Source organism: Lissotriton vulgaris, chromosome 5 (genome assembly GCF_964263255.1).
Source record: "Lissotriton vulgaris chromosome 5, aLisVul1.2, whole genome shotgun sequence".
NCBI lineage: Eukaryota > Metazoa > Chordata > Amphibia > Caudata > Salamandridae > Lissotriton > Lissotriton vulgaris.
In genome coordinates this window covers 850,020,278-850,164,456 of record NC_141693.1, presented here as the reverse complement: position 1 = coordinate 850,164,456, position 144,179 = coordinate 850,020,278, and the positions used below count along the sequence as shown (strand labels likewise).

The 144,179-nt window shown below is 44.9% G+C and overlaps 1 protein-coding gene across 1 annotated transcript; it reads left to right on the top strand.

The window, feature by feature from the left end:
• The first annotated feature begins 47,579 nt into the window (after positions 1-47,579).
• UTS2 (urotensin 2) lies at positions 47,580-108,969 on the top strand. The gene is made up of 4 exons (XM_086922403.1): positions 47,580-47,719; positions 101,361-101,483; positions 104,955-104,998; positions 108,576-108,969. Exons 1-4 carry the CDS (start codon positions 47,617-47,619, stop codon positions 108,690-108,692), a joined length of 387 nt encoding a protein of 128 aa, XP_086778529.1. The 5' UTR covers positions 47,580-47,616; the 3' UTR covers positions 108,693-108,969.
• Positions 108,970-144,179: the final 35,210 nt, after the last annotated feature.

The window sequence follows — 144,179 nt, the reverse complement described above, 5'->3', positions numbered from 1 at the left end:
GAGGTCAGCACTTTGACTAAGGGCTTGTGATCCGTCCTCACCAGGAATTTCGCTCCCCACAAGTACTGCCTGAATCTTTCCATGGCCCAAACTACAGCCAGCATCTCTTTTTCTATTACGCTGAACTTTTCTTCGTTGGGCGCGAGCGACCTTGAGGCAAAGCTGACTGTCGACGTGTCACCATTTTCAGACTGCTGCATAAGTACCGCACCCAAACCACGGTCACTGGCATCTGTTGTTAGGATAGATGCAGCCGTTGGATCAAATCCTTTCAGGGGAATGTTGGCACCCATTTCCCGTTTGAGGGTGTCGAATTCTGTCTGTTCCTCCTGGCTCCATATGAACTTGTTCTTTTCCTTCAGTAGCTGGCGCAGGAGATGTGTTTTTGTTGCAAAGTGAGGAATGAACTTGCTGTAATACTCGGCCATTCCCAGGAATGACCGAACATCCTCTTTGTTGCCCGGAGTGGGGGCATCCAGGACACCTGAACATCGATGTAGAGGACCTCTTCTAAGTCATCCTCTTCCTCTTGATTGTCCACATTCTCTTGTTGCTCAGTCGACATATCTGACCATCGCTCCTTTTGGCTTCCGGCGGCATACTTTCTCGTAGTGCCCGAACACGTTGCAGTATGAGCATCTCACCCTGAACGCCGGACACGCCTTGTCGTTACCAAGATGCGATGCACTCCCACACCTGTAGCAGCTCAGTCGCCCACCTTTGCTCGTTCTCTGGTCCGTTTGATTGGTTGGGGCTGGGCGTCGTCCATCTTGATTCTTCGGTTGGTCTCTCTGCTTCGGCCGTTCACTTCTCCCCGGCGTCATTATCTTGCACACTGTTTACGTTCCCCCGGTTTCCTTCTTGGCAGCTTGTGCACATCGTTTGGATAATTCAGCCTTTTTCACCATCGCCCAGATTTCTTTGAGGGGGGCGTCCCCATTTACCCACAGTTTTTCTTGGACATGAGTGCTGGATGTGTGCATGATGATTTGGTCCCTGATTAGGTCATCGTGTAGCGCGCCAAACTTACACGAGAGGGCTAACTTTTGTAGTGCCACAACGTACTCGTCCACCGACTCACTGCTCTTCTGCTTCCTTTGAAAGAAGTTGTATCTGTCTATGGCGACGCACACCACCGGCCTGTAGTGTGCGTCGAGGTCAGCAATGGCGTGGCTGAAGACGTCTGTATCCGTGGCGTCCCTTACGCCTTTGACTATGGTATTGTATACTCTTATCCCTTCAGGGCCCAAGTTATGTAACAGTATTTTCTTCCTCCTCTTACTAGAGAACGGGGTATCACCTTCCTCCTCCAAAGCATCAAGGTAGTTCAGGAAGTACCTCTTCCAGTCTTCCCATTGCATCTCCGGTTCTCCGCTCTTCGTAAGGAATGGCACCAGCTGGGTGAGGGAGGAGGACTGGGCAGCAATCTTAGGTACACCTCTCTGGTTCGCAGTATCTGGGCTCGCCCGACTGGGTGGACTCCCCGGCGTGGGCTGCTCGGCTGCGTCCCCTTCGCCGTGACCGCCGTCACTATCTTCACCACCCTCCACTTCAGAGGAACCAGCTAAAGCCTGTAGTTTGCTTCCCTTGGCTGGGTCTGAAGAGCCAGGCACCTCCTTGCCCGATCGCTGCTCCGCCAGCTTGCCGGGCACACCTTCGCTTATGCCTGGGGTGGGGCGCTCCACTGAGTAGGGGTAGGTGTCTCCTGTTTGCGCCCTCTATGCTGCACTGTGCCTGAGATTGCCTTCTTAAAACCTTTGCTGCAGCCAGGGGTGAGGTGCACCATTGAGCAGGGCTCTGTGTCTCCCACCCGTGCTCACTATGCTCTTCAGCGCTAACTTACTCCTCCAGGTCTTTCTCCCCCAAGGTAGGGTACAAAACAGCTTACTTGCAGGCCAGTGGTGCTTTGCTGGAGCGCTGGCGCCGTTTCGCGCTCTTTTTCTGGTGCAGGTTGGGAACTTTGCCACGCTCCGGCGTTTCTTCCCGCAGGTGGTGCTTCGATACAATGCTGGCAGTGCGCGGGGTTCACAGACCCTGCCTCGTCGCCACTGTGGTAATGTATGAAAAGTACACCAACAACGTTAACTGATTTAATCTCCTTTATTGCCGGAGCGCCGGGATCCGTGACCGTTAACCTAGCGGTCGGCGCCTCTCACAAGATGGCCGCCTTCCGCTTCCTGCTATTCCCTTTCCTGTTCCGGTGACGGAACAACTAGAGCGTCACCACAACAAGATATGGAATTTCCTATAAAGGGTACTTTCATTGTAAGAAAGTTTGATTACTTGAGACACAAGATGCTTGAGTGAAAACCACAACCTAGATCTGTACAGTTTGAGGTGTTTAATGAATAGGATTGTGCTGCAATTGAAAAGAAGCGAAAAACGATGAAGGGCCAGGTGACAAAGGCTGTGAACCACTGGCCAGAATCAAACTGGGGCTTGCAGAAAAGGGCATGGAGATAAGATACAAGGATGAGAGTGGGTCTTGTTTCCTGCAATAGTGAGTGATACTGATGAAAATGAAAAAAGATAATGGGATTGTTGAAATAATAAAAAAATATGAATAAAAAGATTGAAAACAACTCAAATAAAGGATACATTTTTAGATGACCTATAGAATATAAGACCTCCTCCAAAATAATGATCATCATCAAAGATTAAGAGCATGCGTTTGGGAGGAGCAGATGATTCTGATGTAGCTTGCACACTTATAGGTATATTGTCAGACAGTTCAACAGCACCTGGGAATAAAGTAGCAGGGCCAAGTGGAGTTGATTCTATTAGTATTATAACTGTACCTACTGTGTTTTCTAATGTACCTACTGTTGGCACCAACAGGCTACGAGTGCTGCTGTTACTGCTACCCTTGTTGTCCATTTATTTAAATGCAAATGGTAATGAAAGATAATAGGAAGTTACCATAATGTGCATGTAGGAAGGTGGAGAATTATGTGGTGATGCTGGTTAGGCTTCACCATGCAATACTCTCACATTACCACAAAGAAGGTCCTTGGATTCACAATAATAAATCCTTAGCTCAGTCCTGGTAGAGAGGCAAAGAACAGTAAGTTTTTTAATAGAGGAACATGAGTTAAGAATTTCAGAGTACCATCATGGACGATGCGTAATTGACACAACTCAAATGAAATTCGATATCAATTCATAAAAATAAAGCAGATTTTTATCTAAATTTAGACATTCAAATGAAGTAAATCAGATAAGTATAACCGGAGGTATGGAATTTAGTAGCAACTTCAAATCAGTGCACAACAGTACTGCAAAACTTTAACATTGCAGTCAATGGGAAAAAGCACTTGTGACATTCGGTCACTTAAAGATCGAGTTACATGGAACCCAAGGAGGATAAAGGTGATGTGGGTCTCAAGACCAAGCAGTCAGTTCAATTTTACCTGGCTCGAAAAGCCCAGGGCAGAGTTGTCTTGGCTGTCCTTGGCGCTGAAGCTGGAGCTGCAGGGAGCTGGTTTTGCCGCTTACACAGTGTTGGTGGGGACTAAGGAGCAAAAAGTTCACAACAAAGCTACTGCAGATGTCGGATACAGATTTTGTAAAGTTCCTTTGTGCAGCATTGTTTAAAAGGGGTGGTTGCTGGACTGGCGACCCACAAGCCTTAGCACCAGTAAGCTCAGCAGAAAGGTTTTTCGACATCTGGAGAACATGGTAGCTGCTTGCAACTTCGTGGAGGTCAGGATTACATTTACCATAATGACTGGACCATCTACTTCTAGGCCATCCCTCAGGAGGCCCACTGGCCAGCGATTCATTGGTTCGAGCGCATTCTTTTCACCTGTGGTGTGCAGAGGACTAGTGCCACTAGTCCATGGAAGTTTCGAGTTATCTTTGGCTCTCTAAAGGGTTCCTTTCTCTGGGGGAATCAAGCTTTTGTCCAGGACGAGATGCAATTGTGCAGTTCCAGGAAGGTTGCCACAGGAGCAGGGTATCATGCCTTTGGTTTGTGCAGCTCCTTTTGTCGCAGACTCAGGTCTCTTCTTGTGTCCTTGTTGCAAATCGGGTCAGAACTGAGGTTCTGGTGTCAGAGGAAGCCCTTAAATTCAAGATGTAGCACTGCCAGGGGTGTGGGTGCAAGTGGCCAATTGGCTACAAGCCCCAGCATCTAATTTGGTGCTGAAGTGACTACATCTATGGATGTAGGTCACCTTTTCTACACAGAACCCTCTATTCTACCACTTTAAAAAATGGCAGAAGTCTTACTTAGCTGTACAGACCAGGTAGCCCACCCTAGAGGTGTGGAAAGCCTTCGGGGGGTGTACAGCTGAATATCTAATTTTCCTGCATGCCCAGGTGCAAATGTGCCTGGGGGCAGGGGGAGGGTTGCTTCCGCCTTTGGGATTGAGCCTGGTTGCATATCACAGGCGGTGTGGCTTTGAAGCTCACCGCCTTGATTTGCCACTTCACTAGCCATGGGAGAGAGGTGTGAACTCCTTCCCATCCAGGCCATTGTTTCTAACTCCCGGGAGAGTTCACATCTCTTGGTGGAGGGGTCAGATTCCTGTCTTGCCAGAAGCAGCTGTGGGCTGGAAGCCAGAGCACAGTAAAAGATAGGACACCCAGGTCGGCAACCTCCATGGTAGCCTTTAGAGTTGACTAGCATGTGTTAAAAATAGTACATTGACTTTGCATCACATGGTGAGGGCAAAGTCGAAGTTGAGCAGTGTTTACTGCTCCTGCAGTTTGCAATGGCCAGCCTGCTAACAGTAGTTTACTTCAGTCACTCGGGTTGGCACAAACAGTGCTTCAGGCCCTGGTGACCCCTTTAACACCCATGCCCTGATTACCACTGGTACCATATACTAGGGACTTAGAAGCAGTTTATGGATCAATCCCAAATACCCTGATTGATGCATTACTCCACTGAGCAACCAAGCTCACCTGTCGATAACATCATGACCACAAATTCTTCCATTTATTGTAGTAATACTTAAGGCAAAGGGTAATGCTGCAATTTCAAATGGTGGGAACTTGGCCTCTGCATCAGGGTATTACTCACAGGTTTAAATAACGAAAAAGATGTATCTTTATACTCGTCCTTTTACCACAGTTTTAACTCTCCTTTTTATTCATGGGTCTTACAATAAATGTTTAGTGCTTTTTCCACTAGTAAATTAGCCGCCCCATATGTATTTATCTGTCTTCATCTAAATCTCAGAAGTACATTGCCCCAGATACCAGGAAACAATAACAGTAAATGCCCCATCTAAGAACCATAATGCAGCGCTGCTTTACTATAGGTGTTGCATGCGTTATCCTGGAGATTTATATATAAGAAGAGCAGCTGGAATGACGGTATTAGGAAGACTTAAGTAGATTACATTTGCATCGATTAAAGCTTCACTGGAAGAAAATATTCAATCTTTTTTTTATCATTTATGGGTGGAATATACATTTCGAGGCAACAGCTCTAATCAGTGGTTTCAAAGAAAGGCAGCAATCTCCAGTAATATTCATGTGGAGCCCCCTTATGCACAAATGTCATGGTACTGGAGCTTCCTGAATCAAAATAATGTTGGCGCAGCACTCAAGTGAACTTGTCAAATCTACTATTAAGCTGTATAGTTTGGCCAGAGCTAAGGCTCCAGACACGCTCCTGTAAGGGCAGTGCGGTTGGTGCAGGCATATTTATTTTGACAAATGTATTTTAAATGCATTCGGCATGATGTGCCTTTCGCACAATTAAGAAAAGAAAAACACTTACAAGGAACAGAATAACAGTCAGAAATGAAGGTGAAACAGTTCAGATAAAAAGCAGTCTCCCCACCTCTTTAGTGAGAATTGGTCCACCATTGGCAGCTGTCTTTTTTCATTTCGCCTGATTTTGATAAAGTGAGCAATGTATCTCTCCACTAGGGCCACATTATCAAGAAATTTTTGCCGCTTTTATCGGCGGGAAACTGCCACTAAAGCGGCAATAATGGGCTTGATAATATGCCCTTGTGAATTCCCATAGAAGTCTCCAAAAATCAGTTGAGGAAGGGTAGAGGCAGTAGTGATAGAATCACCCTCCTGTACGTAGTAAATAACTAAAGAGATTCTATCAATAAGAAAAAAGTGATTTATTTGTTTTATTATTTTATAAGTGAGAGCTCTGTGTCTAATGGAGGTGCTCTCTTCGTGGATTGTCGAAGGAGAGCACTATGTGCTTTTAAAATACCCCTCACACACTATTAATCCCATAGTGTCATGCTTCATCATAGGGGTCTTCCCGTCCCTCTACGGGGCGGGGCGTGCTACGACCTACGAGCTACGCGGCAGCACTTGAAAGGTGACAATAGGCTATGTGTGGTGTGGTGGTAGGGGTGAAAAGTGAGGGAGGGGACTTACTAAAGTGTGGTGATAATTCTGAAAAAGTTTAAAAATTCCCTGGCTAGTAGAAAAAAACAATTTATTCACTTCTCTGGCTGGGAACAGTAAAAAGGGGATTAAAAAGTAGTAAGACAGAGTGTGTTAACTACTTGGTCAACATGACATGTTTCATAAGCAGCCCCTACTGCTTATTCATCAGGACCTATAGTGATCCCTACCAATAATACTCAATTCTAAGTATGGAGATGTATGCCTAAAGTCCTATTCATGGAGGCAAAAATCGGCCACCAAGAAATGCTTCTGGGCTTGAGTGGGCCCCTGGCGAAGCTTAGTGAAAAAAAGGGTGACCTAATCTGGTCCCTATGGAAAAAAAGAGAAGGGAAAGAAAAAAAGAGAAGGGAAAGAAAAACAAAAATGCAGTTGATAATTGTTACAAAAGCACACACAAAAATATTAGGCACATTATAATTCGATTCGACCAAATCGTATTGTCCACAATGTGGCATGGTATTTGCTGATAATGGTATGATGGGCTCATGCTTATTTGCAGGAGGAAAAGAGTGAGGTATTCTTGATCCACCTTCTCATATAATCATTACTTTTGAGAGCGTAATAACCCTCCATAGGCTCACACATACGAACACTACACACACTGTAAGACATACATACACAAAACATCTCTGTGTCCCAAAAGCGGGGGCTGACAAATGCCTACCTGACCGAGTTCTGACTAGTAATTCAAAAGAAGAACGATGTTTATGAGCCGAGTTTGTTTGTGAGGAAACACGGACTGTTAATTAATACTGCCAGATCTCAAATAAACATAAATGACATATACATACACTTTTTGTAAACGATGTTTTCCCCATGAGTCTGCGTCTTAGGGTTTTCAAAACGCCGGTTTACTATGATAAAATAAACGTAGGGGTTAACTGGGCTGCATGTTCGAAAAGCGCGACCCATTAAAAGCATGTAATCAGGTATATTTAAAGACCCGTGATTGTGGTCTGACTTACGTGACCGTTATTGAGTAATCGTCTTAATCCTACCCTTACGCAGCTCCGTGGGTTGTAGGGGGAAACAAGAGCTCGCCTCTATAAAGCCGGAAGTTAGAACTCGCACCAGCCGGTGCGGCAACAGACTCAGTCCACGTGTGGGCTGAAACGCTAGAGCGTGTACAAAAATGGCCGACCTGAATGGCAACAGAAGGGTGGAAAAACGGGCCCCTGTTCATTTGAGATCTGGCAGTATTAATTAACAGTCCGTGTTTCCTCACAAACAAACTCGGCTCATAAACATCGTTCTTCTTTTGAATTACTAGTCAGAACTCGGTCAGGGAGGCCTTGTCAGCCCCCGCTTTTGGGACACAGAGATGTTTTGTGTATGTATGTCTTACAGTGTGTGTAGTGTTCATATGTGTGAGCCTATGGAGGGTTATTACGCTCTCAAAAGTAATGATTATATGAGAAGGTGGATCAAGAATACCTCACTCTTTTCCTCCTGCAAATAAGCATGAGACCATCATACCATTATCAGCAAATACCATGCCACATTGTGGACAATACGATTAGGTCGAATCGAATTATAATGTGCCTAATATTTTTGTGTGTGCTTTTGTAACAATTATCAACTGCATTTTTGTTTTTCTTTCCCTTCTCTTTTTTTCCATAGGGACCAGATTAGGTCAACCTTTTTTTCACTAAGCTTCGCCAGGGTCCCACTCAAGCCCAGAAGCATTTCTTGGTGGCCGATTTTTGCCTCCATGAATAGGACTTTAGGCATACATCTCCATACTTAGAATTGAGTATTATTGGTAGGGATCACTATAGGTCCTGATGAATAAGCAGTAGGGCTGCTTATGAAACATGTCATGTCGACCAAGTAGTTAACACACTCTGTCTTACTACTTTTTAATCCCTTTTTTACTGTTCCCAGCCAGAGAAGTGAATAAATTGTTTTTTTCTACTAGCCAGGGAATTTTTAAACTTTTTCAGAATTATCACCACACTTTAGTAAGTCCCCTCCCTCACTTTTCACCCCTACCACCACACCACACATAGCCTATTGTCACCTTTCAAGTGCTCCCGCGTAGCTCGTAGGTCGTAGCACGCCCCGCCCCGTAGAGGGACGGGAAGACCCCTATGATGAAGCATGACACTATGGGATTCATAGTGTGTGAGGGGTATTTTAAAAGCACATAGTGCTCTCCTTCAACAATCCACGAAGAGAGCACCTCCATTAGACACAGAGCTCTCACTTATAAAATAATAAAACAAATAAATCACTTTTTTCTTATTGATAGAATCTCTTTGGTTATTTACTAATACCCATAGAAGCCCCGGTTAAAACCAGAACCTAGACTTCTATGGGAATTCACAAGAGCATATCATCAAGCCCATTATCGCTGCTTTAGCGGCAGTTTCCTGCTGATGAAAGCAGCAATAATGTATCGCCCTTTCTTGATAATATGGACCCTAGACTTTTAAATTCAACAAGAGCATTTGTAAATTTCCCTTGTGCAAAGCACACAAAGCCCAGCTTTGTTTAATTTTGTTCAGTAGAAACTTAACTGCATATCCTCGTCGCCACACTGTAGTTCCTGCAATTAATGACGCCTTTTTTGTCCAGCTCTTTTGGAGGTGCCTTGCCGTTTGTATCCTTGTAGTTTCAAGATGTTGCAAAGTTGAAAGTAATAGAAATTAATTTTCATTTCTAGGCATTCTTCGGCAAAGGCTCGCGCAATGATCTTTCTATTATTTCTGAATAGAGTGGGTAACTCAAAATAAAACGAGTCTGATCTTTCTAGTCATATTCGCAGGTGTGTTTGGCATACGAGTTGTTGTGGAATCAATGCATCCAGGGCTGACTTTAGCGCTGGTGACGCCCTGTGCGACAATGTTTGTTGACACCCCCCACGGGTTCCGCCCACAGACTCTCACACTACTACCCTTTAACAGTACTCCCTCAAGTCTCGATAGCCACTCTCTCTCAGATGTATTTAATCACACTACCTATACCAGTGTAGGGTGTCAGAGCACTTTACATCACAAACACTACACAGAAACAATCCATCATAGGTGTGTAAATCAGTGTAGAGGAAATGTTACATACTACAGAGGACTACAAGGTGTAGGAGTTGCATGTCATCCATAATGGTAGAGAGTATAGTTGAAGAGTGCTTGGTCTGGAGAAGCACTAACTCAGAATTTAAAACATAACCCCATGGTTGGGGGCTACATTTAATAATAATGATTTTTTGTTTACCGAAATTACCCCTTTTTGAAACATTGGAACAATGAAAGACGGAGGAAAACATCATAATGCTATAACCTATACCTTGCAATTTGCATGCAGCTCTTTCATGACAGTTATTAGCTCACTGTTCCATGTTAGGATTTTAACATCTACACTGCTAGTAACAAAATGATCTCTCTGTCAAAAGCACTGACCTATTTAAACTATATGCATTTTGTGATCTGCACGTTACACATTCTTTGCAGCAGGCACATTAACCCTATGCGCTTCCATAAAAGGAGCTAAAACTTCCACTTGACAGAACTCCTCTCTCCAGGAAGAACATTAATCACCCAGTTATCGTGATATTTTTATTTTTGTATGAAGATTGCTGAGGCCCACAATGCAGCAGCAGGTGCTTTTAAAACCATAAAATACTTCCAAACAGGCGCCCCCCCCGAAGAGTCAGCACCAGGTGCGGTGGCGCCGATCGCACAGCCCTAGAGCCGGCCCTTCTCGTACCTGACACACCTCTGAAAGATCAATATGGCTGGTGTAGAATTCCGGTGCACCTTACACAAGCCAGTAGAGCTAGGGCAGAATCAGTAACGACCCAGGCACAAAATGCTGTAAGGGCTTGAGCAGAGTCAGTCACCTGTCAGATGCTTACTGCACCTCTGAACAACCTCATAAGCAGTCAAGAAATAGCATAATGTTCATATGACTGAGAAGCTAGCAATATTATCTAATCACCCAAAAAATAATTTAGCATATTAAATTCATGATGTCACAAATGGAGTCTAAGACTGGCATCAAAGTACAAAATTACATACATGTATCATCAATTTTTGACAATTAAAGGATCAAAAGAATGTTGTGCAGTTAGTGTCGATAAGTGAAAGTGTAGAAAATCGTGGCTTGTGATTGGCAGTCAAACAAGGTTGAACGTAACAAGAAGCTCAAATTGCATATGATCGATTATGGACATTTGGGGCTCACATGTAAATTAGAAGCTTCAACACAGTCCAAACAGAACGACATGTTGACATTTCAACCCCAACTGAATTCATTTCTGGAGTCTTATTTTGGGTGATGGACAATAAATGGTAAAACACCATACAATCTGAATGGTCAAGTTCCAAAAAGATACTGGAGATATATGTTGACAGCCCAATCAAACAACATGTCACAGGGAATGAAGTGGTTTACTTTAGGATTGTCTAGCGGTAATGCGGTCACTGGCTGTTGCTTGAGCGGTAATGCTGTCACTTGAGAGTAGCGTATGTCTCATGGCCTTCACCAACAAGACATCACAGCAAATGAGCGATAATACTATTTTATAAGGCATGGGCCACTAACGACAGGGAATGTAAATGAAGTAGAAGGCCCACAACATAGTCAAACTCCCCCATCCTGCTGCCTTCGGGAGTCTTTACATCCCAAGTGGGCAATTCAGAGTTGGTGTTACTTCTACTTCTCCCACTTGAGCAGATGGAAAAGCTCCTTAAACCAGAAGATAAACTGGACCGGGGAGCACACTCTACTACACAGGGCCCAACCCACACAACACACCTGTCACATGGCTGCAAGATTAGTCCCTGATCAGCCCCATACTGTAGGGGAAACCCCACAAGACACAGAGGGTTGTAAATGGGGAGAAGGCACACCAATACAGGTACTAACTTCCTCTACACCGGCAGTCTCCAGGAACCTTTCTCCCTTACATGGGGCAGTTCAAGGGGGCTACCACTCTTCTTCCACCACGGATAGGACAATTCACTATGACATTGGGGAAATTAAAGGGGAGTAACTTGCTATGGCACGGAGCCCAACGCCCCGCGCCATCCCAGGTCAAAACAGCCTTTTCTCTGTCATGGAGGCTGATCAGGGCTTACCTCTGATCTGCCCTACGAGGGCATGGGAGAGGAACGTCTAGTAAACTATCAGGGAAAATGAGTCAGGGATAGGATTCCATAGCACAAGCTCCAGCTTGACAAGGCCCTTGCCAAAACATTTTATATCCATGTGCACATCAGGAAAGAAAATCCACTATCACAAGGGATTGTGGTTGATGGAGTACCACAGCACCGGGCCTGACTCCTTGGACAGTCTTCATCCACCTGCCTTTTCAATCCTTTTGGAGAGAGTATATTCTGGAGTTGCCTCTCATTTCTGACACACGGGTGACAGCGGGAAATTCCACAAAGCCATCTGGGACCATTTAAAGGGGAGAACTCCTCAGCATAATGCCCAAGCACCCCAGCTGCAAACAAACTTTCTCCTACACCTGAGAGGAAAGATTTGGAGGGCTTAACCAAAACGTGCACCGAGGAAGAAAGAAAGCTAAGTATGCTTTTCGGGTGTGTTGCACCTTTCAGTGCTAAACAAAGAGGCGGCAATTTTGCTGCCAGACTCCCCAAGGAGTCTGGGCTTTCAGAATGCACTCTCTCCAAAGAAAGGGCAAAAGACGGAGCTCTGAAATGTGTTTTATCTTGGATTTTACTGGATACTAGTTAAGACAGTCTGTAGAGGTTCTGTGGCAGACACTGAGAGAATTCAAGGTCATTCACTTCAATTCAACAGACACTTTGTTCCTGGCGCCTGCTTGCTGAATCAGAGGAAGAACACTGATGCCAGCTGGGATGAATGATATATGAGTCAACAACACAAGAGACAATTTAAAAGGTCAGAGATCTTGGAATCATTAAAAAAATCTGACAAGAGAGTACACTCAATCATATTTTTTAAATTGATCTTTTTTTCTCAAAGGAATGCTCCTTTTGGATTTATTTAGTTTCCAATATGTTCAAGTGGATGCATTTCCAATTGATTGATTGCATTACTTTTGAAGCTATTGTATTTATTTACATTTATTGCTGTGTCTTTGGGGTGAGGGCAACGCCCCTCTCTAAGCATCGGTGAACTTTGCTCAAGGGATGGCAGTATTCCTGTGTAGCTGGTGTCCTTCCGTCGTGCATGGACTTTCTCCTTAGCCCAGGCAGATGGTGGATGCTCCATCCGATGAGGGAGGTGGGAGGGCGAGGGGCAGGAAATGTGTTGGATCCAGCACTTTCTGGTTGGCCAAAGAGATGCCCCTAGCCAGGCAGAATCTACTGCTCCCGTCAAGGGTGGGTGGTTAAGCTTGCTGCATATCCTGTGCTCACCCTTGGGTAGCTTGGTACTGAGAAGTCAGGCTTATCTCAGAGGCAATGTGTAAAGCAATGGCATAGCAGTCACTCGCAATAAATACCCTGTGCATCACAAAAGAGACTTCACATAGGATGTATGTAAATAATGTTTGTATTCATCCCCCATATTCAATCATTATAACATGAACATCATACAACTTTTGGGCATAAGCACATTTGGAAATCTTACTAGCAGTACTATGCCCACTAGTATTGTTATTATATCAATCATATGCACATTGTGGAAATTCGAACTCTAACGCCTCAACCCCCCCACCCCCACAAGGAAATCATCCTTATGCGGTCCGCCACACTGTCCACCCAAGGCCCACCCTATCAATTCTGATAATGCAATCCTACACTGTAATAGGGTACTCCTTGGGTCAAAACGATATCAAAAATATGTACATACATGAAACAAGAACACTTTTTAGCAGCACCACAGCCCGGACACACTCAGGTCAACCTAATGTCAGATGTATTGTGCTTTTGGCATGAAATTAACATATAAAAGGGGCACCGCTGGCCAGTGTTGTGAATCCGAGGCAGTCCTCAGATGATCACTCCCACTGTTTGAAATGGCTCTTTTTGCAAGGTTATGCCCAAACTTTTTGCTTCTTCCTCCTATTTCTCCTGACCTGTTTTTGTTGGCTTTAGGATTGTGGGCATTTTACTGCAGCTAATCAACGCAAAGTGTATATGCTCTCTGTGTAAATTGTGAACATATTTGGTTATCCATGATTGGCATATTTGACTTACTAGGTAAGTCCCTAGTACAGTGAACTGAGCGTGCGAGGGCCTGTAAATCAAATGCAACTTGTGGGCCTGCAGCACTGAGTAGCCCTGTAAAGGTATACCAGACCTGCCATTGCAGTGTCAGGGTGCAGTTTTTAAACTACTATGTCGACCATTTGCCAGGCCCAAACCGTCCATTTCCTTACATGTCAAGCGCCCCTAAGGTAGGCCCAAGGTTCCCCCATGGGCAGGGTGTAGTGTATGGCAAAGGTAGGACATGTGTGTGACATGTCATGACAGTGAAATACTTTTAATTTCGTTTTTTACTATTGAAAGGCTATCTGCCCCATAGGCTAACAAGGAAGATACCTTGTAACATCTTATCAGTATAACTTCTGATTGGGACAAGATAGAGTAATAAAGTTTAGGCTCTCTGTACTCAGAATGTAATAACACATCATTTTGTAAATATGTTTTTTAAATTGTGTGTTTGAAAATGCCACTTTTAGAAACTTTCAAAAAAGGTGCAGGTGCACTGCCTTCAATGGTTGAACTTTAAATCACAAAATTTCAATGTTTGATGTGCTCCTGGGGTATCGCTTTCTGGTCGGATGCATAACTAAATACTTAATCAGGGTGCCACTTTGCTGTTTAAGGACCTTGCCAGTTTGTTTGGACACTGCTGTGATTTAACACTTACTCTTGAAGGAAGAGAATTCTATAATAATGAGAATGAACATCATCATACTAATATCACTTTACAATTCCAAATGTTCGTGAACCACATTAGAATCACAGAGAGAATACCACATTGAATAGTCCTATTTTAGTGTCTATTCTTTATACGCAGCACCATTTACTTACGAACTCCCTTTTCAGCGTTAGTTTAAATACTGTTATGGAGAATAGACATAAGCTTCATTAACTACACATGTATTCAGTCCTGGAACAATGTTTTTTGGATTCATATGTTCTTCATCACTGATTAGCTAGACATTACCAATGTGAACCACATCTTTTTAAATATTGAAAATAGGAAGTTTTAACCTTACAAGACGGGCGACAGTTTCTATGATGCTACAGTCCTATTTTTACATCTATTTAACACGTGTCACCATTAATATACACGATTCAGAAAAGGGGGTGGTGACCACCCCCTTTTTGAATCGTTTTTGGCCACCACAAGTGTGGCAGGGTATACTCAGACATGAGTCCCTTGCTCACTGCACCAACAGGATTCAAGCAAGCCGGGCCGACGACGGCTGAAATGCCAGAAACCGGTCCCCGGAAGCTTGTCTCCTCTCCGGTGAAGAATTGGCTTGGTAGTTTGGTCTGCCCTGTTCCCATGAGGCACTGGGTCAGACTAATTTGCATATAGCCAGGTTCTGAACTGGGGTGATGCAGTGAGCTAAATAACGGTGATGGATCAAGCCCTGCTCTCTTGACTTGTAAGAGTGGTCTGCTTAATTCAGACTCTCTGTTCATCACCACCCCCTTTTTGAACCATTAATATACAGACACCGTCTTCGGTGTTTGTTTGAATATCGGAGGATAGCGATATACATGATTTACCAAACTTCAAGTAAGTTTAATCTGCTAGAAAGAACTGGTTTTATATCACGGCGTCACAAAGTTAGATGATAAACAGATACAACGAGCTTGTATTGTAGTGTGGGACAAGGTCAGTTTTTATCGAGATTTGGACTTATGCTGGTTTACTAATAATGAATACATTTCACACGCATACTTTAGTTTCACCATGCTCATGTAACCACAATACATTTTAATAACCTTTCATTGCCAATTTTTTCCGTGTTCAATAACCATTATGGATCTAGAAAATTAGACTAGAGTTCATTATATTAATGATTTATTACTTTGAAGCTGCCTATTCTAATGTTTGATCATTTCGTTACAATGGAGTTTTGTTTATCATCGAAATACATGTGGAATGAAACACTTTCCTTTGAGAATAATTATAGATGAATACATTTAGATATATCTCATGAAACTTTATACATGATTATTTATTATTCAGGTACATTTTTATTTTTATGAAAAGTGTCTATATATGTCTATATGATAAGAGTAGGTTTCCTCATAACATCATGACATATTTTGTTTAATTATAGAGCATTTCCTGATGAAGGGCGCCATGCCCAATATTCTTTGGAGCGCACTAAGAAAAGTTGAATGAATGATAATTGTCATTGAATTATGATGATGGATTGAAGCAAAGTCCAATATATCAAATTCATGGATTACAAATTTTGCTTACTGTGATTCTTTACATCGTACATCATAGGGTCAAAAATTGTGCCTAGGGGGATTCAACCCAGTTTCGGGGGCTGAACTTTTAGAAAGTTGGCATTTTCTTATTTAACCATTCTGTGTGCCTGTGCTGGATTGTGTATTGACCGTCTGGTGTTGGAGTAATGGGGGCAGGGTATGTGCATTCAATGTAGACAGCCAAAAGTGGTGGTTGAGATGTGTTCTGCCTTTCCTGAGTGACTCAGAGCTGAGCTGAATAGACCTTGACTGCATTTAGAGTGGTGGGAGGAGTTTAATTTACACCTGAATAGGCAGCTTCTCCTCAGCACAATGCTGTCTCCACCTCCTGTAGTGATGCTGCACTAGAAAGGACAACACTGGTTTAGAATGGGCTCAGAGACCCCTGCCACAAAGAGAACAAGGACAACATGGAGTATAAGTAGTGGACTTTAAACCCCAGAGAATTAGATCACTTCTGGACTCAAGAGGAACCTTTGCCAAGGAGAAGAGCTGGAGAACTGTGAGGAGGATTACTTCTCTTTTGCTTTGTGCTGTGTGGGGTTGACCTAGTTGCTGCTTCTGCCAAGTAAAAGACAAAGACTGGAACTTTGCTGAGAAACCTGTTTTGAAGAAGTATCTCCGAGAGTTTGTGTGAGCTTGCCTCATGTTCTGAAGTCTCAGGGACACGAAGACATCACCTCCAGCTCCCATGAACTCTACCGCTGAGAGTTCTGACCTGCCAGGAGGTGCCTGTTTCAGTTTTGGGCCTCTGGAGGTTGTTCCTGCTGCTGGGGCTGGAAGTATCTTAAACAAAGCAAGAAAAGCGATCTCCAACAACATCAGTGATGCCGCCAGGATGCTGCACCTTGCACCAAGGCCAGGGGCACCGCTCGTGAAGTGCACGATGCACCGCCCAGCCTGCACTGCAGCTCCAACACCCTTCGACGCCTGCAGTTATCAGCCTTCCCTGCCGCCATAGCTCGCACCGGCTCCATCACCACCCGCATCCAGTTATTGCGGCGGCCATAACCACAGAGGGTGATTCCACAAACTCGCAGACTTTACATAGCTTCACCGGAACTGATGCCAACGCAACCGACCTTCCCGGTCCTGGATTCGACATGTCACCTCCTCGCGGACACAAAGCCTTGCCTCCCTGTGGCAGCTAGGGAGTGGGCCTTGACCTCGGCACCGATGCCTCACTTCAACAACGCCCTGCATTGTTATAGACTTTGTTTTCCACTGTACCGTTTTTTGGGGGGGTCTGTGTGACTCTGTGCCCGATGCCGCACACTTCAACAGTCGGCGCCATACTTTGGATTTATTGCTGTCATGACGTTGTAATAGCCCCAGGTGGAGCTATTTGTTTTCTACAACCTTTATTTTAGAAATAACTGTTTTTAAGTGCTATTTTGATATATGTAGGTTGGATTTTTGTCATTTTTGGTCTTGTTTGGTTTAGATAAAGATATCTTATTTTTCTAAACTGGTGAGGTGTCCATTTGCAGCGTTTTCTCTGTGTTACTGTGTGTTTTGAGTACAAATATTTTACACATTGCCTTTGAGATAAGCCTGTCTGCCCATGCCACGCTACCAAGGGGGTGAGCAGGGGTTATTCAAAGTGTATATCCCCCTTACCCTGACTAGAAGCACAGATCCCTATGTGGACAAATATACCTACCTCTGCCAACTAGAGACCCCCAGCTTAACACCCTCTCACACACATTGACTCTGCACTTCTATGTGGTGCGACAGGTACCAGCCTAGTAAGTACGGAATGTTCTTGCAAACATGTACACTCGGCACCCTAATGCAGTACTATTAGTACCTAGCAGGCCAATGGATAACACCCTGCAAACTCCATGTCCCCAGCCTCTTTTCACCCTCTAGCCATACCTATTGACTTCTACACCCAGATTACAGCGACCACTTACCACAAGACCATACATAGGACGCATTCAGGACAGCACCCACCCAGCCAGCAGGGGGCCCATGCACAGTGTATACAGCCAATTGCATAGGAATTAAATGCAAAACTCGTAATCTGGAAAATTTCCTGGATGAGACAAAAACCCTGTGGGAGGAAAATAAGTAGTCGAACATGAACATCTTAACCTGCTGGGCAAATTTCACTAAAAGTCTCGGGGCAACTCATACCAAAGAAGAAGTAGCGATAAATGCGATATCAGGAGGAAACATCCAACACCAGCCACAGCCCGTGGAGGGAGTTGTGGTGGGGAAGAGAGGCGGGGGCGGGGGAGGGGCAGGGTGGGGGGTGCTAAAAACCGGTATATGGATAATTGGAGGTAAGTAAACAATTTAATTAATAAACAAATTTTGTAGTGTGCCCTGCATCGCAAAATGCGATGCAGCGCACACTACGAAATTCTTTTATTAATTAAATTGTTCACTTACCTCCAATTATCCATATGCCGGTATTTAGCACCCCCCACCCTGCCCCTCCCTGCCCCGCCACTCTGCCCCACTGCAACTCCCTCCACGGGCCACGGCTGTCCAACACAGGACACTAATCACGCCATTTAGCATTCAAAGAAACCAACTCTCAACAACACAAACTATCCAACTAATGCGATTTAATAGAGAAATAAATAGAGCATTTGGCAAGTAAAACGGGAAAATGCAGATAAGACATGGGCCAAACTTCTAAAAGATGCAAAAGCCAATAAACAGAACCAGGTTTTGCCACATAGCAAACAGCTTACAGAACCTGACTGAAGAAGACTTGGCTAACTATCTCTGGCATCATTTCAACATCGAACAAGACAACATTATACACGAGGCACAGGGGAGCAGGAGATACTGGCTAGGTCAAGAAAAGCTAGCGTAGGAGATTAATCATTCCTTCTCGATAAAATGGATTGTGAGTAGAATCGCAAAAGGCAGAGCAGAAGGTGCGTGTCCCAATGGTATCCCACCAATTTTATATAAGCAAGACCCACGTTTCTAAGCGGCTGCATTATTACCACGCTTCAGACATATTTTGGAAGTAGAAAGAATACCAGACTCTTGGAAGGGATCAATCATATCCCCTATTCACAAGAAAGGCAGCTAAAATGAAGCGAAGAGTTATAGGCTTGTTGCATTAATTGACAATGACGCCAAATACTATGCGGGCCTCCTGCTGGAAGAACGCAAAGACTGGGCATCCGAAAAGGCATTAATCCCCATCAATCAAACAGGATTTCAAAAACTCATTGGGACAATATTAAACATAATTGTCTTATCGCTCCTAATCGATGCCACCAAAAACATCAATAAACCGCTTTTTGTTTGCTTCATAGATTATACAGCCGCCTTCAATAACATCGACAGGAAGAAACTCTGAGCGAAACTATTTAAAATGAAAATCTCTCCAAGTCTCCTGTCCCAGTTTATTTTACTCCATACTGACACATGGGTACAAATAAAGTTTGGTGCCGGTGATTGCTTATCCAGAGAATACCAACAACCAAGGGGCTGAAGCAAGGTTGCGTCTTGACCCCGACCCTGTTTAATTTATTCATGTAAAATCTCTCATCTGAAATAGACAACTGCAACCACCAAGCGCCGAATTCGGGAGGATTCACCCTCTCGAACATACTATATGCTGACAACAGGGCCGGACTGGGAACCAGAACCGGCCCTGGCAAAGTGCTTGGCCGGCCCCCTCCCCCCCGTCCGGGAGGAGGGGGAGGTGTGGCCGCGCTCTGTGCCAGGGCCGGTTTTCGGCCGTTTTTGTTACAGGGCCGTTTTTGTAGCATAACGGCCCTGTTACAAAAACGGCCCCCAGGGGGCCAAAACCGGCCCCCAACCATGCGGCCCACCGGGGGATTGCCCGGTGCCCGCAACGGCCTGTCTGGGCCTGCTTGACACTAACTCGGGGAGCACTCGGAGTAGTGCATTAGAGTGGAATGATGTGGAAGTATTTGGCCAAAACCAGGGCCGGACTGGGAACAGAAACCGGCCCTGGCACACTGCTCAGCCAGCCCCCCCTGGGGTGAGGGGGAGTGCAGGAAAGCAGTGTGCGAGGGCCGGTTTCGGCCGATTTTGTTACTGGGGGCCGATATTGCCGACCGCCGGTAACAGAAAAACGGCCCCCCAGGGGTCCAAAATCGGCCCCCACCCTAGCGGCCCACCGGGGAAACGCCCGGTGCCCGCTATGGCCAGTCCGGCCCTGGCTGACAACCTCATACTAATCAGCCATACTCTGATTGGCCTGCAGCATTTGATAAACACCACGGACAACTTCTCTGCCAAGAATGGAATAAGTATAACTTTTGACAAATCCAAAGTGATGGCAAAAAAACAGAAAAAGACCATACTCAGGCATTGCTGCGAACTGGGGGGATTCCCACTTGATACTGAAGTATTTAAGTATTACCTACGGAAGCGAGTGCCTGAGAGGAACAGATGCAGGCATTCTGGATAGCACGGTGTCCAGGACAATGAGAATAATATTTAACCTCCCACAGTATACCTCGCCGGCTCAAATAAGAGTAGAGTTCGGTTTGCAAAAGCAATAAATAGCACATAAGGGTTCCTATCTAAAATGCTGGAACAAAATAAAGGGAGCGGATTCAGGGACTCTTAATGCATACCTATGGAACAAGCTCAATCAGAAAAAAAAAAGACAGCGCAGCTATTACCTATTTACAAGCTTTAATAGACTGTTTGGCCTTACAGGACCCTTGGGAGGCCGCCGGGTCTCACAAAAGTTTTAAAGAACTGTTAAATAAAGCTTTAAAAATGATGTCCCTAGCAGAGGACAAAGCTGCATTAAAGGAGAGGGCACATGGCTGGTTTGTCATACAGAGCTACTCCAGATGGTCCCCACAACCATATCCAGACGCAGGCTTCACTAGAGCAAAAAAGGAAAAATAACTGAATCTGAGGCTGGGCATTTTGCCATCAATGCTGCATGTGCCCCAATGGAAAGGGCCACAGTCAATAATACAGTGCAGATTATGCAGAGAACCAAAAGAAGACGTGCTACACCTATTGAGCATATGCAAGATGTTAGACAAGGGACGAAGACTCATACTTAGACCGCCCCTGAAGAAAAAAAAGATAAGAACATGCAGACAGGATGTGCAGGCATGCTTTGAAGGAGGAGAAATCCAGCTAACATGCTGCCTGGTTTGATTCATGGGTGCTGTAGGAAAAAAGCTAAACACCAGCACTTAGGTGACTTATTGGACATAAATCCTCGGTCTCTGCTTCCTCCAAAATGATCTACAAATACTGGCATTTGACTAGAGGTTTAAATATGGACAATCGGATATTACTGGTTTACACACACAAAATACAAAACAAACTGCAATTTCTGGCATACGACTAAAGGTTTTAATATAGACAATTTGTATATTGTTGTTTTTATACACAATGGACTCTTTTTGAAGTTGAATTATGGCTTTACGAATTTGGAAAGAATTTAACATGGCTGTTTCGTTGTGCAATGGTTTTAAGTAATCATGTAAATAAAGATTTTTACTATACACCTGGATGGAAGATAACCAGCTCCTTCTCGAAGATACTAGGCTGCATGCAGCTGAAGAGACACTTAGGGGTCTATTACGATGGCGTATTCCCAGCATTGTGGCAGGCAGTGATCACAGCACCACCCGCCACAATGCTGGGAATGCATGTTGTGCATTGACATGCACAAGGTGACCGGCACCACGCGGTGCCCTGCCACTTTCTCCATGCCAATGCAGGGGGGTACCATAGGTACCCCCTATGTGCACCCCCACCTCCCAACTACCTGGGGGCCCGTTACGGGCCCCCGTTGGCAAAGACTGCATGCCTTTCCATGGTGGCAACGCTGCCATGGAAAGGCACATCTCCACCTGCATTCTAATATGGATGGGGGTGTCTTGCAGGTACACATTGATCAGGGTCATTCCCAGGCTATCCGGGCACAGCATCTGGTACAAGTTGTTATGGGTTGCACCAGACACTTCAGGTCTCAAACCTGAAGAGTTGCAAATTCTGTACTTCCCTGTGAATGAGCAACAATGACTGGTGCACATTGAGATGGGTTGCACCAGGCAATTCTGGTCACACACAGCGGAGAGTTGTAAATTCTGTATCTCTCTGAAAATGAAGCACAATGTCCGGTGCATGATGATACAGGTTGCACTAGACCAGTCCGGTCACACACACAGCAGCAAGATTAAGAGAGCCACATCAGGTAGAATAAGACACTACTACGGGAACACTTCCACCTCCAGGGCTCGCACCCTGTGAATTGGACACCGCAGACGATGAGTATGCAGTCGAATTGTTGCACGAGAGAGATGCGGCACAATCAAAGAAACAGCCCACAATGGGTGAATCCGCTCACCACCAACAAGATGCTTATGAGTGTCAGGGTCCCTGTGGTACAGGAACCATAAGCCTTAGATGCGGGCAAGATTTCTGGGGCTCATTACTAGACAATCTTATTTCCAGGCACAAGTCTTATTTACACGCTCACTCCGCACTACTAGCTGGGATTCAATAGCCGATGTGGGCACTTGAGAGGGCACCACTCTCCAGAAGTCACAGGTAGATGGTGTAGGTCCCTTGTGGGAGATCTTTGATGTCCTTGAGACCTCTGGGAATATAGGAGGCTTGCTGACGGGCCATTGGAGAACACACTTCAGTGCAGCACACTTCAACAGGTCTTTGGCCCTGGTCAGCCACTATTCAGAAAGGGCAAGTGGTCCCCTTCTAGGGCAGTAATCCTCCATGTGCACAACAGAGTTCAATGGCAGTGTGGACCACGCAGTCTGGGTTCTCAGGTCCCGCATCCCCCCAATCGTATCTCACCCCTAGCTGAAGGATGGCACCCATAGTCATACTGTTGTGTGTCTTTGAAGTTAGGGGTGGTTTAAGGGAATTCCCCTTGAATCACAGATGTCTCCCCTAAATTGTACGCCTGTCTGCCATGGGGCGGTGGAATGCAGATTTTAATCTTTAGTGGGGCCATGGTCCAGCTTATAGAGGTTAAGGGGCACATTAGAAGTCCACCCGCCATCCACTCGTAAAAAGTGACTGCCTGCCATAAGGGCGGGGTCCCGTGGGTGCCATTAGGATGTGCTCGTCACAGTGGCGGGGGCACCCTGCATTCCTAACATTGTGGCGGGCGGTGCACTCAGCACCCCCAGCCACAATGCCAGGAAGGCATGACGTGCACTTCCATGCACAACATGGCAGGCACTGCGCATTGCCTGCCATGTTGTGCATGGAACTGCAGGAGGGTTCCATAGGTACCCCCATGTGCACCCCTAGAGTACCTGGGGGCCCGCAACAGGCCCCCACAAGCAATTCCCACATGCCTTTCCGTGGCGGCAATGCCCCCATGGAAAGGCATGCTTCCGCCCTCATAGTAATATGGCTGACGGTGTCTAACAGACACCACCACCATATAAACTGCTTTTCCGCCCAGTAGGCATTCGGGCCATGGTAATGTGGCGGGGAGAAATTGATAGCGGGTGGAGGTTTTTGATGGGTGGATCGCCACCGCCATAAGGGCGGTGGCGATCCGCCCGTTATCCTAATGTGCCCCTAAGTGTCAAAACCTCTCACTCCCTTTATCCCATCCGACCCTCAACTGGCAGAGGTCTGTCATTCTAGCGATATTCCCATGGTTTATAGCTGTCACTGGGAAATGCACAGATGTGCTCACCCGCCACCTGGTGTCCACCAGAGCCAGACACCATGGCGCACAAGACGTTTAGAGCATAGAAATGTCCATATTCTATAACTGCATTTCTAAGCAGTGTTAGAAATGGGTGTCTCTAGTTGGCAGAGGTAGGTACATTTGCCCAAGTAGGGACCCTTCTTCCTAGTCAGGGTAAGGGGGATACACTTCTAAAATAACCTCTGCTCACCCCCTTGGTAGCTTGGCATGAGCAGACAGGCTTTTCTCAGAGACAGTGTGTAAAGCATTTGTGAACACATACAGTAATACAGTGTAAGCACTACAAATGGACAACACACCAGTATAGAGCAAGCATTGGCGTAGCCAAAATATCTCGCCTTTGGAACCTTATAAGTGTTTAGACATGCAACAGTTGATGTTGTTGCACCAAGAATATTGTGCTGCATAACTAAATACATAAATATATACCTATAAGGTCCCAAAAGTGAGGCCTATTGGCAATGCCAATGCTTGTTCCTTCAGGGCACCAGTCTGTACAACGATGACCTAAGCCAGAGTGAAACAGCCACAATACAAAATATAAACATGGAAAAATCAACAACATTACCACATTTGCATTACAAACTATTAACAAAACTTGCCCAGCTGTTATATTAAATAGAACAAAAATCTTTCGAAAGTTGGACGACCAGGTTAACTATTTCCATATCTCCTCAAAAGAGAAACGGGATTATGCAGCAGATATTGAATTGACGGTTTAAATGTGCATATTAGCTCTGTGAAGAAAAAAACACAAAAGCCCATTTCCCATGGTGGTAAGTTAATTGGTAAGGTAATTTTTATTATGCATCGTTAATTAAAACCAGTGCAAACATTTAAAAGAAGGTTTTAAAATATCGTAAGAAAATTGATTCATATAAAACATCATTAAAAGGAGCATGCAGTAAAAGCCCAATCTAGTCTCCAGGGGCATTTCTCTTGACGCAGGAGAGCATATTTCCTTCAATTCCGATTAGCGGCTGTGTGTTTCCTGTGTAAATGGTCGGAGTGTTTTTTGACAGTTTTTGCTCAATTATTGCAAGGAACTTTACATATCTGCAATTCAGTTTCGTGTTTGCAGGGTTCAGGCAAGCCTGCACCACTTGCCTTCTGGTGCGAGTTCCGATCTGCTTGAGCTGGTCCTTTAAGAGCTCTTGGCAGAGACAAGTCATATGGAGTATGTCACCCTTCGCAGTATTACAAAAGATGCAGGCATCATGGCCACTGCTCCTGAGCCAAGGGGGTAAATGCTCTTTGGTGGGCAAGACCCCTAGTCTGTATTTCAAGAACTTTAATTTTGTTGCCTTGGAATAGCCCTGACTGAAATATGGTTGAGGTGTCAGGGATTTGTAGGAGTTTAAAGTCATCCCTGCCTGATTTCTTTTAGCAAATGTCTCTTTGTCCTCTAGTAATGAAATCAATTTAACAGTTTTCCGAACCAGTTTTTTAAATGCATTATGGCCAAGTTGCATGTCCCAAATCGCTGATAGGTTAGTGGCCCCCAAGGCTGATTTCAGATAAGATCTTGCCTGAGATACGTCCCTGCTTTGGATATCTTGCCATAACAGCAAATTTAGAGTGTTAGTAGTAGCAGAACGAAGTTTGTGGCAGCAGATAATATAAGCGCCCTGTCTTGCAAGAACTTGTTTTTGTAGTCCAAATTCCAACCTGAGATGGGCGGGCGATGTGTATGACGGGAGAGAGAACATTGTTCGGTAAGCTTTAGTCTGGATTGTATCCAGGTTCTTTGAGTTTCTCCCACATAGTGCCTCGCTGCCATAGCAGATGGAAGGTAGTTCCATCTGGATGTAGTTTAGCCTGGATGACTTTCAAGTAAGGGGTCAAAATTGGTCCGAAAGTTGGTTGGCTATACTTTTTAGTGTGGCGGCAATGCAAGACCCTCTCCTTTTTGCTTCCTGCTTTTGCTGTAAGAATGATCTGTCTCGGTCAAAGATGACTCCCAAATATTTATAGTCGAATGCTGACTCTATTTTTTGGCCACCCAGTATCCAAGACTTCTGAAGCTTTTTATTTATGTTTATCGACATAGTGCGTGTTTTGCTCAAATTTATTTTTTATTTGTTTTCCGTGGCATACCTATGCATTTGATTCAGTAGATGCTGGAGGCCGATGTAGGTTTGGCTCAGTAGCACGACGTCATCTGCATAGAGAAGATTGCTCAGAGATTTCCCTCCCAACCTCGGGGAATGGGAGTTACATGTGTTTAGTATGCCTGATAGATCTGCCATGTACAGATTGAACAATGTTGGGGCAAGCACACACCCTTGCTTGAGTCCTTTGGTGGTATAGACTTTAGATGACAGGTGTGTGCCGCCTCCTAACTTCACCTGCACCCAAGTGTCAGAGTGAAGAAGCTTCAGCATGCTTAAAGTTGCCTACGCTATTCCCCATTGTGCCAGTTTCCCCCAGAGTCTGTCTCTCTCGATGTTATCAAACGCCGCGCTAAAATCAATGTAGCACATGTGCAGCAGCAATTTTTTTGTTTTTGCTGAACCAATCATTAGAGAGATAGCCAGGGTATTTGTAGCTGTTCCAGTGTTTTTCCGGAAGCCTGTCTGGTTTAATGGTATGATCTCATTTAAGTCTGCCCAAGATACAATCTCCTCTAAAATTGTTCCCACAAAATATTTTGCCTCATTATCGAGGAGAGCTACTAGACGATAGTTATTTGGATCCATTTTATTGCCTTTTTTGTATATGGGGACAATCGTCGACCCTCTCCAGGATTCTGGGATTGTATTTAGAAGTCTGACTTCCGAGAATAGCAATTGCATAATAGTAGCCCATTCTATATTCTTTTCCTTAAAAAGAGCTGGCGGTATGCCGTTAGGTCCTGGAGCGCCTTCTTTCCTGCCCTTGCGAATCAGTTTTGTTATTAATGTTATTTGTTGAGTAGCTGATGCATCCATGATGATTTCGGGTGGGCCTTGCTCCCTCTTGGTCAGGGGCTCCGTCAAGGGCGTTATAGAATCGGGCTCTCTATCGTTGGATTTTTGAACTCCTGCCTGTTCCGGATGATTATTGAAATGGATGGAGAGATAGTTGATCCATGGCTGTTCCATGATGTGCGAGCCTGGTTCTTTGTATTGTGGGCGCAGAATCCTGTTCACTGATTTCCAAAAATGTGCACTATTGCTGCTCTTGGTATCATGTAATAGTTTTGCCCATGTTTCATTTTCGTTTGAGATTCGCTCTTTGTGTCCTCAGCTCCATTCGAAGATATGCATTTTCGGGGATTGATCTTAACTTCTGTAAAGTCAAGTTCACTAGTCTTTTGTGTAGCCTTAGTTCTGCTCTCAGTCCTCTTTTTAAGTCTGTTTTCATGTCCTCGTTGTGAGGGTTGGTTTTTGGGGCGGACTTGGTTGCCAATTCTCGTAAAAGAGATCCAGTGTATTGCTCCCAATGTTGGATGTGCCCGGCCGTTTTTGATTGTTGTATATTATATAGTTGGAGGGCAGTTTCGGTCAAAGTTGTTAGATTGGTAGACGTGCATTTGATCCTTTTTTGATTGATGGAATGAGTCGACCCTATCATTTTGTTTGGCCTTAATGCAATGGGCATCTTTGCTGTTAGATGGCATTCCTGGGGGCGGTGATCCCTTTCGCCCTTGTCCCCCATTCTAAATCCCAGAATGTGGGGAAATAGGGCCAGACTGGCAAATGTATAATCCAGGGTAGAGCTGGCTGTTTGTGAGTAGAAAGTTTCGACTGGTGATGAGTCAGTTAAGAATCTTCCATTTAGAGCCCTAAGGTTCTGGTGTTCTAGTTCATTGAGTAAAGTGTTGTTTGGATGCTTTTTCCTACATAGCGAGGAGCTTTGTGGTGGTATGGTGTTAATTGTATTTAAAGCCAGAACCTCTTATTCAGCTGATGTGCCAAGCAAATTTTGATTGAAGTCCCCAGACAGGAGGAAGAGTGGTTTTTCCATATGAGAGACGTACTCCGCTAGTTGGGTTGAAATAGAGTTGGAGTCTTTGATTCTATTTTTGGGGTGGACATATGAGTTGATCAGGCATATCTCTTCTACTTTATTGCCAAGCTGTAATTTTATCTTTACTGATAAGGTTGTAGATGTGGAAGATTCCATAAGAACTGCCGAGGAGATTGTTGTGGTGGATATATATGTGGCCAAACCTCCTGACTGGTGGCCAAATCTGTTGGTTCTTGTCGCTGCAGTTGAGAAGCAGGTGAAGCCTGTGATGTGTTGTGTAGATGTTAGCCAGGTTTCTTGCAACATCACTATGTCAAATAGAGAGATGTATTTTTGAATCTCCGGGTCGTCTATTTTTGATGTTAAGCCATTTATGTTCCATGAGCAAATGCCTATGGGTGACGCCCTGCCCTTTGTGTCATCTCTTATTTGTCGGTGGCATCAGGCCACTTCGGGACTTATGAAGATCGTTCGAGACAGTGTTTCCCTTGTTAATGCTTGGTTTTGGTGAGGGCCCCCCCTAAAAATAGCTTTGGTCCGTCCCCGGGGACTGCAGGAATTTTTGTTTGGCAAGCTTTCTCTCAATGGCTTGGACCTGGTAAGAGTGTGAGTCTGGTGGGCCTTTGGTATTAGCCATCGCCCACTTGTGGAATGTGCCACTGCCATCCTTGGCCTGTCTTCTAAACTCTGCCACAGCATTTTCTCTGTTTTTGGGCGAGCTGCCCAAGGCAGATCTAAGAACACTAGAGATGATTGTCTGTTTTGCCGCTGGTTCTAGCTTTGTCCTCCTCTGAAGTGGTACAGGATAAGCTGATTTTAATAGAGGAACTAGCTTGATACCCCAGGACTTGAATTGCTCCGCTTCTGTTATAATTAGATCTGCAATGGTGCTAGAGGACCAAGTAGTCTTGGTTGCCTTCGGGCTATTTGGATTTGTGGCGGGCAGGAACTCAACAGAGATTAGATTGTTCAAACTTATTCCCTTCAGACTGGGAATGTATTCCATTAATTTGAGAATATTGCAGCGGTTTAGCATGTCGTGCTGCCCTTGCAACTTATATTCTGGAAGAAAAACAAGCATTTCTGTTGATTGTTTGGTGCTTCCTTCCACCTGGTGCTTTCTTGCTGTTTCGTATACTTGAGCTGACAAACCCAGAGCTAGGGGAGCTTCATGAAATACCGGGGTAGTGTCTTTGCCTGACAGATTGGCTATGTGTGTTATTGCTTTGAGAGGAAATGTTTGTTTTGATGTAGTTTGTGTTTCGGAAGTCCAATTCACTTGGGGATGCTCAGTTTGACTTTGTTCCAGATAAACGGTCTTAGCTAATATATCTCTAAATTGAGCTGCATGGGTTTCGCTTAACGTCGAGCTGATCAATCCGTTCTTGTCCCCAGCCTCGCAATTTGGCCTAAGTATATAGTTGCTTGCTGGTATTGGTGGTGTAGCTTGGTTAGCAGTTGCTTCAAGTGGTTCCTTTTCCCTTTGAAGCGGAAGATCCTTGTTGTGCGTGGTTGGAGCTCCCGTTTGACCATTAAGGTCCCTCACTATCTTGTTCTTATCCCAGTTTGGCTGTGTAAGTTGTTTGGTCTTTGCTGCCATATCTCTATGTGCATCCTTTTGTTCCAATTGATCTTTTACCGGTAGTCCTTGGGGCCCTTGCCCGTCTTGATTCGGAAGGTTACGGCTTGTATTATGCTGATGCAGTTAAACTGAAGGGCGAGCGGTCTTCGCCCTCTATGGAATGGGCGTTGTTAGTATTGGGAAGAGATTTCTCCTTTAGAGCAAAGAAGATTGGAAAATATTTGGAAGTGGATGATTCAGTTTCAGTTTCAGTTTTAGTTTTTTGCTTCCGCCCTTTCCTTTTTTGTTGGCGTCATTGTTTGGCGTTGAGTTTTATTGGGAATTCCTGTCCCGTCTGGGAAGTTTCTACGTGTCGGGAGTACCCTTGTGACACTGAGGAAGGGACGCTTCCCAAAACGCGTTTGTCTTGAATAAAGTTTGTTGTAAATTGCCAAAACCCGTGAGTGCTGCCGCTTTTCTTCTACCTGGAGGATATGTGAGGAGAGCTGTGGAGCAGTTATATATATATATATATATATATATATATATATATATATATATATATATATATATATATATATTCACTGAAAAAAACATAGGTTTCACACCAGTTATAGTTAGCTGGAAATTTTACTGACATAAAACCATTCAAATTCCCACGTTATAGTTAGTTGGACTCACTATAACTTGTGCGCCTGCAATGCACTGCTGATGACGTCACATATTACATCACTCATGACATGGTCAGTGACATCACTCGTGACATCACTCATGACATCACTGATGACACCATCCTTGTGACAGAGTGAGAGACCTCCTTTCAGTGTAATGTAAGCCTTGAAACACATATTCAAAAATAGTATTTAACATTTTCAAAAAAATGGAGCTACCTATACCAGTTACAACAAACAATTCATTAATTTCACCATCTACATCCCAGAAGCGCCTACGTTCGCGCCGCGTATGCGCCCCGGAAGCGCCTACGTTCGCGCCGCGTGTGCGCACCCGGAAGTGCTCCGGTACGCGCAGCGTCAGCGCGTCAAGTCATGTGACCTTAAAATAACACTTTTCATTGGTTGCTTACATTTTTTTTTACAAAGACTGAAATCCCCACCCATTTCCTTCACTTCTTCTTTCACTTTTGTGACTGAAAGACCTCTTTTTTGCTCCTGGATCTTTCTTGGTTTACCATGGCTGCCAGAGAATCCAGCAGTGATGAAGAACCTGAATTCATCAATGAAGAGCCTCCTCAACCAAAGGTGAAGGAACATTTTATTTGGAATTTTTTTTAAATACCACCTAACCAAAAAAAGGTGAATGCTCCAAAAGTGGAGTGGAGGATCGGCAAACAAGTCCTGTCACGGGTTGACCCCCAAAAAAATACTCATTTGGGAACTTTACGATGATCCGGCATGTGGAGAGGAAGCACCCCCAGAATTCTGCCCCGGAAAGTGTCAGGGCTCTGGCACAAGAGGTTCCCAGTGATGGGGCCTCTACATCCACCGGAGGAGCAACTACTTCTGGGAGGGGGCAATCGCAGGAGCTCGTGCCAAATATTCAACCTGCTTTTAACCATGGTGTCCTGAGATGCAGATACTGCAATGAACTCCTTACCTTTGGGGAGCAAAGTGTACAGCTCATGGTTCAAGCATTGGAGAACCATCACTGCCCTTTCCACCCCTAATTTTTTTGTTTTTTTTGCTCCTGATGAGCAGTTTCCATTTCCTGTTTTTGTTCCTGTTTTGAAAAAAGAAGAAAACAAAAAGTTCTTTTCAGAACTACCTCCAATTCTCATCAAAGAGCTATATTCTTTAAAAAATGAAAAAGAGTAAGTGAAATGAAGTGCATTGATAATGGAAAGGAAAATGAGTAAGAAAGAACAGAAAGGTATGAGAAGAGAAAGGAAGTGAAGTAGGGGGACTGAAAGAAGGTGAGTGTTGGGAAGGAAAGTAAGGAGAAGAAGAGTGAATATGGGGAATGTTGATATTCAAAGAAAATGTTGAAAAGGAACGGGGGTGTGGAAGGGTAAGAAAAGATGCATTGCTGGAGTTGAAGGCTGAAGGCCTCATTTATGAAGCCATGCGTCACCTTAACACCACCAGAGCGTCACTTTTTGTGACGCATCAGTCCAGTAAAAAATGCACCTTATTTATTCATATTTACAAAGTAGCGCATCTAGGTAGATGCGTCACTTCGTAAGCCCCTGCGCCACATTATTCCTACGTCAGGTGTAATGTATGCAAAAGGGACGTATTGACGGAAGAAAGGGTCGTAGAGGTGACGCAATGAAATCTATGAGATATCACTGCGTCACTTTTATGACGCTGTTGCGTCCAAATCTTACGCCTGTTTCACAGCAGGCGTGCAGGCCCTTTCACATGGGGCTTGGCCCCATGTAAAAGGATACATTGCTGGAGTAGCTTCATTTTTGTGACACACTCCAGCAATGCTTCACTTTTGCGCTTACAGATACGTCTGAAATACTAACGTATCTAATAGAACTTCCAACATAATACGTCATAAATTTAATATGACGCATGAGTAGAAGACTGAAGGACTCATTTATGAGGCCATGCGTCACTTTAACGCCACCGTTGCGTCACTTTTTGTGACGCACCAGTGCTGTAAAAAATGCACCTTATTCAGTCATATTTACAAAGTGACGCATCTAGGTAGTTACGTCACTTTGTAAGCCCCTGCGCCACATTATTCCTACCTCAGGTGTAATGTATGCAAAAGGGACGTATTGACGCAAGAAAGGGTCGTAGAGGTGACACAGTGAATAAACTGGGGGCCTCATTTCTGAAAAGTGACGCATCGCTGCGTGAAAACAGCGATGCGTCACTTTTTTTGTGCGCACTCCTTACGACATTCCAGATGTGTCATATTTAATGTATGACGAATCATGTCGCAAGGAGTTACAGATACGTCAGTATTTCTGACGTATCTGTAAGCACAAAAGTGACGCATTGCTGGAGTGTGTCACAAAAGTGACGCAACTCCAGTAATGCGTCCTTTCACATGGGGAAAGCCCCATGTGAAAGGTCTTGCGTCAGTCTTACGCCTGCTGTGAGGCAGGCGCAAGATTTTGACGCAACAGCATCCTAAAAGTGACGCAGTGAAATCTCATAGATTTCACTGCGTCACTATTACGAGGCTTTTGTGGGGGAACGCCCCCTCTGCATACTTTATACCTGACGCAGGCATAATTTGGCGCAGGGTTTTAAAAAGTGACCCATCTACCTAGATGTGTCACTTTTTAAATATAGCGCAACGAGGCGCATTTTTTACATCGCTGGTGCGTCACAAAAAGTGACGCACAGGTGGCGCAAAACTGTCGCAAGGCCTTCATAAATAAGGCCCTGGATTTTCCCCATGCTTCGCTCCCCGGTGCGCTTCCCGGTGCGCGTACCGGGCGCTCCCCCCGCGCAAATCGAATTATTTTATTTTTTTTAAATGCCCCGCGGGACCCTATTTTAGCCCCCACATCAAACCTAGGGGGTCAGGAGGGGGTCTACCCTGCCCCCTTATAGTCATTTCCCCCTTTTTTTTTATGTCACCTCTTGTGTCTCGATCCTACCGAGACACTAGATGGCGGCCGCTCCGGACTGTTTCGAATGTTTACAGACATCCGTGAGCCAAGCAGCTTTCCGTGCACAAGTCACGTGGCGCGCCCGGTGCGCTCCCCGATGCGCATACCGGGGCGCGCCTATAGATATATATATATGTTTTTTGACCTAAATTACTCAAAATCCACTGGTGCACATATCTTGAGACATAGCAAAGGCACATCGGGCTACCAGTCCCTACAATTTTGCAAAGTTTGGTGGAAATCCATTTAGCCGTTCGGGCTAAAAGTGAGGTCGACCGCCCTATGGAAATTAACATGGGGAAAAAGCGTTTTGGGACCCCCCTTTTATCTCTGCCCCCGCTTGACGAATCCCCCCCAAACTTTCAGAGAAGGAAATTTTCAGGCACATTCGTCAACCGGCGCCAAAGTTAATCCAAATAGAATTTTGAGATTTAACATTGAAAAAAATCCTAACTATAACTACCTACTAACGACCGCCAGTAGGTAATATATATATATATATATATATATATATATATATATATATATATATATATATATATATATATATATATATATATATATATATACACATATATATATATATATATATATATATATTAATATAATAATAATAATAATTAATTATTACTTTTAAGTATAAAATCTTAAAAACAATAGAAAGTATAATTACATATATGAAATAATAAAAAATAAAACATAAAATATTTCACACTACATTAATTATTACAGTAGGGAAAACATTGCATAGCATAGGGGATACAATTAGTACTCCCACTCCAACAAGTGTAACAGTAGGGAAAGTGTTGAATAGCAGGTGAGAATAATTTACTATTCCCACTCTAACAAGTGTAACAGTAGGGAAAGTGTTGGATAGCGGGAGGGTAAAAATTACTATTCCCACACCACTGAGTGCATCAGTAAGGAAAGTGTTGGATAGCGAGTGGGTACAAATTACTATTCCCACTCCAGTGAGTGAAATAGTAGGGAAAGTGTTGGATAGCGGTTGTGAATAATTTAATATTCCCACTCCACCAAGTGTAACAGTAGGGAAAGTGTTGGATAGCGGGTGGGTAAAAATTACTAATCACACTCAAGTGTATGCAACAGTAGGGAAAGTGTTGGATAGCGGGTGGAAATAATTTACTATTCCCACTCCACCAAGTTTAACAGTAGGGAAAGTGTTGGATAGCGTAGGGGATTAATTTAGTAATCCCACTCCTGCAATATAATTAACATTAATTAATTAAAACATTTTCTTACCTCCCACCATATTCCCCTATAAACGTCACCACAATTATTGTTAAAAATTAATAAATTAAAATAGCTAATTAATTAACTAATAACAATTAACAATTAAATTAATAACCATCAAATATTAATTAATTCACACAATTAACACTATACAATAACTTTAAATACGTATTATATAAATAATATGTAAAATTTTAATAATAATTAAATTACTTCCCACCCTACTCCCATATCAACTCTCAACCCACCCCTAAGAAAATACACAATTTACATATTAACCAATTAAATAGTAATAATTAATAGCAAATTAATAACTAATAAATATTTAGCACACTTAAAATAATTACCAATACATTATTGATTATTATTAATCAATTTATAATTAATTTCCAAGTAATTAATTAACACAAATATCAATATAAATTATTAACTATCAACATATTAATTAACTAATTTACAAATTAATTAATTTAAATTAAATTACTTCCCACCCCATTCCCCTATAAACACACAACTCGCTATGGAATAAAATTACGTAGAAAAGTATTAACATATAATTACTTAATTCAAAAAAATTCTTAATTATTATATTATAATTAAATTACTTCCCACCCTATTCCCCATATAAACCCACAACCTGCTACGGAACTAAAATACGCAAAAATAATTTAACATAAACTTTATTACTTTTAAAAAATTCCAACATACATTACAGAAATATTATATATTTTTAACACATATATTAACATGTAAAACACTAAAAAAATCGATATTTTAACAACAATACTATGACTGTCGATATTGCTAACTTTGATATTATAAAAAATGATATTTCTTACATGCATTTCGATATTCTGTACCACTATATTTTTTTAAGTCGATATTATGTCCTCTCGATATTTAAAACTTGATATTTTGCCATCTCAATATTTAAAATTCGATATTGTGACTGTTTACCACCCACGCCTTTGGTCATTTGCTTGCTTTCCTTTGAGAAAGCCAGACACAATGACCAATCAAATGTGTGGGTGTGAACAAATCCACACGGAAAAGTTCCAAGGAAGTTGGGAGTGCTTACAAGAAGCCTCCCGTAGAGCAGCGCATGTGCACTGCGCTAGGCTCGACCTAAAAATAAGTAATCTTTATCGAAACCAAACAAGACCAAAACAACAAAAATCCACAATACAGTACAAAAAATTACTCTCAAATTGTAGAAATAGTTCAGTTCAAAGCAAATAAGCAGATTCGACACATTTCACACAAAGTACCTTGGATGCGTTGTGCACACAAACAAAAAGGGTCGCAGGGAAGGGGCGTTGGTTCCTTACACTCAGGAAAGGTGATGCGTTGCTTCGTTGCTCCAGGGAGGTGATGCTTCAGTTTCTAACTGCAGCCACACAGCAGGGCTCCCTTTGGAATCGGTGCGGCTTGCGACGATTTCTCAAGCCGCGGGCAGGCGCTGCAATAGTTTCTTCTGTGATACGTCAAAAACAGGTGCGTCATGCTTCTCGGAGTTGTGATACTTGTCCAGCTCCCAGGGGTAAATAGCCTCTAGAGGTCCAAAACAACAGCAGGCACCTCTTAGCAGGGTAGAACTCCCAGCAAGGAAGTTTAGTGTAGCTGGTGGTGAAGTCTTTGTGTCCCTGAAAATTTAGAACAGGAGGCAAGCTCAGTTTCAAGCACTTGGAGATCTTCCTCAAGCAGGAGACACAGCAAACAGAAAAGTCTGTTTCCCTTTCCTTGGCAGAAAGTAGCACTGAAGTCAAAACCAGTTCTGTTCTCTCTGGTGTAGCTTCCTAGCAGGAGGTAGAGACAGCATTGTGGAAGGCAGACCAGGCCCATTCAGGTGAAAGGAAACCTCTTACCACTCTAAATGTAGCCCAGGTCTATTCAGTCGAGCCCTGACTCATCCAGACTCTCTGGAGCCACTGCACCTCCCCAGCCCCTGTCACTTCAAAGCCAGACATTTAATACACATCCTAGCAGAGCCACACTGGATGGCTAAGCAAGAAAATACCTACTTTTTAAAAGTGGGATTTTCAAACACAGAATGTAAAAATCACTCTCACTAAAAGATGCATTTAAACAGTCTCAGTTTAGGCATACTAAACTTTACTTTCCTACCTTGTTCCCAGGGTTAGTTATGTTTATAAGATGTTTTAAGCAAACTCCCCATTCCATCCTAAGGGAACAGAAAGCCTTTCAATAGTGAAAAACGAAATTGCCATTATTTCACAATCAGAACATGCCACAAACACAAGGGCATGTTCTACCTTTCACATACACCACACCCTGCCCACAGGGATACCTTGGGCCTACCTTAGGGGTGACTAACATGTAAGAAAAGGGAAGGTTAGGGTCTGGCAAGTGTGTGCACTTGCCAAGTCGACATGGCCGTACCAGCCTGCACACAGGCTCAGCATTCGCAGACCTGAGGCCTTGTTGCAAGGCAGCTTGTGTAGGTGACGCAATCAGTGCTGCAAGCCTGCCAGCAGCTTTTGATTTACAGGCCCCGGGCATACTAGGGACTGATCAGTAAATCAAATATGCTAATCATGGAATCACCAATCCATAACAAGAATTTACAAAGGCAACACTTGCACTTTGGCACCGAACAGCAGTGGCAAAGTGCCCAAAGCATCTAGACCAGCAAAACAAAGTCCAACACACAGCAAAACACAGGTCAAGGCAAAAATACAGGGGAACCCACGCCAATGATGCCAGGTCTAACAAGCCAGTTATTCCAAAACCCCCTTTACCAATGGAAATGGTATGGTAGGGTAAATCCATTGATATAAAATAATCATGAGGCTGCTCCACTGCAATCTACTATTGCAGCCCAAAGTAATGTTAACTATTTCCCATTGTTAACCTATGGGAAGAGCAAGCCGCATAGGTAGTAAAACACACAAAGGTATTCCTCACCACCTGCACATGCTCTAGTGCACACACAGACCTACAATGGCAGGTTGGACCCATAGTCCCTGAGCACCAGGTGTACAAGTCTGCCCGCCTAAGTCTGTAACAGCAGACTGGACATGGGTTTCACTAAACAAGTGTCAGTGCACACTCACAAGATTGCGATGGCAGGCTGCACATGCAATCATGGCCACCAATGGTGCAGGTGCACACATACAGCGCCCTTCAATGGCAGGCTGCTCATGATTTTAATCAAGATAGATGCCTGTCTGCATGCACCAGCCTGTGATGAAAGGCCAGGCACAAGGGCTTACTGAGGCCCAAGCACTTTAGTGCAAGTGTACACACACCACCATGCTGGGGCCAGGCAGACACAGGTTGCCCCCTTATGGGTGTGATTGCACACACCCGGCCTGCAATGGCAGACTGAGAACCTTGCCACTAGCACCATGGGTGCAAGCGCGCGGACACAGCCCTGCAATGGCAGGCATGACTCTGGTGTTAGAACACTGGGGATACAGGTATACACTCACCAGCTTGCAATGGCTGGCCAGGCACCTATCCAAAATGCCATAGGAGCCAGGGCGCATCCTCGAGCCTGCAACGGCAGGTTGGACATGTATAGAAAATAGCATGAAGGCTGGTACGCACATCCGGGCATGTACTGGCAAGCTGTGCACATAGTTCACACTCCACAGGTGTAAGTGAGCACTCCCTGGTCTGCGTTGGCAGACCGGCCCATGTTTCAGAACACAAGGTCAGCACCTCTTCCTAGCCGGCATTGATTCAGCAACACCCCAGGAGTATCCCATGGGAAGAGTCGAAATCTAAGTCAGGGGAAGCCGCACTTGAGGGGTTTGTCACTACCTGGGCTGGCAACACCCATATGTACCTGCCCAGCCTTCAGACTACCACCTCCCCTGCGCCCTTCAGGTCTTCCATGGGGGAGTGCCCTCATGGTATAGGATGACCCACTCACTATCAGCTAAGGCGTATGTGATGGCAGCCTAGGCAGGGGAGGCAATTGCACCCCACAGGCCAGCAATGGCAGGCCTGCTACATAGTTGACAGGCTAGCCAGTGGGTGGAACACTTAGTGCTAAGTCCCAGTACTAGCCAGTGCCATACCTGTATATATGTATGTGATGTACTGGTTTACGGTGCGCACAGAGGTACAGCACCAAAACCCATTGCGTACACACCCCTTGCCCAATGCGGGCAAGTTGGGCACACGCACCTTCCCTCTGCAGTTTTGTGGGAACGTGCCCAGATTCCTACGGTCATGTGTAGAGAGTTGGTAACGACTAGGAGAGAAAGCGTAAGGTTTTGGAGTAAATTCTCCTAAGAAGGGCCATGACCATCAAAATGCATATAGAGGAAGTGGGGATGGGAAGGACTGAGATGAGAGGGTCCATCTGCTGGGGCTCAGAGAGGCCTAGCAGTTTGGGTTTTGATGTGCAGATGTCTACATGCTGGAGAGAGTGTTTTCCCTGATGTCAGAAAAGTGTGGATCCTGCTCTTGGGTGGTCAGTGTGCATTAGATTGGGTGATGGGGTTTTTGTCATGGGCTAGTGCCGTGAGAATGGATTAGTTTGCAGGAAGCTAGGCAGGGTTTACTCATTTAAGAGTAGCGAACATTAGGTTCTTCTCATGTCTTCCTCGTTATTGACTTGTCATTGACTCTTTGACCATCTCTGTCAACTCCTTTATTATCTGTGATTCCTGTCTGCACCCTTTGGATGCAGGCCAGCCTGCCTGTTTCTGTGGCCTGCTTTCTGCTGTGTAACACTTACCTCATGTCCCTTAAAACATGCTCACTTGCCGAATGTGGCCCACCTCTGTTGCACTGCATTTTAATTCATTCCTTGCAGGGCTTTCATATGTCTTTATTTTTTTCTGTAGCTAGAGCTATAGACCGAGGCTAATACGAAGTGGAGGACCTCAACATCATGATTAGGAGGGTTATGCCTCGGGTAGGTGTTTGAAATGAGGTGGATCCATTTATAGCATCAAGACCCCTCAGAGCTCGACATTCACCCACCGACTCCAACTACGCCAAGAATGTGAGCAACTGCCAGAGCCGGAAAGTGATACATCTGAGATTGCTGCTTCAGTACGGAGAGGAGAACATCTGTACCCTAGTTCAAACAGGAAACATGAGAACAACTACTACACATCCAAAGCAGTGCAGGCACACCATCAAGGTTTGTGTCACAATTCATACAACAAGCTTCCCTTTGTAGCCCTAGGAAACAAATACTAAACACATTACATTACACCGTACCCAGTTCACCCAACTGCTACAGCTCACATACTTTATATAGTTCGATGTTCACAAGCTCACAACACATATGATCATAAAAAACATACAACTGTGAACAATTCCTAGAGATACACAATGTATTGCAGAGCTATGCAGATGAAATTGGTATTTAGAAATAACAGTACACATGACAGCATGCTGCACATAACAGACAACAAACACAAGAACATATTAAACTGGAGTCTGAGCGCACACAACTCAGATCCTTTATGTACTTGAGAAGCATCAAGCTACCAACAAAACCCATTATGGTATCAAACAACCAAATCGCTACGAGAACACATTAATCAGAGCAATGACCATACGTCCATCAAAGTTCAGAAGCACCATATAGCAGGACCTCACCAAGCTCACAACAGCACTCTACTCTAACAGAAACAGTGTACAACACCAAAGCTACATACAGAACACAAAACCAACACTTACCCAACATCTTATATCTAAACTGATTAAAAGGACTACTCCCTGGTTACCTTGTACAATACCTCAATAGAGGCAATGAACTTGCTAGTCCTTCAGATGGCAAATACGTGAATCGGTAAATATCTCCACCTACACACACAGAAGCAATGGCAAAACAAACACAAAAAACAAATTGCATGCATATTACTAATGGTGTAACTCAAACAGAAATCAGACTCCAATCTGTGATGGATCTCTACAGGGCCAGCTTTAGTGCTGGTGGCGCGACAATTTCTGTTGGCGCCGTCATTGACCACCACCGCCACAGATTCCCTTCACTACGACCCTCTAACAGTGCCCCTCGAGTTTCCATAACCACTGTCTCTCAGATACATTTAATTAGTGTAATAGCGATAATAATACCAGTGTAAGGTGTCACAGCTATTTACATCACTCACACATAAGAAATGTTACATAAGACATAGGACAACAAGCTGTAGAAGTCACATGTCAGTGTATTTTAAGAGGCAGTGTATTTTAAGAGAACAATTGCAATCTAGTGGCTGAGTCAGCTTTGCGCAACACCAACTAACATTAGTAATTTTCCAAATTAGGTGACTCAAGGGAACAAGGGATAAACGGCCACTCACGTCCCCAAAAATCCTCTGTAGAAAACAAAGAACACAACAAGATAAGTGTTGTTCCCGAGCACAGATCAACAGTTATCAATAATTTCAGAGAAAAAAGAAGAACCAAATCAAAATCTTTCTCTTTCACGGTTCTTTAAAAAGTTCCTTTTTATTTTCTTTTTTCATTTTTCTTTCTCTTCAAATATCAGAAGATCGCCATTTAAATTTTCATATTTATGAAAATTGAAATGGCGATCTTCTGATATTTGAAGAGAAAGAAAAAAGAATATAAAAAGGGTCAGGTAGCGCTGACCCTTTACTCACTTTTGTCACCTGAACAGGAGGAGTGAATTTAGACAAACACTTGGGCACTCTCCTGGGATTTCTTATTAGAACCCAATCATCAATTTTAAGCTCCATATTCTTGAACCTTTTCCAGCATCCAATCTTTTCTTCATGTCGGTCTGTTTTCGAGACACATGGGAACCCACCAAGGCATTCATGTGTCCCACATCTTTACACATGTTTTTCCCTTGCAACCACTTAGGGAATAAGTTCATATGCACCTGTGTTCCTCTCCGTGGAGTAAAAGGAGGAACCCCAGTTGTGCTGTGTGGTGCTATGTTGTAACACCATACCTTGGTATCATCAAACTCTTGCACATTCTGCCCTGATAAAAGCGCTGTCTGTATCCCTTCATTCACTATTCTATTTGCCCTCTCAAGTAAACCGTTTGAGGATGGTAAATACAAGGCAACCTTGACATGCTTCACATCATTAAAAGACAAAAATGTTTGCATTTTGTGAGACACACAGTGTGTGCAATTGTCTATCACAATCACTGTGGGTGATGTCCTCAAATGCAAAAACAAGTTTAATAAATTAGATAGCATTATCAGTGCTGGGAAAATCACAAAATGTGATACAACCACTTGGAGTGATAATCAATCAACAAAATCTGGTACCCGATTTTGCTAGGTAATACTTCATAAGGTCCAGAACAATCTATACCAACTTTGGCCCTGAGTTTGTCCAGGAATGGAACAGGATGGAGGGAGTATCCATCACTTTCCACTTTTTGCCAGACACAAGTTACTCTGCAGATGTATCAACCAAGAATTTTGACTTACGACTCCAAAGGGGGACACCAATAGTACAGCTTGAGAAGTTTGCATGCTTTAGTGACCCCTAAGTGAGCACAATGTGCACCCTTATTTTATCCTCCCTCAGACTTACTGGTGGAGTTACAAACCATGACGTATGATCATGACATTAACCACAGATAATTCAGATGCCACCTGAAAAAAGCTCTTTAACTCCCCAGACAACAATCTGCCCACCGGCCAACTTCCAATTATAACCTCCCATTATAAACTCCCTGGCCTGCTTGAACCTTTTGAGTAAGCTTCCAACCATGATTGATCAGTGACAGGATCACATTCCTTGACAGCATCCAAGGCACCCACCACACATTCAGTGTCCTCCAAATTATACACATCATGCTCATCGGTCAAAGCTGTGCGTGATAAACTGTCCGCCCTGAATTTTTGCCCTCCAGGTAAATGTTTGATACAGAAGTGAAACTCTTGCAGTTTGGACAACAGTCGTACCAATCTCGCTGAGGCCTTCCCCACTCAACATATGCAACGAAGGCTTGTGATCTGTAAAATCCTCAAACTCTCGTCCCCCAAAAGTAAGTCCTAAACTTGTTGATAGCCCACTCACATGCAAGAGCCAAGCATTCTAATGTGCTATAATGTGTTTCTGCTGGTCTCAACATCCTGGAAACGTAGGCTATGCTGTGTTCCTTACCTGCAACCCACTGACCTAGTACCACTCCCAACCCAGTTAGGCTTCCATCTACAGTGATAAAAAACTTACAATTATCTCAAAAAGAATATAATGCAGAAGCGCACACAATCAGATCTTTAACTCTGTCAAAAGTTTGAGTGATTTCACTTGACCAAGCAAACTTTGCACCTCTCCTCAATAGGGCATGTAAGGGCTCCACAGTTTGTGCATAGCCATGCACAAACTGAGAGTAGCACTCTGCCAAGCCCAATAAGGGCCACAGAGCATTTCAGTCCTTGGGAGGTGTAGCTTCGCGAATAGCACTGATCAAGGAATACTTGGGTCTAATGCCCTCTGGTGATACCGTGTGGCCTAAATACTCAAGTTGTTGTCTGCCAAACTTGCACTCGTCTTTCCTAATCATCATACCTGCCTTGGCTAGAACAGATAACACTTTACACAGAGTTAAGTTGTGTGCTTCCCAATCACAATAAACACCATAATAGTTCCTGGTAGGCTTGGACCCCCGGGATGTCTTCCAAGAGATTGTCCATATGTTTTTGGAAGACACTGGCCATGGAGGCCAGGCCAAAAGGAAATTTGAGGTACTTGTAAATTCCAAATAGAGTTACAAAAGTGGTAAGTTCCCCCAACTAGACTGTAAGCGGTATTTGATGATATGCTGAGCAAAGATCTGTGTTTGAGAAAAATCTAGCCCCACCCCAGCTTAGCAAACAAGTCCTGGATCTTAGGGGGGTTGGCAATCAACCATGATAACCTTATTCAATGAACGTAAATCGGTACAGAGCCTAACCTCCCCAGATTTTGTTCTCACCACCATAATAGGAGAAACCCATTCAGAAGATTCACAGGGTGCTATGAACTCCTCAGCACACAAAGTTTTAAGGACAGATTTGAGTTTGTCTCTCGCACTTAGGGAAAGAGGATGTACCTTGTGAATCACTGGCTCAGCATCTGACTTGAGACAAATATGGTGTTCAAAACCTGTAATGGTTCCAAGTTTATCTGCAAATCCACTAGGACATTGTTTCAACACACTCTTGACATCTGTGCAACATCATCAAAACACTCTACGTAAAGAATCTCTTTGTAAGGGACTTCCTCTAAGTATCCTTCAGGCACACCTCCTAAAGCTATGGAGGGCTCTGATCCCGGTATCGGATACAGGCCCATATTTGCTAAGTCCAGCCACCCAGTGATGTCTCATCCCTTGACGGCCATATATATCCTGGTGAGAATACACCTACACAAACATTCCAACCTGGATTTGAAGTACCCCGACATATCTAGGTTAGGCTAAGCAAATGCCTTGGGATTCAAATCCCTCTGTTCTAAACTGACATTGCCATGACACTTGTCAAGAAACATGCCTCCCAAAAGAATGGTAACTGGTGATCCTGAATCAGCCATGAACGGAATTTCATTATCACCAATTATAGCAGTGCCCCAAGGCCCCTTAACCTTCTTTAACTCAAAGATAGCATTGCATTCAACAGTCAGCAAAACACCATGAAGTTTCTCAGTACACATTCTCGCAAGATCTGATTACTCAACACTATTGACACATGTAGGTTTTTTACCTGATCTACATACCCCCTGGAAATTACCAATTTTCTTACATAACATGCACCTCATGTCAGTGGCAGTACAGCTAAGGCTGTTACTGAGGTGGGTCTTTGAGCCACACCTGAAATAAATAGTAGTACCCTTCTTCCAGGCTTACCTATATTTACAACACTAATAGAATCTGGCACCCCATCCCTAGTAACCTTTACAGAACTGACTGTTGGTTCATTATGAAGTGCCCTTGTTTTAATCATTGAACACTCAATACTCTTGACTATGTCAATCGTTTTCAGCAGTGTTGGTCCTTGAATTTTTTTAGAAAAAATGCAAACACAAATTTATCCATGATATATGTGAGTAGATGTCTCAAATTTGCATGTAGCTGCCAGCACCCGCAAGGCCGAAATATATTCTTCAACATTCCCATCTGTGCTTTGCCTTCTCATAAAAAAGATATGCCTATCCAGCATTATACTTGCTGCTTCATCATATTGTTTACCCATACAGGCTAACGCCTCTTTGTAGGAATTCCATTCCTCACCATCACCATAGCTGCCTTGTGGCGGAGGATTATTTGGTAGATTTTCAAACCCCTGCTGTGTTGCCAGGCCAAGACAACTTAAAAAAAAAATGCCTGCTTGCGTCCAGGTGGGAACTTTACTGCATCAATGGCCATTAGATAGTTTTCAAAGATTTTCACCCATGGCCTCCACTTAATATTGGGTTTCCCTGCCTTCTGCAGAAAGGGGGGCGGCTGAGCAAAATGCTGTGCTGTGATCATACCACTACTATAGCCAAGCAAGACTAATGTAAGTAAATAATTGGTATACTTGTGAATGGTCGAAAACCAGGTGTGCCTGCCATCATAACCACAAGGGACAACAGTTCTCTCCAGATAAGAGATACTGAAAAACAAGTGTGCCTGTCACCGTGAGTACAGGCGATTAACCTTTGTACCTGCCACTCCAAATGAAAGCCTCTTCTTGGAGAGAGAAGCTGGACCTGGGGTGAAGCAGTCGATTGTGCCCCAAAGTGAAATGGCCGCCAAGAAGTGACGTTGCAGCACACCTCTTCTGCCCAAACAAAGATTGTCACCAGGACATAGAAAACGTCAAGATATGTGAAGGCTGCAACAAAGAGATGGCCGCCAAATGACAAACATAATGACATGCCTCCAGTGCGTGCGCAGCTGCAATGGCAGACACTAGCATGTGTGCAGGCAGCCGCAATGGCATATACTTGCGGTAATGCACCCAAAATACCACTTGGAGATGATGAGTGGTATGTGTGCATGTCACAAGTGCTAGCAGGCACCGAATAATGCCCAAAAGGTGCGGCAACTGACAGGGGTCAAAGGTCACGACTGGCAGGTACAGCACAGCAATGGATTCAGCGGGGTGCTGCGAAGCCCCAGGTAGACGTCCAGCCAAAATGTAAAACCCTGGAGGAGGTTGTTGGGTGTATGGCATGAGGTCTAGGCTCGCTCCGCTCATCGCCAAGATGTTAAATGAGGAGGCATGGAGACAGCAGTAAGTTTCCAAGTTTTATTCCAGCTCGTACACCCACAACCAGGAGCATGTGGTGCCTGCGAGGCACTCCAAGCAACTCAATAACGTAGTCTGAAAACCTCAGAGGTATTGTTCCACTCCTGGTTGTGCATTCACTTTTAAAGCATCACAGAGTTACCCCGTGCCACATAGACACAGAGGATTTTTTTCCTGTTGTAAAGACTAAATAATACCGAGGAGCTTAGGAGCCTTTGTGAGTAAAGTATGTCATATTGTGCTGTACATCCCAATAGTACAGTGAGGAAAAAATGCAAATAAGAGTCAATGCTCTTCAAAACATATATAAAAACATAAAATGAATTACTAATGTTACTTGATGGGGAATCTCTGGCCATGAATTTGCTTCATATGCCACTCTTGTTATCCCTAGCATGCTATTACAAGGGAATTCATTTTTCATTTCAATGGGACATCAGAGAAAAAGGTTATCCCACCTGTATTGCTAATAATGATCAACAATAGGCATTCGAGAAAGTTGCTCTGTTTGATCATGTCAACGTGGCTTTTGAGTCCTAATCTGACATCATTCAACGACTGGAAGTCTACCTCCACCCAACAGATGCAGAGACATGTTATACGGTTGTGTGACGGAACCACGCATACGTCTACTACGCATGCTGGTTTCACACGGTCTGAACCATGCAAGTCTTAACCACACATATGCCTTAACCACTCATGCCTTTAAAATCAAATATGTGTTGTTAAGGCATGTATAGCAAAGACTTTTCAGGTAAGTGCTACCCTGACCCCTTCCCCCCACCCTGAGAGCTAAAACTACACCCTCCATCCTGAGGACCAACCAACTCCCTCCTAAAAACCAAACCACTCCCCCTCGAGCCCCAAAACGTCCATGTCCCCCAGCCCTAAAAACTACCCCGTCCTCCCCAAAGACCTAAAAAACTACCCTGAGCCCTAAAAATTATCTTGCCCCAGCCCTAAAAGTATCCTGATCCCTGTCCCCATACCTGAGCCCTATAAAGCCCCCTAAACCCCTGCCCTGACACCTACAACTACCCCCTCCCTCCTGAACACCCACCCCCTCCTTAGAGCCCTTAAAACATCCCTGCCCCCAAGCCATAAAAATTACACTGCCCTCCCCATAGCCTTCAAAACTACCCCGACCCCCCTGAGCATTAAAGACTTCACTGACCCCACCAGCCCTAAAAACAACCCTGACCCCCCAGCCCTGAAAACTACCCCCTAACCCTTAACAACTGCCCCACCCCCTCAAAACCCAGCCCCACTTACCTCAACAAGTCCCGCCTCCTCTCCCAATCCTTCCTGGTTCCGCCCATTCCAGGCAGCAGATAGACCGTGCACTGCCTGAACCATGCTGGCATATACGTGGCTATGGCAAGCGTGATAGCGCTTGCAGAGCTGGAACACGTGTGGCTCTGCCCGACTTGTTCCAACCGTTTCCTATGCTATACCAACATGAAGCCCACATATCTAGAAATCTAATAGCTGAATTTCCTTAAACTACAATCCTTATGATGAGGTTCAGCCAGCTGATTCTCCTTTCTCCTCATACTTAGAATTTGCTATAAAAATTGAAGGATTTTCAATTACCACCAATGTCAAAATCAGACCCATAGTGTTTTGAAGCGCGGCAGCTCATCCTGAATGACACTATATAAAATGAGTACATTTAATAACTACATGTACTGTTCCTCAAATTTCAGACTCATAACACTGACTTAAGTGATAGCACAAGAATGAACTGACAGAGGTTGAGAAATTGGACACGACAATGTATGAACAAATAGATTTATTTTATATAAGTGGTGCTGAAAATGGTAGGAAATAAGTGGATTCTGAACAGATTTTTTATGACAAGCGAAAGAAGCAGGACGTATTCTTGCATAAGCAAACACAGCATAAATAGGAAAGCACAATAAAGCTGATCTAAAAAGGCAGATTTTCTGCCTGGGAAAAATGTAATGAACCATGAAGAGAGTTTGACTACAACATGGGAAATGTCAACTCGAAATGGAGCCCTCCTGTGTCCTGTAAGAAAAAAATAAATGCAAGCCGCAATCAACTCCAGCTTAATCTTCCTGGCTCTTTTGGCACGAGGTTCCCCAGTAATGCCTGACAACTCATTCATCCACCTCACTAAAAAGCTACATTTCATGTCTGATCATCTGCGTCAGCCTGATGAAGGCTCATAAATCAGCTGTCTCGCTGCCCAGGTCACCTCATGCATCGCTTGACCCTTTTCATAACACATGATTTATAAATTGAAGTCAATTTTTTTTCTCCCCTCTCCACGCCAGATTTATAAACTTCACTGGACCACGTTTAATGTAATGTGCACTTCGATGGCATGCTTATGAGACGGTAAATTTATTGTCGACGAACTCTTACCTCGAAAAATGACATCAATGCAAAGTGGTTCCCATTTCTCGCCTGCCAATAACCTACTCATCGGATTCTCCCTCCCTCCTGATTTTTTTTTTTCGGTTTGATGACGGTGACGGTAGTGTTTATGAGGTCATTAAAGGATATATATAAGGCAAAATCCATTTGAGGAGACACCAGTGAGTCAAGAGTGGCAGTCAGGAAGAGTTATACCTCTGATCCGCCACAATGAATAACCTTGTGGTGTCTTGCTTCATTTTCATCACCATCTCCTGCCCTCTCTTCTCACTCCCTATTGACCGATCCGGAGAGGTTTCGTATCAGTTTCCAGGTAAGGCGGGTTCTAACCATTTAATAGTTTATGGAATGTTTTTTTTTCTGAACCTTTTTTTTGCAAGATTTTGTATGATCTATATTTTTTTTCTGAGTGATGATTTAGAAAAAGTTCAGGAATAGACTTTGCTATAAGTCGCTCTTGTTGCATCTAAAAGTTATTTCCAAAACAGTGTTTCAGAGAGGGAAAAACATTCCACTTGTCTAAGATAGATTATGTGGGTGTTGTGATCATTGTTATTGGACCAGCTTTGAAATTACTCTGAAGTTGCAGAGCATGCTGAAATTGAGATCTGCATTTTAAGACCTATACTAATGTATAAAGCAGAACCCCACATTATGATGTTATTGTGTCATGTCTTAGTTGAACTTTTTCCCTCCCGTCTCTAAATTGATCTCAAGAGACAAAATGCAAACTGCAGGGTATCTGCACAAATGCATATGCTGGTCCTTTTTTTTTTGCCAACCCAGCAGTATTGACATTTTACCAAAGCCTCTCCCCATAGATGAAGCAATATTTGCTTTTTATGTTGACTATTCGATTGTGTCCCATGGTTAAATTTACTCGCAAGTGGGACATGTGTAGATTTATTACACTCCTTACATAGAGCGTTGCATGCAACCCCAGCACTGCAGCCTTTGAGAATCATCTTACAGCTCCCACCACCGCTGCTGAATCCGCAGCAATTAACCACCCGTGGGAAAACCCGTGCGTGTAAAGCGCTGCATTGCCCCAGTGCATTAAGCTAGCGCTAGCAGCACAAGAACTGCCAGTAACAGATGCTTTTTTGGTAAAGAGATTTTGGAATCAAATAAATATCGACACGCCAAGTATTTTTGTTTCGTATTATTATTCCATATCTGATCTGAACATATGTACTAGCAGCCATCCGTCTTTGTTTGCTTACTATCGTTAAGACTGCGTTTGCAGTTTTCTGCTGATAATTTATAGATGTTCCCTAGGGTCCACCGGTCGTTCCACTCGACGAGTTTCTGTGGCCAGAGTTCACGTGCAGAGCCGTGCCCGCTCCCGTTCACTTGCACTTGAACCGTGTGTGCTTTGCAATAAATCAGGCGACCGCTGGGAATGCCCGTAACCGTCTGTCTGAGGTCTGGCAGGGTGCCGGGTCTTTTGTTCAGCAGGTTTTTAGCCTCTAATTTATCCCCGCCATAACAATTCATATAGCGTAGTGGGCTGTGCACCTCCTGCAGAGATGCGTGTGCACGTGTATAGAGTTAAGGTCACGCGCGCCACTTTCAACGAGTACCAGTGAGTCGGCTATTCATAAGAATCAATATAAGGTACCGAATAATTGCTTTACAGTATTATTTGGAGATCAAATGCACACATAATTTGCTTGTGAAAACGTCGTGTGCAACATCATAGTATGTAATGTCATCCAATGCACGCTCTGTTATGTTGTGTTCTGCAGTATTACATTATGATAAAGCCTACATGTTGCCTTATGTCATGTTACGTTACATGAACTTATGTTGTAGTAAGTTTTGTTAAGCAATTTTAGATATCATGGTATGTCCTGTTATGTAATGTTACTCTCAATCATACCTTGGTATGTTATGATTTGTTGTGCTGTTTGCATGATGTTAATGTGTTTATGTTACCTTATATAGTATGTTACATTATCTCATGGTATGTTGTTATCTTATTTACAACTTTGCTTTTTTATGTTACATTTTGTTCTTCTGTGTTACACACTGTTAATGTAGTTATTTTACTTTATGTTCTGCTAGGTTGCATTAACTTCTGGTTCATTAACACACACATTGTGCTGTGTTTAGTTGCGTTGTGTTATATTGTGTTGGGTTGTGTTTATGTTTCATAATGGCACGTATATAGCACACAATCTGGCACTGAGATGGCACCCCATGTCAAGGTAGAGCTGTAACATCTACCGACGTGAGTTTGCAGTTACCCCGGAGTGCATCTAACAACTCTCTTGGGGATCACACGAGCCTTTAGATGCTTTTTAGACGAATCGAAATGAGTTAGATATTAGGAAAAAAGGAAGAGCATTCCAAGTCCTGCTTGTATGCTTCCAAAAGTTGACCTTCACTGTGCTCTTTCCTGTCCCAGCTTGAGAGAGAGATGGGAAAATCCCAGACAGCTCCTGGGAATATAAAACTCGGGATTTTGTTGCAGGAAAGTGATTCATTCTGAATTAGTTGCTTTCTGGACCCTGAGCAGGACTTCAGTTCGATCCCTTGCTTATGCAATTGCCAATGTAGTTTGTGAAATATTGGAGAGAGGATCCCCATCAGCAGCCGTGCAGTCCAGTACAAGTTATATCACAGACGTGCACAGCATTAGTAAGTACAGAACAGCAAGAGTTCAGGTTCTTCCTATGGACATGTAATCAATGGGATCCCAGTGGATCAGCCCAGATGCAGCTTGTAATAAATCGTAGTGCTGGTGTCTTTTGGGTTGAGAGGTGACATCCCGCAGGTGGGATATGTTGACCTCAGATGGAGTCTTATGTACGTCCCAAAGTTGATACAAGTATGTTAGGAGTTTGGTGAGTTAAGCCTCAAAAGGAATCAGATGCATGTCACACGGATAGGGTGTTACAGTCGTAAAAGGAACCTGGTGCATATAGTAAGGGGCTTCGAAGACAGCAAAGGGATCACCTGTAGAGTGAGTCATATAGCCTGATCTTGGTGGTGCACAGCCTACGGTTGGACATTGAAGTTTTGGATGGGATCTCATGTAGAGAAGATTGATATAACCGAGGGTAAAGTCTGCTGTGAATCATATGGATGGGCAATGTAGACTCAAACAGGATCTCAAGTAGAGAGAAGTCCTATAGCAAAAGCCTCCTGTTAATCATGTGGGTGTGTGTTGTGGAATCCAGTGGGATTTTACTTAGAGAGCCTAAAAATTCTATCGCAAAATCTTATGGGTCGGCATTCTAGATTCCAGCAGGATTTTGTTTAGGGAGGAGTAGCATATTCTGAAATGAAGCCTGGACCGAATCATTAGAGTGGGCCCTTTAGGCTCCAATGCGATCTTGTAGAGGGGAGTGGATCTGCCCAAAATAAAGTCTTGTGCCTATCATATGGGTGAGTTTTGTAGAGTCAGCAAACATAATAAGATGATGGACAGAGCATTGAAAGTTTTCAGACACTCACCCCCAGTCGCTATTAGATCTGGGTTAAATCCATCATCGTTCTTTTTCTCACTTCGCCACCCCAGTTCAGACCCAGCCATATGTAAATCAGTCTTGACCTTGTTCATCATGGGAAGAGTCCTGCCCGAACTGCCAAGCCAGGTCTTCCCTGGACTGGAAGCAAGCATCCTGGGACCGGTTTTGGGGTATCACCCCCTCATCACCCAAGCTAGTTTGAATCCATTAGCAAAGTGAGCAACAAACCCATGCCTGAGCATACCCTGCCTACTTAGGGCGAACAAGCAAACACAATAAGATGATGGACGGAGTGCTGAAACTTTTCAGACACTCACCCCCAGTCATTATTTTATCTGGGTTGAATCCATCATTGTTCTTTTGCTCACTTCGCCACCCTAGTTCAGCTGAAAAGCTCAGAGAGGAACAAAAATACGTGTTGTGTGGCACACTATGCAAATCACAGAAATGTAGTTTACATGTTTATGCTGTGCCCATTACTACATAGGCCAGGCCCCTTTTGGAGACCCCTGCCCCCTTCATCCCTCTTAAAGCCTTGCACAGGACTTTAGCGTGTTGTCATCTCAGATGGAAGCTCATGTCTTGTTTTTGTAAATTGTGATGCTTTAGACATTTATGACAATCTTTACTGTTTACAGCCAGATGAATGAAAGCATTAGTTAGGCCACACTGCTTCAATCATACCAAAAAAGGCAGTTTTTGATTGACAGATAAATAGATGGACATTCAGAAATCCGATCAGCTAGGACTGGCGCTCATTTCAGACTTTTTTGAAAATCTTTTCTTACCAATAGAGGTTCTTTTGGAGTGTTATAGAAGACTGTAACTGTTTAGTCATTCAATCATACATTCATTTATTGTATTGTCGAACTCATAAATCTACTCGAGAAAAACAGATAGCTTTCATTATAGTATGGAGTTTCATGCATCACAAATCAAATCCTATATTACAATTATACTGTGCTGACAAAAAAAGAAGACTCCATTCTTTGTTAAACAGTAAGAAGTGCATCTGTAAGTAAATGTCTCTGCACACTTCCAATTCCGATAAGAATATTCCCTGTTTAGAATAGCATTATCAGCAATAAAAAAAGGACTGGAATGTGGTCCTGAGTAGTTATGATTGAGCGGTAACAGGACTTTGCCAAACACAAAGTTTTGTTCACCCTTCTCTGCATTCACACAGCTAATTATGAGGGTTGGGAAATATTAGCCTTTTCAATGGCAGAGCCACCACCTCGTTGCCTGTGAGGATACAATTGATCAATGGGATCTCTGATGGAAACTGAATCGAGCAGTTACATAATTTAGGCATGCCAGTCTGCCGCCATTTTAATTCGTCAACTTCATGCAAGGCAGTCATGTAAAATAGGGGTGGGCTAAGAATTTGGCTCCACCGGAGGAGTTTACAGAGGTTTGATCACTTTGAGCTCTGCGCGGAGTTCCTAATAACTCCGCGAAAGGACGAGGAGCGGCATTTTCTCAAGTGGTTTGACAACGTTAAGTTGGCGAGCATTCGTGAAAAATAATCACGCACTAGACATCCTCCTGGCAAGATTTCTCAACACAGACGGTCGCAGCAGGCCATTACCACTCACGCTGAGAAATTTGCTGCTCGCGTTCAGGAGGCTGCGCTGGAGTAGAATATCTACTTGAGCAGCAGAAAGCGGCAGCCCCCTCTGTAGCGAAGCATAGTGCTGTTTGCTCTGATTTTACAGCACAGGCCATACTCCAGGTGCTAAAAATCAGTGCGAGCAGAGTGACTTACCAGACTCCGCCACTGACGGATCTCCACGGAGCACATCATCTGGTACTTCGCGGAGCTCTTCAGAATAAAACTAAGTGAACTGCGCCCCGGCCTAATGCCAACCACAACGCTCTTACATGTAAGGTTTGAAAGGATTAAACTCCCAGCATATCTAGGACACTTTTGATATGTGTACTAGAAAAGTATCTGCACGTCAGAATCATTGTCCTGTAAGCACATTAAACAGCAACAGCATCGCCATGAAATACAAGCATTAAGGAATTGCCGTCACCAAGCTTTTTCCAATAGTGGTTTCAACCAGGGCTCGAGTCGGGGTACCACGCGGGTGGACCGCGTCCCCCCACTTATTTTACTGGGGGGACGCCATCCCCCCTGCCAAACAGCTGGACTTCACTCTTTGGCCTCTCTGGGACGGGGAGCTCGGCACCTTTCGTGACGTCACTTCCTGTCGTGACGTCACTTCCGGTGACAGCGTCCCCCCACTTCTTTTTTCAGGACTTGTGCCCTGGTTTCAACCATGCGGGCACGAACCAGCTCGGGAGAGAAACTGTGCCTGCATGGGCACCTCATGGCCAAAGTTTCCAGAGGAGAGATCAGAGTGACTGAATTGAGTTCTACGGCCGGTATCTCCAATTTGGCAAATGGGAGTTTTTCCCCGAAATGGGAGATAACTGTTTAAACCTCGATTAACTGGGTGCTTTGGCAAGCAGTTTTTACCATTTTGGTGAAGATAACACTGGTGGTTTCACCTGTTCTCTGTAGGAGATAAATATCAGCACAGCTGCTGGTAGGAGATAGGGTGATGATTGGCGGGCATGGGTGATGGGCTTGTTTGCGCATGTCTGAAGGGGGAATGCATGGGATTGTGCAATGGTCCTTCCCGCAGTATCAGTCCCTGCAGCCTCTCTTAGAGGTCCAATGTTTCCAGATGGATTAAAACATTTTATTTATGTAACCCGGCACTTCGCAGTACTTCCTGAATACGGCCAATAAATGAGCATCTATGGCCTGCCATGTTTTCATCAGCATTCGTACAGTGCTGCCAACCAATTGTATGGCACTAAAATGTTTTCTTTATCTTTGCCTCTTTTTTATATGTTTCTTCAATTTGCATCCATCCATCAGGTATGCTTGGTAGGGATTTGTTGAGTGCCCATATTAACAATGATTCATGCGGATCCATGTTAAAGTAAAATGAGTTTGGTCCTGCTAAATAAAGATCTTGTGATGTAGTGTGTATTGATCTATGTGGCCTACTGACTAGGAACCTCTTCGAAAACAATAATGTCCTTCAACACACCATTACCTGGACTTTGGAGGTTGTATAGCAGATGATGTGGCTAACTTGACAATTTATAACCTCGATGTGCCGTGCATCAGAAGTGCTGTGCACATCAAGGTGTTAATGGGGCTGTCTTCTAGACTGCTCTGTTTCAAAAAGACGAATTTAGGTGTGATCGGAAACGGGCTGTGGAGTGAGGGTTGTAGGTTGAAAGTAGTGTGCAAAGGGGTATCATTATCTTAAATGAATTAGCTCGGCATCCCAGGACCGATGAATTGCCTTGTCCTTGTGATAGCGTGAGCTCCACACATATTAACAAACATAGAAATAAAGTCTTGCTTGCCAAGGCCTTTTCGCCTACCCCGTTTCTATTTCAAAAGCGAGCACCTAGTTTTCCATTTCGGTTCCTTAACTTCCTGGTTTATGAATCCGAACGTCCCTTGAGTCTCACGGGACTAGCTAATTTGAGATGTCATCAGTGATGTCATCAGTGATGTCACTGACCATGTCATGAATGATGTAATATGTGACATCATCAGCAGTGGATTGCGGGTGCGCGATATATAGTTAGTGCAACTAACTATATATGGAATTTCAATGGTTTTGTGTGACTAAAATAAGGTTTTGTAAATGCGAATTCCTAACTATATATGGTCTATAACCTATGGTTTTTTCAGTGAATTTTCAAGGTTTTGTAAATGCTAATTCCTAACTATATATGGTCTATAACCTATGGTTTTTTCAGTGAATTTTCAAGGTTTTGTAAATGCTAATTCCTAACTATATATGGTCTATAGCCTATGGTTTTTTCAGTGAATATATATATATACATACATATATAAACATATATCATCTGTATATCTATATAAATACAAACATAAATGCATGCATACATATACTTATATGCATACAGATGCATGTTATTTACATGAAAGTTAAAAAAACACTAATAAAAGCAAAGCTAAAAAGCCACCTCATTACAAACAGAATGGCTTTAACTTAAACGAGGGCGAGATCTATTGCATTTTCAATGCTTGTTTACTTTGGTTCCATCAAGAAGGCATTCAGATGTGTCACACATTTGCCATAAATTCTGAATGTTAGCACTCTAGTTGCACATTAGATCACTGTAGTAAAGCTACTGATCACCAGGGACGTCTGCTGCTGGTATTCAAAGTGCATGTTTCAGTCTGCATGTCAGAATTTTTTTAATGAAATAGAAGAGGATTTGAGAAGTCACTCAAAATGATCCCTAATTTTTCTTTCTGAAGCACTAATCATACTTTCTATGGCAAAATTAACCCCCTCATGTTGTTCCTTTTTAAATTGAGTGTTTTCAGACTTACCACTTCATTCCAATCAAGATGGCTTCTGGTGTGCCATACTTTTGTCATAAGTAAGACTGTTAGCGCTCTAGTTGTTCTTTAGAACACTCTGGGACATTCTGTCATTGGGCTATACTTGGGGTACATCTGGGTGATATTTGGGCTATATTTAGGCTCTTTTGTCTCTGGTGGCCATCTTGGGAGACGGTATGTCAGAATTTTTTAATGAAATTGGAGAGGGTTTGAGAGGTCACTCAAAATGTGCCCTAATTTTTCTTTCTGCAGCACTAATCATAATTCATATGGTAAAATATACCCCCTCATTTTGTTCCTTTTTAAATTAAATGTTTTAAGAGTTACCACTTTATTCCAATCAAGATGGCTTCAGGTGTGCCATACCTTTGCAATAAGCAGGACTGTTAGCGCTCTAGTTGTTCTTTAGAACACTCTGGGACATTCTGTCATTGGGCTATACTTGGGCTACATCTGGGTGATATTTGGGCTACATTTGGGCTCTTTTGTCTCTGGTGGCCATTTTGGGAGACTGCATGTCAGAATTTTTTAATGAAATAGAAGAGGATTTGAAAAGTCACTCAAAATGTGCCCTAATTTTTCTTTCTGCAGCACTAATAATACCTTCTATTGCAGAATATACCCCCTCATTTTGTTCCTTTTTAAATTAAATGTTTTAAGAGTTACCACTTTATTCCCATCACGATGGCTCCAGGTGTGCTATACCTTTGTAATAAGTAGGACTGTTAGCGCTCTAGTTGTTCTTTAGAACACTCTGGGACATTCTGTCATTGGGCTATACTTGGGCTACATCTGGGTGATATTTGGGCTACATTTGGGCTCTTTTGTCTCTGGTGGCCATTTTGGGAGACTGCATGTCAGAATGTTTTAATGAAATAGAAAAGGATTTGAGAAGTCACTCAAAATGTGCCCTAATCTTTCATTCTGCAGCACTAATCATACTTTCTATGGCAAAATATACCCCCTCATGTTGTTTCTTTTTAAATTAAATGTTTTAAGAGTTACCACTTTATTCCAATCAAGATGGCTTCAGGTGTGCCATACCTTTGTAATAAGTAGGACTGTTAGCGCTCTAGTTGTTCTTTAGAACACTCTGGGACATTCTGTCATTGGGCCATACTTGGGCTACATCTGGGTGATATTTGGGCTACATTTGGGCTCTTTTGTCTCTGGTGGCCATTTTGGGAGACTGCATGTCAGAATGTTTTAATGAAATAGAAAAGGATTTGAGAAGTCACTCAAAATGTGCCCTAATTTTTCATTCTGCAGCACTAATCATACTTTCTATGGCAAAATATACCCCCTCATGTTGATTCTTTTTAAATTAAATGTTTTAAGAGTTACCACTTTATTCCAATCAAGATGGCTTCAGGTGTGCCATACCTTTGTAATAAGTAGGACTGTTAGCGCTCTAGTTGTTCTTTAGAACACTCTAGGAGGCTGCAGTAGAACACAAAGGAATCACAAATTTGCTAGCATTCGCGACAAGAATTTGCAATTCTATTAAGGACACGGAGGCGAGGATTATGCTTCTCAATCTTTACTAGAAGCTCACAGCAGCCAATGAAAATGCTTGCTTTTCATTCCAATAAAACGTTAAACTGCATATCCCATCATGCTTTACACATAACCACGCCCCTATAGTCCATAAGAGGCCTTAGCCTGCCGCCATCTTCCTCTTTCTTGCGGCGAACAGCTCCAACCGAACTTTGTAACTCCAGAATTCTTCCAACGGGAAGAAGAAACAAACTCAGGCGAACCATCTTGTCATTCCTCGAGGCTCAGTCACCTTTTTTATCAGAACCTGAAAAGAAAGGATAAGAGACCGTAACCACCGTAACCATCTGGGTGGGCAAGCATTTTATAATGTCATATACAATGCCGGGTGGGATAATCCTCGCCTCCGTGTCCTTAATAGAATTGCAAATTCTTGTCGCGAATGCTAGCAAATTTGTGATTCTATGTCAGGACCGGAGGCTTCTGATTATGCATGTTTAACGCTTATTGAAAACAACAGAGGTAATATCCCCCACCGGCTTATAATAATACGTTTTGAAGGTCGATTCCGACGACCAATCTGCACATTGCATAATATCATGAATGTTGGATCCCAACATGAACGATTTGGACGCCATAGCACCCCTGACAGAGTGCGCACCAAACATGGTGATGTCAATGCCAGCTTCTTCCATCACAAAACGAAGCCATCTGGCAATGGTGGCCGCAGCCACAGCTTTGAACGGCTTTTGTAAGGCTATCAAAAGCTGCGAACAGCCCTGAGGCCGAACTGCCGCAGTACATTCCTCATAAGTCCGTAAACATTGCACGACACATAATTTTTCATTTTCCTGAAATGCATTATAAGATACATGTGTAGACAATGTTTTAGTACGCCTAAAAATCTGAAAAGAAACTCCTTCCGGAGTAAATACTCTACCTGTTAAGTCCAGTGCTCGCACGTCCGACGATCTCCTACATGCTGACAGGCAAAGCAACATGGCCAGCTTGGCTGAAAGCTGTTTCCTGGAAAGGTCCTTATTAGCCGGCCATTTGTCCAACAGGTCTAAAACTCGCGTAACATCCCACAAACCAGAGTACTTAGGTTTAGGGGGATTCTCCACCCTAACACCCTTCAACAACTTGCACACGACAGGGTGCATACCAATTGGTCTCCCATCCAGCTGAACATGACCCGCTGAGATGGCTGATCTGAAATTGTTGACCGTCCGATAGGCCAGGCCCTGTGACGCCTTATCCGTGAGGAAGTTTAGCACATGGGGTAAGCCGGCCCCCACGGGATCCAAATGTCGTTCCACGCACCAACCCACCCAGCCTTTCCAGGCCGAGGAGTATCGTTTCCTCGTGGAAGGAGCCCAGGCTTGCTTGATGAAATCTGCAGCCCTGCTCGAAATCCCTGGCACTTGCCACTGTTGCCTGAAAGCCTCCAGGCCATCAGCCTGAGCCTGCCCTCCATTACCAATGGATGTTTCTCCTGATGAGGGCCCAGCAACAGCGTTGTCGACTCCGGGAGGAGTCTGGGTAAGTCGCAGCTCCACTGCATCAGTTTGGGGAACCAAGATTGGGACGTCCACCAAGGTGTCACCATGACTACTTCCGCCTTCTGTCTGATTACATGTGACATCGCTCTTGGGATCAGCAGGAAGGGGGGAAACGCATAATGAACCCCCACTGACCAGTCCTGGAGAAAGGCATCCGTCGCCTGAGCCAACGGATCCGGTCTCCAACTGAAGAATCGAGGGATCTGGTAGGTCAGCCTCGATGCAAACAAGTCTGTCTCGAACGGACCCCAAATGCTCTCCAGCCACAAAAACATCCTCGGGAGCAACTGCCAATCGCTGAAGTCCCGGAGGTACCTCGAGTTCCTGTCCGCTACCTGATTGGACTGGCCCGGGAGATATTCCGCAATGACCGATATCTGGTTGCGGAGGCAATAATGCCAAAAGTCTTTGGCTATTTGCACGAGCATGGACGACCTCGTGCCTCCCAATTTGTTGATGTACCTCACTGCCGAAATGTTGTCCAGACGCAGGAGGATACAACAGGATGTCTGCTGTGGGGACAACGTTCTCACCGCGAACGACCCCGCCAGCAGTTCCAGACAATTGATGTGGAGAGAAAGTTCCTCCGGGGACCAACGTCCTCCCGTGGAGATGTCTCCACAACGCGCGCCCCAGCCCCAACGGCTGGCGTCGGACTCTATGGTGACTTCTGGAAGGGAACCGAAGATCGCTCGACCATTCCAAGCGTCGACATGTCCCAACCACCATTGCAACTCCGTCCTCACCTCTTGCGTGAGGGGAATGCTGTCCGAATACGAGAGACCCTTCTGCAGGTGTCTGATCTTCAACTGTTGCAGGGCCCTGTAATGCAGCGGGCCCGGAAAAATCGCTTGTACTGAAGACGCTAGAATTCCCACCATTCTCGCCAACCCTCTCAAGGAGACAGACTGACTGCTCAACAGTTTCCGAATCTCTTTCTTCAGATCCCGGAGTTTGTCTTTCGGAAGGCACAATTGGGCCATCACCGAATTCACCGTGAAACCTAGAAAGTCTATAACCTGTGAAGGAACCATGACCGACTTCTTGGTGTTTATAACAAAACCCAGATCTTGTAAGATAGTCGTGGTCAGTTGGAGGTGGCGTAAGAGATTCTGCCGACACTGGTCCACTATCAGAATGTCGTTGAGGTATATAATGAGACGAATACCCCGCTCCCGAAGGTATGCCACTACCGGCCTCATCACCTTGGTGAAGCACCAAGGAGCCGAGGAGAGCCCGAAAGGCAGAACCAAATATTCGTACCATCGGCCTCTCCATTGGAATTGAAGAAACCTGCGGTGCGGGGGAAATATCGGAATAGACAGATACGCGTCTTTCAGGTCCAGTCGGACCATCCAATCTCCCACCTGTAGCAGATCCGTTAAAAGATGGATGCCTTCCATCTTGAAATGGTTGTACGTCAGGAATTGATTGAAGTCCCTGAGATTTAACACTAGTCTGTTTCCACCCCCTTTTTTCTGGATTACAAAAATGTTGCTGCAGAAACCGTGAGGGCAGCGCATACTTGGTGCAATCGCGCGCTTCTGCAGCAAGGCCGCTATCTCTTCGTCTATGAAACTGGCCTCTAGTTGGGAAAAATGGAGAATTGGGGGTACGTTTGTCTGAATAGGACGTGAGTAAAACTCCAGGTGAAAGCCCTGAACTGTCTGCAAGACCCAAGCGTCCTGTGTAAGGTCCCCCCACCGCCCCAGGCAGTACTGAGTTCGACCCCCCAGAGGAAGAAGGGAAGTATCTGACAGTCTCACCTGAGTTCTGCTGGTGCTTGAACTTTCCCCGGCCATCTCCGGTTTGATATCTGTTTTTGTTGAACCTCCGACGGGAGGGGTAGAAGGTTCCTCCTCGTGTTGAGTCAAAGTCACTCCTGCCCCTTCCGAAGTCGCCTCTGTGGGGGCCAGGAGGACCTCCTCGGCCTGACGAGCGACCCCCGCCTCGTCCGGCCCTGTGAAAAACACCCTGGCTGAGGGCGCGCTTGATGCCCGACTGGGCCTTGTCCAATGCCGTAAAGGTACCGACATATTTAGAGACGTCCTTGACGAACTTGTCACCGAATAGAAGACCTTCTGCAAGGGGTCCCGGTTCCGCGTCAGCTAGCTCCGTAAGATTCGAATCCATCTTCATAAGCAAAGATTTTCTTCTCTCTGCAGAGATGGCGCAGTTTGCGTTGCCTAGAAAACATATGGCTCTCTGGGCCCAACCAGCCAGAACGTCTGGATTCATGATGACAGAGGTCTCCTTGGCCACAAAGGCCATTTCTAGGATCTTAGCCAAGGGGCCGATGGCATCTAACATTTTGTCCTGACACCCCTTCCATGCCCTGTCAAGACCCCTCTTCGGGTCCTTGGTAAACTTCTTCAGAAAGGTGAGCAGGTTAGGGTCAATCTCCGGTGTTTCCGCCACCTGATGTGGGATTTCAGGTCTAGAGCACTCCGAGCGCAGACGGTTTCTTACTTCCCGAGGGAAGGACTTACGCAAATTGTCGTGAATATAAGCTGTGACCGCTGCAGGCGGCATCCAATCTTGCGATCTGGGGTGTACAATTTCCAGTGGATCGAAGGTGAAAGGCGTATCATCCGGCGCGAGGCTCCTGGGCTGCGCCGCCTTTGCCTTCTTCGGAGGGTTGCGCTCCTCTGAGGTGTCGGTGTCTGTGTCGGTGTTCGTGCCAGTATCCGTGTCCGTGTCTGTGTCATGGACCCTGCGTTTCGCTGTGGCCTTGGCCCCAGCGTAAGAATGGTCTGCCGTATCCGGCAGGGTAGCAAGAGCCTGCATGTGAGGCCAAGTGGCCGAGTCCCCTGAAGGACCCGAGGTGGATGCATCACCCTTCTTCTTCTGGGGTTTGGTAAAGCCATGTCTTTTGGCAAAACCCTCTAGTTGTCGTCGGATAGGACGAAGGGCTGTGGCCAGTGCCTGGTGCACCGTCTGAGGAACCGTGGTTTCCATTGCCCTGTTAACAGAGGACTGGACCGAAGCGTCCAAAGCACTGACAAGGTTGTCCTCCAAGGCAGCCGACTGCCTGTTCTCAAATTCCTCCTCCTCATAGTACCCCTCATGAAACTGCTCTTCAGACATGCTGATGCACTTGTGATCCTGTCAAGGTCGAGTTTACACACACCAGGTACAAGGAGGGTCAGGGGGGGGGGTCAGCCCACCAAGCACACAAAACTACTACCACCTTCAACCCCCTCAGCAAAGCTGTAGTCAAGCGGGCCAGAGACCCAGGCCACTGCAATACCTTGAGCGTGTGCGCGCTCTAATTGGCCTTATTGTATTTTACTACCTCACCAGGCGATCAGAGAGGCAGAGGGATCCTTCCTAACACTCCGACGTTGAAAACGCGATTGAAATACAAAAACGGGTTCGCGCCGCGACGTGCAGCCCAAACGCGACTGAATCCTACCAAAAACTAGCCCAATTCAGCGCGATTTGGGGCGCACGTCGCTGCCGAGAGCCACCCGGCCTGAATGCGCGTCAGCGGCGATTAGGGAAGCCGTCTGCGCCTGCGCTAAGCGCGCCACACTACGGGGAATACCGGGCTCAGCAGGCTCATTAAATAAACAAACACACAAGCCTCCGTCTGCCTCCGGTCAACGACCGAGCTACCCTCGCGCCTAAGTAGCGCGCTCAAGCCACATGAGGAATCGAACAACACGACGGGCACAAAGGCGCTCCGCCAGAACCGCTACTCCCCCTAACGAGGTAACAACCTCCGTAAACACAATATACACAGCGCAAGCAATACGCAATATTTGGCAATAGGTACAGTGCCATACAAGCAAATATACACAGTGTCAATCAACAACAACTCCACATAACACGTGCAGTAGAGACACAGAGGGAGTAAACAAGGTGTACTTAGCTCTGTGAGCAGCAAAGAAAGAGGAAGATGGCGGCAGGCTAAGGCCTCTTATGGACTATAGGGGCGTGGTTATGTGTAAAGCATGATGGGATATGCAGTTTAACGTTTTATTGGAATGAAAAGCAAGCATTTTCATTGGCTGCTGTGAGCTTCTAGTAAAGATTGAGAAGCATAATCAGAAGCCTCCGGTCCTGACATAGAATCAACTGACAGTCTCTGTCCTTGTTGGATGTACATGTTTTACTGAGAATGTCAGACTTCATTTTCACATGACTGAGAAAGATAATGTGAATTTACAGAAAATATGCTTTCAGTTTAGCTTATAGATCCCCTTCCAAACCACTGTGGGAAAATCATGAGATATTAGTTTTCTTTCAAACAATATTCATGATATCACAGCAGAAGGTTTTTTCACATGGTAAAATCACCTTAGAACCCACCACAATTCCTAAAACGAGTATGGTACCATCAACAAATGATTTATAATGTAACTAAAGTCCTAAAATCCTCTATTAACTACAATGCTTTTTAATGAGGTGCTATCATGTATATTGGTCCCAAGATGGCTGCCAACACTTCTTGGATGAAGTGCTGACAGCCAATCAGATCAGATGTGTGGTTAGGCTCCGCCCAGATATATATATTTTTTTGAACCTAAATTACTCAAAATCCACTGGAGCACATATATGGAGACCTAGCAAAGGCACATCGGGCTAACAGTCCCTACAATTTTGCCAAGTTTCGTGCAAATCCATTCAGCCGTTCGAGCTAAAAGTGAGGCCAACCGCCCTATGGAAATTAACATGGGAAAAACGCGTTTTGGGACCCCCCTTTTTTCTCGGCCCCCCCTTGAACAAACCCCCCAAATTGTCAGGGGCTGCTCAGAAACAAAATGTTCCATTTTCCTGAAAATTTCAGCCAATTTCGTCCACAAACGCCAAAGTTATTAGACATAGAATTTTCAAAAATCCCATAGAGAAAAAATCCTAACTATATATACCTACTGGCGACCGCCAGTAGGTAATATATATATATATATATATATATATATGCATTTATAGATACATGTATATATACATATATATATAAAATTGACTAAAAGCTAAAATATTTTTTTGGGTCTGAAAATCACACATTGAGACACTACTACCTGCTTAACAAGGGAACTGCCTTTCTTGTGGATGGGCTTCTCGTGAAAGGGGAGAATGGCATCATTCACAATGAAAAATTATGAATCAGAAAACAATGGTCCTGAGCAGACAATACATTTCAAGAAGAATTAAATATAGACCATGTTGGGTTACTATATAAATCCAATGTCAAGCTGGAGAAGGAGTTTTATTCATACAATGTTTGAGAATAAAGTCAAAGATGAACAAAACAAACATTTATAGTGGGGCACAGTCCTGCACTCTGCAACGAGGGGGAAGTGCAGGGGACGGAGTAACAGTTCAAACAATTTTGACAAACAACAAATACAGGCAAAGACTTAGAGCTGTGGTAACTTGCATTCGAGAAACGATTACAGCAAGTATAACCAAATAGAGACCACAACAATTAGACACAATGGACATTTGTGGCACTATTTAGAAATGTCGACGTTTAGTTCCCAAGCTCTTTAACCCCTTCGAGCTCAGCTCGTCATGAGGCACAGTGGAGCTGTGCTGATGACGAGCTGAGCTCGTCATGAACAATGGGTAAACATCAAAGGTCAGCACAGGAGAAAAATATCCCTAGCAGCCAAGGTGTTAATTAACGGGATCATCATCAGGACTAGAACATAACATTTGCCTGGTTTTAAACAATTGACGCCTCAAGGATGGATCTTTGGTTAACCGTTGTGGCGAGGGGAGCGTGAGGCTCCTAACCTGGGTTGGCTAATGGATAGTTGCAGTGCGGAGATGGCACTGCCGTTGTCCTTAACGAGGTTGTTAGCGTGGAGGTGCTAGGATGAGGTACTAGGTCAGTAGGTTCCGAGCTGGATAGGAGTACACCTAGTGCCCACCCCCGCACCGGTTACTACACAGTAGACCGCTGCTGCTGACAGAGATCACCATTGGTGTACTCCTATCCAGCTCGGAACCTACTGACCGTGTACCTCATCCTAGCACCTCCACGCTAACGACCTCATTAAGGACAACGGCAGTGCTATCTCCGCACTGCAACTATCCATTAGCTAGCCCGGGTTAGGAGCCTTGCACTCCCCCTGCCACAACGGTTAACCAAAGATCCATCCTTGAGGCGTCACTTGTTTAAAACCAGGCAAACGTTATGTTCTAGTCCTGATGATGATCGTTGAGGGTCCCTGGGGTGCAACTAGCCCACCAGCTACCACCACTAAGTGCAACAGTGCTACGTTGCAGAGAGGTGTAAAAAGGGGCGTGGCCTCAGAACACCTCTCTGCAACGCAGCCCCCTGGCGCATACTGGAGGTTCCTGGTTGGCTAGTTGGCCCCCAGGGACCCCCAGTATTCAAGGGGAATTAGTTCCCCCTCTGCAAACCCACCAGGGGGCATGTTTGCAGAGCGATGAAATGAGGGAGCGTGGCCTCCGGCGCAATGCCGGTCTTTTTTTTTTTTAAGAAGGGGGCTGTGTAGCCTCCCTTTTTTTCTATTTTTTTGGCCCTGGGGATCCCATCCCCCAGGGCATGCCCCCTAATTTGTTTTTAACAAATTTAAATATGTGGAAAGAGGCCGCATGTCCCCCTCCCGAGGCCCTAATCAGCCCTGGGGACCACATCCCCCGGGGCATGGCCCTTTTCTGTTTTTTTCTTTTTTCAACTTTTGGGGAGGGGGCAGTGTGGCCCCCCTCCCGGGTCACTTATTGGCCCCGGAGACCCCATCCCCCGGGGCCGGCCTTTCAATTTTTTTTTTTTTTTACTTTTGGGGAGGGGGCCACCCTCCCGGATCACTTGTAGCCCTGGGGACCCCATTTCCCTGGACTGGCCCTCTCCGTTGGGGACCGAGGTGGGGATCCCCAATCCCCCCACGGTCCCAGCCGGCTCCTGCAGGAGCCAGCATTGCTTTTCCACACCGGGAGCAGCTAACATGCTGCTCCCCAGGTGTAAAAGCAATCTGCTTTGCTTCATTGAAGCAAGACCAGGTTTCCCTGCTCTCTCTTCAATGAAGCAAAGCAGTTTGCAATGACAGGGTGGGAGCTGCGAGATAGTGCCTGAGATCTGATTGCCTGCCAACACTTCAAACCAGGAAGCGTTGGCAGATATCTTGTGACTTGGTTGAACCGAGTCACAAGCATAAATTTAACAAAGAAAGAAAAGGGGGCAGGTTAGAAACACCCTGGCCCCCTAGGCCTGTTCAGGAGTGCCACAGGGACCCACAGGCCCAAAAAACCATCTAATAAAAAATTTGGTGGGAGTCGCGTTGGATCTTCGAATCCCGACCAAAATTTAAAAAAACGAAGAGCAAGTTGACGCACTTCGTTTCATTAAGCCCAAGGGTGGGCCAGGTCCTGGTCCAATACATATTAATGAGGGGGGCCCCCGTGCGGGCCCCTAGCATCCCCAGGGACAGCCACCTCCCTGGGGCTGAACCACAGAAATGTGGGGGGTCATTGGGCCCCTGCTGTCCCAGGAACCGCCACCTCCCTGGGGCTATATTACAACGTAATGTGTTGGGGCCTCCAGCACCCCATGCAGCCCCTGGGACCGCCACCTCCCTAGGGCTAATTTACTGAAATGCGGGCGGGGCACGCAGTCCTGTGGACCACCACCTCCCCGGCCTTATATATAAAAGAATCCATGAGGGGGAATCCCACGGGGAACGCCATGGGTCCATGGTGGTCCCCATCCCCGGGGACCACCGTCTTCCCCTAGCTATAGAGAAAACAGAAGGGGGGCTCATGCAGCCCCCATCCAGGAGCCCTCCATGGCCCTGTGGACCGTCATACCCCAGGGCTGGCTCTAACAGTGACCAGAGGTGCCCACCCCTGGGACATTGCTGTTTGCTATGGCAGGGCGGGAGCACTGCTCCTGCCAAGCCATAGCAAACTTCATGGAAGCGAGAGCAGCAAATATCCTCCCGCTTCCATGAAGCGATGCAGAATTGTTGTTGAGCAGAGGAAGATGCATGTTAGAGGCTCCTTCTGTCCTCAAAAGCAATGCCGGCTCCCGCAGGAGGCGGGAAGCCAGCAGGGACAGCGGGGGCCTTGAGGCTCCCCCGGTCCAAAACAAGAGGCCATGCCCCAGGGGATGGCATCCCTGGGGCAATATCGACCCGAGTACGGGGGGTATGCATACCCCCCTAACCATTAAAAAAAAGTTCTGGCCTGGCCCCGGGAATGGGGTCCCCATGCCGAAATTGGATTCAGGAGGGGGGCCGCGTGGCCCCCCTCCAATATCAAAAATATAAATTAAATACAAAGCAGACCCCGAGGGATGGGGTCTCCGGGGCCAAAATTGGCTCAGGGAAGAGGGGCCACGCGGCCCTCCTTTCCTTTAGCAAGCACATTCAGCTGCTGTGCTTCTGATAGGATTTAGAGTACCCAGCTGCTCCCTCCTTCTGCCTCTGAACCACTCCTGAAATAAAATTGATGCACCCAGACAGGGACGTTTTAAGGATTTGGGGGGCCCTGGGCCACATGTATTTTGGGGGCCCCTGTTTGGAACAGCTTTGATTTTATGATCAAGTTTCAGCTCCTTCATGCCCTCTTTGGTCAAATTCTATATGTGTGTATATCTGATATTCAGGGATAGTGAAGTGTGTTTTCAGTATTGTAATACAGCAGCAGCTCACCAATAATACTAAATATAATCTGTCACACCCTCTCATTGATCATATGTGAGGTCCCTTATTCTGTGAAAATAATCTTTTTTTATGGATGTTGCAGGAAACGAACACGTTTTGTCTGCAAAACGCTGTAATAGGCTCTCATTCATTAAAAATAAATTATAAATGCTACTTATAACAATCTGTTAAAAAATTATTTAAGGTCATCAGGGCAAGACTCAGTGCAGAATATAGCTGGCTCTTTCAGGGGCCCCCTGAAAGGCTGGGGACCTGGGCCAGAGCCCACTTTGCCCATGCCTTACAACGTCTCTGCACCCAGAGGCATTGACAACGTCAGTAGGTCAAGCTTCTGACTGAAAATGGTTGCTAGACTCATTTACTTTGCCATTGCTTATTTTTGTAAGTCTTTGGGCTTGAATACTGTTCTTGATTTCTTGATGTTTGTGCTACATAAGTCAACACAATTAAATCAAACCAACGAGCTGTAGAAGCAAGACCTTGTGCCAAGGATCTGCACAGAGCCATGCAGAACCAAATGCACAATAGATCATCACATTTGTGTTTGCAGTGGTTTTGAAGCTTAGGCTTTCGAATGCCCATCACGTTTATGCTCCCTTGTGAGTCTTAGAAGTTTAATGACTATGCCCAGACATGGACTTCTTGCTCACTGAGTCAACAGACTCAAGCTACACCTCGCTGCCATTGCTCAATGGGGCGGGACGTATTTGGGATGCCTGTCATCTGGTCCAGGGGGCGCGGCCTAGCACTTTAGGCCTTACTTCTGGTTTTGTGAGCAGGCTTGGAGTGATTTGCAAAAGGCCGCTTACTTTCTGCAAGGGTACCTAGAAATGTTAAGACTAAGGACATTCTGCCTTGGGTATTGCTATTGAGATAGAAGGATTAGCTGAATCACATAGATAATGTTTTTTTTTAGTTTTTCTTTCTTGAAGCATGAAAACATGCCAGACGATGTTCAACCTAAATCCCAAAGCGTTGGGTGTTGTAAACCTAGGGGTTTGGGTCAGCAGAGGACCTTTGTGCTTCTACGGAATTTTACTAATAAACAAGTGATTGTTTGAAGGAGTAATGTGTAATGTATTGGGCCCCGATGTTTCATTTGAATGTTATTTCAACATGAGAGGAGGCATAATTAACTATTTATTAACTTTGTAGTCAATGAGTTAAGAATATATCGTCTTAATGTATTTTAAATGTTTTTATTTTGATTTTTTTAGGTAATGTATAATGAATCATGTTTATTGATTGTGCTGTGTATTCTTTTATGCAAACAAACATTGAGAATTAAGTTATTTACTGACTGACTGTTTGAATAACACAGATTGAATGCGTTCCGGCAAACAGAAAAAAAAGGATTCAGTGCAAATATGCTAAATCACATCACCATTTCAATTAATGCTAAATTTGGATGTTGGAAAAAATACCAATTCAAGCTGGTTTATACAGTACTACAACATGACTCAAAACTTCAAACAACCTCTCGAATAAACGCAAAAGGTCTTAGTAACCAAACCAGCATTCTGTTGGAGGCCCAATGCATTGTACCCCTTCTACTTGATCAAATTTTCTGGTTCACAAATAAAGAGGTCACCCACCTCAAAAATGCTCCAGATCACTAATCACACAAATCTACCCTAGAACGAACACAAGTGACACATAGGTAGATCCAATTTAGGTCAGAGAATATATTAATCTGAGTTAAAGCCAAGTGGAAATACACTGACGGCAATATTATGATGAGTTCTTGAACTGTAACGTCCAGGAGCTTCGAGGTTTGTGCTTTGCGTGTGTGCACAGTATGAGTGGAAATGCGCATGTCAATAGGTACCTGTGTATGTGGGAGGGACTGTGTGGGGTATGTTTGAGGTGTGTGTCCGTATGTGTTCTTTGTGCCTGGGGGTGTGTGTACCTGTGCAAGCATGTCTGTGTCTATCTATGTGTGCTAATGGGCATGTGTGCATCGGTGTGCATGCATGTGTGCATTGGTGTGTTTATTTGTTGTGTACACATGCTTATCTGTGTGCTTGTTGGTGTGCCTGTATGTGGTGATTATCTCTTCTAGCAAGACTATTGCAGAGGCCGCCCGAAGGGGGCCTCGAGGGCCAACGCCATAATGGACGCCAGAGTCCAGGAAGGATTTGGTTCCAGCTGCCGGAAAGCTCCCCGAAGCGGAAGGGCCACTTGCATCGTGGCAGGACACGCGCCAGGATGGAGCCTTGTTGCCTGGCCAATGGGAGGGCCAGGTGAGGTTTGACCCTCCCCCAAATGGCAGCAACCGCCCGTTTCATGGCGGGAAAATTGTGGGGGATGATAAGACACCGCTCCCCATACTGCAGCTTGTCACTACATCGTGGATCTGAGGAGCGGCGCAGAAGGATTTTCGAGTACATCATACCCTTAGAAGGGAGATATACGGAGCAGCTTATCATTTTTCTGCCTTCAGCCAGAGGATGGGAGGGGTAAGATCTCTTCCCAAGCTCCACGAGGGGATCAAGCAGCAGCAGAGGAGTGCCGCAGTGAGCCCCAGCCGGGGGTGGAGTTGGCGAAGCACACGGAGTCGGGGGAGGGTCCCGCTGCCGCCTCCCACCCCAGACGAGCATTCTGAGGTAGGATGGGGGGCCCACCGGACGAGGCTAGAGATGCGAGATCATTGCTGCAACCTGTGGGAGAAATGGTGCCCGATCAAGAAAGAATCACTCCCCCAGGCCGGTGGAACGGCCAAGCAACTGAGCGACATCGGTTTAAGGCATGAGGCAAAGGGCATGACTCCCCTCGCCACCCAGGGGCAGAGGGAATCCAAATGGCAGAGGACAGCAGCGGTGGCAGTGACTTAACTCTGCATGGCCGCCCACGAGGAGCCAGTGACTATGGCGTTGCCGAACTCCAGCGATCCGAAAAGGAGGCGGTGCCCAGCTGCCCATGGAGAACACCCATGAAAAGGCGGGTGGCAACAAGGAGGCGAGTTTGAGGTGAGCACTGGCCTGGGTCATGTGCAGAACTTAATGGGGGAGCATAGGGTGCTAGTGCGATGTCGCTCCATAATGCGCTTTTGGCCTTCCAGCCGGGGTAAATAGGTGGCAAGGCATAACACTGGCGCTGGCAGATGGGGGGGCCATAGCATGGTCAGCAAACGATCGCGGGCGAACAGAGAGATCCAGTGTGAGCATCAGGTTGGCCCAACATCCAGTGATAGCTGTGTAATTCCCGTAATTCCCTGTGTAAATACCGTCCTATAGCGCCTTTTGTTGGCATTTGGTAGTCACCGCGAGGTTGAGTGAGTCCGGGCAATTTGCATGCAGAGAGCGAAAGGCAAATGCCAGTAGATGGATAAGTTATATTCAGGGCACGAGTCGGGGTACCACGCGGGTGGACGGCATTCCCCCACTTATTTTCGAGGGTTTTCCAGGGTGGACGCCGTCCACCCTGCTCAATCACAAAGCTGTCCACCATTTACAATGAAAACCGCGTCCACCCTTACAAAATAGGTGCGCGCGGGTGGATGGCTGAAATCGGAAGGTTCTCGGACTGCCGCAGGACACCACGCCGGTCACCACGCCCCTTCACCTACCAGGTTCGCCGTTGCAACCAATGGATGGACGCCGTATTTCAACAGGTTTTTGCCTTTCGTGACGTCACTTCCGGTTGTGACGTCACTCCGGTCTGTGGGCGTCCCCCCACTTCTAGGTTGCTGCCTTTCGTGACGTCACTTCCGGTCGTGATGTCACTTCCTGTATGCGAGCGTCCCCCCACTTCTTCATTTAGGACTTGTGCCCTGGTCATATTAAAGAGTTTGTGGAATCACGGTTCCTGAGAACCGCGCTCTTGTGCACAACGAGGAGTAGCGCGCGAGGTAAAGAAAAAAAAAGGGGAACAAGAAAATTTATGTATGCCGATTCCTGCCGTCCCCCTTTTACCGCCCAGAATCCCAGGATAAATATAATCGAAATGTCACCTCACAGAAGGTGTAGATTATGAGACCGCTAACACGCAAGAGCTGAATTGCAGGCTAACCCACGCCGAGTTCCCCAGCTCCAAAGCCAGACGTTCTGGCCGTTACGTCACACCATTTAAACGTGGAGCGGGTGAACTGGACTGCACCTTCGGAGTTCATTTGCCGAGGCATATCACAGTCATGTACAGGTGGTACTCATCCAGTGAAAATGGGTATACCAGACGCCGGGTCCGGTGACTTAGGGGACTAATGCGCTGACTGTAGGGGTCTGTGCGTGACCCCAAGGGCACAGGTTCAATTCCCAGCTGGTCCACCCAGCTTTTCCTCCACATGAGGCTGATAAAAAATGAGTACCGGTTACAGGTGCAGGTTGCACACCTCACCATTGTTTTAGCCAGTGCCGTCATTAATTGGCATGCTTGGGATTTGCCAAGCCTGCACACACGTTGCAATCAGGGCCAAACTGTGTTATTAAGTTAATGTGCTGGGCAACTCCAGAACTACCATCATGCCGGGGTCTGGTGTGAGATCGTCTCAGCACCACCTCAAATCTACCACCCTCCTACCTGGGCACACCATGCTTGTGTTAAACAGGCACGTACTTGTTTACTAGAATCGCAAGAACCGGAGTGGCAATGCGTTGAGAAAAGTATCATACGAGAATGTAGCATTGCAGTACTCAATGTAGTAAGAATGCCTTCATTGCGGGAAGATGCCCTCATGGTTGACAATAACTAAATATCGGATGCTCTGTGCAAGGACATACCTTTTACATACCGCATATTAAGCAACCCACCCAGCCTCTGCAATTGTGGGCCGGCCGCCCAAGCCGATCCTGCCTATCAAATGCTGCGCTTAGATGGAAGATCAGCGTGCGCTTCGTTCAGGTCTTCAAGGCAGACGTGGGTCCGGCTCTGCAGTGTTAGGCGTCGCATACGGCAGAGACAAGCCACGGATGTCAGTACTCCCTGATACCAGAGACAGGTGGTTGCTCACGGCCAGGCCATCAGCATGTGGGGTTAAAACCGTTCAGCAAGATAAAATTGCATCAAAGAAAGGAGACTGCGGGCACGTACAATAGGTCGAGCGAGGGTTGGCTGAATAGAGCTCACTCCATCAAGATGGTGTGGTGATGTAGTTCAGGGCCTAATCACTTGGGGGCATACATAAAATGATGTGACACACACACTGTGGTAGTGGGTAGCCGGGAAGACCACGAGCGGTCGTACCCGGGGTTTATTATACCCTCGGGGCGTGCCCGCCCTGAAGGGTGGAGTGGATGCGTGCACATAGATACATTGTGGGGTAGAGCCCGCCTGGCTCTCTACATCCCTCCTTTATTTCAGTCCGCTTCATCCTCTGTTGTTGGCCTTCAGGGGGATGCGCACACGAAGTCCCTTAGCCGTTGACTCGGGCCAGGGTTTGGCCGGAGATGGTACCTTTGGCTTCGGCCCTTCGGTGACTGGGTGACCCCGGCCGGGGACACCTCTCCTTCACCTCTGCAGGCCGGGGGATTGGTACTGGATGAGTTCGGCAGCGTACTTGGGACTCTCGTTGGATCTTCGATTGGCATGTGAACGTCTGAGTTTCTCACCGGTGATGATGCTGTCAGAGACTGCCTGACGTCCCATGTTCTGCCTTCTTCTTCCTCTTCCCGGTCATCCGCTCTTCCTCTCGCCGGTTTGAAACACGACACGTTCCGGGTTACTCTTTGGTCACCTTTCCTGACTGTCACCATGGTTCCTTGGATCTTCTCTATGGTCCACAGGTCCGGTTCGCAAGGGGTCCTATACTTTCATCCTGGGTGTCGATCATGGACCACCACAGCGTCCCCTTCCTGAAGGTTTGACTCTCTCGCGTGTCTGGCTGCACTTGCTTTTCGGTTGGTTGATTCTCTTCGGGATTGAATGGCGTCTTCGTCCCTCACTGGCGGGGCCTATGTGCGTGCAGCTGGGATGGTGTCTCTGGGAGCGCTTTTAAACAGTAGATGTGCCGGGCACATTTGGTGGTGCTGTGGGGCGTCTGCCTGTAAGCTCCTAGAAATTGGTCCAAGGCTGCTTCCGGATCATCTCCGTTGTCTACGGCAATCCGCAGGGCTCTGTTAAGGGTCCTCATGAGTCTCTCCACCTCTCCATTTGCCTGGGGCCACAAGGGGGTGATTTTCCGATGCTTGATTTGGAGGGCTTCCATGTAGGCTTGAAACTCCCTGCCTTGGAATGGAGGGCCATTATCTGATTTGATTTCCTCCGGTAGCCCCATTGTTGCGGAGATCTTACTCAGAGTCCTTTTGACCTGGGGGAATGCTGTGGAGGGGATCACCTCCACCACTGGGAATTTGGAGAAAGAGTCGACTAGGACCAGTGTATGTCGGCCATCCGGGAAACTCCCGAAGTCCAGGCTCAGGTGAGTCCACGGTAATGTCGGGGTGGTTCTGTTATGACAGGTGCTGGCGCCGGATCCCCTACGGTGATGAGACACGCGTGGCAGGCTCTCACCATTTCTTCTACTTTGATGTCCATCGCCGGGAACCAGACACAACATCGTAGCCTGGCTTTCGTCTTGGCCATCCCCTGATGCCCGACGTGGGCGAGGGTTAGAATCTTGGCCTGGAGGCTTTCCGGCACCACTATGAGGTGCCCTCGCAAGATCACCCCTTCATCCACGATGCTGAGCTCGCTCTTGATCTGCCATATCTGCTGGCGGGCATGACTGACCTTAGGTCTGAGCCCTTGTACCCCATCCAGAAAGTGCGCCCATTGGTTTTCACGGAGTGCGTGCTTGACTCTGCACAGCGTCTCATCTCCTTCCGTGGCTTTCCCTATTTCCAGCAGTGTCATGGTCTCCGGGCAGGCGCTTTCTGAAATCATGTGCACAAAGGCGTCCGCCTCATGACTGCCCTCTAGTGATGTGGCCGGCTTAGTGCTGTCCGGGTGTCTTGACAGGTAGTCCGCTGGATTGTTGGCCCCGGGGCGGAAGATGACCTTAAAGTTGTACCCTTGTAGTTGGACGGCCCATCTTTCGAATCGTGGAGGGGCCAATCGCGATGACCCTGCAAACAGGGGCACGAGGGGTTTGTGGTCCGTTACTACCTGGAACTCTTGACCGCACAGATACAAGTGAAAGTGCTGGCACGCCCATTTGATGGCCAGAGCTTCTCTCTCGATCTGGGCGTAGCGGGTCTCCGTGTCCGTGAGAGCTTTACTCGCATAGGCCACCGGCTTCCATACGTCGGCTCCATACTCTTGTAGGAGTACCGCTCCCAGGCCCACCGGGCTTGCATCAACCACCAACTCTGTCTTTCTCTTCGGTTGGAAGTACGCCATCACGGTGGTGTCCAGGAGGCTACTCTTTATCGCCTGGAACGCCGTATTGGCCGCCACCGTCCAGTCCCACTTGTGATCATGGCGGGTGAGCAGCCTCAGTGGCTCTGCTAGGTCTGCAAGGTTGGGGATGAACCTCCCGCAATACGTCGTCATCCCGAGGAAGCTCCTGACCTCCGTTGGGTTCTGCGGGGTGCTAGCTGTTCTGATGGCCTCTGCTTTCTTGGGGTCGACTTTCAGGCCTTCCCGGGTGAACGTATAGCCGAAGAAGTCTATCGATTCCTGGTAGAACGAGCATTTTGATTTGTGGAGCGTCAGACCCTGTTCTGCCAGTCTTCTTAGGGTTGCTCTCAGGTGTGCGTGATGCTCTTCAAGTGATCCAGAATACACCAGAATGTCATCACTCAAGTTTATGACTCCACTCAGTCCAGATAGCACCTCCCTGATTGCGTTCTGGAACATTTCGGCTGCCGACGAGACCCCAAAGCTCAGCCTTTTGTACCTCCTTAGACCTATGTGGGTTGAGAAAGTGGTGATGTAGCGGCTGTCTGGCTCCAGCTCCAGTTGGTGATACCCCGCGTTTAAATCCAGCTTAGAGAACCACTTTGCGCCGTTGAGGTCCGCTATGATGTCCTCCATGGTAGGGGTGATATGCCTTTCTCTTTTCACTGCTACGTTGGGCAGGCGCATGTCCACACACAGCCGTATCGCCCCTGGCTGCTTGGGCTTGGGTGCCACTACGAGAGGGGAAACCCACGGTGTGGGCCCAGTCACTTTCTCGATAACTCCGAGATCTTCGAGCTTCTTTAGTTCTTCCTCCACCTGCGGCCGCAGGTTGAATGGGACTCGCCTGTGTCTTAGGGCCGTCGGGCGTATCGACGTGTCTATGTGTAGCTTGAATGTCTTGTTCTTTAGCTTTCCAAGTCCTCGGAACAGTTCTGGAAACTCCTCCATCAGGGACTCCGCATGTGACTGGTGCACCTGGTTCGCAAAGAATACCAGTCCAAGGTCTTCGGCGGTGTGGCAGCTTAGTAGCGTGCCTTTCTTCCCTTCCGTGACGTGGAATTTTGCTTCGGTTGAGTATCCCCCATGCACAATTGTTGTCTTGATCACTCCACGTAGAGGCATAGGCTCGACTCCTCCGTATGTGTATATCCTCGCCTGGGAGGGGACCAGTTCAGGCTTTGGCGCCATCTTCTCGTACTGGTCGGAGTCCATGACGTTCACGGATGCCCCAGTGTCTATGAGTGCTTGGACCGCTGTGCCATCTACCTTGACTGAGCACATCGGTGGGGGCCTCCTTCGCGTGGATACCGTGGATGCTCTACCCACATATGAGACGACATAGACTTCATCGTCTTCATCGTCGTCGTATCGCGGAGGTCGTCCCTGAGCATGGCTGTCTGGTGGTGGGTCGACGTCCTCTTCTAGCGACAGCTGGTGTACTCTCCTTTGCAGATTTTTCGGCCTGGTCATCGCCGGTCTGTACTTTCCGCTCCGACACACCTTGGCGAAGTGGTTCAGTCTGCCGCATTTTGAGCATGTGCGTCCCTTCGCTGCGCACGCTGCTGTGGCGGAGTGGACCTCTCCACAGTACCTGCACGAATTCCCTGGCGCTGTCGTTTGTTGCGGCCGACTTGCTGTGGGTTTTCGGTGGATCGCCTCCACTCTCTCCATCTTGACTTGCACAGGTTTGGTCGGCGCTGGGGTGGCTACTGGGGTGTACAGCGCGGTTTCCATCTCTTCCGCCCTTACGTCCGATAGCTCATGCGATCTCGCGAGTATCAGGATCTCATCGAGCGATATCCCTGGTTGACGCAGGATTAGTTTCCTTAGCAGCTTTGAGCAGCACCCCACGATGATTTGGTCGCGTATTTCCACACACGGGTCCGCGAATGGTTATGTGTTCGCCAGCCGGCGTAGCCGTGCATAGAACATGTCTACTGACTCGGATCCCGTTTGCCATGCTCTTTTAAACTTGAACTTTTCAAAGTCGTTATTCAATTGGGGGTCAAAGTGCTTGTTCAGAGCGGCCACTGTTGCCTCGTAATCATTGTCTCTTCCGGTGTTGGGGAGGGTCTCAAAGAGCTCATCAATCTCCGCGCCGCCATACAGGATCAGTAGGGACCTCTTGACCTCCCCATCCGTCTCTCTAGTGCCCTTGAAGTAATGGTTGAGTCGACGTACCCATGCCTTCCACCGCACAGCCGCAGTGGCCGGATCCGATGCTTCGCTGAATGGCGGGAGTGGCGCCACTCCCGAATGGGTATGATGGCCGGCTTGGGCCTGCACCTGATTGTTTCCCGCCTGAGCTGGTGGTGGCGGCTGTACGACCGGGGCTGGTGTATCTCCTTGCTGCGCAGGGGTCCCATCTACGAGGGACATGGTTGCCCTCGGATGTTATGCTCGGGTTGTGGTTTGCCCTTTTTCTCCCTGCGTAGGACCTTGCCAGGCCTGCCGCTTTCTCGCGCCTTCCTCCGCTAGGTATCTTGGGGCAGTGGTCGTGTATAGACCCTTGGCGTGCCCTATTCTCCCCTCCGCGTGGTGGCGCAGCCGTTTGGTTGTGCCGATGCTTGTATCCTCTTTGCACTGCACTCGCGGCCACGTGGAGGCAGGGATGCCCGCAGTACCCCTAGCAGCCACTAGGGGCCGCGTCGCGTAATTCGCGCTCCTCGCGCAGCTTGTTCACAGGGCCCAGAGCAGCAACCGGCAGGGGAAGCCGTGGCCTGAAGGCGTCGCGCAACGCACCGCTGTGTGCGCGGCGAAGGCGGGTGGAGGCGCGGCGCGGTGCTCCGCCGGCTTCCACAGCGTGGGAGCTGCTGCAGGATGTCCGGCCCGACGACAGGCAGACGTCGTCCGGAACGCAGGCCAGGTAGGCCGACAGGCACTCGCAGGGGGGCTAATTTTGCGCACTCACCCTGGGCGCTCCACGGTCCCGGCCCCGCCAGCTGAAGGCGCTTCCGGCGGGAAGACGCGTGGGCAGGCCGCGGACCGGAGTAAAGCAGGAGGCAGGAGCGGGCACCGAGTGCTTGGGGCAGCGCAGTCACTCCCTCGTCTTCTCCTGCACGCGCAGGACAGGCCGGCCTCGTCGCCAATGTGGTGATGTAGTTCAGGGCCTAATCACTTGGGGGCATACATAAAATGAGGTGACACACACACTGTGGTAGTGGGTAGCCGGGAAGACCACGAGCGGTCGTACCCGGGGTTTATTATACCCTCGGGGCGTGCCCGCCCTGAGGGGTGGAGTGGATGCGTGCACATAGATACATTGTGGGGTAGAGCCCGCCTGAGTCTCTACAGATGGGAGTGGCAACCGAGGAAATAAGTTCTTTTCTGAGCTTGTCACATGGAAGCACTTATTACAATCTATCCCGGTGGTGAATGGCAGGGCCTGGTGGCAAGGAACAGGCAAACAAAAAAAGGGGTTTCGGCTAGCGTGAGACCGAGAGTGCAAAGGTGTCTTTTCTGTTAGAGGGCTCTGGGTGACGTTGGCTCCCGTCACAGACAGAGGAAAGATGCATGCAGTCAGGGCCGGCCGGGAGCATGTGCAAGCTGGACCCCCCCCCCCATGGCACCAACCGCCAGAGGCACACTGTAGATGCCAGCAGCTGTCTTCCTACGCCCTTTACCCATCAAAATGCGCGCTTTGCAGGTAAGGGGTGGGATGTTTATCCGCTGCATTGGTAGGAAGAGCAAAGAGGGTAGAAAGGAGGCAGGGCGGTCGGTGAAGAAAAAATAGGGTGGTCAGCGTGTTTCGGGGGGTCATAAGTGACTGGGCCTGTCTTGACTGTAGTTGGTCATAGTGTGGAACAGAAGAAACCTCCTACAAATGGAACATGGAGCCAACAAGATGTCTCATGAAGGCCGGGAGCTGAGAACCGAAAGCAGCTGTAGCAGACCCTGCAGACCAGACCTGCATGTATGCAAGCGGGGGTATGGCCAAATAAATAAATAGGAATTTGCTCACTGTAGTCCAGGATAGTAATATAGAGCGAGAGGCGTCACAGCCTTTTGGTTGTTCAGGGGGCCCGAGAGGAAAGGTGGCAGTATGTCTTTGTAACGCAGAATGATATCTGGGCCCCCGCTAATGCACGGTGCATAGCAGCACTTAGGAATACAGTCAGTAAGTTCCTTACAAAATATGAAGTGTGAAAATAATAAATAACTTAATTGGGGTGCTGTTAGCATGGCGCTTGAGGGGCAGAGGGAATAAGCACCAGGCCCCGGGGTTCTTTAGGCCAAACCGCACAGGTTGGGGTCTACATCGAGGGCACAGTCAGTGAAGGTTGAACAACTGGTTATGTCCAATTCCTACCAAGAAATGCAGTCATAGAGTCTGCTCCGCTGGAGCTGCTAAGCCAGGCAAGGAACCTTAGGAAAGTAGATTAGCAACACGTCCTTGGTTTATTTTCCTACAACTAGCAAGTCACGTGCAGCCCGGCCTGTAAGCCGTGGCCGAAAAAGTGGAACCGAGCAAGTGGCCAATTCTACCATGAGAAATGGCTGACATACAAACAGGTATATATTCCTCAAGGTTGGTACCAAAACGTCAATCAAGCGGTTAAGGTTGATTGCAAGAATCTTACAAATGACAACATCCTTGTTGAGCTGAGGTGACAGTGCCTGCACCGAATTGGGGCTCAAAGTCCGCAACCATTACCATTGCTTGCATAACTTATCAGGTTACAGCGACCTTTTCAGGGGGTGACTGAAGTGGTGCCCCGACCACAGGGGGTACGCGTACTGTCTATGTCATCAATTTAGGAACACCAATTGTAGTGGAGCAACAGGGACCAGTGGTCCATATCACCTTGAGTCATAAGTAGCCAGCTGGGGTTATGGGGAAGCACACAGGAACACGCAGTTGGGGAGAGACCGAGACCATGAGCCACTCGGGAAGCCCAAGTTTTTAATTTTATGATCAATTGCATATCACATGTGCTTTGAATAAGTGTGCAGGAGTAAGTGGCACATATGGCAGGATGCAGGGAGCAGGCCAGCTTCCTGCTGCCAGTTGATATCCAGGGAGTCAGTACGATGGAGCCCGTAAGGGGCAGTGGTGAAGTGGATAAGGTTATTTGGCGTAGGGTGCTTGTTAGACGGACCGGGAGGGTCGGCCGAGGATAAGGGGAGAGGTCTCCGGGGAGAGCCGTCTCCAGCGATCGTACAGACAAGTAACTTCCCCCCCCACAGACGGACACCACACAAGGGTAAAGTTCAACGAGACTTTATAGGCAATTCTTTAAGTACGATGGAATGGTACAAGGAGGTCTGGACTCAGGGGTCCCCTCGATTCTGGTCTCTGGTTTGGGAAAAGGGTAGCGGGACAGTCTTGTTACCAAAAGGTGGAAATAGCTCTCAATCCTCGAGCTCGGCGTTCTAGATGATCGGGCCGCGGCGGAGCCAGCAGGTCCCGAGATGGACGAAGGAAACGACGGTCCGCGGCGGAGCCAGCAGGTCCCGATGAGATGATGGTTGCAAACGGTCCGCGACCACGCCAGCAGGTCCCGACGACGATGAAGGATCGGAAGGTTACGAAGGTTGCGGCAGCGCCAGCAGGCAAGACGAAGGTGCACAAGGCAGAGCTACGGCAGCGCCAGTAGTCCGTCAAGGATGAGTTCTTCTTTGCGTCTCTCGACTCCAAGATACAACTGCCTTCCTGCTCTGGAGCTGCCCCAGTTATAGGGCTGATGTTCTTTGATGTCCGGACCCTCGCACCTGGAGGTCGGGAGGTCCGGGATGAGGGTGTCCCGACACCCAGCAGGGGGTGGAGCCAGCGCCCGGGGAGGCGATGGCCGAGCGGCACTTGGCAGGGGAGAGCCATCGACACCTCTTTCTCCCATTGACTTGCCAAGTAGCCCGCTCACCTCCTGGGTGGATGGTGGTGCCGGGATGTCTGAGGCCTGGCTAGGCCCAGGGTTGAGGTCGATCGGGGGCCAGGCGGCCTCGTGGTGGAGTGTCCAAGATGGCGTCCCGGATGGGCGCGCGGGCCAGCAGTGGGTCGGGCCCACGAGGTCGATATGTTCGAAGGCAGGGGTCCCTGAGGGGACGGAGGACGTGCAACGGTGGTGTGTGGTACTTGCGTGACCGGGCTCGGGCCTGGTCGGGCCGGGGGAGAGCGGCCCTTCATGTGGCCTGTCCAACATGCGTCCCCCCCAGCTGAAGGCGGGGAGAGTTACCCATCCTCTTGGGGACTCTCCTCGTCGAGGCGGAAAAACCGGGACAGGCCATCTGCGTTGGCGTGATCTGGCCCAGGCCGGTGTTCAACAGTGAAGTCCATCCCTTGTAGGGAGATGGACCAACGTAGTAACTTCGGGTTTTCCCCCCGCATCTGCATCAGCCACTGCAGGGGTCGGTGGTCGGTCTGCACCCGAAAGTGTGTGCCAAAGAGGTAGGGCCGGAGCTTCTTGAGGGCCCATACCACAGCGAAGGCCTCCCTCTCTATGGTGCTCCAGCGTTGTTCTCGTGGTAGGAGTCGTCTGCTGATGAAGGCCACTGGCTGGTCAAGGCCTTCGGTGTTCACTTGAGACAGGACTGCCCCAATGCCATGGTCGGAGGCATCCGTCTGGACGACGAACTCCCTGCTGTAGTCGGGGGCCTGGAGCACAGGGGCGGAGCACATGGCGGCTTTCAATTGTTCGAATGCTGTTTGACAATCTGCGGTCCAGTTGACTTTCTTGGGTTGATTTTTGGACGTAAGTTCTGTGAGGGGCCCCACTATAGTACCATAGTCTTTCACAAACCTTCGGTAATAGCCCGTGAGGCCCAGGAAGGCTCGTACCTCGGTCTGGGTGATGGGGGGCTGCCAGGACTGGATGGCGGCAATTTTGAGCTGCAGAGGGGCCACCAGGCCGCTTCCCACCTGGTGTCCGAGGTAGGTTACAGACCCTTGACCAATTTGACATTTGCTGGCCTTGATCGTGAGGCCAGCCTGCTGAAGGGCTTGTAGCACTGCTCGGAGGTGGTGGAGGTGCTCGGGCCAATGGTGGCTGTATACAGCGATGTCGTCTAGGTAGGCGGCGCTGAACCCTTCGAGCCCCGCCAGGACCTGATTGACGAGCCGCTGAAATGTTGCGGGGGCATTCTTCATGCCGAAGGGCATGACCTTGAAATGGTAATGGCCATCGGGGGTGGAAAAGGCAGAACGTTCTTGGGTGAGGGCCTCTGAGAGTCGTACCCCATCCACGGAGCCGTCTTTCTCCCGAGTCCGTAGGAGGTCAGGGAGGGGCTCGGAGTCTTCTTCAGCCCCATTGTCTGTGGCCATCAGGAGGCTGAGTTCTGAACGCACAAAGTGGGGCTTCAGTCTGTTAGCGTGGAGGACCCGGAGGGGGTTCCGGGAAGATTCCATGTCGATGAGATAGGTGGCAGGACCCTTGCGCTCGACTACTTTGAAGGGCCCCGTCCACTTGTCTTGCAGGGCGCAGGGTTCGGTGGGGGACATCACCCATACCTGTTGCCCAGGTTCAAATTCGATGGAGGAGGCATTCCGGTCATACCACTTTCTCATGTCCTCTTGACTGGCCTCTAGGTTGGCTTTTGCCAGCTCTCTGAACCGCCGGGTCTGGTTGCGGAGGGTTAGGAGGTACCGGAAGACATCTGGTGGGTTCTTGAGAGGGGGCATCTCCCAGCCTTCCTTGACTAGGCTGAGCGGCCCCCGTACTGGGTGTCCATACAGCAGTTCAAACGGGCTGAAGCCCAGGGACTTCTGGGGGACCTCTCGATATGCGAAGAGGAGGCACGGCAGCAGCACATCCCACTGGCGACGGAGGGGCTCTTCCAACCCCCCGATCATCCCTTTGAGCGTGCGGTTGAACCGCTCAACGAGTCCGTTTCCTTGAGGGTGATAGGGGGTCGTGAATCGGTAGGTAACCCCGCACTGTTGCCAGAGGGACTTCATATATTTAGAAATAAAGTTCGTGCCTCTGTCGCTGACGACTTCTCGGGGGAAGCCCACACGGGAGAAGATCCCCATTAGGGCCCGGCCGACTACCGGGGCTGTCACAGTTCGCAGGGGAACAGCCTCGGGGTAGCGGGTGGCGTGGTCCACTAGCACCAGGATGAATCGATGGCCTTGTTTTGTACGCGGGTCCAGGGGCCCCACGATGTCGATCCCGACCCTCTCGAACGGGGTGGTGACCACGGGAAAAGGTTGCAGGGGGGCTTTTAGTTTGCGGCCGCTCTTTCCACTGGCTTGGCACGTGGGGCAAGATCGGCAATGCTGGTGTACATCGTTCCTCATTTTGGGCCAGAAGAAGTGGGTCACCAAACGACTGTAGGTTTTATCTTGACCCAGGTGTCCCGCCAGGGGGACATCGTGGGCCAGGTTTAGCAGAAAGTCTCTAAAACGGAGGGGCACCACTAGTACTCGGCTGGCCCCCAGCTCCGCGATTCTTTGCTCACTGTACAGCAGATCATTGTCCCAGTAGATCCAGTGTGTTCCGGAGGTATCCCCTGCGCTTTGGGCGAGCGCTTGCTGGCGGAGTCCCTCGAGGGAGGGACAGGTCTTCTGTTCTTGGCGAAATTGTTCTTGCGTGGGCCCCCCCTCTTGAGGCCACTGGTCGAGGTTAGCGAGGTCTGGAGGTTGAGCTGGTTCTGGGGGGACGTCACGGTCGGTGGTTTCGGCCGGGGCGACCGGAGGCGGCGGCGCCGGCCATTCGGGTTCCTCTGGGCGGGGGTTGGTACGGGCGGCCATGGACCGGGTGGTGACACACGCCCAGTCCGGGACGCCTAACATCCCCAGGTGTTCTCTTCGTTCTACGGCTGCCCACGGAGAGCTTTCAAGGTCATTCCCCAGGAGGCAGTCTACGGGGGCATCGTCTCGGACCGTTACCTCCAACATGCCGGTGACCCCTCCCCATTCGAAGGGGACGCAGGCCATCCGGCACAGACTTTCCGAGTTATCGGCGGAACGTACAGGGCAGAGAATGTTTGGTAGATACTGTTCTGGGGTCACCAGGTGACAGCGGACGGCTGTTACACTGGCCCCGGTGTCACGAAGGGCTTCGGCCCGGCGTCCATTGATGCTCACCCATTGGCTGTACTTCCGGGTGTTAGCGGGTAGGGGGACCCGCGGGACCATGTCTTTCCCCCCTAAGCAGGCTAGAGCCATGGCGGCTGGCTCCCATTCTTGATGTTCCTGTTCATATTCCTCTTGTTCCTCTGAGATCTGTTCCTCCCCCAGAGCAGCAGCTGCTACTTGGCGGGGTCTTGGGCTCTGGTACTGGGGGCAGTTTGGGTCGTTTGCACAGTGGCCGACTCGTTGGCATCGATGGCACGTAACATTGGCTCGGTATCCCGGTCGCGCCGGGGTGCTGCCCCGGTTGGCCGGGGGGGTGGTGCTGGTAGCGGGGGCGACCGGGGCGTTGTCTCTTCCTCGTCCTTGGCCCCCTCCTCCTCCTCGGGGACGGTGCTGACCGTTGTTGTTCCGGTTCTGTTCGTAGGACCCATTCCGGCCCACTCTGGTGATTTCCCACCGGTCAGCTTCGGCTGCGAGCTGCCGGGGATCCGTTAACTTGCTGTCGAGGAGGTGCTGGCGGAGTTCAATGAAGCAATTGTTCGACAGGTGCTCCCATACCATAAGATTGAACAGTTGTTCGTAGGTTGTGACCTTGCTTCCTTTGATCCAGCCCTCGAAGGCTCGGCTAAAGTAGTTTACATAGTCCACCCAAGTTGTACCCGGGATGCGGGTGCAGTCTCTGAACCTCTGACGGTACATCTCGGGTGTGAGGCCATAGCGAGTGAGGAGTGCAGCTTTCATATGGTCATAGGAGGTCATCTGGTGGTCCGGGAGCTGTAGCAGGGCGTCGCGGCCCTCATTGAGGAATCTCCCCCATAGACCGGCTCCCCAATCGCTTCTATCGATCCGGTGGGCAGTCATAGCGATTTCGTAGGCCTTAAACCATTGCTGGATGTCGTCCTCTCGGAAGTATTCTCGAACGACATCCTTGGGGATGTGTACCTTTTTCTCTGTTGCCCCTGGGGTGTGGGGTTGCTCGGACACCCCTACTTCTTTATTCTGCTTGCGTAGGTCGATCTCAGCTAGTTTTCGCTCGTGTTCATATGCCAGTCTCTTTTCCTCGAGCTCCCTTTGTCTCTGTTTCTCCTCTCTTTCTTCTCGGAGACGCAGGTGCTCTAAGTTGATTTTTTGTTCGGCCAACTTAAGTTCAATGTCCATTTTGAGCCGGGCCATTTCCAGCTCGTGTAGTCGGGTTTTTTCTCGTTCCTGGATCTCGTCTTGCGAGAGACCCGTTCTTCGCTCTTCAGGGGCCGTGGTGGTTTTTGCTGCGATGCTTTGATCAGGGGTTCCGGCAGCCCCGGTTTCTGCCCAAGATTCTAGGGCATGCTTAAAATCGTCTTTGGTACTTAGTCCGGTGGTAGCGATACCTAGTTCGATGCAGAATTGTTTTAGTTCACGATGGCTGTACTCGTCCAATTTCTCCATCTGGAATTTCTCGGTTGCTCCGCTTTCTTTAGTCGTCATCGTGATTTCGTCGTGGGGTGAGCTACTCTCTGTACGATTATGCGGTGATTCGGATCGCGCCGCTGGCCACCAATGTTAGACGGACCGGGAGGGTCGGCCGAGGATAAGGGGAGAGGTCTCCGGGGAGAGCCGTCTCCAGCGATCGTACAGACAAGTAACTTCCCCCCCCACAGACGGACACCACACAAGGGTAAAGTTCAACGAGACTTTATAGGCAATTCTTTAAGTACGATGGAATGGTACAAGGAGGTCTGGACTCAGGGGTCCCCTCGATTCTGGTCTCTGGTTTGGGAAAAGGGTAGCGGGACAGTCTTGTTACCAAAAGGTGGAAATAGCTCTCAATCCTCGAGCTCGGCGTTCTAGATGATCGGGCCGCGGCGGAGCCAGCAGGTCCCGAGATGGACGAAGGAAACGACGGTCCGCGGCGGAGCCAGCAGGTCCCGATGAGATGATGGTTGCAAACGGTCCGCGGCCACGCCAGCAGGTCCCGACGACGATGAAGGATCGGAAGGTTACGAAGGTTGCGGCAGCGCCAGCAGGCAAGACGAAGGTGCACAAGGCAGAGCTACGGCAGCGCCAGTAGTCCGTCAAGGATGAGTTCTTCTTTGCGTCTCTCGACTCCAAGATACAACTGCCTTCCTGCTCTGGAGCTGCCCCAGTTATAGGGCTGATGTTCTTTGATGTCCGGACCCTCGCACCTGGAGGTCGGGAGGTCCGGGATGAGGGTGTCCCGACACCCAGCAGGGGGGTGGAGCCAGCGCCCGGGGAGGCGATGGCCGAGCGGCACTTGGCGGGGGAGAGCCATCGTCACCTCTTTCTCCCATTGACTTGCCAAGTAGCCCGCTCACCTCCTGGGTGGATGGTGGTGCCGGGATGTCTGAGGCCTGGCTAGGCCCAGGGTTGAGGTCGATCGGGGGCCAGGCGGCCTCGTGGTGGAGTGTCCAAGATGGCGTCCCGGATGGGCGCGCGGGCCAGCAGTGGGTCGGGCCCACGAGGTCGATATGTTCGAAGGCAGGGGTCCCTGAGGGGACGGAGGACGTGCAATGGTGGTGTGTGGTACTTGCGTGACCGGGCTCGGGCCTGGTCGGGCCGGGGGAGAGCGGCCCTTCATGTGGCCTGTCCAACAGTGCTGTATCAGGCCTTCATAAGCTGCAGCTCCCAATTTTATTTTCATGTATTGCCCATGGTGAGCTGAGCGATGCTGAGGAAGCCAAATGGTAAACAAGTGTACCAATATATAACGACAAGGAGGGAGCTGAGCACGCCATTGACAGCAGGCTGCATAAAAGGAGCAACAGAAGTCGAAATACGAGTGTCAATGAAAGGGGGGAGCTTCAGGAAGACGTAAGCCTCCCTAGCGGTGGGCGGGAAGAAGGTACAAGGGATGGTTATGGAGGCACACCGACGGGGCGGTGTGTAGAAGGAGGACCACTCACTATGGGATGCCGAATGGCAGGGTGAGTAGACCTGATAAAAGGGGGTAGCAAACGGAGACGGCGCTCGCAGCCCAGACCCAGCCAGACTGCAGGGCACAAAAAGAGACTAGCAAGGTAGCCAGTTTGGGCCTAACTCTGGGGAGAGGCTACCCCTCACACGCAAAGGGGCGTGGAAACCAACAGAATAAGTTAGACCCCAAAACTGCCAAGAAAGGAGATATGCCTATAAGAGAGCGGAATAACAAACTGTCTTGGTGATTCACGATTCTATGATATGCAAAGGAGGTATGACAAGCAAATGATTTATGACCAGGAATGATGGATGACAAATGATTTACGACAATGTAACACAAATGATTTATGATGTCTAAGTTATGGCGGTCCATGACACAAATGATTAATGGTACACAAATGATTTATGACACCTGGGGCCAGATGTAGGAAGCCTTATACCGGTCGGTAACGGCTGAAATTACCGAATTTTGGCCGTTTCCGACCGGTATTAGGCTTTTCAGATGTAGGTGGCCACATTTCACGATTCGGTAATTTACCGAATCGGTAATTCAAGAAATCGGTAAATTACCAAATTCTTAAAATACCGATTCGGTAAATTACCGAATCTGTAATGTAAGGAGCACTCAAGTGAGTGCTTCTTACATTTAAGGATTCGTTATTTACCACCAACTATTAGTCAGTGGTAAATAACAAATTCCTTTTAAAGAGCAATTTTTTGCTTTTTATTCAGTGCCATGTGGCAGACATACATGCCCTTAGGGCACTATTCAGGGGTGCAACAGGATGTCAATGTGACACCCCACCACCCTTGAAAGGGTTCCCGCTATTACCAATTCGGTATTTACCGAATCGGTATTTTCCGAATCGGTAATTCCCATTCATTCCTATGTGCCTCCAGGCCCATAGGAATGAATGGGAATTACTGAATCGGTATTTACCGATTCGGTAAATACCGAATCGGTAAATACCGATTCTTAATTGCCGAATCTTACCGATTCGGTAATTTTTACCGAAAAATTATCTACATCCCATTTACCTATTCTTAAATACCAAATCAGTAAAATTCGATATTTAAGACTAGGTAAATTGAGATTACCTACATCTGGCCCCTGATGTATGATCCTCTGATATGCAAATGAGTGATGACAGAGAAATGATTTATGACCGACAAAATGATTTAGGACAAATGATTTATGACAAGCGACGTAATCATGTATGACGTCCAGTCATCATGGCACAAATAATTTATGACATTCGGATAAGGTATGACACATGATTTATGATAAGCCATGATAATGATTTATGCCCTGGCCATAAAAAGTTATGCCCAAGGGACAGAAAATGAGTTGGTATATAATGTTAATAAAACTGCGGCCAACAACGACCACAACAAAACTACAACTCGTGATGGCTGTGTTTTTGGTAATACGTATATAAGGAAGTTGGCAGGCCATCCGGAAATGGGCTTGTGCGGGAGTTATGGCTCTGTGCGTGTGCCTTTCTGTGCTTGTTCAATGCATGTGTTTCTGATCATGTTTTCGTAGGTATGTCTGTCTACACTTATGTTCTCTTTAGTGTATTATGTATGCGTGTGAATGGCGTGTTTCTTAATATGCCTGGGGTTGCATGTCTGGGTGCATTCTGGATGTGCTTGTGTTTCTGTGTGCTATGTGTCAGTATTTGGGGAGTTTTATATAAGTTTTGCATGTGTTTGAGCATGTAACTGTCTTTTTTGTGTGCCTGTCTGCATTTCTATGATGGTGTGTCCATTTCGGGTGGGTGTCTGGTTGAGGTATGAGTATTTGTTTGGGTGTGGCTAGAGTGGCTGCTTTGCAAACCACAGTATATAGTGCCGGCCGCCAAGCCAATAACTCACAAAGAATTTCCTCTTGCTGTAAACCGGAAGTTGTGGCGCAAGCTGTCTCCAAGCCGACTCTTTATCACTCCTCGTCCCCCTCAGCTGGCAGCCACCCTTCACTGGGCTGTTACGCAAGCGTCTGTGTCTGTCTGCCATTTAAATGGCCTACTTAAGGGAAAGTATCAATTAGCACAGAGCACTTACGTAAAATCGCCGTATTTTCATTCTGCTCAGGTAGCATTGCCACGTTGGCTTTGAGATTGTTAATTCCACGCACAGAGGTCTAAATTGCTTCATCTAAGGACACCAGTGAGTGAGTAACATCAGGGAAGTCTGTCTGTGCCATATGAAATATTAGCTTAATTACCATTCCCTTTTATGAACAGGGCATGCTGTAGCATTGAAATGCATGCTGGGTACGTGTTCGTACATTTGACTGCTATGTCCTTACTGGTAAATCGCTCTCTGACCAATACACACACCTGAGGTCTCAAACCTTTTCTGTAATACATAACAGCCACAGCTGCAATACCCCTGCCACCAAGGTAATAGTATTAGTAATAAGAATCCCCAACAGTGCATCATTTTTCATTCAAATATAAGCTTTAAGTACATTATGAAAATGCAGCTATATTTCTCCAAACATTAGTTTGTGAATTCTGAAATTACAAACATTTTCTCCTAAGCTGTTCACTTTTCAATGTTGGTGCACATATATTATTTCAGTCAAGCAAAAGTCTCTTGTTTAGTTTGCACAGGAGAGCTTCCGATAGTTAGCTTGCGAGCTATCAGTACCTCACAAGCTACTAGTTGGAAGCCCCAGATAGATAAACGTCTTCCTTGTCCACTGCAGGTTACTGCCAATTCTAAACAGAGATGTTGAACTAATCTATGAACTCAAGCATTAGGGATAACCGAGGGCACCGCGAATGGGTTTCGTTACTGTTGTAAAAATGTCATATTCCTTCCCACGCACTCGGATGACAATGGGTGATTTTTTGCGCTCCCAGTTTTAGGGTAATTATTGTCTCTTAGACATTTTGTCTGTAATTATCCACAATAATTTTTTGCTCTTTTTAATGTATTTAAGGTGTTAATTTTGTGAAACAAAACACCTAAAACACATATATTTAAACATTTATTTAACCAGTAAAGGTACACTTGTAATTGGGTATCTGGCGGGTTTTAGGGCTACTGGGAGCCATATATGACAGCATTTTAGTATGCATAGCTATTAGCCTAGCAGTTATGCCTGACAGCATCAAACATCCCTCAAAAGAGGTCCTTTTTTCCATTTTTTCCTTGTTTAACCAAAATTAGAAACATGTATTAGGTTATAGTGTGTCTAAAAGTCAGTAAAATGGATTGGACAACAGTGATCCTTAGACATAGTTGCTGTTTTAAGCGCCAGTCTGGTGCTCTCAGTGTCAAAGACAACTGCCTACACCTCTCACAGCTTCTGTGGGGATTACGGATGCGCTTCATATAAGCTCTTTCCCACTGACTGTGCCTGTCCCTAGGTTTAATAGACTCCTCAGGAACAGAGCCATGTCACCCGGACTGGAAGGCCGCCTAGGTGACATTTTAGGGGACTCTAAACAATTGTTTAGGGGGCTCCAATGTTTGAATTACACCAATTGGGTAGCCGCACTTCAAGAGTGAGGAGTGATTTTGGAGTAGGAGCACGAGGACATAATATGATTGGATCCTCCCTGTCCGAGTGCTGAGCTCTGAAATCTAGATCCCACTTCCTATATCGAGGTATACGCAGAAAGTGAGACTATGTAGAAGATCATTTTTGCTTATGAAAGAATAGGAGAAGAACAGTGCGAGCAGTGACGTAACAGAGGCCCCCGCATCCCCTGTGGTGCGGGAGTGGGGCACGCCTCAGGGGCTTCCTCAGCACAGTACCCTGGCTGGAGAGCTCCTGATTGAGCCTGGAGGAGGCCCCTCCACGTACAATGCATTGGGGGGTCCTCAAGTTTCATTAAGCCACTGAGTGGGAGAAAAGCTTGCCAAGAAGTTGTGCAACAAGTAGTGGACGTACATGTATAAAGATCCTTGGATAACATCTTATGTGTCAGTGTTCACTAATGCAGAGTATTGTCAACCATTGCGACGCAACAACAGCTAACAGGAAATTGCTAAGCAGAGCTTGGTGATGGGTCTGCAGATCTGCACCTTGAAAGAGGTATTTGAGGAAAGTTTTAGGAATCCTGAAACCTCAAAGCTCTCAATGAAGTCTTCACTTCACCAACTGCAGCAAATATATAGTCATAGCGATCCTTCTTTTCTACAATGCTGCACCCCTGCATTCATGTATTTCCACTCGTGTATACGTTTTTGAAGGATGAATGTTTCAATAGGGTTGTAATAGGAAAAAATGGCAATGCAACTTTAAAATACACCTATCAGATTGCATTGCCAAAAATACTTTTCTCATAACAGGTGAGTTTTCCCATATTATCCTTTTAATTTGTTTTTATTATTTGTTTTTAGCATATCATTGATTCCAGCAACATATGCTCATCAGTTGTCTTGTTCAGTCCTCAGTAGTCCCAATATCAAAGCATTAATTGGTGCATTATTAGCCCAAATGTGCTTTGTATTGCTTTAATGTTGAGTGCTTAACAGCTCAATAGTGAAGAAGGTGACCCGATTAAGGTCACCCGGGCCACTCGCGACCCCCTCTCGGCCTTCCTCACAAATGAAGAGTCGGTCAGACAGTAGAGAATACAAACCAAAGATATTTATTAGAAGTACACTCTAGAGGAGTCCGGTTTGACCAGCCTCCCTAGATTGCTGCAGTGGGACTGCTCCCGCCAACATGATAACACATAATGTACATCTGACAGAATCTCAAAAAATATGCCCAGGCTGGAAATTTCCAGTTGGTACCTGGGGACCAAAGTGGGAACAGAAGGATGGGTAGCAATCCTGTGACCGGGTACATGCTATCTCAGCGTCAAGGTTACTCTGCCTGCGTCCAAAGCTCTAAGGGTGGGAGCAGGCCTATCTAGTGAGAAAGGTATGTGATGACAAAAACAGTCTATTCATTAGCACAGCAAAGCTTAACCTTGGAGAAATACAAGCGAAAATATTGCAGCTGCGTTCTGCTGAGTCAGACAAAGTGAGACAGAAGTTAGTTTCAATCATAGCTCAAAATGCAGCTGAATACAAAATGGTGCAGCGAATGCTAACAAGACATGCAATGCATAAAGAATTCGGCTAAAACATTTCTATTCCAACAACAGCCCAGCTCTATAGTTTACAGATACTGCATGGTTGACAGGTGAAGATAGCACACTCTCAGAGTTCAAAGGACTTTGCTTCTCTGTGTATTTGGAGGGCACTGTAGATTAGGCAGCAGGCATTCAGTTGGGAGGTCATGTCAGGTCCTCAGTTACAACTACAGCATCATTAGCTCCTGTGAGGGCTTCAGCCTCCCTCCAACTGTAACTACTTCTCAAGCCTGTTCCGGCACACAGACCACCAACATTCCATGCATTGCCCCATTCTCACAGCATAAACATTCTACAGGATGTCCGCAAAGCCCATGCATAAAAAGACCCACTACAACACTGTATCATTCTCTTTCCTTATGCACCGGTTAACGCGGACATGCCGCATCACTACCTTTCTAGCCACTGCCTGTTCATGGTCAGATCTTGTCCCTGAATCTGGCTGTACTGATATGGCAGTAGCACGCTATCAGACATCACCTACATGTCTACCCATCCTAAACGTCATTTCCTGTTTTGGACTTAAAAGATTGTGTTGGTGGGTCTCCTATGTATTTTCTATAATTTCTAGGACAAACATTTTGGAATGACACTCTGAAGCCCTCCCACCACCCCCAGCCTTATATCATGTCTTCTAGTTCTGGAAGTCAGCCTTAAGTAAAAATGATTACTGCTTCTATTTGGAAAATTCCTTTTGGAATTTGAAAGCCTCCATTCCAGAAGCTTATCCTAACAGTGGGCCAGGAACCTGGTGGATTGGAAGGAGGTTATGAAGGGCAGTCGCATACAAATAACCAATATAGCGATTAAGGAAATAGGGGTCATTTAGGTTGTAGGGTACCAATATAATCAAACATGGATTACTTAAGTAAAATGGGTTTATGTCAAACTGCCCCTAAGTGCAGCATGCGGCCTGTAACAAAACGTTGTATTCAATATTAAAATCCATAAGTGAAATGATGAGTTCAGTGACTAAATTTACAAGGTTTTCATAAAACCACTCATACAAAATTGGCAGTCGAACACTTGGGAGGAAACCTATTGAAGTTGGCACAAGAATGGTATTGACTATTGAAGTAGCTGCATCAGAAGATTAGACAGAAGGGAACATTGAGCTAGACATAAACATTGACGAATCAGACTATAAAATAAGGAACATGTTTCTAGTAGAACACAAATTACTCATGTATGTCTCATAGTATGAGGTGGACTTGCAAGTTGTCTCTTCCTACTCAACTCCTCCATCAGAGTAGTCCTATGAAAGTTTTCCTCTCTCAGGCGTCTTGTGAAACATGGAACTTTTTTTGGGATGTGTATAAATAAGTCAGGTCTGTCTGGTTTACATTTTGCAGCTCATTGCAGAAGCGAAATATGAATTCAGTGCTGAGCAGTACGCTTTCCCCTCTGGTTAGTAGCCCGTAATTAGCCTCTTAAGTGCTGCGTCGGGCGTTGGCCGACGGCAGCACTACCTCCACAGTGCTGCGCACGACCATTGGACGTCCATTCAGCACTGGTTCCAATGGACAGCGCAGCACTGGAGAGGGATATTTGCGCCGCATCTAAGGTGTTAAACTGGTAATCGTATTTCAGCTAACATTGTGAAGCATCCATGTAAAAATCTTTAAAGTAAGCAAAACTGCATTCATACAATACTTTATGAAGTGAGCGCCATTTCTAGGCGGTGATCCCAATGGGCAGGTTTAATTGTCCAATTATAGAGGAAAGACTGGGGAAAACGTAGGAGCGGACAGTATGCTGTAGGGGAAATTGGGGCCACAATTTTGCAGCAGCATAGCAAAATGAGAAGAGGCTTATTTATAAGCCCCGTGCGCTGTCCGTTCGTCTCTTTTAAAATGGGAAAAAGGGATGTACCAGCGGCACAAGCGGCTTGTAAATAAGCACATTAGAGGAGAGCGTGCACTAAAAGAATCTCTTTTGCCAGGGAAACGTATCTATTTATCCAAATTGCTTATCCAGGTCGGTTGTTCACACTCAATAATGAGGTTAACATGCATAATTAAATAGAGTTAATAAACTTGAATATGAAATCACTGCCACATTCATCGAATGGGGGACATGTGAATTGGACTGGGTTAGTTGGTGAAGTTCTCTAAAAGAGGATGCTTATTAACTTTTGTTTTTCACCTCCAAAGGTAGGTCTCCAGTAGAGCCTCAAAACTACAAAAAAGACTGAATTAAATCCATTTAAAAGCCAAAGTTCATTCTTTCAATATTTATGCGAACATGGTGAATGGCTTTGCTATCTCTTATGAAAGGGGGGTTTTGAGTTTTGGAAGTTTCCCTTTTTAGTTTTTCCTGGTTTTACATTTACATCTTCAGTATGGAACTGATGTCAGTTACTTAAAAATGTTTTAATGATAGCCCATCTAAAGCAGTGAATGGGCCAATTCTGCCAATTTTACTACTCTTGAGGTTACGAGCAAAAAAAACACCAGTCAGCTCCAAGGTTGGTGAAGCCGTGCCTCTCTGCCCTTCGGCAAGTCTGCTCCATCACATACATCTTGGAAAAGATGGTTATAATTTCCTTCTTTGGCTAACGGATTACAATCCTGGCCAAGTCAGGGGGCATCATTGATGCTCCAAGTCTGACATGAAGCTATTACACTCACCTGAGGCAATTGGGATTGGGTGTGGGTGCTTTTGCACCAGAATTTTTCTTTCACAAAGACCTTTAGACACAGGGTTTATCTTAGGGCTGTATAATAACCAAGCACATTTTTGTTTACATGTGGCGACGTCTAGCTGTGCAGCAGGCACAAACCCAGACACATTCATCATGCATGCATGGCTGCCCTAGGTTCTGCCAACCCCCATTGTCCCTTCCAGGTGCGCCCTGAACAAATGAGAACTCACATAGGGGATTATCCAATGAATAAAAGAGACATTTGTTTTCCGGCTTTTACACCTGTTTCGGATATTTTCGGTAGTCTCCTTTCCCAAGCACTGGTTTATCCAATAGTAAGCAATAAATAGTCTTCACAATGTATTTACCAGATATCCCTTTGACCTTTCACCTAGTGAAAGAAAACGTCATGTTAGTCAAATGTTCTTTTATTTGCATGCTTCAATCACTGTCATTATCTGATCTATTCATGTGTACATAGACCCCTAGTTGACTGTGTATCATCTTGCGAAAGGTGTAGCATGCCTGCTTCATTTCAGAATTACTGCTCAACCTGCTTTCTGGCTCGGACCTTTGGAGGTGGGGGAACAAGAGACTAGCAGGAGAGGCAACAGGTTTGCAGAGGTTTATAGCCCTCCCATCACAAGGAAAGCTTCCAAATCGCATCAGGAAAAAATACGTCTCCCTCTTCAGGGGAGCTAGACACCCCAAAAGGGTCAAATAACTCTTAAAATTCTGATTGCACCTATAAATGTAGCTTTCTTGCAGTTTTACTTATGAGGGAGTACTAAACTGGGAAAAAACCTATGCAAACTCTCTACTTTAAACGACATCTTTGTGAATTCTTAAAAAGGCAACATGTGTGAGTTCTGTAGGCGTTTTTCACTCGTTATGCATTTAGAAAGTTACCAATATTCTCTACATAGATTTTGTTTGTAAATAAAATCCCCATACAACTTTTGGAAACAAGTTAGTTAAGTTGTCTTTGCTACCTGTGACTCGAAAAAAAACAGGGGAAGGTAAATGTAGTGCTAATTTCTATTACAAGCACTAGCCTTCAACGAGGTAATCAGGCACCTTCTCAGTACAAAGGATTCCCTTGCTTATTGTGTGGGTGCTGAGTAAGGAAGTGTACTCTGGGTAAATCAAACAGGGCATGACTCATTTCCTCCTTAAAGGCCCTATTGCACTACAAACTTACAAAACGTGTTTATCCTCGGTTCAATTTGCAATTTTTAAGGCTTCCAGAGCAAGAATATCTGGGGTGGGGGAACATGTTTTGTGGACTGAAGAGCAGACCAGACCCCCTCCTGCCCCCATCCAGAGCGCCTTGAGACCCTTACGGGTGAGTAGTCACACTCTACAAAACCCTGATGGAATGATTGATTGACGGGAAGGGGGGGGGATTATAGCAGTGGTCCAGGCTATGAAACAAACTTCAGCACTATGTAGACAATGTCAGATTAATTATAATTAATAAAACTTGTTGAACACGCAGCTAGGCCTCTGCAGTTTACGGTTAAAGCCTTCTTAATCTGCCAGAGTAAAATCAGCTTGCAAAATTGTGGTGAATTAAAGAAACCCCATATTATCTTTTTTTATGCGAGTACAAGGTTGGACTGGCCTATAGGGCAATCAGGCGGTGCCTGATAGGGTGGTCTGACAGGTCCATGTGTGGGACAGTTTTCCGGTGTTAGTGGGCTTCTTTGATGGTCTTCTGGGCCAGTTTTTACTCTTGATTTGCTTGATAACAAATATTTTCTGCAACAAGCTCAAATTCTTGCAGTCTTCCATAGCTTGCAAAACACTTACACAGTATGTCTTTACATGTGCAGAATTACCCCGATTTGCAAACATGGGTCATTTTGTGTTTGCTAATTCACTAATAGGGGGCACTTTTATCAGTGGTGGCTCTTCCACTAAGGCAGAGGAGCGTCGCCCCACTACTTTTTAGAAGTGACATAAAGAAAAAATAAAATAATAATAAGTGGATGTTATCATTTTATTTGTACCTGCTGCGGCAGCTTTGCAGGGTGGGCGGGCTGCTTTGATGGCAGGACCAGGGGGAGTGGTGAGCACACCTTCTAAGTGTGCAGCAATGTTTGGCCGGCCCGAAGTGCGCATGAATGTTTGGCAGGCAGTCTTGGGCCACACATTCATGCGCACTTTGCATGTTCTCCTCCCAGGCTGTATTGCAGCCTAGATAGAGAGCATGTCCATGCTCCCACTGCCTGTCAGAGTGCCGAACCACTGCTCTCAGACCACTCACAGTGCTTCATTGCAGAGTTGTGATTGGCTATGGGGACGCACAAAGAAAGCAAATATTTTTTCTTTCTTTTTAACACTCGCTCCCCCGTCTCCCCCTCCTGCCCCTCGCCCACTACTCCCGAACCATGCCGGCCGCCACTGACTTTTATTGTGGTGCCTGGGAGAATTTTCTGTCCCAGTCATTTAATAAAACATGGACCTATCTTGCCCCAGATGTCAGTGGAGACATTTGCATACAATCACTCACGCCTCGTACGTACCTTCTAGTTCTAAGTGCTTTCAAGGTTGCTCTTTTATTGCAAGTGTTGATGGTTCATTACCTTTCTGAAAGGGACAAGAGAAGTTGAGAGATACATTAAGAGAGATGGAGTTGAGTTTGTGTCAAAGCCTCAGTGCATAGATGGAGAAGGTTTACTTTTGTGTGATTTGTTTCAGGGTAATAGAATCTAGAGCCTTTTAAATATCTGATCAGGAAAACACAGAGGTGATGATGGAATGCTTTCAGCACTCTCAGGTACTGGCAGTGACCCTTTCCAGTCAATTCACTATGGCTCTAGTGATAGAGACCATATGTGAGCAATTTGTAGAGTGCTTGGTCACTCTAGTTCGGAGTGTCCCAGCGCTGAATTCCGATAGACGGAGAGGGTGACTGGGCCGCCTCTACTGATGGTTTAAAGGTCTCCTAAACAGCCAGGTTTTTAGGTGTTTTTGGAAGCACACTACTCAAGGCTTTAGTCAGAGATGCAAAGGAAGTAGGTTCCACTGTTTGTCTGCCAGAAACCTAAAAGAATTACCACCAAGACTCTTTTTATTTAATTTGGGAACGCCGAAAAGTCCTGTACCAGCTGATCTTAAACAGCCTTTTGAGTGGTATGGTAAGATCATAGGAAGAAGATAAGTCGGGCCTTTGCCATGCAGTATATTGTGAACGTAGCATAGGGCTTTAAAAGATATCCTTTCCTCTATGGGGTACCAATGAAGTGTGTCCAGAGCTCGCCCTTTGGGAGCACTTTTGGAAATGTTGAGCAGCATACGCTCTGCCACCTTTTGCACTTGTTGAAGCATATGGATGCTCTTCTTGGAGGCCCCCAAATAGAGGATATTGCAATAGTCCATATACCACAAGGGCCTGGACTGCCATTATTTTCGTGTAATCCGGAATAAGACCTAGGATCTTCCTCATCATTTTCAGGACCCCAAAGCAGGTACCTGTAAGAGTGGAGATTTCGTCCAAGAAGGATAAGGTGGAGTCAAACCAAACTCCAAGATTTTTAACTTTGTGGTTCGGGAAAGGTGAGGGACCCAGCTCACTGGGCCACCAGATCAAGGACCAAATAGACGGCTGCTTCCCTCCCACTAGAATGTCAATTTTACTAGCATTTAGTCTCAGACAGCTGTTTTTCAACCAGTTCACCAAGTCAACTAAACAAAGTTTAAAATCTACTGAGCCAAGGTTAGAATCAGTTGCGTATCATCCGCATAAGACACTGCCTGCACACCATGACTTTTCATAAGGTCTGCCAGTGGGCATATATAAAGGTTAAAGAGGGTCGGGCTCAGAGCTGAGCCCTGAGGCACGCCCTGTTTCAACCTCTGGGTGGTAGAGACAAATGACCGTAGGAAGACTTGGAAGGTGCAACCCTCCAAAAAGTTAGCCAGCCAACCTAGTGCAGTTCCTCTCACCCTTGCATCGTGTAACCTATCTAGTAGCAGACCATGTGAGACAGTGTCAAAGGTGGCACTCCGGTCAAGCATGACTAGCCCTGTCATTTTAACATCATCTGCTATTTTGAGGAGGGATTCAGGCACGAGTAGCAGTGCAGATTCGGTGCTATAAGAGGGTCTGAACCCAGATTGCATTTCGTGGAGAAGAGCCTTTTACTCCACAAAATTCATAAGTTGTTGGATGACCATTTTCTCAGCAATTTATGCGAAGAAAGGCAGTACGGATATAGGTCTGAGATTTTCAGGCAGCAAGGGATCTAAGGTCGGCTTCTTCAGAAGCGGGATCACCATTGCATGTTTCCACACTTGAGGGACAAGCCCTGAGCCAAAAGATAGATTTAACAGCTCAGTGAGTGCTGGAACGATGGCTTCTCTGCCTCGTTCTAATATAGTCGGTACGCAGGATCTGAGGGAGATCCAGACTTTACTTTCAGCATCAGACTGTTAGTTTCAGCCTCCGAGATGGTTTTTAAATTTAAGAGCCTTCTGGGTGCATTTAAAGGGGTCCAGGCAGAGATTATAGGCTGTAAATTCCTGGCAGTCTCATGGAAGAATATGTATATTATTATTTATTTAATCCAGGCAAGGTTGTGCGATTTGATCATAAAGGTCAGTTGAGGATGGAATTGACGCTGGTGTTCGTTCGAGAGATGTTAGGGACTTAATTATTTGGAAGAGTTCATTCGACGAGTTTTTTGATTGTTCGATTTTTAGAGCATAGAAGTTTGCCCGGGCATGCCTGAGATCTTTGTGGTAATGCGTCAGGGTGTAAGATAGGCAGTTTTTATATGCAAACCAGCCTTTTGTGTGCTCCAGTAGAAATATTCCAGCCTGAACAGAAATGCTGCTAGTGATGCAGAGGAGAAGCTAACATTTTGTACTAGGGTACAGCTGTCTATTATTTAATCTAAACACATTGTATTAAGAGGTACTGCGTGAAACTGATGCTGGCTGATAGGTGGATCTTGCAAAGTTGTTTGATGATGATATGATGTAGTTAGCAAATTTCCATTCATCGGATATTATATGGGCTGCTGCATGCAGGAGAGAGTTAATTGAGCCAGGATTGTTTCTAAGAGGCCGATATAATAATAATCCACATTTGTAAAGCGCACAATCACCCGTAAGGGTCTCTAGGCACTGGGGGCCGTCGGGAAGATTAAGCAAGCTATTGCCCAGAGTCACATGGTGCTGGGCTAATCTGCCACCGGCCCTGAGGATTGAACCGTGATCCCCAGATTCCGGAGTCAGTCACCCTGACCGCGGCGCCACACCTCTCTACTACAAGCTGTTGCATACTTCAGGTTACATAAACATGTTCGAAAACTTTAATTTAAGGCAATTTACAATGGTCAGGGAGACTGTGGCATACTGGGACATTTCGTGGGATATGGGATTTGCCAGCTCTGCTCCATTTATCTAGAAATGACCTAAACGACATGTGTCAGTTTATTTGTGTTGCAAAACACAGAGGACTTCACCACAGTACATTTGTTGCAATATTGCTCAGTTTCAACAAGGACTCCAGTCAAGTTAGTCCTTCGCAGCAGTTTGCACCTTTTGTAAAATGTTGGCATGTCAAACCTGCTGGAACTTAACTGGGTACAAAGGCCCGATATTTACAGGAGTTTAGACAGTGATCGGAATTACAAGTTGTTTGATAATTATCACACCCTCACAGTTTTCCCCCAATAGATTCCAGCAGGTCCAATCTGTGCTTGCTGCATATTAAATACCAATTCTGCACAGTATGCCTCTTTAAGAGTTAAAAACTTGCAATAGGAGATATGACCACACCCAGTAAATTCTTAGCTCAATTTTCAAGATGTAGTAAATTCCTCACCCTATTCTGCCCGACTTTTATTGAGGGCTTATGAAACGTTAAATCTAACTTGCATGATAATTTCAGAGGAGTGCAGTAATATGGCAGACGTGACCAAATGCATTAGTCCAGACGATGGTGTTTGGCATCTAGCAGAGCTGTGAGTGTGGTGAATTATTTTTTATTGACATTATCAATATGGTGCTGCTGCTGATTTTAAATGTTTTTATCAGTCGAAATATTTTAAAATATGACACAATCCCTTAGTTAGGTATAACATAAGTATCTTATGTTATACCTAAATAAGGGATTGATGTGACCTGCATTGAACAAATGAGGTAGATCATAACAAATGATAGCCTGAAATAAAGAGATAATGTTCTCACTTAGTTTACTCTAGCATGTAATACATTGCCCTGTGGCTACCAGGCAATGCATAACATGCTAGAGTGAATGGCTGATGGCTTCAGGGGCAATTCAACATAATCTTTAGCTTTCACTCCAGAACCAAACTCGCAGCAGAAAGTGAGAGTATGTAAACTTCCATGCAGGGCTCTCGCCCTTTAGCAATCGGAGTCTAAAGACATCGGTAAGGATGCTGCGTTGTTTTGGGTGGAAATACCTCATGTGGTAAATAATGATACCACATGGATCAGTATAACCACTTCATTCTCAATTTTGCACATAGGGAATGGGAAAAGAAAACGTTTCTGAGGAGTGAAACTCAGGACTTCTTTTGTGTTCCTCTGCTCCCATTTTTCCAGGTCGTAGCTTATTAATGTTTTAATAGAAAAAGAGTGGTATTTGTACACTACTACTAATCCCAATTTAGGTGTAAAGATCCTTTTGTGTCTGAACTGGAATTAGCACACGAGTCAGAAAGAGGCCCTACACTCCCTCCAAAAAGAGCATAACCTTTATCATGCAGTGCTGACACAAGTTGATAACATGTGAGTAAAGCTTTGTTCCTTTTACATGTTATGGAAAAACTGAACTCAAACCTTTTATCAAATGTATGACAGTGCTCAAACAGTAGATCTTGTATTTGTTATACTTTCGTTCCAGCTCAAAAGTGATGTTATATTAAGTTTGTAATTTTTTTTTTACCAATGTTAACATTTTAGTACCGGGCCTGACCTTAAAACCAGAATGTGTTCTACTTCCGGGTGATATGTGGATTTTTTTTATTAGAGCATAACAATTCCTGGCCCTTTGATTAGGAAATACAAGTGGTGGTTAGAGCAACACACAGCAGGACCCGCCATCTCAGCAATCAGAAGTATTTATTTTGATGCTCTGTACTATTTGACTTTTTTGAGTTTTCATGTTCCAGAAATCGGCTGATAGTGTAAGCTGTTAGATGTTGGAAAGGGTAGCAACTATATGCTCTTATGTAGGCACTATCCCATTGCGCCTATGGGCCTTTGCTATGGATAATAAATTGACTCTATGCTTTGTTTTGTGTAAGCACAAGCACAAAGCGTTACTTAGTAAATAAGGGCCATAAGACCAAAAATCCTTGTAGGTTACATCACAAAAGTGGAGGTTTTGTCAAATGCTTATACCAATCGTCTATTACTTTCAATAACATTAATTATTTTATGTTTATTTAGATACTGGATCAGATTTGGAAGAAGCCAACAACTTAGACCGGACATATCTCCTGCAGAATCTGCCAGCAATTCTGGACAAACAAAACTTTGAGTCAATGCCAGAAGATGTTATGATAAAAAATGGTAATGATTTAATTTTCATGCATACTGTGACATGTGGTGGTGTATTGTTATCTCATGTTACCATATTTTAGGGAAATATTGGAGGACATAAGCTGCATCAAGTTGCTGGCTCAGAAGCTGGCTTCCATTGACTTCTAATAATATAATAAAATATAATATAGATAATATAATATAATATTGTGTTGTATTGTATTATATTATACATTGCCTTTAAGGAGAATATTTTGATTTTGAAGAGCAAACAAAACACAAGATGATTCTATTTGGAAAAGATGACCAGACGTATAGTAGTCCAGTGGTCCAGTAAGTAGCTGTAGAAAATGGTGTACCAGCAGAATTAAGCTGCGAGGTGTCCTTAAAAGGAGAATATTTTCTTGCCCAGAAATAATGTAGATGCCTAACCATTTGCTTCTTTTCTTCCTAGCCCAAATTCCACTTGGGAAAATTACCTTTAGTCAATGATGTTGAGTTTCTAGAGCAGGTTTATTCCATTTAAAATACAGTAGTCAACAAACTGTTATGTTGTGTACTCAGGGATCGTGAAATGCAACTGACACTGCACATCGCTTCAAGCCTTTCAAGTTCTTTGCTTATAAAGGCTGATAAATTTAAATCGACCAAAATCTGGGCGAATTGTCAAAAGACTGTACATTTATAGTGCATATTCTTTTACAGAATACTTTAAAAAAATTCAGGGCCTGATTATGATGTCGGGTGGACCGTCAGTGACAGGCGTTTGGTGGTGGTCCGCCTGACAGCCAGGATAGCGGTCTGACTGCCGCATTATGATGTGGTCGGTTTGACCGCAGCCGGTGGTGGGACAGACCAACACCTCTGGGGCATTGGTCAGACTGTAATCCCTACATTCTGAGTAGTGCATTTTCAATGAGCAAATATTTTTTTTCAAATTTGCATCCTGCAGTTAACCCCTTGGCCGTGGCGGTAATTCCGCCATGGAGCTGGGGGTAGGGGGGTCGCGCGGCGCCACCATGCTTGTGACGGAACACGACGTCACGAGCCACGGGCTGGCTGTGCTCATGTTGGCGTGGTTCCTTCACGACTCCGCCCACTCACTAATTCGCCAGCAATGGCGGGGAATCAGTGCCGAGAGGGCAGAGGGGCCGCAGCATGACGGAACCACGCCGTCATGAGCACACTCCACCCATGGCTTGTGGCGGCGTGGTTCCGTCACCTGCATGGTAGGGGTTAATGAGTTTCGCCCTAACAATTTAGACACTGAGGCTAACATTTGTTATTTTTCACACAATGGAATGCAGTGTGAAGAATAGTGGTAGTGCACTGTACGAATCACAGAAAACAGCAAATGAGGTTACCACTTTGCAAAATGTGTGGCTATGGTTGATAGGTGAATCTTCACTGTCTTACATGGGCATTGTACTAGGGGTACACTCTTCAGCACAAATTTGTAAGCGTGACAAAACAAAAAGGAGTCAGAAATGTAAGATTAGTGTTATAGAGCACATTTTTCCAGACATTGAGGGCAATTCACTGCTGGGTCACAGCAATAAATAAAGATGCCTTACATAATATATCACATTTGCTGTGCTACAGAGACAGAGGTCAAATGACAGGGTATGTCTTCTGACAAATTACTGCTTGTTCTTTTAACACAGGGAATGGTGTTTGCTTTTCTTTCTCCGTCTTCAAAGTGAGAGGACTTTTTTAAAGTAAAATATGTGACAAATTTGCTTAGGTCCAAGGACTGTGAAAGGCTGTATGATGTCATTTTTTATGTAACACACATCAAAACATAGGTACCTATAAATGAACTACACAAATATTTTGGAATATATCAGCAGATAGGAAGGAAAAAGAAACACACATTTTTGTAATTATGAAGCGTAATGGCAACAAAGACTTTTACCAAGATTAAAATCAATCAATACACTTTACTAGGCGGTGCGCAAATGATACGAATTAACTGAAAACTGATTTCCACACATTATCTATAATTTGTGTGCTATGTAGTTTTATCAGAAAAACTTTATGTGTTGTGCAAATGTAGTGGATATTTCAGTTGGAAATGAAAATTTCAATGGAGAATGTGCTGCTAAACGTGATCATGCACAAGCATTCCACTTGTGAATGACTTTCACACATACATTGAGAAATATGAATGTTGCCAAATTGCCAGAGCTGCTGACTTTGGATCTAGGAAAACAGGTGTGAGTCTCAGTATGATTCTGAGCAAATCACTAGGGGCCTGATTTCTTAAAGGGCCGCCGCACTTGTGGCGGAAGGTCCGCGGTCATTAGGCTGACTCCGCACTCGGGGTGGAATCTTTGCAATAAGAATTTTAATTGCAAGATTCCGCCCCAAGTACAGAGACTCCCACACAACTGTAGGACCTCCGCCCAGAGTACGGAGGACATATGTGAATCAGGTCCTTAATCTTTAGTGCTTAAAATTAAGTTAATCCGTCATTATGTGATGTGATCTGGTGCTCATTTAAAGTGCTCCAGTGCCCTTGGGCAGTGTTTGTGCTTTATAAAACTTCAATATAGATATGTATGGAGTCCAGCATGTGCCACTGGCCCGATTTGTAACGCAAAAATGAATATGAGGACGTACCCCATACTCTGCTATAGAATAGTTTTTTCAGATGTTCCAAAATCACTGCTATCAGCATTTCAGAAGCCTTGAGATTTTAGTCAATTGATGCCACAGTCCAGCACCTCACTCTGAAAAGTGTTCCAGCTCCAGTGCAGTTTACCATCAGCCACTTTTACCGGCAGATCAATATCTTGCCCACAGTCCGATAAAGTCATATCAAAGGGCATGTAAGGAGTATATTCTTTTGCTAATTCACAACACCTTGAAGGCAAGTCTACAACTGAATAAAAAATAATAACATCTTCAACTCTTTTAAAACTAGGTGGTCTAGAAAGTCTGTCCTTCTAAAAACTGTATCGTGCTTCTGAAACGTTTGGGGAAGAATTGCTTTAGACTAAATTAAACTTGCACATGTAGACTTATCAGGTCATTGATAGTTTGACCTCTATTTTGTCCCTGCTTTTACTTGATGTGAGAGCTTGGTTCAAAATCAGATAAGCATAATTCAGTAGATTTGACTATGTATCAAAGCATACTTTTTTTGCACTGGCCCACATCGGTTATTTCAATCTAGCAGAAATTAACAGTGGGATGGGGAAAAGGGTTTGGGCACAGAGCAAGGATTAATTGTCAGTGCAAAGTAGTTTTTGAATATGAAAGTTGAACTGTTCCCATTGTTTTCACCACATTGCGGTGCTTTGTATCACTTTGAGTTTCATCAGCTCCAGCACAGACTCTTAGTAAATGTGTGCCTTTAAGTTATTGGTCAATAACAATATCCGATGCATGTATTACCCACATACATAATTATGAAACATGGTGTGACAATACTTGAATTCATTATGGTGCATAGAGGTGAAATAACATTTTATGTTTATCTTTTTCATGCTCAATCAGACGCAACACAAATTGGTTACAATCCAAGTGATAATTTGAACGAGGTGAGTGGGCCTTTCTTGTGTATATTAATAGTAAAAATATTGCACCCCACCCTGTATTCTAAGGCAATATGTTTTGCCTTTTTTCCAACACTTCAAAAAGCCCTAAATAAAATGAAAAATAAATTAGATATATTTGGATCGGACTTTAAAATCCCTGTTCATCAAACTATTAAGAGATTTGCAGATGATACAACCATCTTTAATGTGATTTAAACGTCGTGTTAGGTTTCTGTTCTTGAAAAATGACTAAGGCAGCCTCAGAGACACTTAAAAAAAATAGGCTCCCTGGTACTCGGCACAACAGTCTCTGAGAGGTCACTGTATGAGAAGTTTCAGAAGTTGATTAAACAATTAAATGTTGCGCCTTATAACATACATATGATTTTAGGCAAAGCAGTGGCATAACAATTTTTATTTTATGGCACTGGAAATTTACTGCTTTGGAGATAGCAGACTCTGTCTTTTCTGTCAATCTGGTGTCTTTGATAAAATATTATGGCTTACAGAAGTACCATACCTAACTGTGGAGGTATTTTGAATATTCATCATTGACTGATGAGAATTACCTCAGTTTTCGAAGCAGTCACGTGTAGGCACGCTTTCTAATATCCAAACCAACTTAGAGTCCTTCTAAGCACTACTCTCTTTAGTTATCCTAGCGCCAAGACGCCGCAGCATTCGAGCGCTTTAAAAGTACTTCAGTCAGTCAGTCAGTCACAGAGGGTTCAGATACTCAGTCACAATGGAGATCCTCGTGATGAGTCACATATAACTAACATAGAAAAGTTTCAGAGCTAGATTTCAGTTTTAGACATCTTGTACAAGCAGTCTTCAAGCAATGAATGTGTGATCTAGCTTATTACTTTTCCATTAGGTGAAAAGTTAGGGCGGTTATTGCGTTATTCTGAAGACCAACCATGGATTTTTTGATGTAGTTAGGTGGTGGTGTGTTGGTTGGTTGATGATAATAATTGTACCACTGATCATGACTATGTAGTGTTGTTCTCTGTAACCTTGAAATCAAAGTGTCTTTCATAAGATAGACCTGGTTGGTGGTTTTCTAGGTGATGTTGGTCTTAGGGGAATTGTAATCTGCTGTCGCTCTACCTTGTGAAGAAAATGTCTATGGTATTGTCCGTGGTCAGTCAAACATCGTTGTAAGTCTCCTTGCCTGGACTCAGAGGAAGACTAACATTTGAGGGGTTTTTTGTCTTAAGGGAGGTTTTGCTTGGATTTGATTGTGAGTAAGGAGATTGTTACATTCTCATTCTCTGTTGTAGGAACAGACTTGTCTTTCACATTTCAGTTAAGTGAGTTTGGTGTTACAAGAGTCATTAATTACACTGTGGGTGCATCTTCAATACTATGATGGGACTGCTTCAATTAGTTTGCTAGGTAAACTCTGTGGCTTCCGCACAGTGCTTGTGTATGATGCACAGTCACTTGTCCTCATCTCTAGCTAGTGAAACTCTCATAGGACTGAAGTAATATGTGATTCCAGGAGTTGATAATCTATTCAGAGAAGATATGGTTAGACCCTCTATATTATACTGCCGTGATCAAGCCTTGAGGTGACCAGTGATTATACAGTAGTGACGAATGGTGTGTTGGCACTACAATAGTTGCTAAGGACCTTTAGTTTTCAGTTTTCTGATTTTAAAGCCACAAAGCTATCTAGTACCTTCAAAGGTCAGCAGGGCGACATGAGTACTCAAGAAATTAGCATAAATAAATACATTAATAAAACATGTTTGGTGAAACATTATGGTGGAATCCCAAAGGCATGGCATTCAATGTAATATAATACCCTTATTTGCTAAGTCTGTTTTATCAGTGAAGTTATTGTCAGAAAAGTATTCTGTCATTATTATGTTACATTAAGGATGTGGCAATTTAGGAAATCTGATTGTGGCCTTCATGAGAGCTGTAACTGAACTCACAAAAATCCCCCAAAAACGTAACTCCTAAAAAATAAACTGGTTTCAATGTGAAAAAGCCTCAGCCTTGGTTGTTTAGCTCAAGCAGCCAGCAGCAATTTGATCAGAAAAGGAGTTTGTAGTAATCAGGGACCATGCTGGAGATATAAGGTAAACGTAGGTTTATTCCAGTGGTAAATAAACAGGTATAAAACTTCATCAACAAGTATATAAGTCCATTGTATCAACAAGTGCAGATGTCTGTCAGCAGTCCCACCGGGAGCAGCCTGCTAGCTGCTCAGCCCCATTCAACCACTGTCATCACTCAGACCCAGTCACTCAAATATTCCACTCATGGCTCACACCAACATTCCACATAGGACATTCATCCAGGCTGAGCAGCTAGGAGCAAGTTACACAATAGATACATAGTAATACGAAAATACTACAGAGTTTAACCAGAAATATATACATGGTCCATCCTCGAACCATGGTAGATAAAAAGAGGAAGATATAACAATGAATAGAACAGAATATAGGGGGTTAGGTGTTATGGCAAAAACAAAACTGTTCCATTAAAAATGGCTAAGCGAAAAACAAATGTTAGCATCTGTGAACCGTGACTTATGCACACTTTGTGACTAAATCACAATGTGGGGCAGTCTAGTAAAAGTTTTACATTTGAACTCAAAAACGCTTTCAAAACTTAAAAATCTTTAGTAGGCAAGACTGGAATCTATAGTCCAAAAGGGGCTCCACCGGACCAATTAGTCTAATAGCTGTTTCTCCTTTAGCCTCGTCATAATTGTGCAAAATCTGTTGAGTGGAAAAACATTAAGACACAGCTGCAAAGGTTATTTTCCTCCTAATTAAGTTAGAAACTTGTCTTGTTGTTTCTCAGAAATAACCTCCAAACACCTATATAACGTTTGTAATTATGTTTCTTTTATGCAAAAATTCTCCTTAAGTTTCCTCAGACAACAGTCCTTTGGTTCAAGATGCAGAAAGGCTCTTCACAGCTATAGTTCTGCTTCAACAGCAAAATATTAAAATTCAACTAGTTTCTGGGAATCCGCTGTAGCGACTCTAATTTACCTTTTCCAGTGAACCTTTATCTTGTAAGCACAAAGTGAGAGGAGGGGTCAAAGCACAGAAAGTAGAATGGTTCATTTGGAACTGGTCTAATGGCTTTCTTTTACTTGGCAAGAAGTACTTATCCACAATGCTCAGCAACACTGCAAACACTTTAAAATTCTAGCTTAATGTACGCAGACTGCCATAGAATAGCGTGTTGACGGTTTTACTCTTTGTACTTCCACTTGCCTGTGCATATTTGTGACCTACATCACCAAATTTTTTTTTAATTATCATGTGTAGATATTTGAATCCTATGTAGAGAATAGTTTTCGAAAATGTCCAAGAAGTCACCAAATACAATAAGATACTGCAACCATCAACCTACACTTACTTAGCAATATACTCCTAGTTAGGTCTACTGTTTGGTTTCCACGACATGACAGCCACTGCCGATTTTGTTATTAATTGTGTTGACTTACAGTAAATAATGTCAGATGACAGTGCCAGAATAGAGTTTTAAAAAATATGTTTTTAGTATATAGCAATTGTTAATCAGAAAAACGTATTATGTCCTTTCTTTGCAGGCATTTTATGGAACACGTCGAAGGAATGCCCTGCTAAGCCGCTTGTTGTCAAAGGAGAGGAAACAGTATAAAAAACGTGGAAATCTGTCCGAGTGCTTCTGGAAATACTGCGTGTGAACTATTGATGGAAAATTGTTATTTCATCTTATATTTTTATGGTTAACCCCTTGGACACCAGTACTGTAAATACAATTTCCTGATTTAGAAAACAATATCAGCCATAGGGAACAAAATGTGAAGCGGACTGGAACACCCCAGCACATATTATTTTGTGTTTGAAGATTAATAAATTCTTTATGTTTTGAAAAAGTCATGTGATTATTTTTGTAATGTCATCCTTCCCAGAACAAAGCAAAGACAACTACATTTAGAGATTAGAAAAGCCATCTGTGAATATATGGGTACAATTAAATCTATTCTAAACTAAGTTGAATGTGGCTATGTCTCCTTTACTCGCTAAAATAGCAAAATCTAATCATGCTTGCATTTTTCTTTTAAACGTTTTTATAGCTTTCATGACATCATTGCTGAAATAAAGCTTATGCAACAACAGCAGTATTATAGTTGGATAAAAATGACAGAAGCATTCCTCTACTGATATTTAAGGATTGTTAAAGTTGTGCTAATCTCCTGTCTGAGTATTTGATTTTAGGTTTTAAAAAACACAGTAGGACCTGAGACTGCTATGGCATGCAAAAAACCATAGTGATATTTTATTATAAATGATTTATTTTAAGTTTTAAAATATTTTTTTGATTGAAGTAGCAAAACAAGTCATTTGTAATATAGTTAGTTACATTTACCTAGAACAAATGAAGACTTGCAAATCAAAATATAGACAGCTATATGCTTTTGAAAAATGAGAAATAAGGATACAAAATGCTTAGAGGAGCAAAAGAAGAAAAATTGAATCGAAAAAGAAGAAAATAGAAAAAAGGGTAATGTGAGGTAGACAAGAGTAAGACCTTCCAATTACATATGTTGAAGTCATACAGTTGCATTGTAAACAGTTGTTAAACAATATTTGTGCATCAATGATACCTAAACCATACATATTTTTTGAAGTTACAATAAGTAAAACAATTCATAGGAATATTTCAGGGGGTTAAGTAACTTCTCCAATAGACAGTTGATTTATAGACCCTCTATAGGAAGAGCAATCTATAAAAATGGTAACATGTAGCCAAAGAGCACATCTGTGCATAGAAAGAGTAATGGGATGTACACAGGCTTCATCTAATCTATAATGGTAGCACACAACATTCCAACACGCTGTGAAAGAAACTATGTATTTTTCGAATTCTTAGGCATTAGTTGAAATGCAACAGCCAATAAAAGATCTATAATTTTAACATTTAATAGATTGATCATTCCTCTACTAGACTATCGAAAATACATTCGAACAAAAAAAACGTATGTTAGTGTGGAAGATTTAATTAAATCGTTGCAATAGTTTAACCCAAAATTGACAAATATAGGGGTATTCAAACAGCATATGAAATAACATAGCCAATGGGTTCTAACAGGACCAACAATTTGAAGAAAAAGTAGGATTCATTTTATTTAAAGCAATGGCTGTGACTAAAAGTCTGTTATATGTAAAAAAAAAGAATTGAGTGATGTTTGAATTTCTGGACGATTTACAGATTTTAATCCAAATTTTATTCCACAAATGTGTACGCCAAGCAACTTGAAAATCTTTTACCCATTTAAGTTCAATTTCAGTTTTAAGTTTGGAGTTTTTTGATGAATGGAGAGCTCTGTAAATAGCAGATGCAAAAGTGTTTGAAGAAACAAGCTGAGAGACGTGAGAAATTGGGTTTTCCGATAAAATGTTATAGAAAATGGCTAAAAGTGCCTAGGAAATGGAATCAGACTTAGAAACCTCATTTCAAAGGAATTGGGGAGATTAAACAAAGACTGTATCTGCTGAAAGGAGGGAAAGGTGTCTTAATGAAAAAGCTGTTTAACCTATAACAAACCACTGCCTCTCCATGCCTTCCAAAACACTACTCTACCATTAATCTTAATCAGTTTGCTATGCATCCTTTTGAGTACGGTAGTAAAAAAGAATTCAACTTCATAATTTAACATATGTTTAAAAATAAGAGTATACAAGGAAGTAGGTCCCTGTGTAAAGGAAAGAAATGCCTTAAAGGAGATTGGAAAAAGACTGGACAATTCAATATTTTAATTGATACCTATGGCTGAAACATGTACACCACCTCACAAAAAAACACTTTGCACAGTAATTGGAGAGACTTGTGAGACCAGTGGCTCATTCACGTCCATCAAAAATTCTAATTTGTAGTCCTACCCCAGGAACCATATGTTAAAGGAGCAGGTATCCTGTAGGTACTTTTAACTTTCCACTATCACAAAATCCACCTTGCACAAAAAAAGAGAAAAAAACAAGCTCTGCTGTAATCAGGCATCGAAGAACACCTGGTAGGCATTTGCCCTTCTGGGTGGAAACCCAATGATAAAGCATGCCCCCAACTAGGTTGGTGGGTGAGGGATCTTCTAACAAACCAAAGGGTTCCCCCACCAAGGAGACTTTAATCAAATAAATGCTTAGCAAATTTTGATAAGTGTATCATTTCACTGAAACTTTGAAAAAAGGAGATCAAGAAACATAGCTCTGTGCTCATTCTCTTTGTTTATGTAAGTTTCCAGGGGAGACGAACAGGCCTTCTAGTTTCTTCCTCTTTCTCCTCATTTGTTTTTGGTAATTTGGAAATAGAGAGTCAAGGCTTTGTATTATGCCATAAAAATTAAAAAGGATTGCATATAACCATAGAGTCCTCCATAGTGGGCTCTACCGGCCATTAAAGCCCTGCTCCAGTGTTAAAGGCCCGAGACAAAGGCGTGGGCCTTTAATGGCCGGTAGAGGCCACTACAGAGGGCTCTAAGGCATTTAGAACATTACACTCCTAGGGGGCCGAATGTTCTAATTCGTAAAACAAAGTCCTCACGGAGCCCCAGGGGATTGAAATCCCCTGGGGCTCCGTGAGGCTTTTTGTTCACCGCAACAGCTGTGAACAAACATTGGAATGTTGGAGCTCGGGTCTTCTACCTGCCATTAGAAGCCTGGAGCACTCCATTGTTTTCCATGGAGCTCCCACCATTCCAATGTTGTAATAAAGCTTCTTAAAATAAGTAGATGGAGTTTGTACAGAAATATTGGAAAGAGTGTACACGATAAGAGGGACAAGCATCATCTAATTTGAATTCAATCTAGCCCACCATGAAAAATATAATGGATTCCATTTAGAAGGCAGCGTAACCAACTTAGGACCTGATTTATATTTCAGCAGACAGGTCACTCTGTCACAGTGGGGACGGCTATCATGTCTGCCGAAATATAAACTCCATTACATCCTATGGGATTTTTATTTCAGCGGACAGGATACCCATCACAGTTGTGACAGAGTAACCTGTCCGCAGAAATATAAATCAAGCCCTTAGTCCTTAACAAATTAAGATTGAAAGAAATTGTTTCTTTAATATTGATTGTAAACCACAATCCAACGTTTTAAATTTTTTGTGAGGTCCCTGTAAATTTAGGACAAGTAAAGTCTTGCTTAAAAGAAAATTAATAAAGAAGGAGAATTTTGCATTTATCTGGATGAAGTCTGTAGCTTGAGACTGTAGCAAATTGGTCTACTTCAGATACAAAATGGAGGCAAAGAAGTCACTGGATTAAAATACGAGAACGTCATTGGCATTTGCAGATATCTTCACCTGATTGTCTTTGTATTGAAATCCTTGAATATTTGGGTTTTGTCGGATTCTGAGCAAAGTAGGAATGAAAAGCGAGGGAGATAACAGACATCCTTGACGGGCACCTCTAAGTAAGGAAATGAAGTGGGATTGTAAACCATTAACAAAAATAGAACCCCTAGCAGAAGAATACAAAAGTGAAACCAAGTTCTGAAATTTAGGTCACAACCAAACCATTTTAGAGTGTGAAAAATGAAGTTCCAGCCCATTCTATTGAAAGCATTCTCTACATCAAGAGAGAGTTTGTTACATTGGAATTTAGCTTTGATTAAATCAGTGAGACAAGTGGACAATTTGGTAATATAGTATTAGTGTTCTAATTTTTTTAAATTTGTCAAAATCTTAGAAGAATCTTGATTGTTCATTCTTCGTTTCTGAAACACATATGAAATAATATTATCACAAGCTGCCGCGTTGAAAGTCCCAAATAGTTGGTATTGATATATATCAGGTGTATCATTAAAACACAAACTATTCCTTCTTAAACTATGTGAAGCGGCCAGTAAAAATATTATTAAGTGAAAGTAAATGATTAAACTGCCATTTCCGTGTTGATCTAGTGTTGCTTGAATATGAATTTACCTTAAAAAACAAAAGACAAGATGCGTTTGACATAACAGCAACAGTTGGTTTAATTAAACTCTTCAGCCGGAAGAACAGCTACAGAAGTGGGTCTGAGGACTCTCTCAAAGTACATTCAACCTGAACAGGGTTTTAATAATTTTTTGGGGTATCATGCAGTACTTCTGCAGATCCTTTTTTGGTAAAAAAAAATAGGACTCTGAAGGCAAATGCAGTTGGGCCTCGACCGTGCATAGACACAAAGTGGGCCAGTGGATTATTTGTCCAGATGTCCGGTATAAGGGGCACAAGATCACTGCTTGTACTGTGGGTGCTGTCTCCTGAATGGCTGTGTGCTCCTAACTTAATTTGGCATCTGACTTTATGTTTTTTGGAGAATGTGCGCACCCCTCTGGCCATGTGTGATTTATTGGGGCCAATATCCTTGGACCATTGTTGTGTCGCTGTGCTTATCTGAGGGATGGACCTTAAATTCCTGTTCGCATGTTTGTCTGCTGGCTACATGCCAACCCACCATTGACCTGCAAATTAGTAACATCAGGGCTAGGTCGTAGGGCCTGCCTGACCACGTATTTCAGAGTTGGGTTGATGGAGAGTCCATGACAAGCAAATTTGATAACAATGATGCAATTTCATTCTTATGTACAAATGTGTCATTATAAACATTGGCATAGATTCTATCAGTGTTAACACTCGTAACAGGGAGGAGATATAAATCCAAAATAACTGTAGAATGATCAGAAATGAATATGGTGGCAATCTCCAAGTTTAGTAAGTGTTGTGATAACTCTTTAGAGATAAACAAATGATTGATTCTGGATTGAGAAGCGTTTACTGGGGAGAAAAGGGTGTATTCTTTCAAGGAAGGATTACATAGCTCCATGCATCTACAAAAGAACATTGCTTGATGCTTGAGGTGAATTGATTATGCATGAGGAAGGGAATGCATTTAGCTATAGAATTTCAATCAATAAATGATCCATAAAAAGGTTATACTGTCCACCAAAAATTTAACCATATTAAATAGATAATACTTTAAATGAAATATCAGGCCATAATGGTTTATCAGGCTGTGTAGGTGCATAAATTATAAAAATTGAAATAGTGATATGGTCTATAAGCATTTGGAGATAAAGCCATCCTCACTGGTCATCAGAATCGTGAGAAATGATTTTAATGTCAAGGGATCATCTACAGAGGATAATCACACCACACTTTTTCCTCGATCCTGGGAAAGAGAAAGTATGACTGACCCAATTACACATTAGTTTTTTCACCTCTGATGCCATGATAAGAGTTTTTTGTAAAAGGGTTACATCTACATTTAACTTTGTGAGGTGCGATGGAACCCTCTGTCTTTTCGGAGAACTCAACTCCAAACATTCCATGAAATTATACGCAAAGCCATATAAGAATCTTTAGTAATATTGTACAGAAAAATACAACAGGCAAAAGAACAACAGCTATCACAATCAAAATGTGAAGTGTAACTGGGAAAAAAGACAACAAGAGACTGGTACATAGAATGGAACAATAGGAAGGAGATAAATGGAAAGAAAAAGAACTGCAAGGAAGCAAAGAATGACAAATGAAAAAGATAATATAAATGATATAAAATGCAATGTAGCATGCAAGACATACCAGACAGCACTCAAAAAGGCCAAGGTAGTAGAACCATAGGAAGAAGACAACATGCTCAGGGTCCAGGGCAGTCACAGAGGAGAGCATATCAACACTAGGAAAAGGGGTGAAATATCTGCAAAGCTTAACTAGACCAACAGTGGGAATAAAAAAAGTGATTATTATTTGAAGTATGAGAAATGAATAAAGATACAAAAGTCATGTGGCAAACCAATTACATGCATACATTAAGGTACACAGAAAAAGAAACATCTCGCGATAATATGATTTCAATAAATGAAAGGATTCAATGGAAGGCTAACTATGACCTATCCATCTGGTCTTCTTTGCAAGATTCTAAGAATTTCATTGGTAGATCTGGATCTTCATATGTCTACGTTTCGTTATTACAAGTTACATGTGCGAAAAAGGCCATATCTGGCATTCAAAGCACAGAGAGCAGGTCTCATCACCCGATATGTTTTACATATGCCTGTAGTAACTTTAGCTAGATTCTGAGAAAAATAAATATTGTTTCTAGACCAGTAAATATGAGCCTTTCCTTTAGACGCTGTGACGACCTGTAGGAGATAGGTATGCTCCAGGAAAATAAGGATAGCACCTCTAGGCCTTTGAAAGTCGGAGGGGCTTCTGGGACTTTTTCCCAATCTGTGAGCTTGTTGGATGTTGAGAGAAGTAGCATTGGGCATATTGAGAAGTTTTGGCATAAATGACTGAAAAAGTGATGGGGTCACTTCCCGCCAAACCATATATGTATACATTATTTCTTTGATTATGGTTTTCAAGAACTACAGCCAGTTGTCTAAGTTGAGCAACCTCCACTTGGACAGTTTTAAAGTGTTGCACAACATCCTGTAAGTCTCCAAATTTCTGCTCTACCTTTGTAACTCCATTGTTCATTAACAATCACTTGTTGTCCAAAATTCTACATTTTTTGTTTGTTTCCTTAATGTAATACTTAAGAGCCCTAATTTTATCCAGAATCATTAGTTCAACAGAAATTGGAGATATAGGGCCAGATCTATCAAGCGTTTTTCCCATCCGCAAACGGGCCGATTCTCAGAATCGGCCCGTTGGCAAATGGTAAAAAGCCTTTTGGGATGTATCATCATCATCAAAAATTGTGATTCCCTATTTTGCGAATGCATTTAAGGAATCACAATTTGCAATCCCTTAATTGAAACACAGGAAGTCAAATAAAATTGTGAACTGCCTTTAAGGAATCACAAATTACCACCAACTTCAAGTTGGTAGTAATATGCAAATTTCATGCAAAATGCACTTTTTTGCATTTTTCAAGGTCCCATGTGGCATACATACATGCCCACAGGGGTTTATGTGCGCCACATGTGCACACATGCATATTCCACGGGTGCAACAGGGTGTCCATTTGGCACCCTTGAAGCCTTGAAATTGCATGCGCAATTTGCAATAACCTATTAGATACTTGCAAATTGCGAATGCAATTCCCATTCATTCCTATGGCCCTCTAGGCATATAGGAATGAATGGGAAGCCATTCCTTATTTGCAACTCGCAATTTGCGAGTCGCAAATAAGGAATATGTAGGAATCGCAATTATGATTGCGAAACCTACATACATTCCATTTTGCAATTCCATAATAGCAAACCGGTAAAAGTCGCTATTTTGGAATCGCAAAATCCAATATTGATAAATCTGGCCCAGAGGTTTTAGTCTGGAGGGTGAGTCTTTCTTAATTCTCTTATGAGCAGAGGTTGACACTATTCCACTTTTTGATCTAGATTTGGAGATACTATATTAGTAGGTGCAGGATTTAGCCTATTCAACTCCGGTTGAGGATGTACAGAATCATCTATGGTGAGATCAAGATTTGGTGGTAATGATGAAATTAAGTACTTAACTTTTAGAGCAGCTTTATACACAGAAATGAGGTTTAAGCCTCTTACTCGGCCCATATATTATTATTATTATTATTAATATTATTATTATTATTATTATTATTATTATTATTATTATTATTATTATCATTATTATTATTAAGAAACCTATAATGCACACAGCTAGCCCACAGGGTTTCCTGACGCATGTCAGAGTACGGGGAATGTAGAAAGCTAAGTGAGTGGGTTAGAACAGGCAGGCCTTTACGTCCCTTCGAAAGGCGGAAAGAGAAGCACAGTTCCTCAAAGAAACTGAGAGTTCCAGAGTTGAGGGCCTAGATAGGTAAAATATTTGCCTTTCAAACAGGACAGGCAGAATCTTAGTATGATTAACCCAATCTGTTAGGAAGATCTCAAATGGCAGGGTGGGTGATATAGATGGACCAAGTCCATAATGTATTTGGGACCAACTCCAGCTTGTGACTTGAACATGTAACATAAAGCTTTACACTTGATGCGATTCGATACAGTAAGCCAGTGCAGCTCACGGTGAAGGTTAGAAATGGGGAAAAATTTGGGTAATCAATAAAGAAGCCTAGCAGCCAGATTCTGCATAGCCTTCAGTCGATGGATAGTAGATTTATCGGCTCCCAGGTAGAACACATTGCCGTAATCCAATCTGGAGATAATGAGTGCTTGAATCACTGTCCTATGTGCCTTGAAGGGGACAAGCAAAAGGATCATTTTCAGACATTTAAGTACCACAAAGCAAGTAGCCGTCACCTTAGCCACTTGTGGTTTCATAGATAAAAAATTCATCTACAATAAAATCTCGTTTTTTAACCTAGTTCGAAGGTGTTGGTGGAGCACCTAAATCGACAGGCCAATGATGAGGTCCCCAAGGATTGAGCCTCTTGCCTAAAATCATGACTTTTGTTTTATCCCATTGAGTTTGAGTAGGTGGTTATGAATCCAAAAGGAAATCTTACTCAAACCCAAGCTAGGATCAGATGATAAAACGAAGATAATCTGAGTGTTATCAGTATAGGAAAAAGGAGACAGCCCATATGTTCCCACCACCTCCGGTAGCGGAGGATGTAAATGTTAAATAACATTGGCCTCAGCCCGAGCCCTGCGGAACTCCAAAAGAAAGGACTTGAGAATTGGACCTGTCATATGAAGAAAAAACCTGTAAGGATCTGTTCTTCAGAAAGGAGCATTACCATTCCAGGGCCACACCATCAAGGCCCAGTACCATCAGCCCATCGAGAAGGATGGGATGAGACACAATGTCAAAGGCAGGCTAAAATCTAATAGGATGAGTACCGCTGTTTCTCCCCCATCCAGGCGATGCCTTAGCAACTCAGTTACCCCCAAAAGAGTGGAATCTGTTGAGTAACCTTACCTAAAGCCGGACAGAAAAGGATAAAGGAAGTTCTGGGTTTCCACAAAAATGGTTAGCTGGCCATTAAAATGTTTCTCCAGTATTTTTGAAAAGACGGGCAGCATAAAAATAGGATGACAATTGGATGAATTAGTGGGGTCAAAATTTGCTTTGTTTTTTTTTAGAAAGGAAAAGAACATTGCATCTTTCCACTTCTGAGGAACCACCCCTTCATTCAGAGAAGCATTAAGAGGCTCCATAATCATGGATAATGAGCTGGGGTCCAGCTGACAGAGCAAATGGAGGGAAGAGGATCTAGAGGGGAACCTGATTTAATGGACTGGAGAATGCAATCAAAAGATGTAATTTCCAGAGGGAGCCGTGTATTAAGTTTAGATGAATGGATAGCAATAGGCTGTGGGTTGAATGAGATAAAAGAAATGTAAGTAAATCTTGTGAGAAAATAGGAAAAAAACAAAAGTAACCTTCGCCAAAAACAGTCACCTCCTTTCAGTGCCCTTAACAATAAAGTTTATCACATGCCGTGTTACAAGCGATTATGAATAATATTCAATTGCAACTATTCTGACGAGTTGCCTCTATCCAATACCTGCGTAGCTATGAGTGTTTCCTCAAAAGCTTGATTACACAAAAAGGCCGGCACGATTCCCGTCAACGCACAAAGCTGCAGTGTAAGAAAATGGAATGCAGCCATTTGCATTTCAAAGCGGAAGCAACGAATGAAGAAACAAGGCTGATTCCAGTAATGAATTCCTTACTTCATTCAGGGTTTTTGTGAGATCTGCCACATTGAAAAAACAATACTCAACACAACCAGTGCTTTAAATGGGCCGGTACTTAGTACCAGCACTTGTACATTTTTTGCTCTTGAGTACCGGAACTTCTCCTTGTCCAAAGAGCGGTACTCATGGGGGAGCAATTCAAGCTCTGAAATTTGGCATGTACAAAAAGAAGCGTGACAGAGCTGGCGAGTCGGTCCGTTTTGGTGAAGCACTCTGATAATCGAGTGCTAATCTACCCTTTCAAGGTGCTAACAAGAGCATCGCCCATATGCATTTATTCAGTACTGGCAGGGAGTTTGGGAGGGGCCAGCGTCACACTGTGATTGACACAGGGTCCGCTCAGGCTCCTTTTAATCAATAATACAGTAGTTGTGTGAGCAGGGCCTGCTAACAGCCATGTATCTTGACTCAGTGTGAAATCTAGGAGAAGGCTTCCAACTAAATATGATCCTACTCAAGAGTTATACAGGTTCAACCACTTTAAGATAATTTGGAGAACACATTTACCTTAGCATCCATCTACAGATTTACATTTAATTTCTTTTATTTGTCCCTTCTATATAGATATCGCAAAAGGTGGGCTCGCACACCGCTCACTCATCAACGAGATCGCCCCAAAGGATCATGGTAATTGTAGTTACCTTTGTTCAGAACGTCGTATCTTCTATTGAATTTAAATATCATCATCTTCGCCATCCCTGGACACATGTTTCGTGGTATTTGCCACTCGTCAGCAGGGAGCAGGTCAGCTTCTGGGGTTGCCGATGGCTGCCGCATATCACCAGGTATAGTACTAATACAGAGGCGCGCAGGTGCAGAGTCCCATGCTCGTCAGCCAAGAACAGGATATCGCAAAAGGTGGGCTCGCACACCGCTCACTCATCAGTGGGATCGCCCCAAAGGATCATGGTAATTGTAGTTACCTTTGTTCAGAACAGGATAGATTATCAAATGTCAGCTTTAAATTTGTATTAAGAAAACCCAAGCATCAAGTTATGCATTTAGGAAGATATGCACCTTTTGCTACCAAATACACAGTTTTAGTTTGGTCAATGTTATTTCCAGAGTCAAAAGCTTATAATTATCAAGAAAATTATATTTTTGTCCTGAAATCCTACCTTTTTATGTTTATTAAATACACTTTTGTTGCCCCCATATAAACGTATCAGTCTTATCGAGTATGTGCTTCCATTCCACATAGATATATCCTGTATTGCATGCCCATGTATCACCATTTCATGCCATGTATGCCCTGAATATGGTAAGAGTTAACACTATTAAGACTGGGCTTGGAGTACACACATGGTGGGCACTGTCTTGCGGTGGATTCCCACCAGAGGCTAAGAATTTGTACTATTATTTTGGGGCTACGTTTATATTAATGGATTGGCACTATCATGCCACTGATATCTACAATACACCGAGAATTAACACCATTGCACCAGAGCTAGCATTATAGAAGAGGGTATTTATTATGTTTCCCTTTCATTAGGGCCTACTAGGAGTATTGTGTAAATAATTCCTTCACAACCGTAAGTGTCAAACTTGCCCACTAGTATATAAGGGATAAAAGTGGAGAGTGATTGGACGGTATTTATTTGGAGTTGCGTCTCAAAGTATAAATGGACCCAACATAAATTTACCTCTAAATAAATAATTCTATCTGACTACTGGACCTGCTGCTGGCTGCATCAAAAAAGGTAAATTTTATCATCTTAAGAAGCGCTCGCAAAGTATTTGATGGGTGTTTCCAGATTCTTACTTGCTCCTATAGAGAGTTTACCAAGACCAACATTTCACGGACTGTCCGTGATTTACCATAATGCCCATTGTCCGTGAAGGAAGTTTCCACAGACGGCATTTGTCCGTAATTTTAGCCTTGGTGCTCCCGCGTGAGTTGAAAGGGTTAAAGGCACCCTGGTCCGAGGAAGTGTAACTGGATGCTGAAGCCGCAGAGACCCAATTGAGAGCCTGAGCCCAGCGCCTCCATCACAGGCACGCCAGCATGAAAGGGTGAGGAGGTATGCTGCCCCCTGCGCCCACAGACACTCACAGAGACTCTAAGCTGCTGGAGCTGTATTCTGAGGTTCCCAGTTGAGGCCTAGAGATATCGCCAGCACAGTAGCCATATTGGAGACCGCCTTGCTCCTGCTCCTCCCTGAAATGTGTGGCAAGTGATGGACCTCCACTACAACCAACTTCTCTTTGCCTGCTACCTTTTTCACCACAATCAAAAGCTCAGCAGAGTCTGGCCAGTAGCGACTGCTGCACATTCCAGAGCTGAGGTACCATTCTGGTCTGCTAACTCACCTCTTCGCCACACCAGAAACCAGTAGCTGGGGTTGAGCCCTATCCTCCGAAGGAGACGGCAACTTGAGCCACGACTAAGTTCTCGAGCTTCTTCACGCCAGCTGACATGCACCGGGCCTCAGACCACGATGGCAAACCATCCGCTATGGCCCTTACCAAAGAAGATCTTATATCCTCACTTCAAGACTTTAAAGCGGAATTACGTAAAGAACTATGTCAAGACATTCAAACTTCAATAGACCAGCTAAAGACCGATCTTACCACACTGCCTGGCCCAGTGACCAGCTGCGATCAGGTGGCGGGATCTGGTGTAGACGCAAGATGGAAGAATAAATGGCAAACCAACGGAGGGAGCGAAACCTGAAGAACTAGCAGAGATAAGGAAGACCCCCCCTCTTTCATGCTGTCTCTCACCCTCCCCTGCCGCTTTCCCTATTTCATTCTTTGTCTACTTCCTCTGCTCTTATCTTCTCTCCCCTGAATCTCCCCCCTTGCCTGCTACGCTGCCTAGCCCATGTACCCTTTAACTAAGCACTCCTTCTGCCCTTGTTGGGGAAAGATCCAGTTATTCTACTCTGGAGTCTCAGTGATCTCTCTGAGAGAGTCCACAGCCCCAAGGGAGCCACTCACAGCTGAGGTATGGTATGGCGCCCCTTGCCAAAGCACTCCCTCTCCCCATTTTGGGGAAGGATCCAGTAGGTAGGCCTTGGAGTCTCAGAGACCCCTCTGAGAGCGTCCACTGCGTAAAGGGAACTTCGCGCAACAGAGTTGGGGGAATGAAACCACTTCCCCTGGGATCATTCACTGCTTACTGGTCTTTGGACGCAGCTATTACTCGTCTACCGATTTGTGTCCCCGTCACCCTTCTCCTCTTCTTTCATGCTGTGTCTCTCCCTCCCCCTTTCCTTCCTTCATTCAGTCTACTTCCCCCTACTCCTATCCTCTGTCCCCTTACCTGATTTTTCCCTTGCGCATATGTTCTTATTGTTTATCTTGACCTAACATGTAACTATGTAGCTATGTTCTAATAACTGTGTAACCTTTGTCACTTGAGGAAGCTGTTGGCTGCATCGCTTTTGCCACTGAACGCTGCAGCAGGGGCTCTTTAACCAGTGTATTTGCCCGCCCGCCCGCCTCCCGCTTTCCAGACCTGTCCTGTGACCAACATCGAGCGGAGCGCTGAGAGCGGAGCAGGCTCAAAGAACTACAAATCCCAGCGGACCCAGCAGCATTTGCCGCGTCAGTTTCGCGCCAGGTGGCGCTGAAATACGGCGACACCCCCGTCTCGCGGGACGCCCGGAGCGAAGCCCGGGCAAAGGGCGGGCCCTCTGTGGCCCTCAGTGACCGAGGTAGGCTGGGCTGGGCCCGGTCATTTACATTTTGTTTTTGCATCGATGAACATGTTTTTACTTCTGTAGGTTTGTGAACGATCCGTGCACTGATATTATTACACCGTTTCTCGAGCTAGCTTGGCCGGTCAGGGACTGACGTCACTCCAGGTTCTTATAAGTTTTATTCTTTTACATAATAATTTTTTACTACTGTACATTCTCCTCTGGGGACTGTCCATTTTGATTAAGTTTATCTCTGTGGAAAATAGTGCGGAAAATGTCTAAAACTCTACGCTCAGGAAGGGTAGTGGGAGAAAAACCTGGCCGAAAATTAACTTCTACCCGCACAAGAAACAAATCAGTGAATAACCCACCGTTGAAAGGTCAATGCCAACTATCTGAACTTTGGGATCTATCTGGTGTAAAAAAAAGCTAAACTTGTTACTCCAGAAAGATTGGATACTAAAGCCCTGGAGTTTCATACACCAGCCCCCATAGACCCCCAATTGCCTCTGGTACAGCAAGGGGCCCTACAATCAATGGTAGGGGGGTCTTCCTTACGGGACTCCACAGAGGGGAAGGTGATGGCCGTAGGTGATCCAGCGCATATACCACCGATCCCTCAGTCCCCTTTGAATGATAAGCCGGGGGGCAACTTGTCTGCACTATCTATTGACCTGGAACTTTGGGGACGCTACGTAAGCCCAGCTAAAGTGGAGACTTTGGAGCAGTTTAAAGCTTCAGGGGGTGCCACCCCCTCTGGGTTACTGCTGTATAGTAGCACCCCCTCATTAAATGGCCATGAAATATCCGACTTGTTAAATGTTTCTAGGAGCCCCGATCTTAATCTCTTGGATAATGGTTGCTCTGTGGAAGCACGAGAAAAGCCGATCTCAGAGTCCATGATCGCTCTGGAACAACTCCTAGCCTCAATCTTACTGCTTTTGGGGAAATTTGTAGGCAGCTCGGACTGTATTCTGGAATCAGTCACTCAAATTTTAAAGACATTGTTGCAGAAATCGCCTGATATGAGGAATGCCTCTCCCCCCAAGTCTGATCATTACTTGTCTGAGGGGAAAACCAGAGACACCAGAGGGGAACTTGATAGGAAGGTTGAATCTCCTACTCTGGAATCTCACAAGGACATGCCTTTTACTGCAGCTCCCAATTGCATCAAAAACTCAGTTCTGGAGATAGAGGAGGATGATAAACCTTTGCCTGGCCCTAAAGCGGTCCAGGAGTTATTTCCTATTTTCGTGCCTGAGATCGGAAAAGAACCCCTGGACGATAAACCGGAGGTAAAAGAAGAAAGGGGAAAAAATGGTAAACAAAAAATTAATAAAGGTAACAAGAGGAAACCAATTCGAAAATACAGAAATAAAAAGCAGCGGAGGATTATTTTCCAAAATATTACAGCGTCAAGGGAGAATGATGAAATCGATGTGGAGCCCTCTTCTACTTCCTTAAAGGTGGACATTGATTTGAACTTAACTACTTTAACCTCTGTAAAGGGGGAAAATGAACAACGTAGTCTGTTTACTCAGGAAGCTATACCGCAAGCGGGGGGCTCTCTCCTATGCTCTCCTCCACGGAGCGCATTAGGAGTGCCAATTTCATATTCACCTGGGGCTCTTAACCCTTTGGCCCCCCCTTTGCTGTAGCATTAGAGTCTGAAAATTACTGCCCTCCTGCCCGATCTGTAAATATTACTAAGGCCCCGGTGGATGTGCGTGTGTTAGATTTTGTACCGTTATTTGATACTGACCTTTTGTTAAATAGAGCTTGGCTTCTCAAACGCTTTAGTGAGGTTGAAAGTCTCTACCATATTCAATCTAGAGACATAGAATTGGTGTCTTTGTTGGGTGGAAGTAGGGTATTGAGTATACGGGTGAAATTTTATTCGCCTATTATAGTAAACTTGATACTAGAACAAGCCGAAAACTTTCAGCACTTAGGTATTGACATTCTCCCTATCTCCAACCCAGGCAAGCCAAATCTTTTATGTAACCAGGTGTTTGGGGGTGGTGAGCAAAACGGGGTAACCTCCCCCCTTAGAGACCTAAAAATCTGGGTCTCTAGGGGAAAACGCTCAGTTTCGCACGTGAAGCCACTTCCACTAACTGAGAACTCTTCACTTATAGATGATAATAACCGGTGGAATTGGCTCCATAGTGCATTATCAACAAAAACAAAGGATAACCCCAAATTGTTTCACCATCTTTAGCACCTCATTAAAAATAATTTCCTGGAATGCGGCTGGATTCCACTGCAGCCCAGAGAAATTTGCCTTTTTATCTTCTCTGGGTGCGGATGTATTGTGCATTCAGGAAACATGGTGCATTGATATGCTAACACCATCAAAAGATTTTTATGTCCTGGAAGTACCAGCTGCGCCCTCTAAGAAAGGGCATGCCAGGGGGGGGATTGCCTGCTTATTGTCAAATAAATTGCAATGGAGATTCTCCCATTATATTGATCCTAGTAGACTTTTCCACACAATAACCCTAGAAAATCTGTTCCACAATGGTAAAAAATATCCTATGGTAATTTTTAATGTGTATATACCCCCTGAGGAGTGTTTTAATGCTAGTCTGCAGCAGGTTCTCCGATATATTGAACAGATAAAAAATTCCCCATCTTCCCCTGTAATCTTGCTTGTAGGTGATCTGAATTGCAAAATTTCTAATGCTAGTCTGAAACTCTTCAGGAACAAAATTAAGGAAGAGGTACATTTTATTCCCCAGACGCTTTTTCCTGAGAACCTGGTGACAAATAAAAGAGGGAAGATTTTGTTAAAAGAACTAGCGACTGGGGATGGTATTATTCTAAATGGAAGATTTCCATCCGACGTCCCCGCTAATTATACTCATAAATCCCCCTTTGGGTCGTCTATTTTGGACTATGCTATTGCAGACTATGGCCTGTTTCCCCATATTCAGGACCTTAAGATTATACCTACGGCACTCAGCGATCATAGTATATTGTTTTTAACAATGTCTTTAAATTCTTTGAATACTGTGTCTTGGTCGCTTAATGGCAACGAGGCTACCTTCCATGCCTCTTCTGGAAGGTGCTTCTGGAACTCTGCCGCCATTAATGGGGTGCAGGACCTTCTGGCCGATACCCTAATGGTAATAAACGAGTGGAATGGCAGCGAACTAGTTTATTTTGAAGAATTCATGCGAAAGATTTTATTGTACGCAAAAAAAACTGTTCCCCCTAGGAAAGGAGAAGTAGTCCCCAATATATTGCGTACTCTGAATAGGGAATTAAATAAACTAGTTCGCGAACAGTATTTAGAAAGAGTCCTGGAACGTGGGAAAGAAATTGCTAGGTTAAAAAGAAAGAGAAGCAGACTCAAGCAAAAAATCAAAAAGGAAAGGGAGGATGAAGTTTGGATTAAACTGAGGGAATCTGCTGTACATGGTAATATTAAAGACTTTTGGGCAATAATTGGGAAGGGGTGTGGTACGCGCCATAGCCCCACCCCCATTCCTATACCAGAAGAGGCATGGTCCTCTCATATCCGAGAGCTCTACGCAGGGAACGGGACTACAGGTATTGATAACTCCATATATGCTGCTCCTGAAGACCTTGTATTCCATCCCTCAGAGAAAGAAATCGAGACGGCTATAAAAAATATGCGGCCCTCTGGGGCCATGGGACCGGACGAACTCCCTATGACGGTCCTCAAACAAGATCCCTTAAGTTGGAGTAAAATTTTGTACCCCTTGTTTAAGGCGTGCCATCTCTCCAAAATTGTTCCTGCTTCCTGGAGAGGAAGTATTTTGGTCCCTATCTTTAAGAAGGGTACAAGGGATAGCCCTAGTAATTACCGCCTGATTGCACTCCTCGACTCCATCGGAAAGGTCTTTGCGAAATGCCTCCTTAGTTCTCTTTCCGATTGGGTCGAGGAAGGCAATAGTCTGCCGTTTGAACAGTCCGGTTTCCGTAGGGATCATGGTACGCTAGATAATCTCACTGCCCTTCAGGTGATTACAGATAAATATGTCCAGGTGAGAGGAGGAGTGGTGTATGCCGCCTTTATTGATTTCTCCACAGCGTTCGATAAAGTAGATCGTGGAACGCTGTGGAGAAAACTGGCGACGCTTGGTGTCCCTACCCCCCTGTTGGAACTGGTTCGGGCTCTGCATACTGAGACCTGGTGCAGGGTCTTAATGGGGGGCGAAAGGGGGCTTTCGGCCAAAATACCATCTCGGAATGGCCTTAAACAAGGCTGCTTATTGGCTCCCCTTTTGTTCTCCTTATATACGGCTGACCTCCCTGCTGCCGTGTCTGCCAGTGAGGGGATTGCCCCGATGGTAGGAGGGACTCCAATATCCTGCCTGATGTATGCCGATGATGTTCTTATTCTTGACTTGACTCCAATTGGTCTTGCAAATCGGCTACAGGCTCTCCAGGCCTTTGCTGGTGATCATCACATGAAGATTAATATTACCAAAAGTAAAGTGATGTGTATAGCTGGTAAGAAGAAGTGCCGCTCTACAAATTTCGGTTGGGCTATTGGGGGGCATAGATTGGAGGTCGTAACTTCCTATATTTTCTTGGGAAAAATATTTTCGGCCAATATGAGTGAGAAACTCCATATAGAGCACTGCTCTCGCAAAGCTCTTGCCCATGGCAATGGGTTAAAGTCCCTATACCAGGCAACGGGGAAAAGGCATTTTTCCAGTCTTCTAGAAGTTTTTAGAGAAAAAATCCCCGCAACTATCTTGTATGGTATTGAATTAATAGAGGTGAAAAACTGGGACTTTTGCCATAAGATTGAGGGGAAACTCTTAAGATCCCTCTCTACTCTAAACAATGCTTGCCCACTAGCCGCTTGTAGGCTTGACTTTGGACTCAGGAGTACCTGGGTTCAGGGTCTATGCGCCCTAATAAGATGGGTGGCCAGTTTGGCTAGAGCGGGAGATGGCACCCTGCGAGTTCTCCTCAAAAATGAACTATTGGGCAATTTTAAAGAGTTCTCTAAACTCGTAAGCAACTTTAGAAGGGCTGTAACGATACTTAAACTTGATGAAAGTGTTCTATTCTCCTTCTCCCCCACGCAGTTAAAACATGTCCTTAAGGAGGCTTCGTGGGAGTTTTGTTTCCTTTCTGATAAAAAGTCAGTTGGTGACAAAAGGAACGTGGAACCTCTCATCTCTTCCTATAGGTTGAAGCAGCCACAACCCTATGCCCTATGGAATCTACCGCATGGGATACGTAGATTTTGGTTTTTGTTACGCTATGATTTAATTCCACTAAATCTACTGTTATCCAAATGGCACGGCACTTCTGCTTTGTGCAATTTATGTAAACTGAACACCCAGGACTGTATGCATGTACTATTGATTTGTCCTATGCTACGTAATTTGCGCAATCGATGGCTAAAAGTAATTTGTCTCCGCCTTAGCATTGTCACTTTAAAGGATTTTCTTCATGCACTTTATTGCCCTCCGAACGAAATGTTCTGTTCCTATATTTTTAACTTTTTTAAAGGATTTTTAGCTATTTATTAATATGCAACTGGAGATAGCTTGTCTGTCCGGCCTTGCTAGATTGATTTGCTGGTGTATATCTATTGTGTATTGAATTTTGTTCTTCAAACTTTTGGATCTTCTGTGTATTTGCTGTTGTGTATTGTATATGTTTATGTGGCCCTCTTTGAGAGCCAAAACACAATAAATAAATTTGAATTTGTGTAACCTTTGTAACGATGGAACCTGCAACTATGGCCTGATACTCTTGTAAAGCGCTCAGTGTACCATGTCCTGCATTCAGGCATGGAAATTACCTAAAGTGGTTGACTGAACCCCCTCCAGAGACAGAATAAGCTGAGTATCATCACCATAATTCGCCAAACCTATATCGTGGGACCTAATGATGGTAATCAGGGGACACATGTATGCGTTGAATAATATGGGACTGATTGCAGATCGCTGAGGGACACCATGTCGAATATCAGCAAACTTTGATTGATAGGTGGGCATAGCAACTGCCTAACATCTATCGGACAGTGAGGAATGAAGCCATTTCAACACCACACCCACCACCCTAGCTCCTTCCAACCTTACCAGAAGGACCTTGTGGTTGACCGTGTCGAATTTGGCAGACTGGTCCAGAAAGATCAATATAGCTGATTGTCCCCTGTCTGCTCGCATTTGAAGATCGGCCAGCACAGTCACCAAAGCAGTATCCTTCCCATGTCCAGGGCGGAAACCGAATTGCAAGTCCTCCAGCTCATTATTGACCTCCAGGAACTGGGAGAGAGCTTTGCTTACTAAAGAGTAACCATATTATTGCAAACTATGGAGGTGCAGAGGCCATCAAGATACCAATACACTTTACATTTCTAACTCTCAAGGGAGGGAGGCATAATTAACAAAAGAAGTTACAGGGACCTTATCATGAGACATTGTGTGGTAATGCCTCTCTGTAACACAAAAGAGCAATAGCATGTCATTGACATGACTTCTGCATCAGCAAGTACAAAAAACTTTTGAAAACACTTTTTAAGTTATTCTGCATATTTAGACACATTTTCTATAATACCGAAGAGAGTCAAGAATATTTTGTTATTAATTGTCAGCACAAACAGGTTCAGTAAAGTCAGGATGTCTTGGTGTATGAAAATAATTTTACATATGTCTACCCCCATCCCACATCAATTGGATCATTTAAAATATATTTATTAGAGGTCATTGTTGAAGGTTACAGGTCAAGTGCAGATGCCTTTGTTGCATTAATAGCCCCTAGAAAATTACATTTGTATAACATGCCTCGGAGAACCAACACATTGCCACATTGTCAAGGGTTTGGGAGCTAATTTTCGCATGAACCTTTTTGATCCTCCTTTGAGGATATTGCTTTTGATTGGCAGGATATGGAGCTGTACATACAATTTGATCACAGCAAGGTTTGAAGATGGCATGGCAAGTCACCAACAGACATGAACAAAGACTGAATGCATGGTAAAGCAGTGGGGGAAAGCTTCACAGACATGAAGGCAATGAGTGAGAAAACCAAAAATGGCGAGCTAAGGATTTGAAAGAAGTTGTAAGCAGGGGAAACCCAATTAACCCTTGTAGGCTTGGTCACTGTATGGTTAAGGTCAAAGCGTGCTACAAGGGACTTAATTCAGACAACAATTGAACTTAGTTGTGAGTTGTACTAGTGTAACACACTCAAAGGAATCCACAGGATATCATACTGAAAATACAGTCGAAAAAAAAATCGATGGAAGGATAGCAATAGAACACACAAAGATGGAAATTCTGAGAAATTTATATTTATTCAAAAAACATGTTGTTGGGGAGGCAGATACAAAAAATTAAATAAAGTAAATAGTTATGAACAGAGATGGACAATAATTAATCTACAATTCACAACTAAAAACATCAACTCCTAGTGGATTAAACAAACAACCAAAATTAATTAATAAAGAATGGTCGTCTGTTAGTGCTAAAGCAACGTGACTGGAGATGATGGAAGTGTTGACGTTTCGGTCTAAAGGGCAGTTGTCGTGTAGACCATTATCAGGACAGAATATTTCATTGCTGAAGATACTCCCTGAAATTTATGGAAATGTGCTTTAGCGTGATGGCCTTGGGCAGTGGGTTGGCGCAGAGCACAGTGTCACAAAACAAAATCTCAAATTAGAAGATGTACGGCCACATGGGTTGACTTAGTACGATGGATGTAAGGCACAACGGACGGACTTAGGACGTTATCTACGTAACCGCTTAGAAAACGAGTGCATTACGTCGCTTTAACCAAGTGCTTCTTGAGATTCGGTCAACGGAAGTGGCCCTATTTCTTTTAACTAATGATTTTATTCTGATACTGTGCCTTACATCCATCGTACTAAGTCAACCCATGTGGGCGTACATCTTCTAATTTGAGATTTTGTTTTGTGACACTGTGCTCTGCGCCAACCCACTGCCCAAGGCCATCACGCCAAATCACATTTCCATAAATTTCAGGGAGTATCTTCAGCAATGAAATAGTCTATCCTGATGATGGTCTCCAAGACAACTGCCCTTTAGACCGAAACGTCAACACTTCCATCATCTCCAGTCACGTTGCTTTAACACTAACAGACGACCATTCTTTATTAATTAATTTTGGTTGTTTGTTTAATCCACTAGGAGTTGATGTTTTTAGTTGTGAAATGTAGATTAATTATTGTCCATCCCTGTTCATAGCTATTTGCTTTATTTAATTTTTTGTATCTGCCTCCCCAACAACATGTTTTTTGAGTAAATATAAATTTCTCCGAATTTCCATCTTTGTGTGTTCTATTGCTATTCTTCCATTGATTTATTTCGATTGTATTTTCAGTATGATATCCTGTGGATTCCTTTGAGTGTGTTACACTAGTACAACTCACAACTAAGTTCAATTGTTGTCTGAATTAAGTCCCTTGTAGCACTCTTTGTCCTCAAGGATTTGAAAGAGGCAGCAGTTCGGAGATGATAGGCGGAACCTCAGATGATGGACAGGGTAGTAGTGGGAGCACTAAGGACAAAGGGTAATTGTTTTTTTTTTTAATGAAAGCTTGGCTTTATTGAAAAAATAGATAAAAGTGGGCACAGATATGGGAAAAAGACTCGCCCCTGCTTATGAATGGGTTGGAAGAGGATATAGTTAACATCACATACAATACAATCTAACAGCTGTGAGTTTTGATTTTATCAGATACAATAATGTTTGCCTATTCTTAGTTTCGCCCTTTGTAATTAAGCATGGGCGGAAAATCCGTTACGCTCTCGGATTTTGCGGACTTTCGGTAAATTCGCAATCTGCGAGATTCGCGAATTTCCCGCAAAATCCGCAAATTCGCACGCAGCGGATTTTTTTTCTTTGCGGTGTAAGTTCGCAATTGCGAACATGTAGGTGCGGCGGGCAGCAACAATCTCGCACTCGCGAAATTAGAAAAATTGCAATTCTGCACAAGAAATCTACTAGCAAGCAGCATAGACCTTCTGAAAATGATTATTTTTATCAGAATAACTCCTCAGGTTGACATTTGCCTGCACTTTTTTAGATTTGAGGCCTTTTGATTTTCTTTGGATAACTTTTGGATTAGAAATCAACTTTCTCATATAAGCTTGGTGGGGCTTAAAGTTGCTGTAATGCTGCTCTGCAGAAAAACGAGTTTTGCAAAAGTGAAAGCAGGTTCAAAAGTTCAAACTCATCATTAGTAACCGTTCCCTGTAGTGCTTCCTGACAAGGGCCCCTCCAGAGTTCAGTTGCTAGTTGCAACAATTGTATGACCCTGCTCTGACCCTCACAGCAGGCTCATATAATAGCTACAAGTAGGCCACAAAGGTCCTGGAAAAAAAATTGCACTGCAACAGAAAGCAAATTACAGATAAGGAAGCAGGTGCCAGACTGGAATTTTAAAACAGTGACACATTAATAAATCAACCCCAAATTAATTCATGTCAGTTGAAGCAGGCAGGTGTGCTTGCTTTTTCCCCCCATAATCTACAGTGATGATGAACCAGAGGGTGGCATAAGGCATTGATGTACCAGAGGGTGGCATGGGTGAAACAGAGGAGGCAGGGGTGAAACAGAGGGTGCTGGGAACCTGTGATGGATGATGAACCAGACGTAGAAACAACATAATCGTGACCGTTGCGAGCCAACATGTAAGTTCGCAATTGCGAACTGTTACAAAACCCTCGCGAACTGTCAGAAATTCTTGCAAACTGGCAGAAATCCTTGCGAACACCAAAAAAAAATCCGCAAATTCTTAGTTCAGTTGCTAGTTGCAACAATTGTATGACCCTGCTCTGACCCTCACAGCAGGCTCATAGAATAGCTACACGTAGGCCACAAAGGTCCTGGAAAAAAAAATTGCACTGCAACAGAAAGCAAATTACAGATAAGGAAGCAGGTGCCAGACTGGAATTTTAAAACAGTGACACATTAATAAATCAACCCCAAATTAATTCATGTCAGTTGAAGCAGGCAGGTGTGCTTGCTTTTTCCCCCCATAATCTACAGTGATGATGAACCAGAGGGTGGCATAAGGCATTGATGTACCAGAGGGTGGCATGGGTAAAACAGAGGGTGGCAGGGGTGAAACAGAGGGTGCTGGGAACCTATGATGATGAACCAGACGTAGAAACAACATAATCGTGACCGTTGCGAGCCGACATGTAAGTTCGCAATTGCGAACTGTTACAAAACCCTCGCAAACTGTCAGAAATACTTGCGAACTGGCAGTAATCCTTGCGAACACAAAAAAAAAAATTCGCGAGAATTTGCGGATTTTGCGGATTGCGAGTTCGCAAATTCTCAAAATTCGCGAACGCCAGATTCGCAAAATTCGCCCATGCTTATTTGTAATGGGTGATCATGTGGATTTTCTTTCTTGACACACCAAAACTTTTATGCATGAATATTTACCAGGCCTTTTCCCATATACATGTGGGCATATTTCTCCCTTTCTTTTAAATAGTTTATTTTCCACACTGGCTGGTTTAGATAGTTCCTTTGTCTTTGGTTCCCACCATATGCCTGGCTCTCCTTAAACTCAAGAACAAAACCTTATTGTTGATTGCCAAACTTCCACCAAGGCCTAGGTGATGCATTTGAACTAGTTAAAATGTAATACCACCAAGACCAAAGGTTTGACTATGTGACTTTAAAGCTGTGATCAACTTTCTCAGATGCTTATGTGGTGTCTCTGGTAATGTCCAAAGCTGAGATATTTTACTAGACACCCACCTAACCCCACAAGATCAGGTTAACCCTGTTACTACTTCTTAATACTTGTTTTAGGAAACAAAAATGCGTGCTTCTCCTAAACCTATCATTAAATGGATTGCCATTACATCTACTGCTACATTCTTTAAATGTAACAGATTGTATCTGAGTCAGTGGGCAGCATTATCATAACTCTCTGGTACCGATATCCCTACACTTTCTGCTGAACACAATGTGCTTCTCAAGCTTTTAGTTAGAACACAACACCTTCCCTCGCATCAAATACATGTCTGCACTATTTTCATGTTGCTTCGTTCCTTTGGTGACTTAATACTTTCTGTTGCCATGGTAGATAAGTCTACCCTGTAAATAAATCTTTCTCTAAAATTCCTAACAAAATGAGCTTAGGAAGGACTGATTGTCACTTGGAATTTTGTGGAAAATCAGAGAGATGGCTTTTTAGTTAAGATGTTAACCAGGAGCACCTTTTCTGGCTTTCGTTTTTTCCACTGCTCCACGGTCAAGGAACCACCAGCGTGGAATATGTTGCACTCTAAATAGAAATACTGACTTTATTAAAGACTGAGGGCCAAACGATTGTTATACTTTGGGAAAGTAGCGACAAAGAGTATGAGAAAGTGTGAGAAAAATTGTATGAAAGCTTTAATATCATTTAGATTGTACACGTTCTTGTATATGCACTAAGGTGCGAGAAGGTCTGCAGACAGTTATGGGGCCACTATTTTTATTTATTTATTTATTTGAATTTATAATGCACAACAGCTACCCACAGTGGGTTTCCCGGCGCAAGGGAAAGACTGGAGAAGAAAGGACAACAACGGCAGAACCATGGAACAGAAGCAGCAGCTTATATGTTTGTTAAAAAAGTATGGTTTTCAATTTTTTTCGGAAACAGAATAGATTGGTTTCAGATTTCAGAGCAATTGGAAGCGCGTTCCAATATTTTGGGCCTAGATGGAAAAAGGCTCGACCTCCCATCCTTGCAAGTTTGAATCTTGGAACAACAAAGTCGCAATTTGCAGCGGATCTTAATGTGCGACTAGGCTTGTACGGTTGAACAAGACTCTGCAAGTATTTTGGGGCCGTGCCCTGTTTGATTTTAAAGAGATAGCACAGGACTTTACATTTTATACGGCTAGAGATCCTAAGCCAGTGTAACTCTCGAAGAGCCTGAGAGGCCGATGATTTCCTCAGAATGTTAGGAAGAAGTCGGGCCGACGAGTTTTGTACAACCTGAAGCTTATTGATCGTTGCTACGTCTGCACCGAGGTAGAGGACATTACCATAGTCCAGGCGAGAGGTTACTAACGCCTGGACTACGGTTCTCCTAGTGGCATGGGGCAGCATCCATAGAATTTTCTGGAGCCAACGCAAGGTGACAAAGCAGATGGCGGCCACCTTAGTGGCCTGCTGCCTCATGGAGAGTTTATCATCTATAAGGAATCCGAGGTTACGAACCACAGATGTTGGTTGGGGAAGGGGTCCCATAACACATCCAGTTTTGTGGACCCCAGAGATCTTTATGCTTCCCCAAGATGATAACCTCAGTTTTGTCACCGTTTAGCTTGAGCAAATGCCTCTGCATCCACTCAGCCATACGAGACAATCCAGACTTCAGGGTCGACACACTGTTGCTCTCACTGCTGGAAAGAGAGAAAACCACTTGGGTGTCATCGGCGTATGAAAAAATAGTCAGCCCAGCATCCTCCGCAATTGTAGCCAGGGGTCTAACATAGATGTTGAACAATAGAGGGCTGAGTATGGACCCCTGCGGGACGCCACACGCCGATTGACAGATGTCAGATGTGGCTTTTGTAGAAAAGACCTGGAAAGTGCGCTCACTTAAAAAGGAGGCAATCCAGGCAAGCGCAGGACCGTCCACTCCCAGGGACCGGAGAGAGATCAAAAGAATGGAATGGGACACGGTATCGAACGCCGCGCTCAAATCCAAAAGGATGAGTGCTGATGTTTCACAGCGGTCGATACCGTGTCGCAAACTCTCTGTCACCCCCGGCAGGGCCATCTCGGTGGAGTGGTGCGCACGAAAGCCAGACTGGGAGGAGTGTAAAAATCCCAAGCTTTCCACAAGATGGTTTAGCTGGGTATTGACGTGTCTTTCCAACACTTTTGAGAGAACAGGAAGCAAAGATATAGGTCGAAAATTTGCAAGGTTGGATGTGTCGACTCCGGCCTTTTTTTGAAGAGGAACAACCATTGCATGCTTCCAATCCTGGGGCATAAGGGACTCAGTTAGGGATGCATTTAAGAGTCTCATAAGGACCTGTCATGCCTCAGTATCCAGTAACTTTAAGATTTTAACAGGTACAGGGTCATGAGGAGAACCCGATCTTATACTGTTCAGACAAGAAAGAAACGAGACGTTGTCAAACAATTGCCAGTTAGTGACCTTTGCTGTTGGGAGTGATTGTTCCATCCCTTCTGCCAATTCCGACTGATGTTCATTAAAAGTCAAGGGAGCGCTCATAGAATCGTATATGCGCTCAACCTTGGCAATAAAAAATTCCGCGATAGATTTGCATTGAACTTCGTCCAAAGCTGGAGGTGTCGGAACAGTATCCACTCCTGTCAGTTTTTTAACAACAGAGAAGAGAGTACGTGGGCAATTTTGAGCTTGCGTCACAGTATTCACAGTGTAGGCAGCTTTAGCATTTCTGCATTATGAATGATATCGCTTTAGGGCCTCTTTATAGACAGTCTTCTGTAAATCAGAATAAGAGTGCCTCCATTTCCTTTCTAAGGCCTTTTTTCAGTTCGTAAGACCTTCAGGTCAGGAGAAAACCAAGGAGCCGGGGAACGATGTGACCTGGAATGTTTCGGGGTTAGAGGAAGGAGGGCAGTTACAGCATTGGTGAGCCAATGAGACAGAGCCGTATTCAATTCCGTAACTGAAACATCCCTGTCTTCGGGGCGGGTATTCAGAAGGTGTTGGTTCAACTTTGTAATATCAAGTTTACCCCACCGATGAATTAATTCGCCCTTACCACAGCCATTCCTAACCAAATTCTTCGTGTAGGGTAAGGAGAAATGGACAGCGAAATGGGCGGACCATTCCAGTGGGCGGGCACTCTGTGAACAGTCAAACGGAAGATTGGAAAGAATAGGATCCAATTGATGTCCAGCAGAGTGAGTGGGTCCAGAATTACACAACGAAAGGTTGAGAGTCTCCAGATCCGATAGAAAACGCTTGCTGGTGGTACACAAGGGATCTTCTAGGTGTAAATTGAGATCTCCAAGAATGGTGAAATTAGCTGCCTTAAGAAGTAAGGGAGCTATGCTCTCAGCAAATGAAGAGATCCAAGTGAAAGAATTACCAGGGGGGAGATAGACCAAAAGGCCCAATAAGGTAAACTGTGGATTAATTATTAATTTGAATAAAGCAGGTTCTCTTCTGGGAAGGGGAAAGGAATCGAGTCTACAAGTATAAGTAGACTTAAAGATTATCGCAATACCTCCCCCTTTTCCGGATGCTCTGTCCAACCTCACTATGGCATAATTTATAGGGATTGCGGTAGCGATGTCAGGACCCGAACTTTCATGAAGCCAGGTCTCGGTGAGAAAAAAGGCGTCTGGCTGCTTGTCAACAAGAAAATGATAGATATTTTGTTTATGCTTTGAAAGAGATCTACAATTAATACTCCAAAACTGGAGTATAGAGCAGTTAGCTTTACTTCCACATCATGTCTATGGAGAAAAGCCATTTGAAGTTTGGTAGCTCAGTATGTGGCCACTCATAACCATTTCCATAAGCCAATTTGATTCTTCCTTACATGAAAATGTATATTTACAGCTTTAATTTCCTCTCTCTTACACTTTTAAATATATTAATCAAATTCAATGTTTAGATAAAAAATCTGTATATTCCAGAACCATGATTCTAAACTAGGGGAACATTACAAACACCTTTAAAGAGATAGGGACTGTTGCCCAGCAGGCAGGCTCTTTGTTATTACAGTATAAGAAAAAGCCTCTTGTTGCTATTTAATTTCACTCTGTCCACTGGAACTCTGCTAACCGGGGGTCCAGTGCCTGTGCTCTGACTCCAAAAACATGTTGAATTGGCTATACTCATAATTGGCAGATTTAGCTTACCTATAAGTACCTGGGATATGGTAAAAAATATACTCAGGACCTGTAAGTTAAATGCCACAAGTGTACTGCAGTACATATTGTGCCACGAATAAAGTGACAATGGAAAGCATGACCGAAGGCCAGCCACCAGCAATATGGCTGTGCAGGTTTAAACTGCAAAATCGACTGTGTAACTAACCCCTTTTGACAGGCCTTAACTCTTCATTTTAATATTATTAAGTCACCCTCACGTAGACCCTGAATGCCCATAAGGCAGGGTGCATGATATTTAAAAGTAAGAGATGTAAAAGTATAATGTTAATGGTGTTCTTAAAGTGACAATTCCCTAAAAGCTATTTTCATGGCAGCAAGGTTAGTTATTCAATTAGAAATTGATGGGATTGTTTATTAAATTTAATAACGTTATCTCTACCTAGGAACAACATAAAAACTTAATTCTTCGACTTTTCAAAATATTTATTACAAGTCCAATTCATTGTTAAAGATGGATTTGCAAGAATTGTTTTATAAAAGGTACTTTTAAAAAGTTACCGCTAGCCTGGCTAAATCTTCTTGAAGCCCATTTGCCTGAGCTTCCATCTGTCATCCGAGGAGCTGAATGGATCCTGGATTATATGTGAATTAGCTCCCAGAGGTGAGACAAAGGCATTGAGTGTGGAGAGAAGTTGAACCTTTCCTGAAAGGATGGCCTGGGGACTGTGCCCAGCTCCTTGGATTACTTCAAAGGTTGCATACCCTGTTACTGGCAACTGTAGCCAACACCTGGACCTGGCTCTCTTTTTTCTTACTAGCCAGTCAGTCACTAATCCCAGTGGGAGAGGGGTTTCCCCTCGAACCGGTTGTTTTGACTGGCACAGAGGAAGGGTTGCTAATTTCCCTGGCCACACCTCTAGGGTGGGAACAGCATCTCTAAAGGGCAAGAAAGGTTCTAGCATGTTGCATTGAGGCAGATAAAGGTACTTGAGGATTGTTTTTCAGTGGGCCACACAAGAACTGCTGCAAAAGTGGGTAGAGTTACTCATGTGAACTTGTACCCTTTTGGTTAGGGAGGGGTCAGGAGTACCCCAACCGCAATCTAGTGCGAGAAAAAATGTGGCACCACTGGGTATCTTCTTCAGAACACTATTAGACCTCTGGAAGACAGAAGAAAGACTGCACCTTCTGATCAGACTTGTGATGAAGATTCAAAAGTCTGGGTCTGCTCCCACTTGTAACCAGGACAATGAAGTAGACTTGAAGGGTTAGTTGGCTGACGTCTTGTTCAGCTACAGTGGCACAAATGCTGTAATAAGCTGCTTTCCTTAACTCCTTCCATGCTCATGATGGAACGGTTCCGTCATGAGCGTCGGTTGAGCTGTGCTCATGACGGAACCGTTCCGTCATGAACCGATAGGCTCATTAGAACCTTCAGCACAGCGCGAAAATTCGTGCCGCGCTGAAGGGGTTAAAGAGCCCAGCTGAGCAGTTTCAATTAACCTGCCCTGGACCCTGCTGGTGGCTTCTGTGCTGGTGACCCTCAGGTCCTGAATCCTTGGATGGTGTCAGAGTGTACTCCTCCTGTCCCCAAACTCCAAGAAGTAGAACTGAGAAATGTTTTGTTACCTTTCTTCCTGGAGAACCAACGGAGACCGGGGTTGCCATCGAAGCCACAACTGTTAACGTTGAATTGCTTGTCCGCCTCAATTTGATGGTTTGCCATGCTGAGGGAGATCTGACTTCCAGAAAAATGTCTAAGTCTGAACATAGATGGCTTCACCTGGAGCCAGTACTGCAGAATAGTAGTATCCAAATGATGTCAATGTCTTCTGGAGTATGAGCTTCTCCCGCTCTGAACTTTCCTGCCTTTGTCGACAATCGCTCCAGGACCATGCGTTCAGCAACTGATGTTGTCAAGCCCTGCTTTGGAACCAGCTTGCCTGGCTGACAACTTGTCGATGAAAACATTTTCTCCATAAAAGTCTGTAAGGCTGAAGGTAACTCTTTGACTGAGACCAACCTGGTCCTCGTATGTGACCCACGCTCCATCATAGTCAGATGCACATCTTATCTTTGTTTTGGTCTAGCATGACCAGTTGCCATAGTTTGCCCCTAGTGCCTTTTGAAACTATTTTTATTTACATTTTTAAACATTCTCATCTCCTGTTGCTCTTATTTGTATTTTATTGTTTTGGAATCATATTATTCATTCAAATATTCTCTGTGTTTATAAACTTGAAGAGGATTTTGAGTTTTAACTGTTTTGGTACTTCTAAATGCTTTACACATTTTTTAAGTTAAGCCTGTATGTCCTGTGCCATGGCTACCAAGGGCTGAGATCAGATTTAAATGTATTTACTGGCCCCAACAAGAGTGGTGGCATTTTACTTGTGGTGGACTGCCATTCACCACAACTAATAATCTACTTTTTCATACACAGCCTCAGAAATATTTTTCATATGCAGTGATGATAACTGCACCTTTCAACAAATCTCACAACATGACACCCCTGAGCTGAGATGACCTAGTGTTGTTGAAATCAGCAGGCAGGGTATCAAGTATTAATGATTTTGAACCAAGCTGAGTCAGTCCTGATGCCTAACACATTTTACGTCAATCCCACCGTAGTGATTTATCTAAAGAAAGCAGAGAAAAATACAATATATATACAACAAAAAATAGGGCTGTGGGTAGTTCAGAAGGCCAAAGTGCAGAGTGTGGCAAAAGCAAATAGGCAGGTGGAACATTTAAAATACACAATATTTTTAATTTCTATATAGATTATATGATCAGTGCAAAATATTGTTTGGCTATCAGGTGTGAGAATAGAGGATCAATCAATCAATCAATCAGGATTTATATAGCTGTGCTTATCACCCAATACAATATCCAGGCTCTTTCCGGATCCCATATGATCATTTGAAAAGCCAGGTCTTGAGGGCCCCTTGGAATTCTGGAAGACATGTGATACTTTGGAGCTGCAAGGGGCGGCTGTTCCAGGTCTTTTCTGCGATGTAGGAAAAGGATTGTCTTCCATTTCTGCTTTGGCAGATGTGGGGTATGTGGGCAAGTGATAGGGAGGTGGAAGGTAAACCTCTTGATTCTAGGTGGAAGTTCAGGTAATGATTGATATAGGGGGGGTCCTTGGTTATGTAGAGCCTAATGCGCATGAGTCAACAGCTTGAATTGGCATCTCTTCTGAACAGGCAGCCAGTGGAGTTGCCTGAGGAGGGGTGTGTTGTGGCAACATCAGGGGAGGTTTCCTATGGTTTGTAGTCTCTGTAGGAGGTGTGGGTCCATTCCTACGTAGATTGCGTTGCCATAGTCCAGTCGGCTGGTGATGAGGGCCTGTGTCACAGTGTGTCTCCTGTATGTGGTCTTGTATGTGGTCTTGTAAAGCGCACTGCTGCCCTGAGGCGTCGTGGCGCTGTAGACCGCTGGGGAACCCGTCCTGGCTATCCCTGTGAGATGATCCCTACTGGGTATCTCCAAGGTGAAACCAGGCATCCCCGGCGAATGTGGGGGGTGTTGTAGAGATGAGGCAAGCTAATGCCCAGAGTTGCCGAGTGTGATCCCTGGTTAGAGTAGGCACCGAGGCGAGAATTATCGAGTCCGCTGACCCTGGTCCACGACCCTGCCCGTTAGGAATTGAACCCTGGTCCCGGGCCGTTCTCTGCTCCCGGGTCTGCCGCCTCTAACCAGTGAGCCACACCACTCCACTTAAGGGGTAGCCACTTGAAAATCTTCTGTAGCATGCGCAGAGTGAGGAAGCAGGCAGAGGTGACAGCATTAATCTGTGATTTCATGGTGTTCTTGTTATCAATGATGTTTCCGAGGTTCCTGGCATGTTCAGCAGGTATGGGGTTGGTTCCTAGGCCTGGGGGCCACCAGGATTTATTCCAGGGGTTGCTGTTGTTGCAGAAGAACAGTACTTCTGTCTTATCCATGTTCATCTTCAGGCAGTTGTTCTGCATCCAGTCGGCAACGCTTGTCATGCATCTGCGAAAACTGGTCCTGGTGATGGTAGGGTTGTTGGTGAGGTAGATGATGAGTTGGGGATCGTCTGCATAGGATATTGTGTTGAGACCATAAGATCTAACGATGTTGGCTGTTGGGGTCATGTAAGGGTAAAGGGATAAGCCCTTGGGAATGCCACAGACAATATCCTTGTGTTTGGAGGTGAAAGGTGGTAGGCGGACCCTCTTTGTCCTTCTGTTGTGGAAGGAAGTGATCCATCTGAGTCTTTTGATCAATATGTGGTGGGAGCCAGTGTCGAAGGCTGCTAAGAGGTCGAGGAGGATCAGTGCTGCTGTTTCTCCTTGGTTGAGGAGGGTTCAGATGTCATACGTGGCTTCGATCAGGGCGGTCTCAGTGCTGTGATTGCTGTGGAAACCGGATTAGGAGGAGTTGAGTAGCTGGTGTATCGTAAATTGCCTGTTGAGAGACTTTTCCAGTACCTTGGCTGGGAATGGGAACAAGCAGATAGGCTGGTATTTTTTTAGTTCACAGAGGTTAGAGATTAAGCAAACAAGCACACATTGCAAATTGGTGCCAGTTAAGTTGCATGAAAATGCTGGGAATGGCACAGAAAGGATGATGGAATGTTGGGGAAACCCACAGTTCTGTATACCATAGAAGACAGTGTAGAAAAATGTATCATGTTGGATAATGCAGAATGCTTTAAGGCATTGGCTTTGTCCCATGGACAGCACCAAAGAGTTAAATCATCTATCAAGTCTGTTGATTTATTTGTTATGTAGCTGTTCACTTTTCGTATGTGTCAACTCAATTCTGCCTCTTCTTTGCCTCAAAGCAGCATGCCCTCATTAATTGATGGTTTGCAGGCTACATCCTCTTTCTAGGATGGCGTTTTGGTTTGTGCAGGGCAGAGATAGGAGAATTATTCAGCGAAGATGCATAGTATGACTTGACTTAAGAAGAGCAGACCCAAAGTAAATATGATGGAAGCCACAGTTTAGCTAGGCATGTCAGCTGTTTGTGATGGGCCAAGGTCTACAAACTGAAACTAAGCCCTTCACAGGATTAGGACTTCTTTCAGACTTTAATAAACAAATGTTGTGCAGGGAAAGAGAAAGCACAACTGTAAGGCCACAGGTCATTACATGTGTGGACCGCACTAGTAAAGGGTTCACATTTTCCCTCCCCATGGAACCAAACAGCCCATTGTAGCAATTGGCTCTCTTAGGATAGCGGAGCAGAGCAGTTCAAGGCCTACTCAAGGGAGGTTGTGTGGGCTAGTAATCACTATTGGCTGGCACGCGTAATTAATAACACTCAATAAATAATTGTCCAGTCTGTACATTTATTACATACATTGTTCAGTACTATGCTTTAATTGACAAATATAGATAAGGCTGAGGAAAATACCTCTTGATGACATTGTGTATTCACCTCTGCCCCCATCAAGGGGTTATACATCCACATCAGGTAAGTACATTGATTTGGTCATAAGTTAATGCGCAACAAACTGCTTGTAAAACATCATAATTTCAGGAGAAAATGCAATAATCAATAATTCCATGTGGAAATACACTTATTAATGTAAATAAAACATATACAGTTGATCGGTAATTACTGTTAACACTATTATTTCGATAAAGCATTTAAAAATGAACAACACGTGTCTGTGTGCTTCTTTTATACTTTTAACCATTGAAAATGCAGCTATTGGCAATTAACCCAGCCTCTAGTGGGCATCACACTATGATTTCACTACATGTAACCATAGACTTCACCCCTAGAGCATGTCGTGCAGAACATGCATTCTTTTAGACACCTTTGGACCACAATAACTGTGACCAAAAATGTAGCCCCTAAAGGGTGCTGTACTCCCAGCTGAAGTGCACATGTACCCAAATGTAATTAACTTGGCACAGCGGGGTAACACAAGGCCTGGGCTCTGATCTTGAGCTGAGTCAGAGAAATATGACAATCCTGGATGACCCTTAAGAGGTACAGCTATCTTTTTGGAACTTGCAGAAGTGATTTTCTCAATCAGGTCACGCCCCCAATTTGATATGTCACTAGTTTCTGTGGTCCAAATGGAAGTGAAGCTGCACTCTAAGGCAGCCCTCCCCTTAGGTATAACGGAGTGACTCTGCAGACAAAACAGTAAACCACACAAAATTTCCCTATGAGTGTACATTTACACTATAAGGCCTACCCTAGGTCAACATCCAATCTTGCAGAGTCCCCTCTGTGCCAGACTACCTCTGCGTGTTTACCAGGCTGCACACCAGAAGCCTTTCCCGCACAGCCCTCATTCATGTACACACACATGTGCACACATGTTTGCATGTAACCAAGTACCCATAGATCTCTCCATGCCCACACAATCCCACAATCATGAGAATGCTTGCTTCTTCATTTCGTCTTGCATCAACATCTCCTAACCTCTCTTCACAGGCCTGCAGCTTTCCAAAAATTATCTCACAGGTTCTGCCATAATATTTGCTTCACAAGTTCCCCTTTTTGTATTTAGTGTTGATACTCGTAAGCTGTGTTAAACAATCCAGCCCACCTGACCAATGCCTATGTGGCCATTGAGCCTTTGCATTCTGAGGAACATGTTTAAGTGCCTTTTCCTATTCCTCTTTTGAGATAGGTCTCTCTGCATCATCTACCTATCGTTCTCTCATGGGGCCTCATTTATGAGGCTGTGCGTCACTTTTACGTCGCCGTTGCGTCACTTTTTGTGACGCACCAGTGGCGTAAAAAATGCGCCTTGTTGCGCCATATTTACAAAGTGACGCATCTAGGTAGATGCGTCACTTGGTAAACCCCGGCGCCACATTATACTTGCGCCAGGTATATTGTATGCAAGGAGGGCGTTTTGACACAAGAAAGGGTCATGGAAGTGACGCAGTGAAATCTATAAGATTTCACTGCGCCATTTCTTGGCCACTAATGCGTAAAAATCTTACGCTTGCTTCATGACAGGCGTAAGACTGACGCAGGCACTAACAACATGGGACTTGCCCATATGAAAGTACACATTGCTGGAGTTGCGTCACTTTTGTGACACACTCCAGCAATGCGTCACTTTTGCCCTACAGATACGTCAG

Excerpts from the sequence above, each read along its gene's own strand:
- UTS2 (XM_086922403.1), top strand. The coding sequence starts at position 47,617 with ATGAATAACCTTGTGGTGTCTTGCTTCATTTTCATCACCATCTCCTGC. Across the intron at positions 47,720-101,360 it reads GGTTTCGTATCAGTTTCCAG|ATACTGGATCAGATTTGGAA; the intron begins GTAAGGCGGGTT and ends ATGTTTATTTAG. Across the intron at positions 101,484-104,954 it reads AGATGTTATGATAAAAAATG|ACGCAACACAAATTGGTTAC; the intron begins GTAATGATTTAA and ends ATGCTCAATCAG.